The 144,179-nt window shown below is 37.6% G+C and overlaps 1 protein-coding gene and 1 pseudogene across 1 annotated transcript; one reads left to right on the top strand and one right to left on the bottom strand.

Moving 5' to 3' along the window:
- Positions 1 to 4,002: 4,002 nt before the first annotated feature.
- GALNT10 (polypeptide N-acetylgalactosaminyltransferase 10) lies at positions 4,003 to 66,459 on the bottom strand. The gene is made up of 12 exons (XM_026696653.2): positions 66,088 to 66,459; positions 44,410 to 44,512; positions 42,668 to 42,806; positions 41,908 to 42,074; positions 39,478 to 39,663; positions 37,739 to 37,922; positions 34,108 to 34,225; positions 19,976 to 20,083; positions 18,841 to 19,062; positions 17,438 to 17,554; positions 9,118 to 9,267; positions 4,003 to 8,791 (listed from the first exon to the last, which is right to left on the bottom strand). The coding sequence occupies exons 1-12, from the start codon at positions 66,313 to 66,315 to the stop codon at positions 8,624 to 8,626; spliced, it is 1,890 nt and encodes a 629-aa protein (XP_026552438.2). The 5' UTR covers positions 66,316 to 66,459; the 3' UTR covers positions 4,003 to 8,623.
- Positions 66,460 to 82,287: 15,828 nt separating this feature from the next.
- On the top strand, positions 82,288 to 103,087 carry LOC148126905 (uncharacterized; annotated as a pseudogene).
- Positions 103,088 to 144,179: the final 41,092 nt, after the last annotated feature.

Consider the following 144,179-nt stretch of genomic DNA (forward strand, 5'->3'; position numbering starts at 1 on the left):
AGACTACAGAAATGGATAGACTTACACTGAAAATCAAACAGAAGCACACAATATTTTCAGACATGGAACTTATTTTACCAGTGGTTGGAAAAAAGCGGTGAAAAGTAAGAATGGAAACTATTGTTAAGCAAATTAAATACTCAGACAACATGATATTTATTAAGCACTAAGAAATGTAATTAATAGAAAATTAATAAATTTTATTAAAAAAACTGTGTAAAATTGAATGAAAGTTTCCTTAGCCATTTCAAACTGGTGAGCATTCCCTCTCTCTTTGAGACCCAGAATACTGTCTTCTGCCATCTTTCTATCCCATTCCTTCCAGCAAAGAAAGCTGCATACAGCTATTCAAAAGCCTACAGCTCTACCTGATATTTGATGAGTTTGTAATGTTTGAATGAGTTCAAGGAATTGTGCTTTTTACCTTGTCAAATACAACAAAGCAAGAGAGCTATATCATGTAAAAACTCTACAGCTTTCTTGGCCCCATATGTGCTCCCTTCCCACATTATTGTCCTGATTTTATAAAAGTGGACCCAGCAAACAGTTTACATTATTTGGATTTGCGTTACTGAGATAGAGAGGAGTGAATTTGTCTTGCAAAACACCCATAGTAGATAACAATCATTTCCAACCAGGGCTGGGCACACTGTGCATGTGCAGGGATGTGAAGCACCAGAAAGTCTGCTCATTGGAAAGAATCTTGACATGTCAGCGTGATCTTATGTATTTTCCAGAGCAAATATGGAATAAGAAATCCCCTCATCTCCCAACATGATACTACATAAAGGAGACATTTACAGCATGTGCACCTATGCCTAATTCAAAGCATCTTTTCATCCTTGTTCTTGTATCTCAGGATAGGAATTGATGTTAGGACCCTCTATATTATATAACTGCTGGATTACTACCCAAGGATCCATTTATTGTCCTAATAAGTTTGGAAGTACTACATTACAGTTTATGATGTGAAACATAAAATTACAAGCCAACATAATTATTTTTCATGCATCCATAAGGAATTTGACTAAATTAACCACTTATAAGAATGATGTGACATTTGAAACAAAACAGCCTGAACATCTCATTTAAAGAAAGGTTGCCATCTTCATAGTATCCAGACAGGTTCATCAAAAGCAAAGCCTTCCTATTGAATGAAAAAACGATTACATTAATAATTTAGATAATTGTACCAACACCTCACTCCACCACACATGGAGAGCCAATTTAAGGATTAAGGCACCAAGCTAGAAACCAAGAGACTGTAAATTCTAGTTTTGCCATGGGCACGAAGCCAACTGGGTGACCTTGAACCAGTCACTTTTCTCTCAGAAAGTAGGAAATGGCAGACCACTTCTGAAACCTTGCCAAGAAAATCACAGGAACCTGTCCAGGCAGTCTAAGAATCAGACATGACTGAATGAAAAAAAGAAAATTGAGAAAACATTTCTTCTTGTCTATCTTTGTTTTAATATTATTTTCATTAAGGATGATATGTAAGGGCCTAATTCTGTTTAAGATAAATTATCTTTAATGATAAAAACTTCAAATGGCCCAAACGCAGCAAATTTACACTAACAAAAATGATCTTAATACAAATCTTAAACTTATACCAACACTATATATTAAATACAACTTCTCTTTATACTGTTATAAGTTTTAAAAAGCTTGGAGGGGAGGAAAAGGGATTTTTAAGTGTTATTACTTTAAAAATTAAAGTAATACTATCAGGAAAAAGAACATTAACCTTCTGGTTAATATTACGTCCCCTTTATTTTTCTCTGTATAGAGAAGGAAGTGAATATGTAAAGTATTAGAATTTGCTACAAATAGTAATGAGAAACTAGTTATCTTCTGTGAGATTGCTGGGATAACTCCCCCCCCCCCAACTGTCTCATCTTTCTTTCAGCGATCCACCTCAACATTGTAGGAAGCCAGCAATTATTGAGCAACTATCTGGCAGAATTAAAAGTAGTGGGTGCAGGGTGGCTTAGTTCTTGGGGTAATTCTGTAGAGACCTTTGTCTTCTTTGTACATGCTGAAATGACCACCTACTTGCAGACATGCTGCAGGCTTCCAGCATGTCAAGGTTGTCTTTTTTCCTTTATATTCTAAAACTTACAGGCTCCAGAACAGTGACATCAGTCAATTGAACTCTGGTCATGGATCTTTTGAGTAGATATTTACCAGTTCAAGACATCATTAGAGGCAGGAGATAATTGTATATCTTTTATCAATTATAAAATTAATATAGTGTAGAATATTAAAATGTTGTCTAGAAGCTAGGAATGACTTTACCACCACTAGCCATGTTTTAATTATACCAGTACCTACTGTAATGCATTATATTTGAAACTGCCTTTAGTTCAAACAATACCCACAAACTAGCCAATTGCATTTTAGTTAGCAAGTTGCATGAACCAAATATCTGATTCTACTTTTGTGCATACCCATAAAACTGGGTCAGTTGCATAAACCATGGCTAATTTTACCTGCAAGCATGTCATGAATACATCTGGATTTTCCTTCTCTTCTATCATTCCAGATTTTCTTCAGTGTAACTCTAGACAGCCTTTTCTCATTTTTTAGCGATTGTCATTCATGTTTAAATGTTGTCTTTAGCTATACTAGTGAGTTCATAGAAATATTCATTTGACAGATTATTTCAGGAGAGTGTTCTACATTCATTTCTAGTAATATCAAATAATATGCACAATGCTTAAAAATAGGAGTGTTTCAGATTGTAACATTGACACTTTACTTTGAAATCTTTTAACTTTTAACTCAAACATCCAAAATATCATTCCCTGCTTGGCCTTAAAAGATGGGAGGTAAATGCCATTGTTCATCTTTTAGCATTTATTGATCTTACAACCGCTCATTGCTCCTTCAGATTTGGTACTTTATATTGCATCTCAACTTTCCTCTGATATCTAAAGGAATGCATCCAAACTCAGAAACATAATAGTTTAAAATGATTTTGTTTCATGGTCACAGTGTAGTTTAGGACTTAAGAGAGTAAACTTAAATCATGCCAATTCTAACATGCTTATCACCACATTCCCTTTTTCATCCACCCTATAAAACATACCAGTTGGAGGCAAATGCTTTGAGTATTTACATTTTGTGGAAATTTAAAGTATGAAAATATATGCAAACTTTTTGTGTCCTATACTAAGAGAAGGAGCTTGAGAGGTATTAGGAACTGTCAAAAACACTTTTTAAAAATTTATAAAAACTAATATGATCATTCATCCCAACATTCCACTAAAAAGCTTTTTTAAAGAGAACTCTAAGATTTTATTTTTTCTCCAATAGTAAACATTTATCATGATTGCCTAGTACTATAGAGGTATGATTATGAACAACTTGCCTTTTATGTTCAAGATTTTCTGTAAAAAATTCACAGAAATAAGCATTTGACAAATATTTCTTACAAAAATGTAATATAAAGTTGATGGTCAATAGCTATTACAAGTTAAAGACGACAATACAATATGACCAAATGGCATTTTTGGTTTATCTATAATATTGATAAGTCCTCACATAAGACTAGTAATTGGGAGAAGAATTTCTGTTGCTAGGTGATGAGGACATAAAGCGCAATGTCATATGACCACATTAATAAGCAACAGCAACCCAGTCAGTTCCCCAGTTGCCATCATTAACTAAATCACTGCAGATTGTTAAATGAGGATCTCATGTGGTTGGTTGTTCTGACATTTTGCTGGCTTCCCCATTGACTTTGCTTGCAGGTAGTGGTAGAGAAGTTGGAAATTGCAATCATGTGACAACAATAAGAAGTTGGAGCCATTTGCCAAGTACTTGTATTGCAATCATATGGCCACTGGAGAGTTGCAAGGTTGTAACTATCACTATTGTAAATTCAAACAGTTGCTAAAGGAGTGGCAATTAAGCAAGGATTATTTGTATTATTTCATGTAATTGGTCTCTCCTCTCTTTACAAATGCTTTGGCTGTTACAAAACAATACTTATACAAGTTTTCAGAAAAAGGACACAATAAAAATTTATTTTAAATATATTATAAAAGAAAGACCATTCAATTCGTAAAAATACTAAACTTGACATCCAAATGATTTCCAGTTAGTCAGCGATACTACATTAAAGTGCTAGACATCCTTGATTTTCCCCAACTTAAGACATTGTCCCAAGATGCACAAAATAAATACACAATTTGTGGCGACATCCAATTTAAAAGAAACTGTTAAGCATGCATTACAAAGAGGGAAACTATTCAAGAATCCCTGAAGACTTTCTACATATGAGCTGCATTTTTCTTGCTTCTTTCCCCTTAAATCTTTCGCTGTTTAATAATATTGTTGGAAGAGCTAATGTTATACTTACTTTGGTTACATATCTTGTAATGTTGTGAACTTAATGCATATAATTTTCTTCAAGATAAAAATATCTACCTACCACAACATGTTTGTATGCTTTTAAATTCATTCAAATTAAAATCCTTACCTACTAGAATGTGAAGGTATCTCTAATTGATGACAAATCTATTGGAGAGCTTAGAACAGAATGTAGTTCAAAATTGTAAGTAGACCTCAAATTGAGCTGTTTTTTAAAATGGCTATAGTGATCTAAAATGATATTTAAGGATGATACGTTTATGTAAAACTTGTTTTTAAATTATCCAAACACAACTACAATAGTGTCTTTAATTTAACATTTATGTACTCTATGTTTTAATTTAAGAAAAAAGAGGCATTCTGTTTAAAAAACAAAAGAAAATCAACTGCCTGTAACATATTTCCTTGGAGGTTCCACTTCCTATGTTGGAGCCCAGCTGAGATTAAACCTAGCTGGGAGAAAAGCACCTGTAGGAAGTCACCATAGGAAGGTAAAATAAATCCCTTGGGGAAGACTTGCTTGGTTCTTTTAAGATCAATTATGAATTCAGAATACTTCAAAATCTTTAGCAATATTTGTTTAAAATCTAGTTCATTGTGATTGTTCACCAAGATACTACAACTTCTGGAAAAAACTCTATGTACTTTGAGCATGTTAAGAACATTTAGAAATAGGATGCCTAGAATTCTAAACAATTAGTGGCATAATTGAAATAATGGGAGGCATAATGTCAGGCTGCACTAAAAATAATCCAAGAAACAGAAACTTTGTGCAGCCCTTCAGCAAGAAATGTTGATTTTGTTACATATTAAAGGAGAAATTATTCTTTATGCTAGTTTAACTTACATCAAACTAGTAATTTTTATATCAATGTCAGTACGCTGTGAATAGTTCTATCAAACATTTCCCCCCAGATGTGAATATTTTTATATTGCAGATCTATAAGAAAAATTAAGATCGAAATAGAAACTTAAATCAATGAATTTACTCTTTGCATGGTAAAAAGAAATATAGTATGGTCTACTAATCTTCTACAGATAGCCTTTGATTTACAACAGTCAGGACTGGAATTTTGGTTCTTAAGCAAATCATCACATGTCTGAACCAGATTTTCCAGCCATTTTTATAACAGTTGTTAAGCAAATTACCACAGTTCTTAAGTGAATCACATGATCACTGAAGTGAATCACACAGCTGTTCAGCAAATCCAGTTTCCCCAATTGACTTTCCTTGTTGAAGCCAGCTAGGAAGGTTGCAAATCAGTCATGTGATCACAAGATCCTGCAACTGTTGTAAATGTGATTGCCAAGCATTCAAATTCAATCACGTGACTACGGAGGGTGGTGAGTCATAATTTTGAGGACAGGTTGTAAGTCACTTTTTCTGAAGCTCTCATAACTTTGAATCGTCAGTTAAATAAATGATCATAAGTCAAGTACTGCAAGTACTACAGTACTTGACTTCATCATTATTGTTATCTAGAATATGATCAAAAAATTGGCCTGACAATAACAATAAATAGCAACCACTGAACAGATTTTCTTGTACTATTCACATTTCTGGTATAGAAGCTATCAGATCCTCAAGATGACTAAAACAAATACCACTGTGAAAAAGTATTCAAGAATACATGAAGATGTAAACAGTTTTCTTTTAGCACAGCCCTATTATTAAGTTTATATGCCACCCATCTCATAGTTCGAGGCAACTAGATCTGGGGAAGGATGCTTAATATCCCATATAATTAATTATATTTTGATATGCTTGGAAATTCACTGGAGAAATTGGGGTTAACATTTTCATATTTGTGTGCCACCATCTAGTACTAATAGCCAGTCAGGATGTCCTGTGAAGATTAATACCTCCCAACACTTGTAAATGAAGTGAAATGTCAGAACCCAGAGATTCTCAGATTTTCTAAATTATCCATCATCTTTCCATCTTGCAATCTGAACTTAAAATAACATCATACTGTCAAAATATCACTAACTGCACATAGTACATAAGTCTTGTACATTTCATACCTATTTTACTCTTGTCCAGCAAGGCACTAGGAAATTGTTCAAGTGTAAGCTTTTGTTGTACATTTGCATTTTAAAAGGCACTTCTTTATTTTAATGATGCTGTTATGTTCAATTTTACTGAAACTCTAATTGGTCAAGTGTATGCAAGAGTTTTCTAAACCAAACAGTTCCCTGTAATTAAGATCTTTAGTTGGCTTCCAAAAATTCACATTGCATCACAACTGACCACGATATTTCTCTTCATAAAAGCTAAACAGTCAAAATGGTCAGTTAAAACTATACTGAATCGCTGCAACTAAGTGAGGAACCACCTATTTACAATCATTTAGAATGCCTTATGGAATAGCAGATAAAATGGCAACATTGTAACAATTTTATAACTGCAAGCTGTCTCCAGGCTCAAAAGTGTGGTTGTGTGTATGTGATGATCTATAAAGTCCTATGCAACTTGGAATAAGGCTATTTGAAGGACTGTTCTTTCTGAATATTCCTTGGCTTTTAAGATCTTTGATAAATATCTTCTTTCACTCCACCACCAAGAGATGGGAACTCAAGAAAAGGCCTTGTTGATGTCTGCTACCAGAGTTTCAAGTTGCCTGTCCCAAAAAGTCATCTTTTCAATCAGTGGGTAAAAGTACCGTTATTTAGACTGATCTTTAAGTATATTTTGACTACTAAATTAGGTATATATGCTATTGTTTTCATCATACAGCTATAATTATATTTTATATTTTAAATGTAATATTTGTATAAATTCCTGGAAAGTTTTTATGTAGGATTTAAGTCTAATAAATGAATAAATACAAGGTCACAGTACCCACTATTGTTCTGTAGACTTAGCACCAAGAGATCTGATCCTCATGTAAAATATGCTTGCTACTTGAGGTCAAGTAGTGTGACTCTGAAGTATTCCTAGTAAAATTGGGAAGCTAAATATTTATTTTTAACATAACTAGTTGATAAATTTCCAGAGGAAGTATTTACATACATGCAATCTGGAAAGTTTATAGAACATGTTTTCATGATTATAAATAAACATGAATGTGGACTAATTATTTACAAACATGGTAAAATGAACGTTCATTACTCAACTAGTCAATTGTTACTATAATAAAACTTTAAAGAGTTCTAAAAGAATCATTAGTATTAGAAATCAAGAAATACTAATCTATCAATTTATTTGGTAAAAAAATGACAGGTATTATATTGCTGCAGAGAAATCAAAATTTTTCACTATCCTCTTAAGATCTAAATGGATTGACAAAATTGCCATGTTAGATGCAAGAGCCATAATTATAACCGGATCAGGAATATACATTAGGAAATTCAGCTAAAATCTGACTTTTTTCTTAAACTTGCCACATATGGCTTATTCAGTGTCTATCTATTATCACAGATATTTGGCATTCATATCTGTGAACATTGTTTGAACATATACTGATTGTTATGTATTATTTAGTCAGGCCCATCATGAAAAAGCAAACATCAAGTTAAAATGGCAACTGGTCATGTACACCAGTGGCCCCCAATCTTTTGGGCACCAAACCATGGAGGCAGGTTTTTCTGCAGACCGGACAGAGCTGATTTTGCATGCTGCCTGCATTGCACGGATGGGGCTTTGCTTGTTTGTGCAGCCTGGTTTCTGGCATGCTACATACAGACCAATGCCGGTCTGCAGACTGGGGGTTGTGGACCCCTGATGTACAGTATTTACTGCTGCTATTACTATAAATTATGGTATGCAAGAATAACACTACTAAGTTTATTCTTGTCTTAAATTAACATTTTACTGTAATCTACATGTTTCCTGATGTTTAGTTACTTCAGTTATTTAGAAATTTTCAGTGATGTTTCATTCTTGCAGTTTTCTTAACTAAACCAAAAAAGGAAACAAAACAAAAGGAATTGGATAATTAAACTTGAATAAAAGACGTTTTCACATGAATTCATTTTTGAATTCTAGCTGTGTTCCTCTATACACTTCACAGGTTGTCACTGTTTCCAAATCTATAATTATAACAATGTAGACTTCTAGACTTCTTGTTTAATGGGGATGAATTATCCAGAGACATAGATGCAGCATCATCAAAGTAAAGACTGGCCTGATAGTCACTCTCTCCTGAGATTCTCCCTTTTTCATTTTTTAGAAAATTATTTTTTTAAAAATTGTCATATCCCCTGTAAAAATTATGACTGTAATATTTACATATAAATAATGTCTTTAAAGATCAAGATTCTTATTAAATGTTTCCAAGACTGTTGAATTTGTATGTTCAAATATCCATTGTTGTGTTGGAGATGAAGGATTGCACATGTTCATGAAGATTTTTCGATCACTTTCATTACAGTCCATGCAGCTGCCACTTACTGGGTGATAAAGTGTCTTGTCCTGAGGATGAAAGTTAAAATTAGTCTTACTACGTATACTGTTTTATTGTTTAAATAAGTTCCTAAGCAAGTTTTGCATAAATAACTTTTTTCATATCAAAAGTCAATATATAATCCAACAGACTTTATTGGGAAGCATGTTTTGCAAAAGAAGCACATTGTTAAATTTTTGAAATTATTATGGTATTTGCTCCTTCTTGAATCTCTTCTTCTGAACAACATATTATTAATAGCTCATTTTGTTTTTTATTATTTAAGCAAAAAATAAAGTATCATCCAAAATGTTACAAGATGATCACACCATTTGATGCAACTACATGTACTTACTTTTCGATATTTCCATAGCTGATTTCCTTTCATTCCATGACAGTCATAAAGGGTGATTGGGCTATTGTGGGAAATAGCATCAAAACAATATTTCTTTGCGTGTTGAGGGTCTCCTGGACGGATATCCTCTCGCCAGCTGAATGTGAATACCTGTTTAATAAACATATGCTATCAGAAATAAATGAGAAAAAAAATCATTTTTTTCAGATAGTTACTTAATTTTTAATTATTTATTTTTGGACAAGAAATTAGACATTTATCAGTATAAAAGGCTGCCATTATATGGTCAAAGATTAGCATATTAAGGTTTTTTATACTGTTATGAGTCTTTCAATCATTGTCTTTATATAACAGAGAGGAATTATGCAAGAATTGATGCCTTAGATGCCTTAAGTCATCAAAAATTAGAATCTAATCTAGTTGATATATTTATGTCTTCTGCCTCTTGACAGTCATAGACAGCTGTAGATTGGATCATGGCCACTAAGATTATTTCAGCAATGATATTACTGCCAGTACTAAGAAGAATCATGTATGTGCCAACATAAGCCCATTGGCCTATTAGCACTCAGATATTCTATTAGTGATAAATGATTTTACATTTTCTGACAGAATTAGTCATTCTAATTCAGTTTTCAAGAACAGCTGCTTTGAGATCCATGAAAGAATATTTTGCAAAGCCTTCATACTTAGTGATTTTTAAAAGATTTCTGAATTGTATTCAGTTACATTTTGCAAAGATTTGCCAATTTCTAATGGTAAATGCTACAGTGATGGAAACACAAATGTGTTTTATTGGTGTCTAGGTGGCAGTGAAGAGTGGAGTGAAAATATCAGATGTCTGAAGGCCCGTCCTGATATAGTCTCATGGTATGATAATAAAAAAAAAAAAAAAAAAAATGCACTGTAATCGAAAGCTTAGTTTTAGAAAGATTGGCAGCCTGACGGATAGGTCTGCAAGCTCCTGAAGATTGCAGCCGAGCATCTCAGCCTTCCCTGGCCGGACCCTAAACCGGCCTGTAGAGACAGTGATAGTGAAGGGCACATCCTGTGGATCCCAGGGACATCATAAAGTCCCTGGTTGATCCAGGAGAAGCCCTTTTGCCAGTGGCTGCGAGGCAGCTTTAAAGCTGCTGAAGCTGGGACAGCTCCGGAACGGAAGAGACTGAAAGAGAAAGTGAGTCGGCTTGGGTGAGAACTTTTTTTTTTTACTATTACTCTGAGACTTAAAGGACACCCTAAGAAAAAGGGAAATCTTTAAAAGTTTGACAGAACTGAGTAAGCGGCGGTTTTTAAATGGAAATGTCAAAGTGAGGCTTGGCTTTTTATTTTTTTACTTTTTTTTGCTACTGGACTTCTATTGTGATTTAGCCCTGTTAACTGGACTGGTTTTTTTTCCATATATACAGTTATTCTTTCTTCTCTCTTTTGATTTTTCAATTTTTTAGATTAGAGGCTCCCTTTAGCAATCCCTTTTTCTTTTCTTTTTTATAGATACATATATATTGTTTCCCTTTTTAAACTCCTATTACGTTCTATTTGGGAAGGGGGGAGGAATGAGAACAAAGAAACTGTGTAACACTGCCAACTAGTGGCTTGAAAATATTCTACTTGAAGTTGAGAGAACTGTGAAAGATTTCTCTTTCAAGGACATTGCAACTTGATAAGATAGAGGGAAGAACATGAGAGTGTTATTACAGGTGTTCTTCTGGGCTCCTATCAACAATTGAAGTTTGGCTTTGAAGCTTGTGGAGAAGAGACTTTTAATAAGAGCCATGGATAACTAAACAAAGTGCAGTGTGTTCTTTCTTATTTTATTTTTAGCTGTGCCACCCCCCCCCCCACCAGTCTTACTGTACTCTTTTCCTTTTTTTTCTCCTTAAAGGAAAAAAAATCTTTATTTTTGTAATATTTTTATTTTTGCCTTTTGCTTTAAAGAGAAAACCTCAGAATCTCTCCTTTTTCTTTTTCTATTGGGATTTTCTTCTCGGCCATTCATATTTTTGGTTCATCTTTATGGTTTCTCTTTGTTTTTTTATTTTTTTATTTTTCACCTTTGAGACCTCCCAATTGGATTAAGGTGTGAAGAACCTGAAGAAATTTTCTCTCTCATTCTTTTTCTTTTTAATTATTATTGGGCTTTTTTCCTTTTTTTTATCTCCATTTTTTACCTTGGATTACAACTGACAATTTTATAATTGGATTAAGGTCTTGAAGAACCTGAAGATTTTTTTGTTCTTTTGTTCTTTTTTATTATCATTGGGCTTTTTCCTTCTTTTTATTTTTATTCTTTATTGTGGATTATTTCATAATTGGATTAGGGTCCGGAAGAACCTGAATAATTTTCTTCTTCTCTTTTTCTTTCTTCCTTTTTAACCATTGGGCTTTTTACTATTGGGCTTTTCCATTTTGGATTATAATTGGCTACCTTACCAGCTGGATTAAAGCTTAAAAAGAATTTGAAGGTCTTGAATTGTTTAAAATGAGTAGGAAACTCATACCTTCTGGCATCTCTACCTCTACTTCTGCCTCCCCACCATCTGGAGGACAACGTTTAATCCAGACAATGTTAAAGCAAGATAAAGAACAAGAAAAAGTGACTTTACAGATGATTATGCAAGGAATCCAAGATCTCAAGATAAAATCAGATACTATTGAACAAAGAATAGAGAAGACCGATGAAAAAGTGGAAAATATTCAACAAATGATGGCGAAGTATGATGAGAGATTCCAAAAAATCGAAGAAGGTAAACAAAGAGAGGAAAAGATTGGAAATACTGACAGCAGATTAACAGTGGTTGAACAAAATAAAAGTGGGATGCTGAAGTGGGAGATGGAGAGGTCAGAATTCTATCTCAGATTTCAAAATATAGAGGAAGAAAAAGGACAAAATTTGGCTGCGATAATGATAGAAATTTTGGCTGATGTTTTGGAAATAACAGAGGAAAAGATGATGGATGGAGTAGATGAGGTATACCGAGTTTTCACAAGATATGCGATGAGAAATAACTTACCAAGAGAAGTCCACATCAGATTTACCAAAAAATCCATCAAAACACAAATATTACAAGCGGTAAGAGAGAAGACGTTGAAATACAAAGGCAAAGAGATCGTAGTTTTAAAACAAATACCCAGAAGAGTAAGAGAGATGAGAAGAGAATATCGATTCTTGACCAAAATGCTATTTAAAAAGGAGGTGAATTATACGCAGAATTTTTCGGAAGGAGAAAGGAAGAGGAAGAGAAAGAGGTCTCATTAATTGAATTCCAAGAGGAACAAATGGGGACTGAAAAAGAAGAAGGCGCAGTAGGTGGACAGGTGGATATCAAAGAACAACGTGAACCAAGATCTACGAGAGCTGTCAAACCTAACTACAAAATATAATCATGGAAGAGAAAAAAACTGATTACAATGAATATAAATGGACTTAATTCAGGTGTTAAAAGAAGGAAAATTTTTCATAAATTAGGGAAATTAAAGTTTGACATAATTTGTTTACAAGAAGTACACATTAAAAAACAACATGAACAATTGTTAGTACAGACAAAATTAGGGAAAATATTTACTTCTTTGACTCAATGTACGAAAAGAGGAGTGGTTTTATACATTAAAGAGGCTACCCCAGCAAAATTGATTTATACTAATGAAGATGGAAGAGTATTAATGGTGGAAATAATGGACAACAATATAAAAATACTCTTGATTGCAATTTATGCTCCGAATGATAAACAAAAAGAATTCTACAAAAAACTACACATGAAAATAACTAGACTGGACTATGCCAATATAATTATGATGGGAGACTTTAATGGAATTGTGGACAATAAACTGGACTATATAGCAACAACAACAAAGTAAAATAGAAAGATTCTCCCTAAATCCTTTTTTAAAATGACAGACGAATTAACCTTAAAAGATATATGGAGAGAAAGAAATGCTAAAACTAAACAATACACTTTCTATTCAAATAGACATTTATCATGGTCCAGATTAGATATGATTTGGATCTCAACCGAATTAATATCTAATATTCAAGAAACAAATATTGAAACAAGTACTTGGGCAGACCATAACCCAATGACAATTAAATGGAAGGGACAAAAAAAAAGATCGAGATGGATGCTAAATAATACTATCTTAAAGGGAAAAGATTTTATACAATGGATTGAGAAAGAACTGGCTTTTTTCTTTAGAGAAAATAAAAAAGAAGATACCTCAATGCAGATTGTTTGGGATACAATGAAGGCATATGCCAGAGGTTTGATAATAGATTACATAAGAAAAAAGAATATCAGGAAAAGGCAAGCCACTAAAGCCTTGGAAGATGAGTATAAAAGACTTGAAAAAGAATTACAGAAAATGCCACAGAAAAAAGATATTAAATTGAAATTGGACATAACTAAACATAAAATGGGTTTAATAGAGAAAGAAGAACTGGCACAGAAAATTAGAAATGCTAAACAGAATTATTTTGAAGATGCAAATAAACCAGGTAGATGGCTAGCATATAAATTGAGAAAGGAGAAAGAATCAAGGAAAATATTGCAGTTAATAGATGAACAAGGCCAAGTTTGCCATGGTAATAAGGAGAAAAAGGAAATTATTCGAGACTTCTATGGGCAACTATATAAGCAAGAGAATATTGATGAGGAAAAAGTCCAACAGTATTTACAGAATGCTAACCTACCTAAGATATCTAAAGAGACTGAAGAAATGCTAGAAAGCAATATAACAATGATGGAATTAACTGAAGCACTTAAGAAACAAAATAATGGGAAAGCACCAGGTCCAGATGGGCTTCCGGCAGAATTCTATAAAACACTACAAGAATCATTGAGCATTCCATTGTTAGAAGTCATGAATGAAGCTATGTCAAAGAAGATGATACCTAAAACACGGTCAGAGGCTTATATTACACTTATTCCAAAAGAAGAGGCTGATCCACTGCAAATTAAGAACTATAGACCTATTTCTTTATTAAATGCAGACTATAAAATCTTTGCTTCAATTTTAGCAGAAAGACTTAAAAAATATTTAAATAATTTCATTCATCCAGACCAAAATAGATTTCTGCCAAAGAGACAAATTAGAGACAGTATGAGAGTAATCCTGGATACTTTGGAATACTATGAGGCACATCCTGAAAAGCAAATGGCTTTGATATTCCTAGATGCTGAAAAGGCATTTGATAATGTGAACTGGAGATTTATGTTACTACTACTGGAACAGATGGGTTTTTCCAGAAAATTTATTCAAGCAATAGAAGCCATATATCATAAGCAAACGGCAAAGGTAATGATGGAGGGAGAACTTACAGACTTGATTAATATAAGAAAAGGCACAAGACAAGGATGTCCCCTATCTCCTTTGCTATTTGTATTGACCTTGGAAGTGTTGAATAGAAATATGAGAGATGATAAAAGCATAAAAGGAATGAAAATCAAAAAGGAAGAATTCAAATCGCAAGCCTTTGCGGATGACTTAGCCTTTATTTTGGAAGACCCCTTAGAAACAGCTCCAAAGCTATTGGAAAAGATAGAGACATATGGCAAGGGGGCTGGTCTGAAAATAAATAAAGAGAAAACAAAGATCTTGACAAAGAAAATGCTACTAAGACAAAGAAGAACTGGCAGACCTGTTGAAAATCCAAGTCACGAACAAGGTCAAGTATTTGGGGATATACTTGACATCAAGATGTAGTACATTAAAAGAGAATAATTATATGAAACTTAAACAACAGATAGCCTTAGATTTGAAGAAATGGGAAAACTTACAATTGTCATTAATAGGGAGAATTTCAACAATCAAGATGAATATTTTACCCAGAATCTTATATTTGTTTCAAACAATACCAATTAGGCTCGGAAAAGACTATTTTGAAGACTTAAATAAAATTGTGCTGAAGTATATATGGCAAGGTAAGAAAGCGAGAATAAAGCTAAAGCTTTTGCAAGATGCTAGAATTAGAGGAGGTTTTGGCCTGCCTAATTGGGAGTTGTATTACCAAGCTGCAAATTTGATGTGGGTCAAGGAATGGATAACATTAAGAAAGGTTAGATTGTTGACACTAGAAGGTCATGATTTGCTGTTGGGTTGGCACGCTTTCTTATGGTATAAGGGAACTAAAACACAGGGTTACTTTAGAAGACATTATATACGGGAGTCTTTGTGGTTAAACTGGGAGAAGATAAAAAGACAATGTTATTTGAAAATTCCAGTTTGGTTATCGACTATTGAAGCATTTTCCTATCCTATAATTTAGGAATAGGGGAACTATTGGATGAAAAGGGTGAACTTAAATCGATACAAAATCTAGAGGAACAACGTCTAAAGATGAATTGGTTTTCATATGCGCAAAAGCACTCAAGGTATGATGAAGATTCTAAAGCAGAGGGATTTTATGATAAAGAGACTGATCTAGATAAGATTTTGACAGGTACCGATGAAAAGGTGATTAAAAAATTATATGGTTATTTACTGGGAATTAAGCTAGAGGAAGAACAAGTTAAAGAAACTATGATTGTTTGGGGGAAGAATTTTGGATATGGGATTGATTTAGAGAAATGGCAAAAACTATGGTCGCAAAATTATAAAATGACAATGTCAACAGCTTATAAAGAAAATTTGTATAAGATGTTTTACAGGTGGCACTTTCCCCCGACAAGGATAGCAAGAATGTTCAAGAATAAATCTGAAAAATGCTGGAAATGTCATCAGATACCTGGCTCATATTACCATATGTAGTGGACTTGTGAGGATGCTAGAAAATATTGGACTAAACTCCGCATGTGGTTGGAAAAAATGACAAAGAAACACATAGATTTGAAACCGGTGGTTTTTTTATTGGGAATCTTACCAGATACATATAGTAAAGACTTGAAATATCTGATTGTAAATGTATTAACAGCGGCTAGGATTGTATTTGCTAAAAATTGGAAAAATGAGAAAGTACCATTGCAGGAAGAAATTATCAAGAAAATATTGGAATGTGCTGAGATGAGTAGATTGACATTTGAAATTAGAGAGCAAGAGGACAAACAATTCTATAAAATTTGGGACCTTTGCTATCAATGGTTGGATGATAAAATATAATAATAGAATATTTAGAATGTTAGATAACAAGGAATATCTTTGCTTTTCCTTTTTCTTTGTTACTTGACACCATATCTATAAAGTGTTTTTAGGATAGATTTGGTATGATTATATGATTTGTTATAGAATAAACTACCTAAATTATAGTTATCTCATAAAGTATGAATGAATAGAATTATAGTCAAATGATTTTCTAATAGTGATACTAGGATATATAAGTTTGGATCGATAATATGAGTTATTATGTAATGTAACTGTAATTGACTACGAAATGAATGCACAAAACTGATGAACCAACCGACACACTGTTTATATATATTTATGGAAGAGAGCTGATGTTTTTATGTTTCGTTTGTTTTGTTCGTTTTTAAAAAAATCAATAAAATTGTTTTCAAAAAAAAATATCTTAGTTTTAGAAGACAATTTAGGTGGAGCAGGAATTGAGGAAGCATTGTTCTAAATAGTAATATTGCCATAATATGATGATATATAATTTCCCCAAGTTAAAGTAATTTTTAACCCTCTTCCAATTGCTCTATGTATATTATGTGTATATTATATGTATACTATGTAAACATAATACTATATTTACCTGTTAGTATTATATTTGATTTGATTTTTTAAATTCTGCTTTTATTACTTCATAACTTAAGATGGCTTAATACTTAATACTTCTTCCTCCAATTTTCCCCACAACAACCTGCAAGGTGGATTGAGCCAAGACAGTAACTAGCCTGGTCACCCAATTGGCTTTGATGCTTAAAAGAGGTGGAACTAGTTTGATAAAGTAGGCAATAATATAAGGAAATTAAAATGATTTGTTACTACACTATTTAAAAGATCACAAAACTATTTCATTAAAGATACTGTTATATTATTTCAACATTTGCATAAAATGTTAAGTTTTGTGACAAATTCTGAAACCTCAAAAAATGAACCCCCATTTTTATAACACTCAGTAACTTAGAAGGAAGTTGAGTTGTGATTACTTCCACTTATTTATTGATTTAATTTTTATAGTTGATTTTATTTTTTACAAATCTATTTTGTAATATATGCGTTTATTTTTCAAGTTTTATATTATTAGTATTGTGTACTAGATGTTTTAATTTACTGGATGGTTTTATAAATTGCTAAGAATTATTTGAATACAGCAACTATTTAGGTAACACATTTAGTAAAATAAGTAAATACATAAATAAGATTGTTTTTTTAAAAAAGCACTTACCTGCACATTGCTCCATGCAGCTTCTCCTCTACCTTTCACACATGTTTCAACTCTTAGTGGTGAACCGAGGGCCCCATGCTTTGTATCTACACAGAGACCAGTCCCTACATTACGGATCTGAGAAACAAAATCAGAGATGAGGGCCATATAATAAGCAGCAGCTTCACTTGATGAATTTGTGATGCAATTCTTAAAAATTTAAAAATGCATCAAAAAATATGTATGCCAAGAAAACTGCAAGTTCAGGCTTTATACAACCTTAAAAGTAGCAAGAAACAGGACAGAGTAGATTTACAACTGAAGTGAATGACTGACTACATTTATTAAACTGACATGAATCAGAAATATCATAGAATCATTTATTTTTGAGCTGTGGTGGCACAATGATTAGAATGCAGTATTGGAGGTTGACTCTGCTTACTGCCAGGAGCTTGATCCTGATTGGCTCAAGATTGACTCAGCCTTCCATCTTTCTGGTAAAATGAGGACCAAGATTGTTGGGAGCAATATGCTGAATCTTAAACACTTAGAGAGAGTGCTGTAAAGAACTATGAAGCAGTATATAAGTCTAAGTGCTGTTGCTTTTGCTTTATTTCAAAACAGCTCTTGGGGATGACCTATAAGTTTTGATAACTCTCCTTTAGACTTTTTAATCTCTTTAAGATTACTCCTTCCCTCAAAACGACGCTATAGAGCACCAGAAGAAAGACACAAGTAAGCCATCACTCTGCTAAATAAATAATTCCCTCAACCCTGTTCAACTATTACAAAGTCTGCATTACTATTACTGTTAATCACTCATCACCCATCCCTTCCCACTTGTGACTCTATGACTGTAATTTTGTCACTTGTATACTTACGAATTATATTGTCTGCTTCCTAGTATGATTTGATTGCTTATTGTACCCTAAGTGTCGTACCTTATGATTCTCGACTCTTGACAAATGTATCTTTTATGTATACTGAGAGTATTTACACTAAGACAAATTCCTTGGGTGTCCAATCACACTTGGCCAATAAAGTATTCTATCTATGTATCTATTACAATTGAAGTTACTTTCTGTCAATTCACTCCTAACTAAACCTTCAAAATCTTTCTTCAGTTCCTCCTCCCTGCATAATTTAAAGAGAGAGAAAGAGAAGAGGAACCCTGTATTACTGGTCTGAGGGTATTCTAATATCCAATCATCATATAAACTAATATAGCAGCTTCCTGTTGACATGTATTGTTCAATTCCTATAAGTAAATCTGTAACACTGAAATTAAAAACACATGCATTAAAACATGTTGACCAGCCTTTGGGAATGGAATGAGAGGGACCAGAAATTCTGTGGCTATTACAGTATCTGCAACCATATGCTAAAGTGTAGCTAAATGGACTGAGTAACTTGAATAAACTAACCTCTCCCCAGGCAGCTGCTGGAGGTTCCACAGGTGGATAGAACTTTCCCAAGTCCCAAGCAACTTCATTCATAAACCACTTGAAACTTTTGCAGTTGAGTTTAATTCGAAGTTCTTTCTGAGCAGTCACATCCCCTGCAGACAGATGTCGATATTCAGGTCTCCTTTGATAAATGTATTCTGCATATTCGTCCATCCACACTTCAGCTACCCGTTTCAAGTTCTATAAGATTCCAATATTTTAAAATGAAAATAAAATAAAAAATAACTTGATAAATAGGAAGGAAAGGAAAAATTTAAAAATAGCTAAAGATAACAGACAAGATCAGAACTAGTGATAAGCAACTCTTCTCTACTTCTTTACTATTGGCAGATACAGGAGACTGACTATGGTAAAAAGTTAAAAAGGTTAAATAATGTATTTTAGGTAGACACTGATCTCACTACAGTATTTGGCTGATATATACATTATCAGCTTGACTCAAAGGCAACTTCATTTTGTATAATTCAAGAAACACTATTTCGCAATAAAATTATAAGACTGAGTAAATGCACTAAAATTGATTAAAATTTAATATGGAACTCTTCAATAGATAAAACATTTTAAAGCTAGGCTTGTAATATAGGAAGTCAAATAAGGGAATGTATAATAATTTTTTAAGTTATTAAAGGAATTTTCCCATTACTTCTTTTCCCACAAGGGGGAGCCTCTAACCACACTTTAAGATATGTTAATTTTGAACAGGAAGTAATATGTCTTTTAAAATGAATATTCACAAGTTGAAAAGGAAATCTTGAATTTATAGTGAGGTAGTGACTAAATTTCTCATTGAAACGTGTTTTCAAATATTGTAAAAACTGGTAAGTTCTTCATTTTAGCTGTATATGTGAAAACTTAATAATGTTATGAATTTTGCATACATTTTAACAGCTTTAGACCTTCAAACCTTTTACTAATGCATTTTCCTTTACTTTCCTATCTTCTGCTTACACGGACATGAATTTTTAAAATAAAAGGCATAGGAACAGGCTTCTTGTGTTAACAATAAATTTTTTTACCACAGTTCAAGTGGATGATTTTTTTTAAATGTTCCATTGTGAAGATCTAAGAACAGCACAGCAGGATAGCTTCTTACCCTAGCTAAGCTGACTCCTGTTGGAACCTTATAAGGGACATATTTTCTATAAATGTGACCAACTCGAGAACAAGGGATATCTTCCATGCGACCTCCACACATCCAGACCTGTGAAATAGGAGAAAGAACATGTACAATTTTTTTTTACTATGATGGCAATCAAAGCTTTTGAAAGCAGAAATAATTCAATTTCAGCAAAATACACTTAGACCTTATATATTGTCCTATACCCTTTAGATATGAACCATATCTAAAGTATTTAAGACAACAGTGTATTATAAAGATATCAGGCTATAACACCTACCCCTAAACTAATTGGAAAATAAGGTTTCTAATGCACAATTTGCCTTATATCTTATGTCAGTTTATCTCAAGAATACTGACCTTTTATATACAGGAAAATTCAATCATCTAATACATGTTTTGTAATTCCCAGCATATGCATGAAATGTCTAATTGAGGGTGAAGGTTCGTTCTCTGAGTTTGTGGGTAGGTTTCTGTATGTTTCATTACTAGGCTAGGTAACATCTTCAGCTGAGTTTAGGGGATCTCAGTGTTCTTCTGTTTATAAGGGCTTTGTGTGGTCAATGGATCTTGTGATAGAGAGGTCAGGTGTGCGTGTGTTGTTAAGCAGTGCAGTCACATAGTGCTTTGCTCAACAACAGAATTTCTGGTACCAACCAGGGTTATTAAGTGAGGACTACTTGTACTTTTAATTAACAGTTAATTGCTTAATGATTAGGAACTTATCTAACTTCTATTAGACAATTATTTTCCACTTTTGGCTTGACTAAGGCCCAAGATTACTAGACAATTATTACTTAAAGGCTGGATGGACTTTCTTTGGTTTTATGTTGTTTTAGAGTTATTGATTCTGTGTGTGTGTGTGTGTGTGTGTGTGTGTTTAAAAAAGACATGTAAGCCACCCAAAGCGATTGTGAATTGGCTGGCCCATAAAATGAACAAATAGCATACTGACAAATTTAATTCTGAATTTAAAATTGACCCTCAATTAGCTTGACTAATACTTGAAGTTATCATCCCAGTATTATCCACATTTGATTAAGAAATTTATTATTCCTGAATCTTTTTCAACTCTGCATGAACATTCTTTCATACTTGTATGGATGTAACTTTTGTTAAGTCTATGTCAGTGCTTCCCAAAATATTTTCCTTCATTACCAAAACTCCTTATCGGAAAGTCTTTTATATTCAATGTAGGTAAAACACTTTAAGACAATTTTCCCTATTCCCCTGTGTGATTTGATAATGGGTTTTGATGTTGTTACCCAAAGAGAAAACACTTTAACCCAAATTTGGGTAATTTAGCTTCATTTGGGAAGCACTGATCTAATTGAAGAAGAGCTTTTGTTTTGTATATTCCTTCCAATAGGCTTAAATTATATTTAAATACTTTGACTAATAATAGCACACTTTAAAACAGTTTGAGTGTGTTGTTTTATAGAATATAAACATGCATTTATTTATAGACTAAGGAGCTACAAAATTATTTTAAAGGTTGTCTGCTTAAGAATATGGCAAACTTTCCAATGAAAGTCTTGTTAGTTGGCCGATACTGAAATGTTGAAAACTTCATTTTGTGAGTTTTCATTTTGCAAAAGAAATTCAATAGTTAGCTGTCCCTGAAGCTATTTTATGAATTAAAATAATATTTTGATATTAATAGCAATAAAAATGTAATACTAGCTTTGGGAGATAACAGCACTCTTATGTTTTAAGTAATTCTTGAATGCAAATAGTATAGCCTTTAAGATAGAAAAATATCAGAAATAGATAAACTAGTACAAAAACTTTTAAACAAGCTTGAAGAATGCTGCTTGACTGCATGTTTATTCGTTCTGCTATCACCAGTTGTTGTTTCCCATTAAAAATCTTATCCTACATAATCTTATATATGTTCGTTTTATTTAATATTGAGGTGAACTTTTCTTTTTGAAAATCGAACATTTTATACTTTATCCAATATTTCATACGATCTTTGAAATGTGGACCGCTACATTTTGAAACACATTATTTGACCATTTTAAAGCCTGGGAAAAAATGCTAGAAATTATTAAAATAAACTGAGTTGATTTTCTCCTTAGGTTGTGTTTACAATTTGTATTTTTCAAGTTTGAAAATTCAGTGTAGTTAAAAAAATCCTTAAGATGATTCTTGTAGGATCAGGTTGGAATGAAAATTATTTATTTCTAGGTCTATTAATGTCCCAGCTGATGTTCTTAATTCACATTCGAAGTATGTAATTTAAACAAAGAAAAACCCCAATATTTGGGAACATAAATTTCAGAAATAAATCCTATATACTGTGTTTCCCCAAAAATATGACCAGGCCTGCAGCTGAGAAATAGGCTCTGGATTGACACGCAGCCTCTGGCTTCCGTTTCGTCTTCAGATGCCTTCTGGAAAGCCCTCTGTAGCCAATAAAAGAGCTTCGGATCGATCCAGAGGCCATTTGTCAGCTGCAGAGAGTTTTCCAGAAGGCTCTAACATTGAAACAGAGACGGGGCGGGGGGGGCAATGTGCATGTCAATCCAGACCTCATTTCTTGGCTGCAGAGCGCTTTCCGGAAGGCTCTGATGGCAAAATGGAGGCCGGGGGTGATGTGTGTAAGCTGCAGCAAGCAGTCGCAGGAGAAGTGGGCCTGCAAGATGAAGCAAGTGTGCGAGACCTGGTAAGCAGGGCAACTCCACCCTCCTTCCCCACCCTAGCTTAATTTTTACCTGTGCGCCTTGCTCCACCCCCTGCACTCCGGGGTGGACGGGATCTTTTTGGGGGAGGACTTAATTTTAGTGCATGGATTAAAAACATAGAACCTCTTTTGGGGGTGGGTCATATTTTCGGAGAAACACGGTAGATCCACAATTCATTTGTGGACAATAGTATTGGAGATACTGGGTGGTTAGGGAATCTGGTGTATAAAAATATAACTTATGCCCGTAAGCATATATCCATTCTTTAAAAATAAAAATGGCCTTTGGCTGTGGTCAAGATAATAACCTCCCACCAAAAAAATGCAGACTAGTAAATTGCATCTTGGGGTTTATGTCTTATTTACTAAGCTTATATGCGTCTCCAATTTTAACTATGATCAACTTATGGTGCTACAAATAGTAAAAGGATCAAAACAATCCACACAACACCAGTAATACCTGACAATGGGGAACAGCTCTGAAATATATATATTCTGGAGATGAATACATGCACCCACACATATATGCACACATACGTGTGTGTATGTGTATGTGTATGTGTGTGTGTATTCATCCTCCAGAAAGGACCAAATACAGCTGCTCAGACCCAAAAGCACATTGAAACAGTCAGGTCTTATTTGCTTACAGAAAGCCAGAAGAGTTGGGGCTAGTCTAGTGTTGAGGGGAATGTTCTTCATAGAAAGTATGCAAACCCAGAGATGCTGGCTCTTAGGAATCTTCCAGGTGGCATTCCCTAGAGGTCAAAATCAGACAGTGCCTCCTCTTCCAGAAGGTAATAGTATGTAGAAAAGAGCTTGGGACACAAAGGGAAGAGCCTCAGCCAGAGTAAAATTGAGATTAAATGGAAACTTAGCTTGCAGAACAAGCCTGCACTTAAACACCTGTCTGCCATTAACCTATAAATAAGGTAAATTATTTATAAGTTCATGGTAAAATATTACAAATCTCTTTTCTTCACTTTTAACTAGCTAAGCTCCAAGTTTTAAAAAATGGTTTCTATTGATGTAGTATGTACTGTATAAATATAATTTATAAAAAGCAGGCTTCCTATTCATTTTTATTGCTGTTTTGATTCATTTTATTATCAACATTTTTGTCTAATGACAAATTTCATTACAAGAAAATGAGCAGCTCCTTAAAAAAGGAACCAGTGGACATGAGTATCATGTTATATTACTGTAGAAGGAAAAAAGCAAAAGGCTGAATTAAACATTACTGAACAAGATAATGAGCAAGTATCAGACAAACAGTAATTCTTGCTATAAGTCCCCTTTGATTTTACTTTTCCATGAGGCAGCATGCTATTCATGAAGCATTCAAAATTAATATTCTATCTCACAAAATTATTTGTGCCTCATAATCTGAAAGCTATCCTCAGACAATATATTGGTCATTTTTTGACATCATTTCCTTTTTACACAAAAATAAATATTACAAGGTAGTATTGGATTCTATTGCAAAGCCGACAATACAAGAGATAAATACAATAATAGCAGCCCCTCTCTGAAAGTTTAGGAAATATAAATGAGCAGGGTGGACTATTTTTTAGCAGTTTTACTATAGCCGTTGTACTAACTGGCAAAATGGCATGTAATTCTTTAATTTTGTTTTTAGTGCAACTGACTATAGTTGAATGCACAGTTTTCTAGTTAATTATTCTCAAGTAAAATTAAAGTTTTGAGGTCTTCATACAAGGTTAAGCTGATGTATACAAGAACAAGAATCAAAGATGGTAAGTTGATATATCTTGACAAGAAATTATAAATCAGGGTAAGGTTGCAAGTCATAGTTGCACAATAACTGCTGTTCTGTGTCAATGTTTCCCAACTTTGACACTTTCCAAAGCTGCCAGATTTGGGAAACAGTGTTCTACTTTACTATGTGGTTTAGAATAAGTCATGCAACATAATGTTCTTTTTTAGCCACTATTATTATTCAAACCATCTTTTGGAAGGGTGAGACCAGGAAATTGTCTTTACCTATTTAAAAGTCTAGGGACAGATCTTTGCTGTATGGAAACCAAAGTGAATAGCAAACAGAACTAAAGAATTTATTTCTCTTGCTATATATTGCCCAGTATTCCTCGTGAAGGCAAAATAAGAAGAAAAAGAGAACATGACTCTGGTCCATTTGTTTTTCTTATATTAAAACTGACAGATTTTTTTTCCTAATAAGTGTCTGCATTAAATAATATGAATTCTAGCCCAATTTGCTCCAATTTTCCTATTTTTCAAAAAATAATGATTCTAAGATTATTGCATTTGTTCCATAGATCACAGGACATATAGAGGAAGACAATGGACACGCACTCCTTCCTTCCTTATTTTCCAGAAGTCTCTCAAGACTTTGCTTTGTCATTAGTCTGGGGCACTCAGGGGACCCGTGAATTCTTGAGGTGGTTCCACTGCTGATCAAATTTCTAGTGCATGCCTTTTTTAAAAAAATGGTCTAATGTGATTGTGTTTGACATATTTATTATTTTATACTTCTTTAGATGTACCCCACCCAAAGTGGGCTCTCATATAAATTTGATAAACAAACAAACGTATGTTAATACTGATTTCTCATTGGGTGTATGGTTAAGGAAGAAATCAAATTAACAGATAACTTTCCAATATATAATATTTGAAATGTATATAGAGCAATCTTCAATGATTTTGTACATAAATGCTGTAGCATTATGATTTAACCAGCAAGCTGAGCAGGATCACCTGGAATAGGTATCCTATGCAAATGTTGATATTTGGTGAGTATCACCAGCTTTTCACATAACTAAGATTTTTTTCCATTTACATTTGAAATTACTGAAAGGATTATTCCAGAATTACTTCTTCCCAAAAATCCTTATACTTTTTATCCAAAAATCATTTCACATATAAAAAGGGGGGGATGTAAACCTTTCATATTTTTATTTCATTTAAACATTTTTATTTCTGCAAAGTAACACGTTGCTGAGATGTTACAATGTTTGCTTCAAGTATAAATTGCCTAACATAGACATCTGAAGCAACTTTAGAGAAGAAGGCTATACTTGGTTTTATTAACAACTTTTTTTTTATGAAGTATACGAAAATCAGTTCCATGCAAAATCAATTCTAAGAGCAAAAATACACTGACTGTAACAAAAAAAAAGGATGTGTTAACACAACACACTTGCACAGTTAAGCAACTGTGTAAAATGTAAATGCAATTATGAATGCACTACATACATATTTGCTTAGTTTATGGTTCACTGTATTGCGTAAGTCTAGAAAATGTGAACATTTGTGTTTTGTGAATCCAATCTAAAAGTCATTAAGCAACAATGTGTCATCAGAGACTATATGGGCATGTTGATAACTATTAACAGTTATCATAACAGGAGAAAGTGATCCATGAAGAGATTGAGGTCTGGCTGAAGATAAACATTAAATTGTAATGTAAAAAACCCCCTAAAACTGTTTATTACAAAAATGTAATAAGAAGAAAATAAAAAGAATGATGACTTGGAGCATCCTGCCTTAGGCCTGGATATCTGTGGAACTGCCTATCACCAACATCATCTACCACAAATATATATTCTTGATTATATTTTTGACGGGAGTACATCAAAGGTAGTTTAAGAAATAATCATGATAATGATAGCCTTTTTTTGACTCAGACTTTCAAGTATCTATCTGTCTTCATGCTTGTAGTGAGTTGTACCTTATGATTCTTGACTCTTGACAAATGTATCTTTTCTTTTATGTATACTGACAGCATTTGCACCGAGACAAATTCCTTGTGTGTCTAATCACACTTGGCCAATGAAGAATTCTATTCTATTCCATTCCACTCCATTCTTCACCACAATAATGGAGGGAATACCAACAGACAATGGAAATAATATTGGAAAAACCAAGGTAATTTCTGATAATAATCATAGTGATTGTCAGCTGGAAGTTTTGTAAATTTCTAAGTGAAAAATGAGTTGATGGCAATAAGTTTTTTCCCCTTCTGAAATGGATGATATACACTTGTGAAAAAACAGCAGTGATCAAATTCTAAGAAGATTGTTTTTGTTCCTCATCACAGATTCCTTAGGAGTGGTAGGAATCTGACTTGGAAGATGGATGGTCAGTTTAAGATCTCAACATTACTTTAAAAAGATAGGCTGTTTCACTAGATGTGAGGACACATGTATGTGAACAAAATGATTAAATATTTTCCTTGCAAGCTTGGGATTGTTATTGTGTGTTAAATGAATTTTGCCACCTATCCATCAACATTTACATCCACCATGTGAATTTAAAATAATTTTTAAAAGCAACATTAACTCAATAATCCATTAGCACACTCTCTATTTAGTCTTTGCCAGTGGTATTTTATGATAGAAATTCCTTTGTTATCTCCTCCCCTGGTAGTTTCCAGAGATCTTGAACAGAATGAGCTACAGTAGGGGTTCAGACAAAGGCAATTGTGGAAATTATTTGTATGATCTCCCATTTTAAACAGAACTATGGGTGGATCATAATAATAAGAGTTTATGGAGATGACCTACCAATGAAGATAATCCTGACCTACCTACAGTAGTTGAGTCTTTGGATGAAGCAATAAGTTGAGAGAAACAATACTGGAAAGTCCATATATCAAGTAATCATTGTATATTAATGCTGTTGGGTAGCTCATTGGGTACCTGAAGTAGTTGATTACTTTGAGGTTCTTTGAGGACCTGGAAGAATTAAAGTGTAAAATGAATGTGGTTTCAGAAAGTGGAACTGGATCAAGCTACTAGTAGTCTATGTAAGATTTGTGATTTTCTTGAAGATGAAGATGAACTGTAAGAACTGCTATTCACTTGATAAAAACTGGTTCAGCAGAAAGGGTCAAAGTTAGTACTTGGTACTAGTAGAAAGAGCTGTCAGTTACAAAAGCACTGTAGATGCTGACAAATGAATTCTTAGAGAGAATTTTTAGAGAGAAATGGAAATTTGGCTCTAAATACAGATGGCATATTTTCAATTGACGTACAGTATTTGTTCTGCTCCCATTCAAGTTTAGCTTTGTAATATGCAACTAAACAAATACACATAAATATTTAAACTTCCTTCTGCTTGTTACAATCAAGTTATAGATTTTAATCTTTAAATTATTTTTCTTGGTTCTTTGTATCCTTATCCATTTGAACAATATCATGCTATTCATTTTCCTGAAGGAAAGACTTGAATTAGATTTTTATCCAATTTTTATTACTTTATAAGGAACTCAAAGTGACAAACATACTTAATATTCTTTCCTCCTATTTTCCCCACAAGAACAACCCTAAAAGGTGGGTTGAGATGAAAGAAAGTGACTGGTCCAAAAAGCTAGCTCTCATGACTAGAACCTACAGTCTCCTGGTTTCTCTTCCCCAGTATATATAAGGAAATAAGATGATTCCTAAAGGCATCCACAGCCACCATGAGGTACCTACATCCGACTAGACATTAAAGCATTGTCACAACCAGATTCTTCCTATTGGGTCTGTAGGTCCCCTGACATAATTCCTGCATGCTTCAATGAGGATTCTATTTCAGTAGGAATGAATGATATTTAAATACATAAACTCTAAATTAGGAGTCTTTTGCCATTCCAAGTGCAATACAAATATTACCTTTTGGAACTGAATGAAAAGCACACAAAAAAATAAATCTTAACACTTATTTAAAATTAAAAAAAAAACAATTTTAAACCTGTATAAATAAAAATAGAGAAATGGATTAAGTGAAGATATATATTTGAATAAGACAGAAATAAAATATTAAAAGAGAGGAAATAAGGAAGGGAAGAAAGAAAAGAAGCTGCTTGGAAAAAGTAGATAAGGATTTAATTTCTTTCCCTTCTTTATACCGACTTATAAACATTAAGATCCCCCACCTTAAAAACCATACTATGGGGTGTAAATCTACTTTTTATTTTCAGTAAAATCAAGGGCTCAGAATCACCTCTGTTCAATAGCGTAGCTATTTTATGGTGTCTTATTCAGATGTTATCACTTTGCAACTAAATTCATAAGTCATTCTCCACTCAGTATAAAGGATGCAGCTGTAGAGGTGGTCAACACTATAAACTATCTGGGGGTGCAGATAACTAACAATCCGTACTCCACGTCATCCTTAATGAAGTGTGCAAACCAGTGAATGCATTTCCTGCATCAGATGATGATGCTTGCTTCCCGTTGTTCAGGATACTGCTTATAACTGCTATGTGCTTAGAGCTCAAAACATTGTCAGAGACCCTACACACCCATTTACGGTCTGTTTCTGTTGCTCCCCTCTGGGATCGCTAAACTCGCAAGATTCGTTTTTCTTGCCATGTACATGTATACATCCGGACTAGACTGTGTTGTTTCTCTGTGTCATACAATATATGTGGGTATATGCATAATTATTTATTTATATATATTTTTGTCCTGTTTAGGTAGTGTCTATTGAAGGTGGTGACACTTTGAGCTGTATGCAACAAAATTTCATTTTAATGTATGCTGATTACTATCTGTTTAAAGTGATAATAAAGTTATTCTAAGTTTACATTCATTTCTTTCTTTCTCTTTTTCTTTCTTCCTTCCTTCCTTCCTTCCTTCCTTCCTTCCTTCCTTCCTTCCTTCCTTCCTTCCTTCCTTCTATCTTCTATCTTCTATTAATGTATGATTATTTTTAATCTTGACTAAATCAAGTTTGAAGAGGAAAATGAACATTAACTTACTAATAAACATAACTTACCCTAAGGAGAATGTTAACTAGGACAAATACCTGAATAAGTTGGCTTAACAAACATTGCAAATTTGGTCTTTAAAATACAGCAAACATTATTTTGGAAGTTGTCCAAACTTAATTTATTCTGTTCTTCAGAGGCCAATTTTTTTGTGTCATTTTATATGTCAATGAATTCTTAAGACAAGATGATGGAGTTTCATAGTTTAAAAAATAAGTGTGTTTTGGACATTCTTATGAAGAAATCTGTTATAATTTCATCAAAATAGTGACTTCTATCAACCACAGTTGAATGCATTAATTGATCTTAATTTCTGAAAGTATACCCTTTCAGTTAAATGTCATTTTCTATTGCACAAAGGAAGAGAAATAGAAAGACCTTAACTGAGATTAATTAGAGTGAACATAACCCACCATAAATTATCATTTCTGGCATCAAATAAAACTCTTTGAAATATTGTGTGTAACTAGTCAAATGATTAAAGTAGCTTTAGTTCCTGAATATCAAGCAGTGAATACCTACTCTAGCATTTCAGAAACAAAGAACTTTCCCAGGCACTGTCATCACTCGTGGAAACACCTGTTTTAGAAAAGGTCCAACTAGAAAGGATGAATGTTGTTTGTACCTCTCCCACCGAGAATTACATTGTTATACCGTTTCTTTATACACAATAGAAAAATGGATAAATGGAACCAAAGGGGAAATAAGAAACCCCCAGTATGTCTTTAATACTGTTTTTGGAGATAAACAATGGGAAGAACCTTTCATTTATTACATGTTAATTGCCAAACGAATGTAGTTTGATAGAATCCTGACAACACTAAGCAGTTTTTATTCAGAAAAGCTATTCAGACAAAACAGAAGACAAGAAATTGTAATTATCAAGGGAGCTACATGTTGTTGCTTTAGTAAGATTGAATTATTTACAGTACAATGTTTTTGCTAGTCTCCCATTGGATTCATACTGAAACTGTCTCATTCAAATGGATAAAGGACTTATTAAAGTAGACATACTAATAATTTTCTGAGGTAACCTCAAACATAGAGAAAAATAAAGTAATATTTGTAAAATATTTATATTCTTAGTTAAATAATGATGTTTGTCAAACCAATAGTTAATCTTTAGTAACTAATCAAATAGGTAAATAGTAATTTCAAAAACAAATAAATTTACAAATCACACAGACGAATTCATCTATTAAAATGTTTATCTGGTGATTAATTAGTTCCTTTCCAAAGCTTTTTATGTTTAATGTAAAGCAGTGATAAGAATTAAACCATTTGCTTGGACTTCCAGTTTGAGCTTCTTTGGCGACGGACCAAATCACAACCGTGCACGGTTTCGATCCGTGCTCACTGCCGGAGTACCCCGAGCCAGCTGGATTCGGGGCTAAGCCATCCCGTAGAGGTGGTGAAGAGGGGGAAGACCACCAGCAGGGTCAAGGAGAGCCGCATCTCTCCTCCTCAGCTGGCCATTACTCCCTTTCCTGAAGGTGGTTTCAGTGGTCAGAAATGGCCACCTCAAAGAAGAACTCAACTGGAAAAGAATGTGCAGGAGGAAGATAAGAAGAGAAAGTTTGAGTTGACCGGGTTAAACTGAAAAAGCAACAACGTAAGGTACCCTGGAATTTGAACTATAAAAAATAACATTGTTCCCAAAGAAGACTTTGAAGCAGCGAAGTAGAGAGGGAAGGGAAAGGATTTGCCTTTTTTTTTCTTCCCTTCCTTATACTGACAGCTAAGAGATTTAAGTAAGAAATTGACAAAAATCCACTTTGACATCAATAGGCATTTAAGCTGAAAATAAAATGTCAAAGGGATAATAAAGACTTTTGGATACTCAAAAACCTTTAAAAGCAGGAAAGGAGAGAAAGGGAAAGAATAAAAGGGCAGGATCTGGAAAAATGGAGGAGACTGCCTGGAACTAAAAGGAATTTACAGTGAAACCTTAACAAGATTCCTAAAAGATACATTCTAACTGAAACTTTGTAACAAAATAATAGAACCCCAGGAAGAGAAAGTGGAAAAAAGAAGCAAGAAGAAACAGCTTTGCATTACTTGCTGATTTTTGGATTTTTGGCTATTGGATTTAAATGACTAAAACCAATTTGGGTGGTTGGAGGTTTTTAATATTCTAGAGGAGTCTGGTCTTTGCAATAACTTCCAAAGAAGAAAGAGAGCAACCGATGATTTTTTGTGCTGTGTTTATAACTCTCTGGAGCATCTTTTTATCCACTGCAGAGCAACCAGCATACCACACCATTACACAGTACGCCAAAATGCTCTTGATGGTAGAACGGTAGAAAGTAACCACCAACTTCTCACCCAGGCCATTCTTTTTCAGCAACCTCAGAAAGTGCAGGGAGAGGCTCTGCTTCATATCTATTGAAGTCTATAATCAATTCTTTGGTCTTTTTGAGGTTATGACTTTTGCACCACAAGACCAGTCTGAGAACCTCTGACCTATAGGCTGTCTTGTCTCCTCCTGATATGAGTCCCACCAGCGTGGTGTCATCTGCAAATTTTATTATAGAGTTAGTGGGACAAGAGGGAGTGCAGTCGTAGGTGTACAGTGAATACGAAAGGGGGATCAGCACACAGCCCTGGGAAGAGCCAGTGCTGAGAGCAAGAGTGGAGGAAAAATAGCTGCCAATCCTAACAGTTTGGGGTCTGTTAGTAAGAAAGTCCCTTATCCAACAGCAGATGTGAGAGGAGAGGCCCATTTCCAGCAACTTCTTAATCAGTATATCCAGAATGATGGTATTAAAAGCTGAGCTGTAATCAACGAAAAGCATCCTTACATAGCTCCCACTATGCTCCAGAGGGTCCAGTGCAACGTGGAGAGCCATGGAAATAGCATCCTCTGTGGATCTGTTATTCTGATAAGCAAACTGGTATGGGTCAAGGGTCGATGGGAGGCAATCCTGTATATATTTTAAGACCAGTCTCTCAAATCACTTCATGATTATGGGTGTGAGATCTACTGGTCTATAATCATTTAAAGTATCAGGAGAGGGCGTTTGGGGAACTGGAATAATAATGGAAGTTTGGAGGCAAGATGGAACAATGGCGTGTGAGAAAAAGGTTAAAAATATTTGTAAACACACCTGCAAGCTGGTCAGCGCATGCTTTGAGTACCTTCCCAGGTACCCCATCAGGGCTAGCGGCCTTCTTCACATTCACCGCTCTAAGCACCCACTTCACATCATACTCTTGTACTGTGAACAGCTGAGTACCGGTGGTTTGTAGAGGCAGTGTGTCCGAAGACCTATTCAGTTCAAATCAGGCAAAGAAGCAGTTCAATGCTTCTGCCAGTGATGCATCCTTATTAATATGGGGTTGCTGCCCCTGTAATTAGTGATGTGTTTAATTCCCTGCCAAGCCTGCTGTGGATCACTATTTGTGAAGTAGTCCTCAATCTTCCCTTTATAGTCCTTTTTTGCCTCCGTAATGCCCTGCCTCAGTTCCACTCTTGCCTTGTTATACCAAACCCTGTCCCTAGACCTGAATGCCATATCACGTGTCCTGAGAAGTAATTGTATATCCTTGTTCATCCAGAGCTTCTGGTTTGGAAAAATCCAGATGCGCTTATTCACAGTAACAGTATCCACACAGGTAAAGATGTAAAACAGTACAGTTTTCGTATATTCCTTCAAATCCTCTTGTTCAAATAAATTCCAATTAGTATTTGAGAATAGAATAGCTTTATTGGCCAAGTGTGATTAGACACACAAGGAATTTGTCTCAAGCTCTCAGTGTACATGCAATTACATTATTACAAAGAAATAATCATAATAACAAAGGATAACAATCATAATAGTGATACTAATAGAGAAGGTAGTGGAACAGATAAGAAGGATAAAAGTAATATAGAAATACTACATGGAAATATACTAAGACATAAGACAGAAATTAAGCATTCAGCAGAGTGATGGCACAAGAAAAAGAACATTGTGTCTAGTTGTTGAGGCATGCAATGCTCTATAGCAGTGTCTCAAGGGGAGGAATTGAAATAGTTTATGTCCTGGATGTAAAGGATCAGCATATATTTTCTCAACCCTCTTTCTGACTCATGCAGTATACAGGTCCTAATGGACAGCAAGCTGGTTGAAATAGTTTTTCTGCAGACCTAACTATCTATTGAATATCTGTACCAAACCAGTCAGTTATAGAAGAACAAATCACAAACTAAGTATTTAAGATATTTACCGCTTATCCACGTTTTGTTAAGCATATTACCCAAACGAAATACACTCTCTGTATGCTGTGTCCATTAAGACATCAATAATACTTTGGCTTGGAAACAAGAATAAATTATTTAATACTTTTTTTCTGTAGTGATTGAGTACACAAAATTCTATTCTTACGTGTCAAATCAGAACTCAGTTGGCATTTAAAATAGTGACAATCCCGATATACTTAACGAATTTAGCCTGATGTTTATGTAAAATATTTAGTTTCAGGAAAATTGACCTTTCATATACTAACAATCAGATACTATAAATTAGGAGTCACTGGCAATTCAGCAGTAGCATTAGATTCTTAACAAGATTTTTAATTATTTTAACAAATATTTTTAAATTGCTTAAATTCTTCTTTTTTCAATAATTTTATAAATATAAAGACAATATTTTTTTACCAAGTCATACTTCATTAAATATATTATCCAATATCTTTTCAATAACTCACCTTAAATGATATTTCATACTGTTCTCCTCCCCATATTTCTAGGCCTGCATCATATCCTCCAAGTTCCCAGAACCATCTTCTATCAACTGCAAACAATCCTCCAGCCATAACTGGAGACCTTAAGAGAAAAATTAAACTCCATATTAAATAAAATCTGCCCAAAATACATGCAAACTCTTAACATTGCATTTTACTATTTTTTTTACTTCCCACTTTGACTACTTTGTGCTTTGACTACAGTGTCATTTTATACTATGCAGCAACTTCTGGAACATGAGAGGAACTTTGAAGGAAGTCAAAGAAACTCTAGGAGTCTGATTTGTTAACAATCTGATGCCAAAGAGATGCTAAAAAATAGGCTGGATGATTCTTGCACTAACAGTTTGTCAGCTATGAGAGTCTGTGGCATCATTTTCTTCCCATGGTAGAATGGGTAAAGACTGTGCCTATATGAGGATGGAAGTTTGTTCCTTCTAACTTTGGTACTTGTAAAATGGAGCCTTTAAAATACAGAGCTGAGGCCAGAAGACTTAGAAGGAAAGGAAGAATGACATCTCATCTGAAAACACGTGTGTTAAATACATCTAAAACAAAACTTATTAAAATGAAGGAAAGAAAAAATGTAGAACAGTTATTGGTTAGTTGCAAACAAATGCAGAAAAACCAGTCGCATGAAGTATGAAATGAAGAAAGAGGGAACGTAATCAAGAATTCTTTAAGCTGTAGAAGTCGTTGAACAAGTTCTATGGAGGTGCACACCTACAGAAACTAGTGTTCAGAATTTTTTCTATAAGAAAATAAAGTTCCCTCAGGGTAAATCTATACTGTTCTTTTTTTTATCACCACTCTTTTTGCTTTTTTCTCTAACAGTTTCATGCAGAGAAAGGATAATGTTCAGACTTAATTCAAACCAGAGCAGTATACATAACTTTGGGAGATCCCTCAGAAAACTGGTATTTACTGATGGAAGAGAAGGCCATTATGTTTCAGAAAAGTAAAAAATGCAGTATAGCAGAAACAGCAGAAAACAGAATGGCAAGACCATGTATTCATAAAGCAGAGAAGCAAGCACTGAATCTGTTGGAAGTCTGTTGCTATTCTCTGAATATAGAGAATTAGGGCCCCCTGAACTTTCAAAGAATGAAGGACATAATAAATTGAGAAAATTACTGGAAAAAAGAAAAAAATTAACAGCTAGATGCAGTTCAAATTTATTTTATATTAAGTGTATGTGCACATAATATATAAGGTCTGTTATATAAACATGTGTTATAATGTGTGTAAACTGTTGGTAGAGGGCCAGTTTAGTGTAAAGGTTAAAGCATCAGGCTAGGAATTGGGAGACTGAGTTCTTGTCTTGCTTAGGCACAAAGCTGGCTGGGTGAACCTTGGGCTAGTCCCTTCGTCTGAGCCTTAGGAAGGAGGCAATAGCAAACCACTTCTGAAAATCCTTGCTAAGGAAACTGCAGGGACTTGTCTAGACAATATCCAAGAATTGATATGATTGAATGGAACTAAAAAAAAGCTGCTGGTCCCCTCTTAGCATACAGAATTTGCTGACACAGTAGTTGGAACTGCAACAAGGAATGCAATTTTCAATATAAATATTGGAAAATGAAGTAGATGACAACATAACTGGCAATTAAACAACTGTAGAGGTAAAACTGTAAGATTAAAATATTTTATGTTTAACATTATTTTACTACATAAAATAAAACATAATTGTACTTCCAACACTGTATATACAGGCAGTCCTCAATCATGGTTTAAAAAGTTACTATGAGACCCCCCCCCAATAACGTGTCCTTCAAGTTATAACTGCTGCAGCCCCCCCGTCACATGATCACATTTTGGGTGCTTGGAAACTGGCTTGCATTTATAATCAGTTGCAACCTCCTGCAGTCATGTGATTTGTGACATTTTTACCGGTTCCTGGCAAGAAAAACCTATTTAGGAGAATGTATTACTTAACAATCACATGGTTTGCTTAACAAGCACGTGATTTGCTTAACAACCACTGTGACTAACTTTATAACCATAATAAAAATGGTTCTAAAATCAAATCAGATCACATGATGATCCACTTAATGATTGCATTGACTTACTATATGACAAAACCTCCAGGGAGCTCTGTTGTGTTTGTTATAGGAGGACTATCTCTATATGGGAATTGAAATTACTGTATTTTAATAGTTTGGATAGTAGCAAGAAATATTAGACCTTTATTTTTCAAAATTCCCCTCTTACAAGGACACAGACTGTAGCTGTAGAGGTAGAACTCAAATCAAGGGAATTAGAAGAATTGTTAGTGTAAGTATCTATACCTGAAAACCAGGCAGCATGCAACAACGGTACCCATCACAAATGTACATTCTTTTTTTTGGTAACAAATTTTATTCAATTTTTCACATTAAAAAAAAAATCTCTTTTTAGTGGACAACATATTTCCGGGTCATCACCTTTACATACAAATATGACAGCAATTATACATCCATATATGCATACTTAATTCTATTATTACCTTTTCCATTCCAAATTTCAGTAAGGATTAATTCATTATTATTTTTATATATATATTATTTACACACACACACACACACACACACACACACACACACACATATATATAATTCATTATTAATATACATTAATTCTAGCCTCTTTCATTAATCTCAATCGGAACATCTTTTTGTTTCATTTCAGTTATTTAAAATATAATCCTTTAATATTTATTTTAAAAATAAAGATAAAGATGTGTGTATATAATAATAATAATAATAATAATAATTAATAATAATAACGATGGTTACCAATGTAATTTTTTTAATAGTCTATATTAACTTATTAATTTAGTTGGTTCTTTAGTCTGTCATATTTTTTTTCTTTAGTGTTAAAATTTGTATTAATCTAGAATTTATAAAAAGAATGTGTAATGGAAAGGGAATATAATAGACAAATGTACATTCCTGATAGTATGTTCTTGACTGGAGTGCATTCTTGACTATAGTAGAAGAAGCAATAATGACAGTGACAGTATTTTTGACACAGACTTTCAAACTATTTGTCTTGATGCTTAGCACAGTATAATCTTCACCCCAATAATTGAGGGAATACCAACAGACAATGGAAATAATGTTTTTAGAGACAAAAACCACGTCTGATTGCAATAGCACTTAAATTTACATGCTGCTTCACAGTGCTTTACATCCCTCTCTAAGCGGGTCCTCATTTTACTGACCTTGGAAGGATGGAAGGATGAGTCAACCTTGAGCTGGTAAGACCCGAACTGCCAAACTGCTGGCAGCTGGTGATCAGCAGAAGTAGTCTGCAATACTGCATTCTAACCATTGCGCCACTGCGGCGCTTCAAGATACGGATACAAGACTTTTGAAACAAGTTTGAAAACAGATGATTTTGATAACTGGAAGGGGATGTTATTCCAAGGAACAGTAGTCTATGATATAATTACATGATTTAGTTTGTCCATTTGTGATTGACCATCTTTTATCTTTGTTGATTTCCTTTTCTTTTCTTTAGGGGAGAAGAAAGAACATCTAGCAATTATATCTGTCTGAAAACCTACAACCTCTTAGCTTGTTAAGCAAGTATTCACTTTGTCTCATGAACTTACTCAAAAGGGTCACTGGGATCAGGTTTCTGTAATTCAGGAGGAATTGGGATTCGCTTATAATACATCTCCCAGTCAAAGGCTCCTCGCATTGCATCTCCAGCTTGTGTTTCATAGCCAAAATGGTCATGATCAATGACATCAATCATTGGACAAACAATAGTTTTGCGATTTCGAGCAATGCGGTCTGGGGAATTAAAAAAAAAAATTTATACTTTCATTTGTAACAATATAACGCACTTACAGAAGAACATAAAAAAGAATCTTAGAAAAAAAAACTAAGGCAGTCCTTGGTTAATGATGCTGATTGGACTGGAATTTCTATCACTAAGCAATGCGGCTGTAAAGCACAACATCTCAGGCTTGCATTGCTTTGTGCAATGATCCTGTCAGTTCCCAATGCTGTCATTAAGCAAGATTTGCAGATGGTTAACTGAGAATGTGGGTGCTTGTCAACCGATTCGCACTTAGCACCAGTTGCCAAGCACTCACAATCATAAGATAACCATTTGTAACCTTCCCTTCTGGCTTCCCCAGAAAGTCAATGGGGAGGCTGGCAGAAAAGGTTGCAAATTACTGGAATAAGTGTCCCCAACCTGTGCCCTCTTCCTCACCTCCTCATGTTTCCATTGGCTACTCACCGACCCTGTGCATTCTTCAACCCTCACTGTATCTCTCTTGCAAACTCACACACCCTCCCCAACCATCCAGTGTTGTCATGCATCCTCTTGTACCCTCATACATCCTTGACCTATATGGTGCCTCTTGCACATTCCCTTGCATCCTCTTCAATCCTCCCTCTATGCTTCCTCGCTCATATTCTGGTCACCTCCCACATGGATTACTATAATGTGCTTTACACGGGCCTACTCTTAAAGAATATTTGGAAGCTTCAATTGGTACAAAATGCCATGGAATTAGCAAATTATGCGTGCACCTAGATTTACACACATTACACCTCTGCTCTACGAGCTGAATTGATTATCAGTTTGTTTCCCAGTTCAATTCAAGGTGATTTTTAAGCTTTATAGCTTACACTGTATTGTAACTTAATATTGTATTATAAATATCAATATACAGTAATGTAATGATATAACTTAGATATTAACTTTGTAACTTATAAAGCCCTACATGGTATGGGGCCAAATTACTTAAGGGACTGCCTCTCCCCAGTGACATCAGGTCCAGGAAGAAGATTGTTGTGGGTTTCATCCACTATTTCATTTGGTAGGATACTGGAGGAGGAACATTTCTGCTGCTGAAGTCAGGTTGGCCCTGATCTGGATGGCCTTCAGAAGGGTCTGTTGATTTGGCTTTGCCATCTGGTATGGGGATTAGTGAGGAGTGTGAAGCCCATAATATTGTTCCTTTCTCCTGGTGATTATGCTGTATAGATTTTAATCATTTTACTGTTTTAATGTTTGCATTTTGTATGGCTGGGTTTTTTGTGGCTATATACTATAAATCAAATGAATAATTGTGAAAATGAGATGTTACTGAAGAGCAGCCTTCAACTGAGGGCAAAAGAAATAATTGATTATCCTGGTATTCACCATCCCCTGAATGGGGAAAACATAGTAATTTGAATGCTAGAATACCAATAAGTATGTGGATATTGTAATATTAATTAACAAAATCTTATTCTACCACCAGAAGGCTTGGATAGTGTCACATCTGGTTGTTCAGAAAGGCACTACATCTGCAATTGATCATTCAGAAATGATTTCAAATAGGATTCTTACCTAGAAGGGGTGACAACCAGTTCACATTTGCTTCACAGTGGGAATCTAAGAAGGTAATAACATCTCCTATTGCTGCAGAAGCTCCGAGCATTCGAGTCCTTATTAGCCCTTCTCTCTTCTTGGTTCGAAGAATCCTAACCTTCGGAAAATGGGCCATATAATCCTCCAAGCGCTTTTTGAGATGTTCTGCGTGGAACAAAATGAAGATAAAAGATGCATTAAAAATGAAACAATGAAGTTTAAAAGGGGGTTCTACCTCAGCTTTAGAAGCTGAACAGCAACAACATAAAGCTGAGAAAATGTAGGTAGTCCTCAACCTCTGACCGTAACTGAGCCAGGCAAGTCACGACAGTTAAAAAACGGGTCATGTGTCCAAGTAAATTTGATGACTTTCTGCAGTGTTTGTTAAGCAAACACCATGGTCATTAAGCAGTTGTTCACTATAGAACACTTTTACAGGGAAATTGGAATTAAATGCCAGTTTGGGCAAAAATGCTGTATAATGTGGTCATATGACTGTGGGATGCTGCAAATGGCAATAAAAGTAGGCCATTTTCTGAGTGTCCAAAATGCAGTTATATGACTAAGGGGGACCTCCAACTATTGGAACTTTGGAACTGGATTGCAAGTACCTTTTAGGGGGTCTATTGTAAATTCAAACACTCACTAAGCAACTGGTTATAAGTTGAGGTCTACCTGTAATCAAATAATCTTTTAAGGGTAAGGCTTGTACCACTAAGCATGTGTCATTTTAAAGATTATTAGAAAGCATAAAGGCAGAAGTGATCCTATAATAATGTGTATTTGTACTTCCAAATTGTTTGATAAGATTTCTCACCAAACACTTAACAATTTCAGCAGCAATTGAATAGAGAGCAAACATTTTTTGGTCTGAAATAGGCTATAGAACAAGAAAGAGCTGATACAAATGTCAAATTGAGTATAATCTCAAAGTAGGATTGTGTTGAGATGACTATTTAATTTGTTCATAAACAGTATGGGCAAGAAGAAAATATCTGATGCCAAACTCTTTAGGACAATAAAATATAAAAGAGAGTTCAAAGAATTCCAAAAGGGTCTTTCCAATATGGATGAGGGCATAAAAAGTTAATTATTTTTTGCAAAATATATACTTATCAATTCCCTTAATAGCTCTGGGAGTCTCTGGTTATTATGAAAATAGGCATTAAAACTTACATGTATTTTTGTAATTCCCCTAGGTGTAAGTTATGCATAGTTTGGTGCAAGTAAATGCAAAGTAATGCAAAATGTCCCAGAAACCACATGCTTCACATATATTCATGGGATCTGAACTGAAAGTAATTGAGCAAGAAAGGGATTTTGGAATCATGATGGATAGTTCAGTGAAAATGTCACTTCACTGCACAGTAGCTGTAAAGATATAAATTCTAAGCTTGAAATCATTATGAAAGGAACAGGAAATAAAAAGGCGATATCGTTTTGCCCCTATATCAATCATATATTCCATAGCATGTGGAATAATATGTACAGTTCTGTCAACCATATCTCAAAAAGATTAATGTGGTATTGGGAAAGGTTTAGACAATGTAACCAAAACAGTTAGAGGACTTCAGCAGCTATCTAAGAGAAAAGACCACAGTGATTATGGCTTTTTAATTCAGAGTAAAGGTCAGTAAGGGGATACAAATGTATATTAAAATGTGCATCATTTGGACAATTGAGAGAAGGAATTTTCTCCTTCTCTTACAATGTTAAAAGTGGGGTTATTTATTAAAACTAAATGGGAGAAATAGTTAAAGGAGGTGCCTTTTATACAAACATCCACAAATAATGCACAATTAATCTATGGAACATGATATTATAAAATTAGAAAGGTAACTGAATAAATTCATGGAGAATTGGGCTACCAATGATCACTGATCTTAATGGCTGTTTGCTCATGAAGGTCTACTTAAATATGAGCTGCTGCTGAATAATAGAAGAAAAGGAATATAATTCTTCTTGTCAACATTCTATCTATCACATAGAACATGGGCTATATGTGTTCTTGTCCTGATCCAATGAGATTCTTAAACAATACTCCTCAAAATTAGAAAAACCATTTACTATGTTAAATTACAATATATAATTCAATACACAACTGCCCATGAAAACACACATATAATTATCTAATTCAGAAATTTTGATTCTTCATGGTTCATCTGTTTTACCTAATTCTACATGTCTTTTAAAAAAAATTTAAATTCAAGTAAATGTTTTTCTTAGCATTAAAAAACGAGTAAGTGTGGCACATAAGATGCATTAATATTTAAAAAACAACAGAGCAAGCACTCTAAACCCAACATTAAAATGTATTCTATGTATTACATGTGCAAAATAATTCAGTATATACCATTGCTTTGGCTGAGTCATGAATGTATGAACAAATATAATATACATTGGATGTACCTCTATCACTGAAATCATCTACCAGCACAATCTCAGCTATCAGTTCAGGAGGAGAGCGATTGAGAACACTGTGCACTGTTCGAAGAAGTGAGGACCATCCTTCATTGTGGAATGGGATTATTATACTGGTGTTGGGAAGTTGTTCCAGATATAGCTTGCTATTGCAGCTTAAAGATGAAGAGAATTACCATCTTGATCAGTATTTATAAAATACTACCACTGCTCCAGCAGCTAAAGAAATCACTTCTATTATCTCATGTAAATATTAAACATCCAGTTTACTAGCAGCATATTATTTCAATTCATAAAGAACGATTGATAACCGTGGAAACTGGTGTATTTACACAATATCTTGTGTTATTGAATTTTACCCACCACCAGCAATCTGCAAAATTTTTATCTGAAACACCCCATAATGACTGCAAATTGCTCCATCTCAAATATGGAATAGGCAATTTTGAATATTCAGACTACTTTTATCTTGAAAGAGTATTTCAAGTAAAATATGTTTGTTTCACACTTAAAATAGAATGTTTAAAATACAAATAGGTGTGTTTCAAACATGAAACTGTTTACATTAATTTTTTTGCGTAACAGTAGTTGTCATGCTACTAGATATATTTAATATATCAACTGAAACTAACTTTGACAACAAAAATGTTAATGTTAGCTGGAATGGCATTTAAGGGAAAATGCAGGAAAATAAATTATAGAAATAAGAAAACTCATACTTCCAACCAGAAGAAAATTCTATACTTACTTTGGATGTCGTATATCTGGTAGAGAACGGTTTAAAGAAATTTTATCACTCACAAAAATATTAAAACCATTTTCCCTGTATGCCTGGTCTACTTGCTCAGCATCAGTCATAGGATATGGTTTTCCTTGTTCTCCATTTCCTGCAGAGATAAGCAAAGCAAGGAGTAATCTTAAAATATTCCATATCTTAACTGCACAGATTTAACAGACCAATAATTTCATCCATGTTCAAAATCCAAGAAGCCCTTTTATCAGCTTTCTCATTCGTCAAAGCTCTAGGCAATATTTGTTATGCTATATTCTAGGACTGCAGCTGAGATTTCTTAATAATACGGCCCAAATTGTTTAACTCTCTAGTTAAGAAACAGATTATACAGTTTATGAATATTGGATAATGCTAAAGAGAGACATCTAGGTAATTTTCTCCTTTTGAAAAAGGTCACAATAGACTTATTAGATTTTTGTCCTGATGAATCAACATGCCTTATAATTTCTAATTTAAATTTATAAGGCTGCTCAACTCACAATGATTCTGGGTGGTAATAAATCAATTAAAAAAACATCTACAGCTTGACAGAAAGACACACCACAAACATACCAAACACAATTCTATTCAGATGGATGCACTATCCCTCCCTCACCTAGAATCTGGAAAAAAAGTCAGATTTTCAAGGCATATTTAAAATGCCTTGAATTTAAAATTCAAACCTCCTGGAGATACTGTTCCAGAAGAAAGGCACCATTTACCATGTTCATGAAATTCCCTCTCTCCTCTCCATTTTGACAAATGATCATGCATTTTTAATTTCTACCACAATATTGAAATGTCATTCATTTGTTTGCTTTCCTGCTATAGCACATAAGGGAGACAAATCATTTATTTAAAAAACAAACAAACATATGGGAATCATTTTACTCTATGTTATCTAATGCATCACCCAATTTTTTTTCTTTATCACTAAATACATTTATTAAAACCAACACAACTAAATTGGATGTGATTGTTTTATATATTATACTTTCAGACTAAAATAGTGCTTTTGTCATGGCTACTGTAGCCTCACTCATATTTTTTGTCCTTTTTATCACCTGTCTCTTTTCCAGTACTAGAGTCAAATCTAGAATTGTTACTACTAGAGTTTACTACTGGCACAGCTGGTGCATTTCCACACTGTTTTTATTTGTTGAAACATGGAGATACAAGAGGCACATGTTGGTTTGTTACAAATTGTTTTGAAATATCTGCTTATCACTGTTTTGCTTAACAATGTTTACCATTTCCTTTCTTCTTTTCAAATGTTATGTTATAGGCTTAGTTTTTTTTATTTTCCTGCTACCTTGTCCACTATGCCTGCATTTCCATTCAACTAGTTAGACACGGGATAGTACTAACAAAAGCAGATACAGAAATGGCTTCCTAGGGACCTATGCCATGCTTTTTGCTGTTATTTCCAAAACTTGAAAACAATGAGAACCTTGGTTTGACATTTTCCCTGTCTTCTGGAACAAACAAGGCTCTGTGGGGGTTTTGTCTGTGGTCAGTGACATAAAGCATTAGGGACGGAGGGAAGTCTTGTTCAGTTTCTATTCTGGGCTACTAACTTGCCGAAGACTTGCTGATTTTTTTTTTAAAAAAGTGTAACAATGGTAATTTCTTTTGAGTTACATGCACATATTCACTTAGCATACTGCGTTTAGTACTATTTTGCTTTCATGAATTAAGACTGAGTGAGTTATACAGACCTGTTCTCTGCAAATCATTCTTTATAGCCTCTCTGTCATGCCAATCTTTTTTTCTTTGTCGGTTACCAAGGTAAGCTTCATTCCTTTGTCTTGCATGGAAGCCCTTTAAAAATATGATTGCTGTTATACTTTTGTAAACACACACAAAATCCATACAGAATATCTGATAAGCCACATTTCTAAGTTGTATTTTATGTTTTATTAAATTTTAATATTTGTAATATTTTATTTGATATTTCATATAAGAACTCCAGAATAAAAAAGTGATTATTTTCTGGGTTTCAAGTTTCAAACCACACTCTATTAATTCACTAGATACCATTAATGAAGATATTATTTCATATACCTGCCTCTATAGCTACACTAGGATATTCTTGATTCCTGATAAAACATATTCTTTCTTAGGCAACTTTAAAAAGTGATTTAACACTAGGCACTGCATGAATCAGTAATATTACTATTTACTTGGAGTACTATCTTAGTTGATGGGAATTTGTAAAAAGTCGAAAGCTTATAGATTATATTGTAAAATTACTGTCTTAATATGACATTTTGAGCACATTATTCGACAAATGATTTTTGAAATCCTAAAATTCCACTTGCTTGTACAATCTTCAGAGCTTTTTTTTCTCCCATTCCTTTCACGTAGAGATGGATATCCTTCTAAGCTTATTCATAGGCCATTCACAGAGAACAGGGGAAAGAATTATAGTTTCTATATATATGGTTTCCTGGAGAAGGCATAATCTCTTTAAAAACTGTAACCCTTGGTATTCTGTTTCTATATAAAGGCTTTGAAGACTTTCTGAATTTCTTGCTATCTGTTTGGGAAAATGATTCTAAACCATCTCATAGAAGGGTCGATTCATCTTATAGTCACAAGCCATTTCTGCTATTGTTGCCATAAATAAGTCATAAAATGCAGCAGAAACACATTTACAGCTTGTGATATTTCTTCTTCTCAAAGGAAAGAAGGGAGTATAAGACATAAAAAAGAGGAGAGCCAAAATACAACTGCTCCATACCTAGAATGACCATCTTTGCTCCCTTCTACTCCTACAATGCTATGATTAGATAGAGGGCTGTGAGAGAGATGAATGCATATGTAGCTTGGCTCCCTTTGAAAATAACAACAAAAAAATATGTATAAAAATCCCAAATCCATTCTAAACGTTTGACTATGTGGCCAACCATCATAATTTATTAAATTTATAACTCCTAAATCTTTAAGAGAAGACAAATTATATAGGTTTATAAGATATCAAATTAGGGGAAAAAATCATAATGTTTTCATTTAACAGTTATTTAATTAAGAATATGTTCACCTTATACAAAAGTAGAATGTCTTGGCTTATATATAATCCAATTTCTTTTTTTTTAGCAAGTACAGCATACAGAAATAAAAATTACACTATAACTATTGTTTTTGAGTCAAGATCCTGCAAGTATGTAGGGTATTAAAACTCTAACAATCCTAGGAGGGAAAAGCACACTTATTTAATATTTGTTCCTCATAAAATATAAGCCAGAGATCAAAGATATACGTTTGTAAAACCATGGAATTATATTTATGAATGTAGGTGTTAAGGATGGTATAATTTTTTTTAATGGTAAACCTTGGATGTTTGCATACATTGTCTTGTTTACTATTATAAATTCTAAGGATGAATTAGAAAAAAAGAGATGGGTTGATTGGATATGTACCAATTTATATTTGAAATAAAGATTAAATTTATATTCCAGAAGATGTTTTTTAATTAATTTCCTCGCAAAGCGACATAATTTCCAAACTCTGAAGGTATTTTGCAAGTATTTTCAAGAAGCTAGTTTTAATGTTTTTTTTCCCTTCAACATGATTTTGCTACTTTGTTGTCATTATAGTCAAGACTAAATACCATACATTTGAGTTAAACCTTTATTTACAAATCTTAGTCCAGGCATGAATCAGATATATTCCAATGTGCAAACGTACAATTCCATTAAAATTTAAAATCAATGTCTTAGCTATTAACAATTATTTTACTAAAATACTCTTTACTGTTATTAATAAGGTATGTTTTATTTCAATACTTTCATTTAATATAAACAGTGATAGATTACAAAAAAAAATACTTGTTTTCTAAGTTAAGAAATACTATGATATACTAAATTTGCTGCCTCACAAAAGGAATCTGACGTGCCCAGAGATTTCCTCTGCTCCTCAATCACAGCCCAGAAATATCTATGTGCTATCTTCCCTGAATTTGCTGTTTGGCAAGTTTATCTGCACCCAAACCACCCTAGTTTCCCCACTGGTTATATAAATTCACACAGGATTTACTTTTCTTGCCTTTCTGGATCGCCCCCACAAAAAAATCTTCTACTCCTCTGTATCGGATGGATTCTTTATTTCTCCAGCTATTTCTTCCTTGTGTTCTATTTTCTCCCAAAGCGCCTCTCAATTGATTCTTGGTTACATCCTTGGGAATCAGATGCTTAATTGGCTCTCAGAGCAATTATACCAAATCATTAGTATTAAAGGCCAGTGCCCACCAGATCTCAGCTACTTGGGCATCTTGTTGAATTGGCTTAGAACTTCAGGATTCTAATGTTTGGAAAGTCTTCATAGGACTGAGTGTGAAGCCCTATAGCTGGTGCACTCTTCAACACTGTTGCTCTTCTGGTAATTATCTCTCAAAGAAAGCTGACTCCACTGTAATATCAACAGTATAATTATTTTAAATAATATGAAATCCCCACACAGAGCAAGTATGCACTTAATTATTTGAGATTCTTAAGAACCTTTATTGATTTCAAAATTAATATAGATAGGTCTTCTTTGTTTGCCAGATGTTGGTTAAATCAAGATTTCCGTTATTTGATGTACATCACACTTTTTAAGCATAGTTTTAATAGCAGATATAAAGAATTTAATGTGTTATGCAGCTTCAAAAATATCTGTGAAAAAAAAACTTATGAGGAAAGTGGGTTCTGAAGAAGAGAAACAAGTGAAAGCGGCAACATTTAGAATTTCTAAAAAAATTTAAAAAAGGAATAGGATAAGAGGTTTATCATCTCTTGCTTCAATATGAAATATCTAACTTTATGAAGGAGAACATTCACAGCAATTTTACCAGTATAGGGATAATAATTCATAGAGGTTGCAAGATTTACTTATTAATAAAACAAAATTAAAGTCCTTTGAAATTCTCTTCAGAAATATCTATTGAACAGTTATATGTTCTTAAATGAATTGCAAAAGCAAGGTAGAACGCTATGAAATTTGACTTAATTAAAAAAACTAATCATACAAAACTCAGGTAATTTATTGGGATTTGTCTATATGGCTGGTGAGGGAGGATTCAGAAAGGGAATAAACTAAGCACTACGTAATACAGAAACTGAATACACCACTAATATGCTACAATCGGAATATCAATAGAAAAGTATCAATTTTACCATTAGTATTAGAGAAAATTAGTATAAGATGTTCTGCTGATTGTCTGTTATTCTAGTACTGATTGCTAAAATAGACAATTTGTTTTCTTAAAACTACTGGAAATAAAATATTGTAGCCAGATTGGATCATTCTTTCCCATTTGGTGGCATCATTCTAAGTCACAACAATTCTGGAAAATGATTTATAATACAACAAAAACAGATTTGAAATGTGGATTTTTCTTTTTAGCTCATCATGCATTTACTAAATTATTGCAAAACCTTATATTCCTATAAAATATACTGAACTGTTTTTAAATACAGTAATGACTGTAATATCCAGTGCTTCTGATCAGTAAACAAGAACAATTCCTTCCATAGAAAAGCAATCAATTAAGTTATAGAAGTATGCAGCAATATCAAACCATGGAAGTTACAGAGGCAGCTCCCCCACCTGAGAAGCAGTTGAAACACTTCTACGGTTCCCGCTGCTGCTGCCGCTGTTATTGGAGACGGCGCTGGCGAGAGAGGGACAGCTGCAGCTTGGCCTGGGCGCTTGGAATGCAGGAACGGGCTGCGCACCGGGACTTTTGCAAACTTGCAGAGCCTGAGGCTGGAGCACCAAGGGTAGCAGCAGCAGAGATGCTCACTTGGCTCTTCTCATGCCCACCCAGCCGCTCGAGATTAAACCAAAACGCAGCATGCAGCGCTCCCGGTACCTCAAAATGTTTTTTTTTCTCCTGTTACGGGGATGGGGGAAAAGCGGGAATGACTCAGATGCTGTTGTTGGAGACGGTGCTGGTGAGAGAGGTGCCAGCACCGGTGGGAGCCGTGGAAGCTACAGAGGCCTGAGAAGCGGCTGAAACGCTGCCGGACATCCACACCAACGCCACCAGCCTGACCCAGGTAAGGGAGGGATAAGGGAACCCTCCATGCTCCACCATGGTGTTAGGAGCGGCTGATGGTGAGGCGTAGCTGCCCGCAGGGCACTCCTAATGGCAAGTTCCCCCCTGCCTTCCCCCCCAATTTTTCATGTTTCAAACTAGGCCTAAATTTGGGAGGAGGGGCTTAATTTCATTTTATGCCTAGAAAACATGCTGGGTCTTCCTATTGGGGGGGCCTATTGTTGGAGAAACATGGTACTTATTTAAAAACACTTTGGGTATAGTAGTTTAACACCAACTTATTTTGGAGTATTATCACAAAAATTTCATACTATATCCAAAGTTTGAGCTTCTCTAAATGATTATAACATTCCACAAGTGTGACAACTTGTATCTCATTAGGTTATCGTTTCAAAGATATTTCCTTGCCTAAACAGAGAAACAGAATGATTATGGGTGGGCAAAAAAGCAGCAGGAATGGGAGGGATTTCCAACTTCCTGTCGTCTTCCTCATTGATTTCCTTGTAGGAAGCTGGCAGGGAGTGTCAGAAATCATTATGACCGGAGCGGACTATGGCAATATAATAATGCAATAGCGTAGCAATATTGAAATAGCCTCAACTTTGTCAAATTTCAATTCCACTGGATTGAAGTCATAGGTTCTGAATTTTAGAAGCATTCTATAAGTTAGTGTATTTGAGACACTTTGGTTCAAAGATTGCTGCACTATGATGCACCATTTTGCCTAAATGAAGATTACAGTCAGTCAAAAAGACACAAGAGTTTTAGAAGATAGATAATACAAAATATAAAGATTGCTACTTTGTATGATGTTATCCATTTATATGTAAAAATTCTGTTTGATAAAAGCCCACTAAATTCAACTGGAAATCCTTCATAAATCTGTTTAGGACTATCACCAACTATTTCTTCTTCTGATAATTTGTACTTCAATTTTCAGGATAACAATCCTCTAGCAGTATGAGAGCATTGTAAATAATTGTGTATAATGTAATAACTATTACTTAATAATGAATGTATAGTATGACTAGTAATAATGGCCCTGTATGGAAGGAAACACCTAGAATAGGAGGCTTCTGGCCTTGGCCCACTTTCCTCCCTATCTCAACACTGCATCTTTTTATTACAGTTATTGAATTAGCCATTCAATGGTATAGCTAGATAGATATAAGTCCACATTTTTTGAGTATGCAAAGTAGAAGTACAATCTCTCTCTCTCTCAATAGCACCCATGTTACCTGTATCATATTGACTTAATTTAGTTAAGACAGAGATCTTAAAAATGCCCACTATGCTCAATTTTAAGCTGCAGCATAGAACACTGAGCCACTGTTGAAATAATCCCTATTAAACAGCTCTGACATACATATTTAAACTGGTTAAATGTGAAATTAAAATAAAAATAAAAATCAGATTTTATTTCAGTTTAATAATTATTAATTACCTAGTTGTTTCTTGATCTATGTTCATGCATTTAAATGTGATCAAGACATAAAATTTTTAATTTTTTATATAAATGAATATTTATCCCATTGTTTTCACTCTGTTTATACAAACAGACACAAATGGTCCTCTATTCAACTGTCAGCTGAAGTGCAATCACTCACTGGAATAAATCAAGGTTGACCACCCAATGTTATTGGTAGATGTTCTTAAGGAATACGTATTTTCTTTTCTTTTCTTCACAGAAAGGTTTACAGCCTCAAGGGGACTAAAAAAAAAGAAGCAAATTAAAAAAGCAAGAGAAACAGGTATCAATGCCAAAACAAGTAGATATTGGAAGAGATGCTGCTATTTGTACCCTTTGTTCAAATTACTAGGGTCCGGGAGGCAAAGTTCCATGAAGACACATAATTGATAATTAGCAGGTTTCACGGAAACATTAAGGCATGTTTGTCTCAAATTATATCAAGAACTAAAATTTGAATTTCCATTACTACACTATTTTAATACACCATTTTAAAGCTTAAAATAGTATAGTAATGGAAATTCAAATTTTAGTTCATAATTTCCTTCAAACATTTCTCCCATTTTTTATTCTTTTTCACAAAGCAACCTCTTATTAAGAAAACAGGGTTTCTTCCTAACGGATGATTCAAGCTGGATGAATTTGCCAGGGAGACTCTGAAAACAGCAGGGGATGCATTAAAGCACTCGACCCAGAAGTTTGAAGAAAGGATCAATTAGTTTCTGAAGTGTGCACATGCACTGATACAAGTGCATCGAAAAGAGGTGAAATTATCAAGATAGGATGTTGTGTAGAGTACAAAAATAGATTCATTTTTTTTTAAAGAAAGGGCACTAAACCTTTCAGGAGATGTTATGTAGGTAAAGAATACAGATATAGAAAAAGTGGTGGATGAGAAAAGTAGAGCCTGTCTGAACTGTTTCCACTTGTATTTACAAATCTTTCTTTTCGAAACTTGTAACCTTTCCAGAAACAAAATTCCATGTTTCTTCTTCCAGAAAAAATTTAGATCTTTAATTATTCCTGTCAATAATCAAGTAGCATATTGAAATGATTGTAACACAATATCTAAAAAGCAGATTTAGGAAGCAAGAAATCTCTTGCTTAATTCACTTTGCATTTATGCATGTATCAGATGACTTTAAAGCTGTGCCACCCTCAACCACCAATAAAACCATAATTCAAACCTACTTTAGGGCTTCACTTGAAAATTGCAACAGGTATTTTAGTACATATAAATGCACAATATTAATTCCAAAGGTTACTTTAAGGCAAAGTATAGCTTAACTTTTAAGTTGGCCTCAAATAGAGTTTAATTATTGACTATGTAGACACAACCATGTAACTTTCTTGCATGATGCGGAATCAATTTGCCATAAGGTTCTTTGCAGGGTTCCCCCTAACCCAACTTCCTATATGCAACCTTGAAATTACTTATTTCAACCACATAATATATTAAAGATCTTTTGGTGATTTTGTCTTTGAAAAGGAAATCTAATAGGAGTAAGAATAGTCATTGGACAGCAGAAATGCTTGGGCACATAGATACAGTATATATCAGGGGTGGCTAATCTTTTTGGGCGCCTGTGCCAAAAATTGTGTGTGTGCTTGCATTCGCATGCCAGCACCCAGAAGGCAATGCATGCCCCATGTCCCCTACACATGCGCGCAGTCCCCCACTCCCTCCTTACCTGCACTGCACCTCACAGCTGATTTTTGGCCAGTTTGGGGCCTTTTTCGGCCTCCCAAAGGCTTGAGGAAGGCTTCTGCAGGCTTCTACAAGCTTTGTACGCTGAAATCTAGCCCCGTTTCATAACTTCCTGTTTTTCCAAAAAAAATGGAAGTGACGAAATGGTGCTAGATTTCAGCGTACAAAGCTTGTAGAAGCCTGCAGAAGCCTTCCTCAAGCCTTTGGGAGGCCGAAAAAGGCCTCAAACCAGCCAAAAATCAGTTGTGAGGTGTGCACATGTGCAGTAAGGTAAGTTTGCCTGCAGCTCGCAAGCCAGCACAAATGGCTCTGTGTGCCACCTGTGGCATATGTGCCATAGGTTTGCCATCACGGGTATATATGTATGGCAAATATTCAACAAATGCTTCCCTCAACAAGCAGCCTAAAAGACATTTAAAAATTACTCAGTACTCTGACAGCTAGTGTAGGATAAAGGCAATAGAAAGGAAATAACATGAAAATGTGAATACATTAGAATTGTACTGAATTATGTTCCCAATGAGGCGAAATTCTCATGCTCATTTAGTGATCATTTGCAGCTACAATGGACTTATGAAAAAGCGACTGTTACAGCATCCCCATGGTCACATGATCAAAATTCAGATAATTGGCAACTGGTAAATATTAATGATCGTTGTAGTATCCTGGGGGTTACGTGATCACCTTTTGTGACCTTCCGGCAAGCAAAGTCAATGGGGAAGCCAGATTCACTTAACAACCATGTACTAACTTAGCAATTAGTGACTCACTTAACAACTGTGGTAAGAAAGGTCATAAAATGGAGCAAAATTCATTTAATAACTGTCTTGTTTAGCAAAAGAAGTTTTAGGCTCAGTTGTGGTTGTAAGTTGAGGACTACTTGTATTTCATTTTATTACATCATTTGTATTTATTTCTTCAGTGAAGTTTTATTTACATCTAGTAATTTTAAACTTTAGTAAGCATTTATCATGAGGAAGAAGCTCTTCCCGACCAAAGTAGAAGTTCTAAACATTCATTTATATCGAAACTGTAGACTTTGCAATTTTGAAGATATATTAAAGTGGGAAAATAATCCAAACACTATCTACATTTTTTAGTTGCTGATATGAAAAACAGGAAGACCAGAGCCAAGAAGAATCATATTGTATTCTCGAGTATCATTCTGGCTGTTACCTAGGATACTTATAGAAGTAATATAAATCACAATAGCAATTCCCTTTATGTTAACCTAATTCTATATTGTACAGCTGAATTTTTAAATATTAAAATATAATGGGTTAGTGCAGACTCAATGATGAGCTAGTATTAGTACCAATGTCTTTATTGTTTTTACCTTGACCCAGACGCCATTGGCTGTTCTGCATAATATTCTATTTCTCCATAAATTTTAATACTCTGAAATATGCTCTTCATGCTTTGGAGATTCTTGGGATTTATGAAAATTAATTGTTTCATGCTGCATGTGTGAACTTATTTTGATTTCTGTAAAACCCCAGGAGGTACAATCCATTAAAATGTAAATTCACTCTGGTATCTTTCTTAATTTTAAATTAAAACATTTAGTAAATATTCACTACATACATTCTAGACATACACTGTTTATGCTTCCTAATTAGTGAGATGCAGGGAACAAAATATTTGACATACTGATACTGGATTAAGTTCCTAGTTTACGAGCATGCCTATAGTAAAACTTGGCTTTGATAGTAATATACTGGAGAAAATGTGCAAAAAACGACTGACATCCTGTCATTACCTTTAGCAGAGAATTAGACATAATTACAGGTAGTAATTATGTTGTAGTTCGACTTAAATTTTAACGCTTAACGTCTCGTTTAGCAACAGCATTTATGGCCATTTGTAGTGTCCTGTGGCTATGTGGCCACATTTTCTGTTTTACACTTTCAGTTTTCAGCAAAAACATCCATCCCAAAGCAAACACTGGATTCACTTAACAGCAATGACATTCACTTAAAACACTGCAGATCCACTGATGATTTGCTTAATAACCACTGTAAAAAATAGGTTGTAAAATTGGGTCAGTCACATGATGATCTGCTTTACAAGCACCATGAGTTACAAGCGTAACAGGCAGGATCAATAATGGTCATAAGTTGAGGACAACCTGTAATTTACAATTGCAATAAGAGAACAATTGTAATCAGCATACTCATAAATGGACACGGAAGGAAAAAGAGTGAAAGTAGAAGGACTGTATGAAGAGAAAATGTTGCATATGAAAAAAATATTGGAAAGGTAACTTTACAACAGAATGTCTAGAAAATGGAGACAAGGAAAAGTAGATATGAAAGCTGCTTGGAACAGAGTGAAAAGCAGTTAAAGAGTATGCCACAGATGTATGTGGAGATATCCTAATGGAAAGCATGAAAAAAATGATACAGTGGTAAAAATGGATGAGGATGAGGGAAAAATGCCTATGAGAGATTCGCTGCAGCAAAAAATGAGATAAGAACGTATATTAACATGCACAGAGAGGAAAATATAGTTACAAAGAATGAGATCAAGGAGTATCTGTAGAGCTGCTTTTTGTGGGTAGCTGTACAAATTCAACTAAGTAAGTAAATAAAGTAAATAAGTAAAACATTTAAAACATATATAGAACAATCTGAGCAATTTTGATGCCATAATACTGAGATCCAGTTTAGTGTCATGGTTAAGGCATCAAGTTAGAAACTGCAAGATCATATTTTAGACCCACCTCCTGCACAAAGCAGTGGCAGAGAATTGGTATAAGATGTGTGGCAAATTAAATAATAAAAAAACAAGGAAGGAAGGAAGGAAGGAAGGAAGGAAGGAAGGAAGGAAGGAAGGAAGGAAGGCAGGCAGGCATTCATGATTTAATGGAAGAAAAAAAAAACACCACACAATGAATTTTGCTAATTTTTTTTCTTTTTTCCTAACTCCTGCCTCTAATTATTTTTTTTTACTACTTCTTACATTTTGTTTCTTACCATTCTTTAAAACGGTGTGATGCTACATATTTGTGCATGATTTTTTAAAATTCAAATCTTACAAGTAATTATTTTGGTAAATTAACTATCTGTGTAAACATAAAATGTACATGTACACATATAAACATAGAGCACTAACCAGTTCTGTGGGCATGGCCTAATTTGTGAGTGTGACTTGGTGGTCATGTGACTGGCTGGGCATGGCTTGTATGTAAATATTATAAATATTTATATAAATATTGAATTTTTTATAAAAAAGAGCAACTTTTATCCAAAATGAGGCAAAGCAAGCAGATTGAGTTGCTCACAGAATCATAGATTCATTCAGAGATCTATCTATCTGCCATTGGCTAGCTCAGTCTGTCACATAAAATTTGCTAGCAAGCAAACTCACAAAATTAACTCACAACACACCATGTTTGTAAATATTGATTTTTTTTATAAAAAAAGAGCAACTTTTATTCAAAATCAGGCAAAGTAGGCAGATTGAGTTGCTCACAGAATCATTAAGTGATCTATCTATCTGCCATCGGCTAGCTCAGTCTCTCAAATTTGCTTGCCGTGAGTCTGCACTGAATTTGCTTGCAAGCAAACCTTCAGTCCTAAGGGAGGTTTGGCTGTGCTTAGCTAGAAAGCAAGAAATCCAACCATTTCCTACTTCCTAGCTAATCTAAATCTCCTGGCACAGCAGAACAGATTGATGGTCAGAAAAAGGAAAAATAGCAACTTAGCAGAAAAGTTTGCCAGGTAAGGAGTGAATGGGCAGGGAGGGTTCCCGCGGGCCATGTGGGCTGACTAACTAATGATAAATAAAAATACAACTGCAAATTAATCAGACATGACTTTTTGCTTCAAACATAATTTTAAAAACCTGAAGTACAGTTATCTGTAAAATAAGCAAAGAACCAACAGCTGTTATGTGTTTCTCAAAGACGTAAAATCTGAAGTAACACAACTATTAAAAATTATAATTTTTGAACTTTCTTTCTGCATTGTTACTCAACTTTGGAAAAAGGGTGGAAAATTAATTGCAGATTTTTCATATGAATTAGATTACTTCTCTCACTACAAACAGAACTATATTTTGCATTTTTAATTTAAAAACTTAATCTTTAAACATATCATTTTATTTTTTAATATATCTAAGCATATATTTTCTATATATTATTTTAAGCTGCTGGCCTTGGACTGTAATAAAGAATACCTACCTGTCTGCAGTTTTCTTTCCATCTTCTTGTCAGCACTATTTTATGTTGCATTTTAATTCTTGGTATTTTTATTTTTTTAAAAAAAACCTTGTTTTCTGGGTTAATTTCAGCCTGAGAACGTAGAGATTGTTTCTAATTTACATTAAAGGTCCACTTTTGTGGAGAGGTAAGTTTGGAACCAACTGATAGCGGTCCATTAAATCCCTGGCATTGCAAGTGGGTAACTTAGAAACATTTCCCCATCAGCAAAGGTATGCAGAATATTCTTCTGACAGCACTTCTGCATACCATTAAAGGATGATAATTAACCCAACACTAACATTAGAAATCTTCTTCGTCAATTTTTATTTATTCAAAGTGATGTAAGTCACCTTTCAGGAATAACATCATCTTCTTTTGTGTTTGAACAATACACCAGAAATGTTTTGACACTGGCAACTCATTCGAGCAGGATAACTATAATTTATTACTGTGCTCTCCCCCTCTCCACACACTGCCCTTTACAATTTTTAAGTATATTTCCTTTCAGAAATGTCAGGCACTAAGTAGTAGTTTATTTTCCCTGCCAACAAAGTGGAAAAACATCTGGCCCTAAAGCATCTGTATGACTTTTTACTATACGGAAATGTTCTCTAGCACTAAATCCTTTAGAAATAAAAAATGTGAATATAAAATCCTAGAGCTTAATTCACGTAGTCTTATTGCAATATCTGCTTCAAAATATATTTATAGCCCATTCAAATGTTGCCAAACAACTAGCTTTTAAAAGTACTTGTTAAAATCCATAAACAGTTATGTATTAAACATCTGGAACTAAACATTATAATACACACTGAAGCTAGAATTGCCTACTGTATTCTTTTTCTGAAATTAAATCAAAACCAAATATTTAAACCCAGCTTCATTTGCAATTTAATAAGGGCCTCTGATATAATTAATAGAATTTTAGACATTATCAGCATTGGCCATAAAAGTCCTATTTCAGCCATATATTATTGAAAAAAATAAACAAAACTACAGTATTAAAACTTAGAAGTCTGAACATCAGGTTTTAAGCATATTATTATTTATATAATGCAAACATAAGTCATAATGGGTTTCAGATGAATAACGTAATGAGGAATGAGACACACACATTTGCAAATCTTCTAGGCTTTTACAATTTCTGGAACTGTTGATTCAAGAATTCAGGTTCCTCCCTCCCTTCTCCAGAACCTTTACTATAAGCAAAATTAAATATCATATAAAATGCTAAGTAAAAACACAGAAATAAATTCAAATTTAGCTTTCTGCCCAGTATATAATTCCTAAAAAGCATAAATTTCTTTCACATTCTATATTAGAATCTTATCTACATTTAAATGCTGTCAGATTATTTTAGCTTGTTTTATACTTTAGTAATTTATTTATATTCAGGCAACATGAATTCATTATCATACATACTGACTACTTTTCTACATTTGTTTAGGATCCAAGAATAAATGTAAGACATCAGTTGGATTTATACTTTTTTTTGGTCAGTGTATATTTATCTACAACTAGTTGAATAATCAGGAGGTGGCATTTATAATGAGAAATTTATGCCATAGGTTTATGCCATAAAGCTGTTATGGACTGAGTCCTTCTATTAATGTTTCCAGCCAGCAGTCATGTTCTTTCTTTCAAGACCACAGGTAGTCCTTGACATAAGACCAGTCATTTAAATCTAGAGTTACAATGGCTCAGCAACATGTTTTATGATCCATAAAGCAATTCTGGCCTTCATAAAACAATTACTCTCACAGTCACGTGATTGTGATCTGGTATTTGGCAACCTGCTTGGCACTTACTGGTTGCCAGGCACCCCCAGAAAGTCAATGAGGAAGCTGGGAGAAGGTTGCAAGGTGCTGCTGCTTGCCAAAGGGTTTTCCCTCCCTTCCATGCATGGGGGAGGAGGGGCGGGAATCCTTCATTAGGCTGCAGAAATAAAGCTCAGATCTTCACAAGCATTGCTTCATTTCTTCAGCCCAGTGAGGAGGGAAGAGGAACTCCTGCGACTTCGTTTTTTTGCCCCACTTGGGCATTCGCTTAATGACTGCATTGTTTAACAACCAAGATCCCAATCTCAATTGTGCTCAGAAGAACTGCAACACTATTCCTCCAATACCACCACATCAGAGCACTTTAGCAATATAAAGTGCTTCTAATCAAAATGTCCTTTTTATTGAAAATACTCAGTCCTTCTTATACTGCAATTGTGGTAGTGCAGTTGAAGCCTACCCCTTGTTCAATGTTGCACACACAAATGGTTGGAATTTGGATAGTATTGCTGTACCCATCAGCCTGTCTTTTTGATCTTCGCATAGACACTGATGTATGTTTCAGGAAAACTATACAATTCAAGCTCAGTCTTTGTTACATGGGCACAGCAATATTTTCTTTGCAAAAATATAGAACCGATTTCTCATTGCCTTTTCTAGCAGAGTTACAACAGAGATACAGGCAGTCCTTAACTTATGACCACAACTGAGCCCAAACATTCTGCTGTTAAGTGAAACATTTGTTAAGTGAGTTTTGCCCCATTTTACAATCTTTCCTGCCTCAGTTGTTAAGTGAATCATTGCAGTTGACAAGTTATTAACCTGGTTGTTAAGTGAATCTGGCTTTCCCATTGACTTTGCTTATCAGAAGGTCATAAAAGGGGATCGCATGACCTTGGAGCACTGCAACCGTCATAAAATGAAGCATGCCAAGCATCTGAATTTTGATCATATCATCATGAGAATGCTTCAAAGGTCATAACTGTTTGAAAAAAGGTTATACATTGCTGTTGTAACTTTGAATGGTCACTACATGAATTGTTGTAAGTCGAGGACAACCTCTACTTAAAAATGACATGATGGGAAATAGATTCTAGTTTTTTAGTTAACATTTCTGTGATTGTGACAACAATCAGTCGTCAATAATCTTTTTATATTTTTCATACAATCAATTTTCTAGCTTCATGAAACATTCGCCATTTTATTTTTCATTATTTTTATTTATTGAGGAGGAATTTCTTGGTGAAGGCTTTGGGTATCATAAGCATATGGCAAATAACTCAATTACCAATCCCTGAGTAGTAATTAATTTCATTTTTTTCTGAGTAATTCAATGGCATTCAAAATATTTCAGCTAATGCTAATCAAATTGGTCAGTGAGACCAATACTTGTGAAACATTACAGCAACCATAGTGGATTGTCTGTTAATCGCTAAAATGATTAGAGACTTAAATGAAAGCCTAACTGCTTCTCTATGAATTTGTCCTACATCTAGGGGTATTATTGAAAGTTTTTCTTTGATAAGCCTATTACAGGGGTCGCCAATCTTTTGGACCTCAGGGACCAACAAACTCATAATTTTAAATCCTGGGGACCACTATGGGCATGGCCTAATTTGTGGGTGTGGCTTGGTGGTCATGTGACTGGCTGGGCATGGCTTGTATGCAAATCAGGCAAAGCAGGCAGGGAGATTGAGTTGCTCACAGATTCATTCAGAGATCTATCTTTCTGCCATCAGCTAGCTCAGTCTGTCACATAAAATTTTCTTGCAAGCAAACTCACAAAATTAACTCACAAGAAACTATGTTAGTAAATATTGAATTTTTTATTTAAAAAAGAGCAATTTTTACCCAAAATCAGGCAAAGCAGACAGGCAGACTGAGTTGCTCCTAGAATCACAGATTCACTTATAATGATCTGTGTTTCTGCCATTGGCTAGCTCAGTCTGCACTGCTTCAGTCCTAAGGAAGATTTGGCTCATCTAAAGATTAGCTAGAAAGCAGAACAGCTGATGGTCAGAAAAAGGAAAAATAGCAATTTAGCAGGCAAGTTTGCCAAGTAAGGAGTGAGTGAGCAGGGACAGTTCCCGCGGGCCACGTGGGCGGCACAGCCTTGTGTTCCTGTGCAGCCTGGATTAATTGCTTTGGGGGAGTGCTCTGGGGGTGACATTTCTCTGTGGACCACTAACATTTTCTCCCGGACCACCAGTGGGGTGTGGCCCACCGGTTGGCAACCGCTGGCTTATTATACTGTCAGGAAACAAGAAGGCAAAAGGCATTTTCTATTATATCACTCTGATTTTGCAATGTTTTCCCTGGAGATGTTTCAACAAAAACTGCCCTGGTATTTTGCAGGGACCTGGTAAAATTATTTGCATAAACTTCTATCATTTTGCTGCAGCCACATGCATTCATATGAGCTCGTATGAACAAATTAAATATTCAGCTTCCAGAAAGCTTGGCTCAGATTCTAAGCCAAGACCACTAGTTATAGCTCTATTGTAAACCAGGACATCTTTGCAAGAGTGACATGATCGTCATACAATTGAACTATTTTACGTGGAGTTGCCTTTGAAGATGACTAGAAAGTTGGAGTTCCTGCAGAACAAAGCAACCTCTGTTATTAGAAAAGATTTGCTACTATGGCTATTCTGAAGTTAATGTATCAAGTACAAATAGGCTTTTGGTCCCAATTCAAAATGCTAGTGATTATCTATAAAACACTATATGGCACAGTATCTATAAGGATCGTCTTGCCAAATAGGATTCTGTCTTGTCTGGCTAACTAAACAAGTCCTACTGGAATTTGCCTCATTGTAAAAGATATCCAGTTGGTTTCAGCGATATCTCTTCTCTACAACAGCCCTCAAATTTTGGACTACATTAGTAGCTGAAGAATAGTTGATTTTGACTTTTCTTTCATTTCCAAAGGTACTGAAGATAGTTTTATTTCAATAAGTTAGAGTAAATTATTATGTTTATGGCTAATATATCATCATGTTGTTTTTGTTGTGTATTCCTTGTCATTGCCAAACTTGTGATGGGGTAGGGGGGATAGAAGCATTAAAATAAGCTAGAAGGCCTTTTAAGACAATAGGTAACTGAAACCCTATCTTGCGACACAAAAATGCATGTGGCAGACTAAACTATGTTAAATGTCATATCATTATATTATTTTAATTTTTAAAGACTGTATGTTGTAAAGGTCTACATGACTTAGTATGCCAAAAGATAACTTTATCAGATGTACTTTTTGAAGAAATTATACTAATTAAGTGATATAAACTGCAAATAATTCCATGATAAAACATTAGTTTGAAATTTTAAACAAGCTATAGCTGTGGATTTTGTTTGGTTTGATTTGGTTGTGGATTTTCATTGAAATTCTGCATAAATTTTATCCAGTAATACCAAACGCTCCTAAAATAAATCCTGACAAAATAGATGAAGCAGCAAAAAGGAGAAAAATAACTTATTCAAAAATCCAGGTGCACAATCTTTTCAAATGTGATTGCACTGACAAGTAGCAAGTACTTTTCCAGTGCTAGGACACATTATGCAGAAATGCTTTCATTAATTTGTTCAAACATAAAGTTTGATAAGAGTACATGAAGCATATCCAAAATCCTCATTCATTGTTCTCTGCTTTTAGGTTTGTGGTGAATTGTTGGACACAAATCTCTATTAAAACTTTTAAGTATCTTTTCATATATGGAGTAATTATATCTTGCAGAATTTTATTTCACTCTTTTTATTTTGATATTTTTTAAAGTGGTACAGGCTCAGATAACAATTATGGGTAGTCCTCAACTTATAAGCAGTTACTTAGTGACTGTTTGAAGTTACAATGGATCCCCCAAAAGGTACTTACGACCTGGTTTTGAAGTGCTGAAGTCTGCACACCTTGCAGTCATGTGATTCATTTTGGGCATTTGACAATTAGCCCGCATTAACTTGACATTTGCAAGGTTACATGACCTCAATTTATGACTTTTTTTGGCCTGCATTTACATCAATAAAAAATGCCCATTGGCTAAAATGGGTTCATTAATGACTGTGGCATTCACTTAGTGACTGTGGCATTTGCTTAATATCTGCCACAAAAAAGTCATAAAATCAGGCATGGTCACATGGTGATCCATTCAACGATCACCACGATTTACAGCTGTAATTCCAGCTCAGATAATCCTTCCATATAATAGAAAGACAAGTGCTAGAATATTAATGTCATAATTTAAATATTTAAGAAATATTATACGAAAAATTTGAACTACCAAACAATGTGACTTAATTGTATCTTGTTCATTAATACTATTACAGTTACCATTAGAACCACAAAAAATGCTTGATACATTATCAAGGTAATATGTTTGAATTATTTATGATACTTGCACATTCATGAAAACAATACACCCTTTAGAAAAAAGATAAAAATGATTTTTTAAAATACAAAACTCCTTATAAACGAGTACAAAACTTAGTGCAAATATGCATTTCTTTCAAAGCACTTTATGAATATAACCATATGATTAGATTCTAAACAGAATCCATTCTTCCCCAGATATATTAAGTTAAAAATTAACATTGTGTCAATAGTAATGAATATGTTATTTCTAGATATTGGGGTTAACATTCTATATACCAAAGAAATAAACTGCTCTAGTTTAAGATAGTGATTGTGTATCTTTTGGGCTCAGCATGTCAAAAAGGCCTAATTTGATTCTGCTGGCGTGACATTGCTCCACAAACCAAACAGAGAGAATTCTCCACATGTTTATTTGAAAAAATAATCATGTGTGGCACTAGGTATTATATAAGGAAACATCAAATAAGTACAAAAATAAAATAAGAGTAAAACATTTTGGAGGGTTTCAAAAATAATTGTTGAATGTTGGGAAATGCTTATATTGTGACCCAAAACATCAAGGCATGTCATCTTTGACACACATATCATAGCTTTGACATCACTGGTTCTAGAAAAATAAAAAAACAAAACTGTAGATTCTGACTTTTCTTGCTACTGCTTTATTTTGTGAGATTGGACGTTTTGGACGACTAGAGTGAAAGGACCATCATTAGGAAAAAAAAAATCTATCCAGAATGTCAATCATTGTATTTCAAAACATAAATTTTCATACCTTCATAGCTGTAAATCCTAAGAAAGCTCCTTCATGAGAATATTTTAAATATATTTATAGATAGAAAATATGTTTTTAAAACCCGAAAACAACTTTATAGGTGATTGCTCTGCAAAATGTGTTAATACAGAGGTAAGATATGTGAAGTACTAAACTTGTTTTACTTCCTCTATCAATGTGTGTTCTAATGAGAATGACACTTGTATTATTAGTCTACATTGCTTGGACTATGCAATTTATGAGCTATATATTTTAGCAATTATGGTTTGTAAGTTTGTGGCAGGTTTTCAACACTAATTCATTTTTATTTTAATGAAATAATGGAAATGAATTATTTATTTATTAATAAATGAGGCAATATGATACCTTAAAACTGAGTATCCATTAGTTTATGCAGGAAATCAATAGTTAAACAACAATAACTATTACCATTATCATACAGGAATAGTTTATGTATTTATTTAAAAAAGAGTTTCTGGTTCCATTTTTATATTTAATAAGACATGAAAAAGAAAGAGTCAAAGTTATAAACAGTTGGACTGCCCAATGATTTTATTCTTATCTATAGGACTAGAACATAATTCAAGAAAACTGGACCAGATAATGCTTACAATTCTATACAAATTGTGGAGTCCATATTATGCTGACTAATATTAATATATCACTGAATTGTCTTACATATGAAACACAGTAAACTATATGCTCTTTATTTCTCCTGGTGAGATTCAGAAGGCCCACATCTCTACGTAAAACGGTTCTTTGTGGGTGACATGTGTTATTTATTAGAAAATGTATATGCTATTAACTTCTTTAACAGTTCTGGGCAGAGCAATCAACAGCTATAACTGATACTTTTATAAAACAATTATCCATCATTTGGAGTGGAGAAAGAAAAAGCACTTGTACATGAAAGCAGTAATCCTACTAGAAAATTGTAAACCCAGTAGAAAGCCATGTTTACTTACTTCTATTGCAGCTCTAATTTAAATATATAGCTAGGAAAATGTTTGAAATAAAATTCTGCATACTCATGATCTAAATTTGGAAAAAAAGTTTTGCCCTTTCATATCTCCACAATTTTGCTATCTTCCTTAAATCCAAATGTATATAACAAATGCATTATTTCAATGGCTGTTTCCTTCAGAAAATTATTAGTTCTATTACAGTTTGTAAATACTTCGCAAGGGCTTAGTTTTCACTATGAAAGGCCCCATCTGAACATTAATAAACCATTAATTCTGGTTTTATGAGGATAACACATAAAATGGCACAAAAATATCATATGGGATACTGTATTTTTGCGATTTTTACACTCCTTGCAGTCACACAAGCGAGAAAATAAACCAAGAAGTCAGATTTAATTTATGGAAAGGTAAACTGACTTCAAACAAAGCATGAAGATACTCTGTTGTGACATTAAACAATATCAGAACAGAGAATGACAATAAACACTCACACCAGACTCTCTTTCTCAGAACATACAAATATAATCCATTAGATTCTGATTAATTTTACATGTAGCATTTAGTTTAAAATTTATTTTTTAAAATTTAAAATATTGCATGAAGACAGGAGAAATAATGAAAGCTTGAGCTTCAATATGAAGTTTAGAGTACTGTAGTGCAATGAAATCATGGTGTGTGATCAGTGACACGTCCATAGAAATTTCCAGCACACATTGAATAGCCTTGCTAAAATTCAGCATTCATTAGTCAGTAGTTTCTATATAGTTATATTTCACTGAATTTTGACTTGTTAATTTCTAGAAGGCACAAAGATGAACACCATTACCATGGTTGTATGTTACAGTATCAGAATGTTTTTAACTTCATATAGTATTTAGTTTCTAGAGGAAAAGAGAGGATTCTTGTTTACATAAAGAAACCTTGAAGAGTACAGGATTGCAATAACATACTATTTTTGTAACAGTTTCAATATTTAACTAGATAAGCCCATCAAATCAATTTCATCTATATGTACAGTTTTATACAAAAGTCAATCTAATTATTTTCAATTATTTTCTTGCAAATAAAGAGGAATAGGATGGCAAAAAAATTGATTTTTAAATCAGAAGTGTGATGTTATTCCTCAGGTTCCCTATGGGCAGAACTGAAGCCCTACAAGAGACTCTTAACTGGCTCCTGTGACTTGAACAGAAGAGGCTTTAGGTACAAATGACATACTTAGTTTTGTTCTTCTGATATTTTTGAATAGGGTTATGGTGTCTTTTACTGTAAACTTCCCAGCATCACTTTATACAGTGAGATGGCATATCAATCTGATTAATAAAAACAAATTAAAATAAAGCTGACAACCATACCTCAACTAAAAAGAAATATCAAGGGCATCAAGTACTGTAGTACGACTTTCAAATCCCAGGTCAGTTCTCTTTTTGGGGAAAAAAAAACAAACCCAAACCGCTGCCCAGAAGAGAAAGCACCAGGGAGTCACGATCAACAGAAGAGGAAGTGGAATTAAAAAGATACTATAATTTCATTCAAAGCCAATGAAGCCGAGAGCGATGCGGTGAGAAATGGCTTTTGGAGACTAATTTGGGGGATACTGGACGGCCCCGCACACGGGACAGCTGCAAGACCTCTTAATTTCATCGGCGTTTATTTGTTCCCTTAAAATAAAAGAACTTCTCCCGCCACAAATCGTCATCGCTGGCCTTTCGTCTCGGAGAGGAAACCAAGATCTCCAACTACGAAAATGCTCCTCCTTTCTCTTTCTCCTATGGGCCAAATACAAGCTTCCCTGCTTCCTTCCATCCCCTCAATTGCCTCCGCGCCCCTGTCCCCCCAATACGTTTCGTGTCCGCCTCCACCTCCCGGATCCTTCTTCGCTTCTCTTCTCTGGAGCGGCCGCTCGCCCCAAGGGAAGCCAGGCGTCCCCTTCCGTCCTTGGCCCACAGAAAGGGCGGAGGGCACAGCGAGCGGTCCACGTTTGCCCGCGCCCTCCCCCTCCCCGCCGAAGGATCTCCCCTCCCGTCCCTTGTCGGAGCGCAACAAGCCTTCCCGCAGACAAGAGCATGCCGGAGGGCAGTGCCACCTTTCTCACCTGCGCCTCCTCTCGGGCTGCGGCGGCTGCTCCCGGCGGTGCCCCCCCGCGGGCTCCCCCCGCGGCGGCGCCTCCTGCTCCTGCTCGCCCATCGCCGCCGCCGCCGCCGCCGACGGCATCCAGCTGCCGCTCCCGGTACAGCGCCCAGAGCCCCACGTTGGGGAGGAAGACGAGGGCGGCCAGCGCCAGCCCCACCGCCTGCAGCAGCCGCTTCTGCTTCCGCCGCATCCGAGACGCCGCCTGCGAAAGGGGCTAGCGCGAGCCCAACTTTCCTCCCGCGCTGAAGCCGATGACAGCGACGCTCGAGCCCCGGCGCGAGGCAAACCAGCCGCCCAGCTCAGCCCGTTCCCTCCGTTTGGCAAGGCACTTCCGCTCTGGGGGCGGGCACTCCCACTCCTACCTCGAGCGAGGAGGGTGGCCGCGCAAAGCTCCGCCCACACCTTCGAGCTGGACCCTCGCTTCGTTAAACTCGTCGCGGGAGATCGCCGCTGTCCGCTTTGCTTACCCCTATCGCCGGGCAAATGGTACCGGCCGCGCGGCTTTTTCTCTTGGGGGTAGCGAATGACCTGCCCGGCCCAAAGCAAGTAAAAGGGAGGGGGGGGATTTTTAAATTTCATTTTTAACCCTGGAAACGGTGGAGGCGGGTGAGCGAAGGCGGGTCGATTTCAGCAAAGCCCCGCTTCTCCCCGCGAAGCCACGAAGAAAGAGAGCGAAGGCAGCCAAAGAGAAGGGCGCAAAGGAGAAGGGGGCGGGAAGGGGTCGCGTCTTGTCCCTTGAGAAGAGGAATCGGGGAGGCGGTTTCTACTTTTACTGGCGGGGTGGGGGGAGGAGGAGGCTGCCTGCCCTAACGTGAATAACGTTGTTGGAGAAAGAATGAAATCCAGACGGATGCTAGAACCACAGGAAGGCGGTGAAATAAGTTGAATAAAGAAAAAAATCAGCAGAGCTGATGTGTGTGGAATAAACCCAGCTTTTCGATGTTAGCCCCTGATCAAACTGCGTCTTTTAAATATTCGCTGCAATTTCTCTCTTCCCCATCCTATTGTCTGGCTGTCAGGCTTCCTAGGTGAAGGTTTTCTTTTGCTTTAACTGCACTTGTATTCGAGGAATTATTGTAATAACAGGAATTTTATTTTATTTTTATTTTTCTCCAGGTCAGCCTTCTCTCTTGGTGTCTGTCTGGACAAATCCTGGCAGTTTGCTTGGCAAGGTTTTGGGGAAATGGTTTGCCTTTGCCTCCTTCCTAGGGATGAGGGATAGTGCTTGCATCAAGGTCACCCAGTTGGCTTTACAACTAGAAATTACAGTCTCTTGGTTTCTAAGTTGCTGCTTTAACCCTTTCCACCCTACTGATTGTCCCCTAAGATATATAACTACTTTTCATTCCCACAAAACTGTTAATAAAAGAAAAGCCACTGACTTTGAATTTTAAAAAGATTTATAAAATAAGGGGGGGGGGGGAGTAGGATAGCTTCAAGAACACACCCAATGCTGATTTAGATTCCCAAAGCTAAGCAGTGTAAAAGTATGTAAAATACATGTTTGTGTAGCTGTCATACTATTGATGTTGCACCAGTCTCTGCTGAGTATATCTGCAGCACTTGGCCATTTTGTCAAGCTAAACAAAATCAGATCTAGTTAGTACTTGGATGGAGAACACAAGGGAATTCCGGGATTGTAAATAAATACAGAAATCAAAAAGATAATCCAGAAGAAGGGTATGGCAAGCTATTTCCATATAGTTGCCAGTAAAATGCATGGATATGGCCATATAGTCACTAATAGTCATATAATCACTAAGGGTTGAATTTAAGTCATGGTCATCTTTACCTATTGAATAGTTTAAAATTTTGATTTCTGGCCTAGCTTCTGTATTAAGTCCTATGTAGAACAAACAACTGTTGTGAGTTCTAAAGTGATGTAGTTACTGGAACTCTCTGCCTACTTTTTTTTTTTTTAAAAAAATCCAAATTAAGCATTTGTTAAACATTAAAATGAATGGCTGCACTGATCCATATAGCCATTAGAACTTCTAAGTGGTAAATTGTAGAATTTGTTCTATAAACAGATAATTGAGAAGCATAACTTATAAATGAGGGTACTTTCAAATCTGAATTTTTCTCTTACTCTTAAATTCTGAGTGAATATGGTATGATATGTAAGCTATGTTACAAATGTGCAGTGTCATTTATTTACAGCAGAACACACAGCACAACAGATAAAATCGGATATTCAAATTTTCTAAAGGTTTTTGAAATAAATCTAACAGCTGATTTCAACTTTCAGTCTCAAAGCAGTGTGCAAGGCTACTTCATTACCCATTTTTTCAGTAATGAGTTACATAATGATATAAGACAGAACTGATATGAATAATTCATATTTGGGAACAGCAATGTAATTGGCTGAAAGCAAATAAACAATTTTCCCATAGGAATTGAGGAGGAAAGAATGTAGCTGTACCACAATGTATTATATATTATTGGATACATTTAATATGAACTGTGACGCACCAATAAATAGTATTCTATAGTATGACAAGGATAATAAATATATAAGACATAATCAGCTTTCAGATGAGTAAGATTGACAGTTCAATACTGTATATCTCTGAGAAGGAGTAAATCCTATTAAACACAGTTCTGCTGCCTTTAAGTAGATAGACCTGATGTTGTACTATAATTTCTGTAAATTTTCTACAATTACTTTGCCATTAATTTATTATTGGTATCTAGCCTGTGAATGACCATAATTATACTGATGTTAATTGACCAGCAAATCATTTAAATATATTTTACCATATTGTGCACAATCAAAATAGGGCAATGTGGCACAAGAATTTATAATAATTCATTTTCCTTTGTCCCTATTTGATTAGTTTCTTAATTTAAGAAGAAACCACCTACAATATATAATTGAGAAAAACCAGGCTGTGTAACAGTAATGTTAAAGCATTTTAAATAAATAGGTGTCTTGCATTTAGAATGTTGACTGTATAGTACTTTTTATAATGTTATGAAATTATATTTTTATTGGAAAATTTTTCTTTTTGCTTTCACTCTACTCATTATCAAGGGAAAAATATGCATGTACTATATGCAGCTATCATGTAATCCACTAGGTGGCAAGCTTCCAGTAAATTCTGAAATTAATCAACTCCAACTAAATTATCTAAAAACAACACTCAAATTGCAAAGACCATTTACAGCACTCAAATTGGTATACCTGCAATTCACTTTAGTTAGGCTTTTGAGCTTACTGATTTTATTTCATCCAGAAAAAAAACATGTCACTACTTCTTGGCAGGATAAAGGGAAAGATAATCACAGATTAAGTCTCAGGATACTATAATTGAAGACTGTGTTGAGTTGAATTTGATTCCTGGTGACTGTATGTGATTTTTAGTTTTCCACAACATGGATAGGTTTGCATTGCTTTTTTCTCTTTGTGTGTTTATGTGTGTGTTTTATTTCCCTCTGTACACTAGAACATTGAGAGTATTCCTGGTAGTCTGTCATCCAAGTGCTAACCAGTTCCAAGCCAGGTAGCCTTCTCAAGATAAGCCAAGGTACCAACACTGTGGTGAAATGGATTGGTTGGGTAGTGGTTATGCTTATTTTTTCGTATTGGGATAGTGATAAACCAATGGAGAATCAAGCATACCAAACTAGATTTGATTTCAGTAAAGGCACAAATTATCAGGCTCAGATTATTTATTAATCAAATATATTAATTTTATAAATGTATTAATAAATACATACTTTGAACCTGGTCATTTGTGCCCTGAGTGATATCAAACCTGGTTTGATGTGTTCAATGATTCATAGGTTTACCACGATCCGCACATTCTATTTCAAATACATTATCTGAAGATTAATCTCTGTCAGACCTAAAACCAAGAATAACATGTGATTCTTCCAATCTGAGTTCTTTATTGTTTCATGCCTGTAGACAAAATCTTGCTAGATTGAGCATTCCACTATTTGCAGCTACAATATAATCTGTGAACTATTGGCGGGGTGGTGGTGTTTTCACCTTCTTTCTCTCACACATAATATCTGGGCTAAGTTGCCTCTTACTCCGTGGAATGTACCTCCTCCCTCCTGGGAATCCACCTCCTAAACTACATTCCATCACATCTCTGGAAAAGGCTGTAATGTTGGGAAAGAGGACAACAAGATGCATAGATTCAGTTAGAGGGGCTGTACCATTAGAAAACCTGAAAGACCAGGTTAGGGACAGATTCCTGAAGATCTGTCTGTGTGGTTGCTAGGAGTTGAAAACAACTGGATGGCACGTAAAAAAAAACAGTGGCAATGCATATGTAGGCATTGCCTCAGCATGTTATAAGAATCAAGCCAACAAACAGAATATTTGGGTCTAATGTGTTATATAAACACATTAACTGATTTATTAACCCAGGTATAGTGATTAATAAAACCAATTCATTTGATTTGTTTGTTTTCTTTTGAACATTTCTATATTAACCAGGAAAATAGAAAACAGTACTTTGACCCTTGGTGCATAATTTGCGCCCTTATCAATTATACAACAATAGATTTGCATTTAATTTAAATTGTTGTAAAGGTTAATAATTAAACTGTATCAATAATTAACCACTAGAAGCTCCCTTATAAGTGTTTTACAAATGCTATTTTTTTTTCTTAATCATTTTCCTTTTTATTTCTGTGACTCCTAGTTGTCTCTGATCTTCCTTTTTTATTCAGTCTCAGATTACATTCTTTTCTCTGATACTATCATATTGTATGCTTGGTCCTCTTCCTCCTCCTCCCCTCTTCCTTTACGTATAACATCCTAAACCGCTTCCTACCGATAGTAGTACTTGATCTCCTTAAGTCTGTTTCCACAGAGCCATTTCCTGTCTATCATCTGTTTCTCTCTGTGTTTCATATAATGATTCCTATCATCTTTCTAGCACTGCACATATTTGCTTCTATCTCTCAGCCATTCCTCATTCCCTGTGCACAGTAGTATTTGCACTATCACAGAGCTTTGCATTACTATCTTGTTTCTGTCCTCCTTTCTCCTTTTCTCTGTTCCAAAGAATATTAAATTTTATTAAATTAAATGTGTGTGTGTTCCGAAAGAAAGAAGGGATCAGAGAATGGAATGGAGGAAAGGAACAGGAAAAAAACAAAATTGGGAATTGCAAACAAGATTAAAAAGCTACCAAAAAGAATAATTTCCCATTTTCTTTGGTACTGATACAGGTTTAAAATACAATATCCCTTTGAGTTACAATAAATTAAAACACACAGTGACTTTACAATCATAAACAAATCTAATCATCAAATACTAAGGTTCAAGTTTCATTTCTTTCGGTTTCAAGCAACAAATCCGAAAATGGTTTCCAAATAGAAACAAAGACAAATTCTTTTCCAATCGAAGAGGTCAATTTTGCCATCTTCACCAAATCCATTATTTTCAGCATCCATTCTTCCATTGTGAGTCTTTCGATCTCAGCACATAAAAAAAGCTATGCTATTGTCAACAAGGCTCTGTGTTGCTGTTTTTCCTAAATCTGCTTGTCTATCAAGCCTAAAATAAAAGTCTCTGGTTTCAACTGTACATTCATTTTGAAAATTCTCTACCTTAAAATGCATACCTAATTCCACTATTTCTTAGCTTTTTAATGTCCACCAGAGATGATAAAGAGTGCCTTCTGATAGCTTATATTTCCAATATACATTAGATATACCCTTATACATCGAAGACAATTTACCAGAGGTTAAATATAAATGATTCATCATTTATCCCACATAGATCTTCAAAACAAAATGAGCTGCTCTCAGTCAGCAGACCTTATGTTATTAAGTCATGTCCTGAAACACAAATGTGTAATCTTAAAAGCCCTAGGAACCTTGGATTACAAAGTTGCTACAATGAAAGCATTTCCAATTTAAAGACTGTCCTTTTGGTTTATGCTTCTAGTGCTACCATTTTTCTGTGCATGCAACTTGGCTTCAAAACAAGATAGTATATTTTTACTCTACAAAATTATGTGACAGGAACAACATTTCAAAGTTACTTAATGTAGATGTTGTAGCTATTTTTGACACTTGCCTAAGATTTAGGAACTTCTGTTCTGACTGGAATAGTTAAGCGAGTCTCCTAGAAATTCATAACATCAGGATTTACGCTGTGTGATTCTGGAATGCTTTCATATGAATAATGGAACCAGTTATACAAACCTTTGTACAGAAAATCTGCTAATTTGAGGACTGTTACCAGAAAAACACAGAATAAATTTGTCCAAAACATTGTTACATCACATAGGGTCTATTTACTTGAGGGGATTGTATAATTTAATTGTAGAATGTGCTGCATATGGCTGCATATGTTGTAAAATCAAATCTTCATTGCATTCAGCTTTAAAATGTACTAAATAATGATGTTTTAGTTTCATTCATGAATACATGTTAGTATATTCAGAACTTGACCTAAAATCATTTAGGATTGTGCTTTTATTTTGATGGAGGAAAAATATGGAATAGATTTTAACAGATTAACAGAGTTGGAAGGGACCTTGTAGATCTTCTAGTCCAACCCCGCCCCACCCAAGCAGGAGATCCTACACACCATTTCTGACAAATGACAAATTTCTGCTTGATGAAGCTACCATAACTTCTGAGGGCAAGCTGTTCCATTGGTTGATTGTTCTCACTGTCAGAAAATTTCTCATTATTAGGTTGAATTTCTCCTTGATCAGTTTCCATCTATTATTCCTTGTCTGGCATTCGGATGCTTTAGAAAATAGCTTGACCCCCTCTTCTCTGTGGTAGACCCTCAAATATTGGAACATTGTTATCATGTCTCCCTTGGTCCTTTTCTTCACTAGCCTAGCCATGCTGAGTATTTGCAACCATTCATCGTATGTTTTAGCCAGTGGTAGGATTCAAATTTTTTTACTACCAGTTCTGTGGGCATAGCTTGGTGGGCTTGGCAGAGGAAACATACTGTAAAATCTCTAGTCAGAGATGGTATTTGCCGGTTCTCCTAACTACTCAAAATTTCCGGTACTGGTTTTCCAGAACTGATCAGAAACTGCTGAATACCACCTCTGGTTTTAGCCTCCAGTGCCCTAATCATCTTGGTTGCTCTTCTCTGCACTAGAGTCTCAACATCTTTTTTATAGCGCAGGGACCAAAATACTGTAGTCATATCTTGGAGGAATATTTAACTGTGTACTGAAAATTTTGCTGTTCCCAAAACTTGAAACAGATATTTAATTATTGCATGTGCTTTATTACACATGCCATTTTCCTGAATGGAAACTAGCTGTAAATTTAGTTTCATTCCAGGGAGCTCCACTTAACCATTAGTAAAATACTACAGGTTTCTTGGATTAGGATAATTTTTGCAAATTTTTTACTTCCAACTGCATGTAACAGTTTCCCCTAAGACAGGTATTCAAAAATAACAACTGACTAAAACCTTGTTTTACTTTTAAGCAAAAGCCACTACAGAAATCGTGGACACCAGCAGCAAACCTCTGTCCTTTAAATGTAACAGGTCCCCATCATCCTTAACCACTGAGCATATTAAATGCATCTGAAGGGAATCAAAATATTATCATCTACCACACATTTTTTACCCTTGCAGTTGAGAATTATCATTTCTAAAAGGCACTTAGCAGTCTTCTGATTAAATGGGACATTTTTTAAAAACACATCAAAGTTATTGCTAATTTATGACCCTATTAAATGTTAGATTTCTCAGTAAAACTGCACAATTACGGACTGAGAGTAGGATAAATGCATTTCATTTCAGCTTTCAAAGTGATTTCTCTTCCATTCAAGTGATTTTTCCCCAACGAATCAACCCTCCTTATATATGACATTATTTTTTGTATTACTAAATCCTGGCCATATTTTCCTTGAATTGATAAATACATCAATTTGCAAAGATTATGTGAAAGTAGTCAATAGATAAGCTGGAACCTTATCTGCAAAATTATTTGCTTTAGTTGTTTTGTTAGCTTGAGTTTGCCTTACAGTCCAATTAGCACTAGAGAGAAATAAATTTCCTGTGCATTATTCCTGTAAGGTTAAGCAAGATCTGTTGCAAACTAGTGTGTTTATTGACTGTGTTTACATGACATGCTAAACCACAAAGCTTGGTTTATGAGTGTGTGTATCATAATTCTTCCCCACTCTATGTTGTATACCCTACTGCAGCCAGTCATAAGGCTTACCACATAGTTTAAATTTAGAACATCCATCATGTGAAATATAAAAAGCAGATTTTGATACACATATATTTTAAATTCCAGTTTCTATAACTGAGAATGGAAGTCATGCCAGCTCAGATAACACATCATGCTTTTGGCTTTTGATTAAAAAGTTGTATGTGATGTGAGATGATGATGATCGCAGTGCACTTATATGCTTGTTAACCAGGCCTTTTTTTGGGGGGGGGGGGTGTTAGTGTCCCCAGCCAGGGGAACTCCAGATGTCATTAACAGCAGGAGCTAAAATGATAGGTGTCCGCCTCATCTCTTTTCCCACATGTGTTTACATTTCTGCATTAAATAGGGACAGATAACTGTACTTCAGTGAAGAGCAGTTCACTAGTTTCCCTTGTTGGTTCTACTGTCTAACTGCTCTTAAAATTATGGAAAATTGTTCTGTTCAATGAGAATTTGCAGTTACATTACATTGCAAATTGCTATCAATATTAAAATAGACAAGCCTGTTTTTCATCTGTCTTACTTATCACATGTTGCAGGTTTAGTCACTGTTTATTATTTATTTATCATATTTATATGTCCCCACATCTCACAATGAGGAGTCATATAAATATGCTGATTCTGGACAGAAACTAAAGCAGACCAGAGACAAAAACAGACAAAACAATTTTAAAAACATACAAAATGTACAAGAATTATTATGGAAAGACTGAGAGAGAGTATCAGGTTATGAACAATAGAACCATCTCATCAGATAAACATTCCCTTGTGGCACCCAGGCCTGACAACGTCAGGTTTTAAGGGACTTCCAGAAAGTCATCATAGATGGGACCATCTTTCAGTTTTTCATCTTGTCCTGGGAACACCATTGCATTGGTATGAAAACTACATAGGGTTTGTACTGCATGAAATTTGTTAAATCATAAATTATAGGTTTTTAAAAAATGAAATGGTTGAATTTATACAATGGGAAAAATCAAAACCAAATGAATTATTTTATGGTTCAGAGTGTTTTATCTCATAACCCTTAGAATAGAACTGTTGAAAAAATGGACTGATTAGTTATATCTGGATTAAATTATATCATTTTAGTAGACCTCCACTTAGTATGATCCCATTTAGTTAATTTGAACATCGTTCACATGAATGGAGCAGAGTTTACATTCATGGGATAAGGTTTCCTTCCCTTTCTGTCTTCTGGATCACTGGTTTATGATGATGGGGTAGAAAAATAATGCAGGATACAGTATGAAGACATAAGAGAGTGATTTATAATCACACACACAACTGGAGGGGGACAATTTATAATGAGTTTATATTGTTCAGTGATGTCTGTTCAGAATTGCACTATGCTGAGTTTAATAACACTTTATCTCAGATAAATAAATCATGGGTGGATTGATAGATGGATGGATGGATGTTAGGATAAAAAAATAATTTACTCATCCATAAATGCTGGATTAAACTAACCTTAGCAAGTCAGATGTGAGGACAATTCACAGAACTTCTAGCCATTATGATTTTGGGATTAATATTGTTAGTTCTAGTTGTGGACACATCAGAGAATAATGTATTGAGGAAAGTTGTTCTAAAGCAGGGCTGTCAAACTCGAAGCCCATGGGCAGGACATGTCACATGTTGGCCATGTTCCTGCCCGGTTTAGCAAAGGGGGAAAAAATCCCAATATGACCTTGTGACAATATGACATGTGACGCTGCCATGACGATGTGAGTTTGACACTCCTGTTCTAAAGGCTACTTGTTAGGCCTGCTGTTATTCCCTGTTCAGTGGTAGGGTTACATTCCTTACCTCCTACATAGGCCATATGTCAACTCTTGGACCTTTAATACTCACTATAATGAAATCTGCCTGTGGGTATTTGAGAAGTGAAAGTGAATAATGTATATTGATTGCTTGAGGGAATATTTTAGAAATATATTAGAAACACAAAACTAGTTCTGACACAGGATGCATATCATTGCCAGATTGTCTTTGTAATGCTGCTTGTTTAAGAATATTTACACCCACAAACAATATTCTAAAAGTTAGAAGCTGCCCTAACAAGCTCAAGATTAGATTGGGGAAAACTAATGCTGTTTGCTAAAGCCACCTTTCCTCTTCTGAAGTCACATCTCTGAAGCTATATATTACTTGGCTTATGTAGTGAGAAAAATATGCTTTCTGTTGTAAAAGAAGATTTGTGTCAAGGTTACATGTTTTGCGATATATCAAGATGGAAACAATCTTTATGTTAGAAGAGTCTCTTTTCTGTAAATCTTGAGCCTAGTTTTGTCCTTTGCATTAGCTAATGCATATGATGACTTCTATAGTAAGTAAAAATTGCAGGTGCAAAGACTTGGAATCAGCTGTTCAAAAGAATTAATCACTGGGTGATTAATTTAGAAAATGGAGCAGATGCCACTTTGGATTATCAATCAATCAATTAGCATAAGTATTTGCATCTTCTGGCAAACTGATCTCTATTATTTGTTTTGGTTTAGATATTGATTGATATATTTTGCATTACGTGTACTAGATCTGTATACTTTCATTGCTTGTTCTATATGTATGTACAGATGGGTGTGCCAAATGGGTTACTCAGCTATGTTAGCAGTACAGATTCCTAAAAAGGAAATAAAAGAAGTTGCAGAATAAATTATATTCTATAAATAAACAATAGAATATGTGCATATGAGACCATCAGATTGGGGAAGATTTATATGAGCCAGAGGTCTTAAATTGTCATGAGGACCATAGGAGACTAGCTCCTTGGCCAAAGAGTTCAAAGACTACCCAACTCTCCAAATCAAGAATAAAGAAAAGGAATCTGAATGCACCTTTATTCAGTAAGAAACTTAGTGATACAAAGCTACTTCTGAAACACAGCCATTTTACTTTAGCCACTTAGCTGGAACAATTTTTCATTAATCAGAACACCAATATTTGAGGTTGATTTTTTCAGCATTATATCAAGAATGATATACTCTATGAAATGCCTAAATCCTGCTTTTCTGTTTCATTTCTCCTGCTGACAGTAAAGATAAGTCTTTCTTCAGCCTTGTTTGCTTTCTCTTCTTTTATACCTTGCAAAAGATGCATGATTGCTTGCTTGCTTGTTCATTGACTTTCCAGGGACAGAGAACATTTACATTCTCCAAATGGTTTGAGATTCTAGTTCCCCTCAGTCTTATCTAGCATGACCCACAAACTAGTGGTGATGGGAGATGTTGTTCAACAAGATTTCTTTTTTGTCAACTGGGTACCCTACAAATTTTATTTATCAAATTTATATGGCTGCCCAATTCTGAGTAGCATACAATAACCTTAAAAATGAAGAAATAGAAACAAATTTTAATTACAGAGGTAACAACATCCATTAATAAGTGATCAGGGACCAGCCACCCAGCTTGTAACTGCAACTCTAGAGAGTGACCACAGGAAAAAGTCAATGGAAGAAAGACAACCAGTTAATAATAAATAATAACATAATAATGTGAGAATAACTTAAAGACACCTAAAGGCAATCTAGGTTACACTAGAGAAACACAGAATCAGTTGTTCCATTTGAAGGGGTAAAGTATATTTCCAAGTGGGAAATCCAATCATCTTGGCCCCGAAACTCAAGGAATCAGCCAAGATTGTATGGTATTTCTAAAGGCCAACAAGGCCAGGAAACATCTGTTGGGAGTTTGGGAAAGGTGACAATATCATTCCAGACAGCAGGCACATAATCTTACATCTAAAGTTGAGGCTGACACACAATTTTTCAATTTGATTCCATGGCAACTAGAAATGCTTGATAGAGCAGAAAGGCAAGCAATAAAGCAAAACAAAGTACTTTTAGTTCCACTCCAACAGGTCCATGATCAGCACTTTGACACTGAATTCTAATCATAAATTCATCACCTGTATATTTCAAAATACAAACGTCTATGTCTTATGAACAGGTGAGGGTTAGAGGTATTAAGTATATATCTAAATTAGAAACTCATCTAAAGACTTGGAGAAGTTATCAGGGTTAATAAGCTTAAGTTATAGCTCTGAGTTTTAATTCACTAACCAATGGCTTCTGTAGCAAGCCATGATATGCCGCAACATCACAATATGGTATGATGCAATAAATTATGCATATGAATCAATAACATGGTGTTGTAATAAATATGCAAGTTACATAATCTGTATCATGATGTTGTATGTGTCATTATTTGCCTTCTCTTGTGCACTTGTGCATGCCCATATTCCCAGCTGCATATTAGGCACAGGTTGAATTTTCAGTGAAAACTGGATAGCAAAAGTTCTGATAGTTGATAAAACTATCAGAAAACTTTTAACAGACTTTTTATACTTATCTATATTAACTGCTTCTAGTGGAAAAATAATGGTTTCCTACTGTTTTTGAGCCAAGCAAAAATTTGAGCTAAGTTGGTAAGCAATGAATTAGAAATCAACTATTTTTTAAAGTGATGAATTTATAGCTTCAACTATAAATAACAGCGATAGAAAGTTAAGGCAGAAAAAAGGCTTTACACTTTCTGTCTTCCAATGGAAAAACAATAAATGTGTCCATTAAAAAAAAAAACTTACACTAAAATTTACACACAAATACCTGCTTCAACTCAGCAGTCACCAGCTGTGCCAATTCTCAGTTAACTGTACTGGGTTCCTTTTGTGATTGTCAATGTCTAAAATGTCTAAAAATGTTTCCTTCTTATATAGAAAGTCTGACAGAACTAAGGCTCTGCACTTAAACTGAAACGGTTGGATACCCAAAACTATTCATTCTCTTACTCTCCTTTCTTTCAGAAAGATGGTTCCTAGTGTTACGAATCTAAATATAATGTCCAACAATTATATCTTTCTCTCATTAATTATTTTTGTAGGAGGAAAAAGACAAAGTAATGGAATGAAAACATAGATTTTAACAATATCTAGGAACCCTTATAAAAGTCCAGATGTATAGAAGGTTCTTTCAAACTTACAGCACCTAAAACTTCCTTCTTTAAGTAATTAATTATCTCATCTTTTCTTTCAAAAAGAATAATGGAAAACAAGTGGTAAGAAAAGTCAGAAGTTATACATGAAAGAGGACTATGTTTGAACATTTGAACCATTTGTGGATGAGTCAGAACAATTTACACAAAAATCTTGCTTGGAAATACATTATAAATAGGAGAACGATATGTTGGATATGTTCGCCGTCTTGAGTTATTATTAAAAATGATAAAGGTAGGATATAAATAAACATAAATAAATAAAATCACAGCACAAGGTTTGTTGTAAAATAGTGTTTTTCAAACATGGCAAATTTAAGATGTTGGGACTTCAACTCCCTGAATATGTATAGTATGTTGGGATTTGAATACATTTTAAAGTTTCCAAGTTTGAGAAACACTGTTATCAAGCAACATCTGCAAGTACTTTTGTTTTTTACTTTCACCCGTTTCACTGTGTCCAAACATGGTACTCATATTACATGGATATGACACATATTACATGGAAGAGGGCTGTGAAAATATTTACAGACCCCTCACATCCTAGACATAAACTGTTTCAACTCCCCTCAAAATGACACTATAGAGCACTGCACACCAGAACAACTAGAGACAATAACAGTTTTTTCCCGAAAGCCATCACTCTGCCTAACAAATAATTCCCTCAATCTGTTCAACTATTTACAAAGTGTACACTACTATTACTGTTAATCTTCTCATCACTCCTTATCACCCATCTCCTCCCACTTGTAATTGCAGGACTGTAACTTTGTTGCTTGTATCCTTACGATTTATATTGACTGTTTCCTAGTATGATTTGATTGTTGATTGTACCCTATATCATTAAATGTTGTACATTATGATTCTTGATTCTTAACGAATGTACCTTTACTTTATGTATACTGAGAGTATATACACCAAGACAAATTCCTTGGGTGTACAATCACACTTGGCCAATAAGTATTCTACTCTACATATTGTGGTAGTTTCTTTGGTATTTACTTAGTGCGTTGTTTGAATACAACCCTAGTGGCTTCTAAACCAAATTTTATTACTTAGTATAATGTGAAAATGGAGCAAATCATCATTTATTTGATAAATCATAGTTAAACATGGCTTAGCATAGTATGTGACTATAAACACTGATTGAGTTCATATAAAGCCATGGTTGATTAAATTAGGCTTTAATCATTGATTAAATCAGGAGGGGAGCACAAAAAGAAAAAGACAGGCATTCTTTATGGTTTGAGCCAAAGTAGCAATAGCACTTAGATTTTATACACCATTTTACAGTGCTTTACAGCCTTCTCTAAGCAGTTTGCAGAGTCAGCATCTTACCCCCAACAATCTTGGATCCTCATTTTACCCATCTAGGAAGGATGGAAGGCTGAGTCAACTTGAGCCTGGTGAGATTTGAACTGCCAAATTGCAGTCAGGTGGCAGTCAGCAGAAGTAGCCTGCAGTACTGCACTCTAGCTACTGTGCCACCTAGCAACCTGGGAGAAAGGTCATGCATGCAATAGCCTAAAGTGGCCAACAAGTTTTCTGTGTGACAAGATTTGTGCCAAGAGAGGAGGGAAAATGCGACCTTAAAACCTAAACAAGTAAACGAGTTTAAACTGGGATGAAGTATAGGCAACTACCTGGGGAACATATCCTTTAAAAATGGTTAGAACTTACTCCATAGTTCATGGAACAGAAAGATGAGTACTGAGAAAATATACAGATTATGGAAATAGTTACTCTCATAATTCTCCCCAGATACAGTAGCAAAACTGGGTTGCTTTTAAAAGTTATGCTGACTTCCAGTTTAAAGTGTTCCAAGCATTTTAGCTGAAAAGAAATACTCCTTAATGAACTACGGTGGCAGAAGATCCAGCTATAAACAAATTTTATCTCCTACCCTCCATCTTATTTTTAAAGCAAGGCATGAAGTCTCTGGTGGCCTTAAACTTTGCAGTGATCAATTTAGGGCAAGCATGGAAATACTGGCGAGAAGAAATATTGATGTTTTTTTCTTGCTAGGATTGGAGGAAAAATAAAAGGTATACCTACTATCTTCTCTCATCACAGAAAATGGGCGTGCAATGTATAAATCCTTGGGCTTGAGTGCTGAATATCTTGTAAAGCAGATGGAAGTTTACAGAATATCCAAACAAAATGAAGCACTATTTTTTAAGAAACAGAACAAACTTTGATATAGCCCAAGGGCTAATCAATAAAATAAAGTGAAAGAAACAGAACAAGAAGATGAGACAGGACTGGATATATGGCTGCTATAGATGCTGGGAGCTCCTTTTAATCTTGAAGAGATTATAGATTTCCCTGTTAGAAGGTGAATTTTGTATGGAATAAGGAGAAGCATCCCTATGAACAATTTCTATGTAAAGCTGATTTGATACTATCAGTGGTGGTATTCGACCGATTCTGCCCAGTTCTGGAGAGCTGGTAGTGGCGATGAGCAGTGGAGACAGAACCAGTTCTCTCTGCTGCTCTGTGTTTGGCCCACCTGCCCACCCGGGCTCCCATACTCACTTTTATGGCCAGAATTCAAAGTGCAGCTGCTTTGCATGGCGCAAAATAGCGCCGTGTGGCAGCTGCTGCAGCAACCGGCATCGTGCAGACTTGCAGGAGGTGAGTTAGAATGTCTCTGTGCCTGTGCAAATGCCTCTGCACCTGAGCAAAGTGCGTGTTTGGCGCATGTGTGCATGCAAAGTGTGTGCACACACGCAAAGCGTGCCCACCAACCCATGCCCACCGAACCGGTGGCAACTTTATTTGAATACCACCACTGGATCCTATGTGTTGTGTTTTTAGTATAACTGAAGTTTTCACTCAGGACCGCAGTTTAGTCAGGAAAATCTCTTGAATGTGATTGGCTGGCTCATCTGACAGCCCCTATAAAAAGGGAACTGTCAGACGGGTTCAGCCATTCTATTCTCACTGTTAACTGAATAAACAAGTTGGACTGTTACCTTTGGCTGTGTGTCTTCCTTCACCCACTACAGAACACTGGTGATGAAGGTGGGATCCTAGGAAGAATAGAAACAAAAGAGCTGATCAAAAGGTGGACTAGCAGAATCAGTCATTGGGAAAGATTCATCCTGAATTCAGCAAGATGACCACGCACACCCCACCAGCACCTTTCAACCCAGCCATTGAACACTGGGACTCTTATCTGATCCGATTTGATTGTTTCCTAGAGGCCAATGAGCTACAAGCACTCTCGGACAACAGAAAGAGAGCACTATTCTTGAGTTATTGCAGCTCCGAAATCTTTGATACAGCCAAGGCACTGATCGCTCCAGCAGCAGTTCAAACTGTGTCATGGGACACAATCCAAAAAGGACTCCAAACGCATTATGCACCAACACCATCTAAGATTGTCCGAGGGCATGAATTCCACCGCCAGAGCCAAAATGAAGGCAAGTCAATAAATGATTACATCACCACGTTGCTGAGGACTGCCATGTACTGTGAATTTAGAGACCTCGAAGATCTACTACTGGACAGACTTATCTGCGGAGTCGGGATGTGAGTCTTCAATGGAGGTTACTAGCAAAGCCCAACCTCACCCTGAAGATAGCACTGGATGAAGCCAGAACCACTGAGACTTCAATCAAAGCAATGGCAACAATTCAAGAAGACAAAAGCCCAAATAACGTGCATCGTGGCAACACAGCCCAACAAGATCACAACAAACTGGAAGAGTCAACAGACAAAGAAGAAGATGTCTCCTGAATCAAAAGTAACAGGAAATTTACAAAAACTGAAGAAGTACAGTCTGCATGAGCCGGTTGTGGTGGGAATCATTCAAGAGCAAATTGCAGATTCAAGGAAGCCATATGTTAGCGTTGCAATTGAAAAGGCCATTTAGCGAGAGTATGCAGAGCCAGCCAGCTGGCACCCCACAGAAACAACCCATCCAATACACAGAGAGAGTACAAAGCCAAACAAGCATGGAAACCATGGAAAAAAGAAAACCAACATTCCAGACAACCATTGGGAAAACCAGCTCAACACGAACAAGAAAGATCAACATCACCATCAATAGCAGAGAATTTATTTGAACAACTATCAAAGGAATCATATCCCCGTCGTGGGGATGGGAACATTTCAAGTAACATTTAAACAGTTTCAAGGACCCCTGAGTCTGACGATCATCAAAGGCAAATTACCCAGCCTCCTTGGACTAGACTGGTTTGAAGCACTGGGATTGGAGGTGACTGGTGTGCATGCGATACCAGATAACAGCATTGAAGAACTGATCCAGGCATTTGGGGACGTTTTTGATGACAATTTGGGCAAGTATGTGGGGACCCCTCTTTCATTTAACCTTGACCCCCCCAGGTTGCCCCAATCTGACTCAAACTGCGTAGGGTACCATTCGTGCTTAAGCCAAAAATAGACAAACAGCTTGACAAATTAATCGCACAAGGGATGTTAGAACCAGTACACCATGCAAAATGGGAAATCCCTATTGTCACCCCTACAAAGGCAGATGAATCAGTCCGCATCTGTGCAGATTACAAGTGTACCCTAAATAAGGCCCTTCAATAAAATGCTTATCCTGTCCCCATAATGCAGCACTTATTGCAGTCACTGGGGAAAAATAAAATTTTTGCCAATTGGCGCTCCCAGTTGATGATACCATGGCTGAGGCACAAACCATTGTAACCCATAGGGGTGCCTTTAAATGTCGTCAGCTTCAATTCAGCATCAGTATAGCTCCAGGCATCTTTCAAAGCCTCATGGAGCTCCTCCCACTGGGAATTCAGGGAGTCATCCCATATTTTGATGATATTTTAATAACAGCAAAAAATAAGGATGAATTGCTAACCAGGCTAAGGGAAGTACAATCTAAATTCCAAGAATCAGGATTAAAAGTTAAATGAGAAAAATGCAAATTCGGAGTCCCCAGGGTTGATTTTTTTAGGATACCTTGTAGATGGCTCAGGGATCCACCCCAACCGCAGAAAAAATTAAGGCTATTCTAGGAACCACCTATTCCAAGAAATCAAACTGAGCTACAAGCATTTTTAGGTCTCCTCAATTTTTATAGTATTTTTCTCCCTGGAAAAGCCACTATAATGGAACCCTTACACAAACTCCTGGGGAAACAGGTTAAATGGATTTGGGGAAGATGGGAGGCTGCTGCTTTCACGGCTGTCAAAAACTGTTGTCCTCAGTCCAATACTCAGAAACTTTGCCTGTCACCCTCAATTGTGATGCCTCCCCTTTTGGGGTCGGAGCTGTCCTAAGCCACTGCATGCCTAATGGCACTGAGGCCCATATAGCGTTTTACTCAAGGACTCTCTCAGGGGCAGAAAGAAACTACAGCCAATTAGATAAGGAGGCATTGGCCACAATAGCTGTCATTAAAATATTCCATGAATATTTATATGGCAGACACTTTCATTACCGACCACAAACCACTGCTAGGACAACTCGTGGGAGACCAACCCACTCCGACTATTCTATCCCCCCAACTCACGAGATGGACAATGTTTCTAGCTGCCTATAATTATAAACTGATCTACCGCCCGGGAAAACCTCTGGTGCATGCAGACGCACTCAGCCACTGTCCATGGCTGTAAACAGCACAAGACCCGGCACTGGCAGCAACCATACTCCTCATTGAGGAATTACCCAGCCCAATCTCTGTGATAGAAATCGCTCGATTTTCAGCAAAGGACAAAGCCTTAGGGCAAATACTGAGTTGGGTTGGCAGGGGATGGCCTAACAGGCCAGTATCTGTGGAGTTGAAACTGTTTTATAACCGACAACATGAATTATCGGCAATCAAGGGATGTTTGTTATGGGGGGAGCGGGTTATTGTTCCACCAAAATTACAGAAACAAATTTTAGAATTATTGCATACGGGTCACCCAGGAATAGCTAATATGAAAATGTTAGCTAGAAGTTATGTGTGGTGGCCTAATATAGATAAAGACATCACAGAATGGGTAGGAACCTGTAAGAACTGTCAAGAATCAAGGCCCGCACCACCGGCAGTGCAACCCCAGGAATGGGGATCCCCAAAATCCCCATGAGCTAGGATTCATATAGACTTTGGGGGACTGTTCCATGGGCAAATGTTTATGGTAGTTGTGGACACGTATTCAAAATGGCTAGAAATTATATTGATGCACTCACAACAACTGAGGCCACAATTAAAATCCTGAGGAAACTATTTGCAATGCATGGCCTACCAAATGTCCTAGTCTCTGATAATGGGCCCCAATTTACCTCCACCCAATTTGAGATGTTCCTAGCAGAATGGGGCATTTGCCATGCACTAACAGCACCATTTCACTCCTCGGCGAATGGCCAAGTGGAGAGAATCATGAGAACCATGAAAGAGACGTCAGCAAGAATGGGGCCAGCAGACTGGCAAATGTGTATAGACACTTTCCTATTAATACAACATGTCACACCTAATGCAACCACACATAAAAGCCCCTCTGAGTTATTGATGGGGAAAAAACTGCAAACTAGGCTAGATAGACTGCACCCCAACTACTCCAATGAGAAACCTCCTGACTCCACCAGCAGAGTCAGTAATTCAAAATAGGGGATGGGGTGTATGCACAAAATTACATGGAAGGTCCCCTCTGGATCCTGGGACAAATAGTAGCTATCACAAGCTCTAGATCTTACAAAGTGGAATTAGAGGACAGCCACAAATGGCGGAGACATATCAACCAATTAAGGGGGAGAATAGGGAAACCCTACACAAAAAACAACCTTCCAATAGAGAATAATAAATTCCTCAAATTCCCCATTACAGCAGACTCAAACGCGGAGAATCCACAGCCACACATACCTGGGGAAGCTGGAAACTGGCAGCAGGGCAACTGTGAGTCAACTCCGGAAGAAGTAAACACACCCCAAGGGGAGTTCCAGCAGGTTCCAGAGGTAGAACAAGAAGCAACAACAGACCCATCAGGTCTGACCGCCGCCTCACTCCTGAATGATTTGCGCAGGTCAGAGCGGATGAGTACAAGCCCCGCCTACTTGCGTGACTATGTTAAGTGATGTCATTGTTCATTGGTTACAGTTCAAAATAAGAAGGGAGGGGTGTTGTGTTTTTAGTATAACTGAAGTTTTCATTCAGGTCCACGGTGTAGGTGGGAAAATCTCTTGAATGTGATTGGCTGGCTCGTCTGATAGCCCCCTATAAAAGGGGAGCTGTCAGACGGGTTAACTGAATAAACAAGTTGGACTGTTACCTTTGGCTGCATGTCTTCCTTCACCCACTTCAGGACACTATTTTATTGTCCAGAAATGGGCAGAGCAGTGAGAATTTTTCAGGACAAAGTCATAATATTAGCAGGTAACCCAGAAATGAGATACATAATCAATGCAGGATTGTGAGAAAACCTCTGACCCCAAAATAAAAATGGTGCAGGCAGATGATAAGGTTTCTGTGCATTGTGAAGATATTCTGCGATGGTGATGTTAGCAGCTCCAGACATAACGTACACATGGTGAACAATACTGGAAAAATAAGACTGTGATTTGCAGAAATGTTAATGAACAAGCAATATATTCATTTCCATTTGAATTCTGAGGCTACCTGCTGAATGTTACCACAGACATCCATTCTTCTCTTCTGGGACTCCTATTATTCCATGATGCTAGGTACAGTATTCTTACTGTACTATATAATGAAAATTCTCTAAAAAAATAAGAGATAAGTGCAGAATTAAAATTTACATCTTGAAGGAGCATAAATACTATCAGTTTTATATTTGTGGAAAAAGCGAGGCCCTTAGACCTCTGCTGGGAAGCAGAGCAATGCAAGCTATGAAACTGATTGTAGTGAACTATTGTAATATGTTACGTGCACAACCTACCAAGGCAATAAAACAGCACTGCAAAACCAATCCCATAGTTGACCACTTGATCAACTTAGTACCTCAAAAGCAATTATCCACATCAAATATTGATCAAATAATTATTTATTAGTAAACTGATAAGCTGCTCATCTTGCCAAGGCAACTCTCGATAAATAAGATTACATACCGCATCATCAATCGGGTGCCCAGTGAGTAGGAAATGACCAGTTTATAAGCTAAAGGTATAATTGCACCAGAGAGCATCAGCATCAGGCTCTTAATCCATACCATGTCAATATCCATTGGTGCAATTATATCTTTGGCTTAAAAGATTTGGCTTATAAACACTCAATATAGTCATGGGGCTACCTGGAAAATGGATATAAAGCTGTAACAATTTGGGATATTTTTTTTTTAAGGAAAAGGAAATTTGACACGGAAACATCGGAGGTAGATCCTCATTCAGATCTCTATGACAAGGGTTCTGTCAGGGTTCCAAATAACAGATCCAGTGCAATCAAAACTCTGATGCCTGGAGGTTCCTCAAAGTAAGAATTTCTTAGGAATGTCATATTGTCACAGCTGGTGAAAACCCAACTCTGAGATACCCAAGGTTTTTCCACACCCAAACTAAAACCCCAAGTCCTTGCCGCCAGGTCCCTTGTCCATCAAATGGTCCAATCAGGTCCAGTCCCAGTTCAGTTGGATTCAGTCCATGCCTTCCCAGCACCTGTGAGAACAATCTTGCTTCCCTGGTGAAAGAATTTTATTATGGGTACACAACCCCAGCTATCTCTATTTCCCCTTCCCATTTCTACAGCTTCAGCTGGCCTGGCTGAGCCAGCCCTGAAGATGCTCCATCTGGGCTGACAAGTTCTTTTGCTGTGGGTGGAACTTCTGAAGTAGGATTTGGACAGTTGATAATCCAAATATATAATTGCACTAATGGACATTGACATGGCATGGATTAGGAGCCTGGTGCTGGGGTCCATTCTTGCAATTACACCTTTAGCTTATAAACTGGCCATTTCTTACCCATTGATGATGCAGTATGTAATCTTAACTCAATATTTATTAAGAGTTGCCTTTGCAAGATGAACAGCTTATTAGTTTACTAAAACACAATTATTTGATCAATATTTGATGTGGATAATTGGCTTTCACGTACTAATTGGGCAATGAGCCAACTATTGGATCAGTTTTGCAATGCCATTTCATTGTCTTGGTACGTTATGCATGCAAGCATAAAACGAGCCTAGCACTCAAGGTGTTTCTCCATAGATTATATCAAGAACTGGGAAACAATTCAGACATAAAAATAATTGCTCATGACCTCCTTATTGCTGGGGAAAGAGATATTGAAATAGAAACAATAATGGACCATGACAAAAAGTTATCTGTTTTTGGAATGGTGCAGAAAGTGAAACATATCACTGAATCCTAATGAGCTGTGGCTAAGACTGAAAAATGCTTTATATAAGACATCTTTTGACAGCAGAGAGGCAACAAGCTGATCCTGGGAAAATTGAAACAATCTGGAGATGCTGAGATCAGTAGATGTGAAAGGAATCAAAATATTCTCAGGAATAGTTAACTTCTGGCAAAGTTTTGCAAAGGTCTTGCAGATCACTGTGAACCACTCTGACAGCTGACACCCAAGGAAATTGAGTGGCAATGATCAGAAAGTCATCAGTAAGCATTTGACAAGGTTAAAGATATAACCTCCTTATATCAGATATTACAATCCTGGAGAACAACTTGCGTTACACATCAGAGACAGGCCTGGAAGCTGCTTTATAACAATGACAGAAACCTATTACAAATGCCAGCCAAGCATTATCTGAAACTGAATAGAATTATGCAGAGATTAAAAAAAAAATACTGTCACCAGTATTATTTGGTATGGGAATGTTTCCATCAACTTACATTTGGCAATCAGCACAGATCCTTCAACTCATAAATCTATGGAAGCCATTATGATGAAACAACTGTTAAGTGCTTCCAAGAGCCTTCAAAAATGTTAATGAGATTACAACATTACTGTATGTTACGCACATTGAAGAGCATCCAGGTAAATACCTTGCAATATATTGGAAAGTAAAAAAAGCTTTGTAGAAGGAAACATAGAGTCAGTAATATGCTTAAGTGCCAACCACTTTCCCAATGGTATTTACAGACATATTAAATATTATTATTACAGTATATGAATATGAAGTTATAGAGGTAGTCAGGGATATTGTCTTTCAGATCGGCCTGAAGCAAATATGAAGTGTCAGCTGAAGCACCATATTTCTCATGGGAGAAGAGGGTGTTCAAGATGGAATCCTGTTCAAGGGTAGTAGAGCAATTGTCCTTGATGATCTATGACTTGTCATAATAAAAAGAAGATACTACTTTCACCTGGGAATTGAAAACTATTTGTGACAGAATGGGACATTACATATAGTATTATGAAATATTTGCAACCCATTGTGGAACTGATCACAAAAGGAACCCCTGCTTTCCCAAGAGGTACCAATGGCCCTGGGAAAAGATTCATTTATCTGACAAGAGAAAATATAGCTTCTGTTGACTATTACTCTAAATTGGGTGAGATAAACTCGCTGCCAGATATCAGAATTAGAATAGTGATAAGAAAGCTTAAGAGCCACTGGAATAACTGTCATAGAATTCTCTATTAATATATTGCAATTTGTATCAAAGGAATTTAAGACTAGAAATAGTGGGAGCATTGAATGTCCACATTTGCCCTTCCCACAGCAATGGGAAAATGAAATTAGCTATCAAGGTTGTCAGGATAACATTGGAAAAGGCCAAGCAAATTGGGTCTAACTCTTATCATCTTGGATCATCTGAGTACCTTTTTACAAGATTTGGGTTAGAATCTGGTTAGGCATTGTTACACACAAGAGATAAATTATTGTAAAGACCACAGTCAGTCTGCACTTCCGACAAATAACAATCTATAACAAGCTGAATATTCTGATCAGTTAGCTAATCCTTCTATGTTTGTGAGGAAGAAAGTCAATGTAGAGAAATTGATTAAGGGGTGGAAGGAATAACAGACTGATGTCAAATTTCCATGAGATTCCTTCAGGTGGTAACCCAGGGGAACAATCTCTGAGAAGAAGTGCAACCAATTAACTGCTGAAAAGTAGCTGACAGAACAAGATGCTGCATAACAACTTTTGGAGTCTACCAGAATTATTGCATGGCCAGATCTATACTCCTGAGAAGTCTCTGATTGCCATCTATAGTTAGCAAAGGTCAGCTCAGTTCTTCATAACCACTAGTAGAGATAACCGTCACCAGTCAGCACCAGGAAAGGATAAACTTCTCTGCTTTGTTACAAATCAGAATGTGGGCCAACTGATATATTCAGTGACTCCATTAACTGAAAAATATGTTGAAGTTCACTGGGGTATACAAGTAGTCCTTGTTAGCCAACTGTCTCATTTAGAGACTGTTCACAGTTGCAAAGGTAATGGAAGAGTAACTTTTTGAGCAATCTTTTCATTTATGACCTTTGCAGTTTGGTAAAGCAAGCCAATGAAACTCAAATACTTTGGCCATCTAATGAGAAGGAAGGATTCACTGGAGAAGAACTAATGCTGGGAATAATTGAGGGCAAAAGAAGAAGGGGACAACAGAGAATGAGGTGACTGGATGGAGTCACTGAAGCAGTTGGCATGAGCATAAATGGATTCCGAGGGATGGTAGAGGACAGAAAGGCCTGGAGGAACATTGTCCATCGGGTCACGATGGATCAGATATGACTCCACAGCTAACAACAACAAAGCAAGCAAAGCTGAAGTGAGATCATAAGCACTGATGCTGTTTTGCTTAGGGACTGCATCACAAAACAACCAAGTTGCTGGTCCAATTATAATTGCTAGGTTATGATTGTCAAACAAGGAGTATCTGTATAAGGAACTTTGAAATTGTACAATTTTGTTTATTAAAGCATATTAAATTATGAAAGGAAAGTCATATTAATGCAATGGAAAAATAATATAGGTACCTAGCAGACTTAGGAAGTGCACAAGACAAATAAGCAGAATGAGAATATAATGGAATAATTACTTTTTTTGATTTAGAAGGTGAAGCCCAAAATTGAATTTCTTTGCTTTGCAGCTATGTTATACTGCCAATTTATATTCAGTCTGCATTCCCGAGCCAGATATAACCTGCCTTACAGAGATTTTTTTTATTACCTAAATGAAGAACTTTGCATTAACTTTCCATTCCTTAATTTTAGAACATTCTTCTAATCTCTTATAGTAACTCTGAACATTATTTCTATCTTATAGGACAGAAATTATCCTACACAATTTTGTCATTTGCAAATTTGATAAATATTTCTACCCCTTCATCCAAATCATTTATAAAAGTATTGAAGAGGAAAAGGGCCAGGACTGGTGACAAGATCTGTCCTCCTTGGGTGGCGCTGAGCTGAACATGCAGTGTCATGGCAGGGTACCATAATGGCATTTGTTGATCAAAGAGTGGCTCTTGCATCTGAGGGAAAACATGAGAAGGAGGAAGAGAAAGTGGATCAGGATTGTATTTTCACATAGCCATTCAACATCTTTTTCTGACCAGATATGGAGCTATTAATAAGCAGACTAAGTAAAAATTTAAAGCCAGATATCTATCCACTGGACTACACTTGCTGATCACACTTGCTGATCACAGCATGGGATTTTTTAATCAAATGCTGATGTCGGTTGTCAATTCTTTTGGCCTTAGGGGTGGCAGCAGTCAAATTACTTTCAGCTATTCCTCTTTAATTTTTTTAATTCCAAAGGAAGGAGGTAGATGCCTAGTTGAGACCAATTTGCAATGCATAGAAAGTGGAAATTCAGTTCTTTCCTATTTAAGCTTCTTTCCCTCACACTCATTCTTCACTGCTGCATATGGAAAGCAAAATTCCTATGTTGAAATGGCATTATTAAAGGAGGATTTAGAGGGAGGGAAAGAAAGCATTACCTCTTCTATGGCTTTCAGATTTTGGCTATAAAAACCTGAATAACCATTAGGTAGCAGTAGCAATAGCTTTAGACTTATATACTGCTTCACAGTGCTTTACAGCCCTTTCTAAGTGGTTTACACAGTCACCATATTGCCCCCAGCAATCTGGCTCCTCATTTTACCAACCTTGCAAGCAGAGGTGGTATTCAGCAGGTTCTGACCAATTCTGGAGAACCGGTAGCTGAAATTTTGAGTAGTTCTGAGAACCAGCAAACACCACCTCTGACTGGAGATTTTACGGTATCCTTCCCCTGCCACACCCATCAAGCCATGCCCACAGAACCGCTAGTAAGAAAATTTGAATCCCACCACTGGTCAGAAGGATGGAAGGCTGAGTCAGCCTTGAGCCGGTGAAATCGAACTCCTGGAGTGAACATTGAGTTAGCCTGCAGTACTGCTCGCTAACCACCGCACCACCACAGCTCAAAGTAGAGGATTAGACTAGCATGGATTAAAGAATGCTAGTGGTTTCCTGTGAATTAATATTGATATAATATGAGAATAACTGATTGTAGATAATTTAAGCTATAGCACGAATCTAACTTCCTTCCAGCTTTATTGCTTGATTAAGAGAGTATATACTATATAAGCATCTATCTTGCCCTGCTTCAGTGACACAGGCTTTCTACTGAAATAAATAATTTTTTAATGAATCCATGCATTTTGTTTTATAAAAAAAAAACAATAAATGTCAGAATGATTCAAGAAGAAAATATCTTGGTGACATTGCAAATGAGGGAACAGTGAGTATCACTGTAACAGTGCAAATCCCTTTTTTTCAGATTTTTTTCTTGAGAAGATAGCTTCTGAAATTTCCTCATAAAAACAGCAGGCCTGCCTTTTATGCTTTCTTTCTAAGGACATGAATAGGTTTCAGATTTCTGGAAGTAGTGTTACTTGCCATGATGGTGCTATGCTGTTCTAAATTTAGGAATTATACACCACAGGCAGTTATGTGTGCTCCAAAATCTGTGCTTGTGATACCTACACGTGGCATGGGGCTTGAATTATTTGGGGGACTGCCTCTCCCTGATTACATTGATCCATCCATCAGATCTGGCAGGAGAGGCATGTTGTGGGTCCTGTTCAGTGGTGGGATTCAAAATTTTTTTTCTGCCAGTTCTGTGGGCGTGGCAGGGGAAGGATACTGTAAAATCTCCAGTTGGAGGTGGCATTTGCCGGTTCTCCGAACTACTCAAAATTTCTGCTACCGGTTCTCCTGAACTGGTCAGAACCTGATGAATACCACCTCTGGTCCTTTTGGCTAGGGTGTGTTGTCAGGTGGGACCTAGGAAGAAAGCCTTTTCTGCCATAATCCCACCCCGTGGATCATTACTCTCTGTGAGATGAGGTTATCCCAACCTTGTCCAACCCTTCCCTACTGGAAGGCCCTTAAAACATGGTTTTGTCAACTAGCTTGGGGAGAGGGAAAAAATGTTCAGCTCTAAAACATGACAGATATTTGTGATTGGCTTTGCTACTCGTTAACTGCTTTCAGCATGCACCTTACCATCACTGTTTATTTTCTTTTTTTGGGGGGTGGGGAGGAATCACTAATGATTTTCTATGAATGTCTTATGAGCCCAGACAACATATAGTTCCCAGAGGCTTTCTTGGAAATGAAGAGAATGCCATCGTGTAGGCCTCTCATTTAATCAGTTTAATTAAAGGAATCTAAAAAAACAATTAAGTGGATGAGGATTCCTAGTAGGTACCACATTGGCTTAAGATGCCTAGAAAACCCAAACAAAAGTTTAAATGTTGGATTCTGGTGTTTGTGAATAAGAGAGATGAGAAACCTTTATGATTAAATCCAGTCATTCCCATTTAGCTTAGCCTCTTTAATGTAGCCTGGGCTGCCTTTGTACATTTCAGTTGTTAAGATAACTGCAGTATCTCTGTAAATGGCACAGCATACAAACTGCAGTTGCAGGAAGAAAGACTCCCTAGGCATTTCTGTTTTTCTGCCAGTGATTCATTTTTTGGTTATCACTGAAGATGAGCATATGCAGTGAGTAAGAAGCAAGGAGAGCCTAATGGGGGAATCATACTTCCAGAATGGTGGTAAAATGTGCAGGTATTTGCAAGCTGGAGAAAGAGCAACCAATTGTCTCAAGGTATTTAGTATTGCACTTCCCAAATTCCTTTGTAATTGGTCATACTGGTTGCAGATATAGTAACAGATTTATTTCAAAATGTCTGGAGGACACCAGGGGTGAAGACAGATGTTAAAGAATTAGACATCTTTGGATCCTTCTGTTTTCCAAGAGATATGATTCTTCCCTTCTCAATTTGTGATGATCAAAACATGCTCCCCAACTGAATTAGCAAACAACAAATCAAGTTTGATTTCCAGGAGGATGTGCGCAAAGTCTCCTAAAGAGCTTAGTCAAAACAGGATGCCTATATCTCAGATTCACATTTTGTTGTGAAACAAATGCTAAACACAGCCTAACTACCTGAAAAGAAACTGGTTGATATCTATGAACATCAGGGTGGGATTCACACCGATTTGCTAGAAGCGGTTGTTAACATTCTAAGCAGTTCGGATAACGAGTTGTTAGAAGAAATTACTGGCCTAATCCTGTAAGGAAGACAGGAAGGAAACATTCTGGTGTTGCTTACAGAAACTGCCTCTCCGTTAACCCTTATTACATTCTTGGCAGGACTAGGCTTCCTGTCTCAGGAACCTGTCTGGAGTTTTCTTTCCCTCCTTTGCTGGTACTTTGCTTGTGTGGAGTGACCATTCAAAGTTACAATGGCACTGAAAAAAGTGACATGACCATTTTTTACACTTACGACTGTTGCAGCATCCCCACAGTCATGAGAGGCCAGGCGAGGAGATGCGTGCCTCGATGTGAGTGATATTGAGTTGGCCACACCCAGCCAATAACATAACCACCAAGCCATGCCCACCACCCAAGCCACGCCCACAGAACTGGTTGTTAAAATTTTTGAATCCCACCCCGATTGAGATTCTCAGTCATCCAGGTCATGGTTGTTCCAAAGGTGCTTTTTCAAGTGGCAACTGGACTTTCTGGTTTTTCTTTGAAGATGTTCTTCAGAACTGAAGAAGCTTCTTGAATGAGAAGTGAAGCATCTTCAAAAAAATCAAGAAAGTCCAGTTGCCTCTTGAAAAAGCATCTTTGGAACAAACTGGTTGACATTTAAGTATTTGTATCACTATAAAATAAAAGTTGCCATGTTTCTCCCACTATTTAATTTGGAGAACACTAACAGTTTTCAAAGGATTTCTCTTTAAGCTATTTGTATCATCTTCGGTAACTTTAATATATTTTCTTCCTATTTGTGAACAATCTCCTTTGTTCCTGTGGTAGTTGATATTAAAGAGGACCATGACTGTCAAGAATTTTGGAGTGACTTCCATAACACTCCTGACATAGTCTATGTCACTCCTGCCATCACCTACTGTTCTGACCCAAAGCTGGTTCCAAGAGAACAAACATAAGACTAAGGCAGCAGTATAATCTTTTTAAGTTTCAGCTAAGAATCCTGTTTCTTCACAGATAAAAGGCTGCTTCCAACTAATTAGCTCTGACAAGAAAGAGCCTTGCCAAGTTTCTTCAAGTCTGACAAAAACAACAACAACAGATAAGAAATAGTTTACAAGAGTCTTCAAATGCCAACTGTAATGTCCATGAGGCTGAGTTCAAAACTTCTTTGCCTTCTGCAAAGTGCATTCATTCACAGCTGGCTTTTATCTTCATGAAGGAGGGGCCTTTACCTTGCAGCCTTACTCCCGAGTGGCCTGTGCTGTTGTAACTGTTCTTTCCTCTGAGCAATCCTTCACTTGGCACAGGCTCCTTGGGAACCTCCTCATCACTGCTACCAGACCCCACAATCTCTGAAGGCAGCAGTTCACTCCCTAATGGTCCTGGCCCTTCATCTGAGTCCTCACTCTCCTCAACTGTCTGCACCTGCTGCCAGCTAACTACAACACCTACTAGCCTTGGCCATGCCTGATCTTAGTAAACCACATGTCACAGAACAAAGAACCACTTCAGCTGTTCTGCCTCTTGGGGTGACCTGGCTAAGTGTGTCTTCCACTAGGAAATTGGCAAATATTAGTAACTCAATAAAAACCACAAGAAATGTCTCAGGATGTGGAAATCCTTTACACTCATAAAGAGGATGAAACTGGCCAAAGGTGGCAGCCATTCAGGTAATGCTTCCTTTTAGGATACAGAGATTACACCAATTCATAAGTAAAAGATCCCATTCTCTAACTGCTATTTTAATGTCAATTAAACCAGTTGATATGGTAAATGAGTAGGAAATTCCCCCCAAAAATCCAGCAGCCTAACCATCGAGCCTTTTGGGCAAAGTCTAAAGGTAAACACTTGAGAACTGTCCCAAAGGTGATTTTTCAAGAGGCAAGTGGACTTTCTATTTTTTCTTTGAAAACATTTTGCTTCTCATCCCAAAAGCTTCTTCAGCTCTGACTGGATGGTTGGGAATGAAAGTAACATCTTCAAAGAAATGCCTTCAAAGAAAAACCAGAAAGTCCAATTGCATTTTGAAAAAGCACCTTTGGGACAACCATGACCTGAATGACTGAGAATCTCGCTAGACCCTTGAGAACCGTATCTTCCATTGCAAGCTGCAACCTTTGATTGCCATATGCTTTCTCGAATAAACTTCAGCTCTGCTCCAAATGACTTGCCTTATGTGTTCTATGGAGAGCCCAGTTAGATTTGAACCCAGAATTTACTTGTAGCAGGAGCTCCAAGTAGGAATGCCAACACTGCAGTGAATCCTTTTCTGGCTCCATAGCTAGCAGTGGTACTAGTTCGAAAGTTGCAGTCCAGTGGTAAGTGACCAACATGTCTTTCACATACGCAAATTGGTACCTTCTGCCCCCATCAAATTAAAAATAGGATCTCCATTGGCAGAAGCAACAGTGAAACTATTGGTATTAGAAACATTGTCTTTCAGAATGCCATTGACTTTTTTCTCAGAAAGCTAGACTTGTTATTATTGGAGGCTAAACTGTTCTCTGATATTATGAGTGTACTGAGAGCAGGAAAGTGATCTGAGCAAAGATTATTGAAGCAATTTTCATGACTATTACATAAAAGAGTTTATTTACAGGAAATGTGTCAGGGTTATAACAAAGCCTACTATTACATTGTAAAGGCAAAGAGGTTGAACTGTATGTCTACCTGAGAACAAAGACAAGTGGGACATGTCCTCAAGTTAACACTTTGTTCTTACAAACAGAAAGACAGAGTAACCCCATAATTCCCTAGCTACATGCCCACTGTCTCCCTTGTGGCTAATAAATCATGTGGTTAATGAATGAAGAGCTAGTACCATTGGATTCACACTTCCAATAATTTTTTTAATGATCCACCTTTTGTGCTTAAGGGAGTGCTGTCTTATAGGTGGATTGAATGGATATTCACACATTTTGAAAAAAGTCTGGCACTGTTTTACAAGGGCAGAAGGATGAGGGAATCAACATGAGACCTGAGCTAACTATAGAGTCTAGGAACTTGTGAGCAGTTGTTCACAGAAGCCAGGGATCATGCCCCTGCAGCAACGCAAACTAAAATGATTACAAAGGGCCGTGACTAGTGACCAGAAGTGACTGGGGTTCTACTTGAAAGCACCAATAGCAGCTAGGCAATGTCAGCCCCACCAATGGCATTATCACTATAATTATCATTACAAAGCCAGAAATTGCGAATATCTGAGCTTTGTTTCAGGAGACTATAGAAATCACCAATTTAACATTTTTCTCCGTCCCCAAAATGTAAAGAAATTATTATTATTATTATTATTTGTGGGGGGGGGGGGATCCTGCAAACCCTGGTAAAGCTCTTGGTGTAACAAAAGAATGCCAGTGGACCATGGTTTTGTAAAGAAGAGACAAGAGCTTTTGTCCTTCCAGTCCCCTTTTGAAGGAAACTCTTCCTAGTCTCAATGTGTTGCCTGGTCACTGTCCAATTAACAGAGATGAGTGTGTGCTTCTCCGCTCTTGTGCTTCTGTACTATTAAGAAAAGGAGAAAAGAATGACCCAACCAATGAAAAGGCAATGTCATCAGCCTGAAAGATAGTGAAATGATTTGGACCAGTTTGTGGTGATATCTCAACCTAATGGCCTATGTAGAAAGGATAAATGAATTGCAGTCCTAAGTGGACTAGCTGTCTCTGAATGCATCGCGCCTTGATACTTTGAAGGCAGAAAACAAATAATCTAATTAAAATGGCAGTAAATCATTCTGTCATCCTCCATCAAAGGCCTGAATTACAACTGTGGGAGAGGTTTGCATTCATGAGCCATACATAGTCAGCTTGCAAGGCTTACTGGAAACTTTTCTTTTCTTTGCCTGAACTATGGAAACCACTCTGAATAGGCCCATAATTTGTGCATCCCCAAATTTGGCTCCCTTACAGGAGTGAGCTTGTAGTTGGCTGGAAATGCCAGTTTTCTGAACAATATAAAGTCAGAGCAAGGTTTATTAACAGCAGCATGCAGAAATGCTGGAAAGGGAGGAAAGGCAGAAGACAAACAGAAAAAAAAAAGAGGAAGAAAAATTTCACTGGATAAAGCAATGGGTGTGTGATGTATCATATATGGAAAATAAGGTAACTGTATAGTAGTAAAACTGAAATGTTTTCTTCAGGGGATCTTCTATTATTCCAAATAGCTGCATTCTTTCTAGAGTCTCCTCCAATCTTTTAAAAAAATAATACTTTGGATGAGATTAGACACAGTACAATGAAATCTATATACAACATGTGAGTGTTCTGAAACACTGAAGTCTGCAAGCCAGTCAAAAGGTAGTGGCTAAATTTTGGATTTCCGGTTTGAAGTTTCTTCGGCGATAGACAGAAATCTGTGATTGTGTGTGGTTTCTGTCTGGGCTCGCTGCTGGAGCGCCCCGAGCCAGCTGGTTTCAGGGCTAAGCCACCCCGTAGAGGTGGTGAAGAGGGGGGAGACTGCCAGCAGGGTTGAGGAGAGCCGCATCTCTCCTCCTCAGCTGGCCATTACTCCCTTTCCTGAAGGCGGTTGCAGCGGTGGTCAGAAATGGCCACCACAAAGAAGAACTCGACTGGAAAAGAATGTGCAGGAGGAAGATAAGAAGTGAAAGTTTTGGCTGACCAGGTTAAATTGTAAAAGCAACAACTAAGGTACCCTGGAATTTAAATTTACAAAAAAATAAGATCGGTCCCAAAGAAGAGTCGGAAGCAGTGAAGGAAAGTGAAAAGGGAAAGGTTTGGCTTTTTTCCCCCTTCTCTCTCCTTCCCTATACTGACAACTAAGAGACTTAAATAAGAAATCGGAAAAATCCGCTTTGACATCAACAGGCAATTAAGTTGAAAATAAAACAAAATGTCAAAGGGATAATAAAGATTTCTGGACATTAAAAATTTTCTTTTTCATAAGCAGGAAGGGAGAGAAAAAGAATAAGGGCAGTATCTGGAAGAGGGAGGAGACTGCCTAGAATTAAAAAGAATTTACAGTAAAACTTCAACAAGACTTCTAAAAGATACATTTTAACTGAAACTTTGCAACTAAATAGTAACCCCAGGAAGAGAAAGTGAAAAAAAAGAGCAAAAAAGAAACAGCTTGAGTGTATTTGGATTATTTGGTGATCTTTGGATTCTTGGTTATTATATTTGAATGACTAAAATCAATTGGGTGGTTGTTTAAAAATTTATACAATGGCACCACTTCTGGATGAATTGAAAATGGAACTTAAAAAGTACAAAGAAGATGCACAAGAAGGGAAGGGTTCTTTTGGCTTCGTTTTTCAATTCTTAGAAATGGAGATTTGGAACTATGAGAAACAACAAGAAAAGACTGCAAAACAAGAAGACTAGGACAAAGAAGAAGCCATCTTTAATGAGCAAGCAATTTTATGTGGGGAAGAAAAAGGAAAGCGGGGAAAGAGAATGGAGAATTTAAGACTTAAAAAAACAACCAAAGAAAAGAAAAATAATTCAAAAAATAAGTATAATATTAGAAAGCAACAGAAAAGGGGAACACAGAAGAGAGAAATAGAGGAAGAGAGACAAGGGGGTAAAAAGGGGAGAGAGAAGAAGAGAGGGAAGAAGGAAAGGAAAAGAAATTACAAAGGACTGGAGCAAGATATAGAGAAACAGGACCTATTTAGAGATAATGGGTGAAAATCTAACTGGAAAAGGGATTCTGTAAAGGTACATAAGATTGTATTGTTATATTAGCAATAGAAATAACTTTAGAAAATTGGAAACAACGTATGATTAAAATGAGGGATAAAATAGTTCATGTAATTTAGTGAAATGTTTGTTAATAAAATAAGTGAAATAAAATAAACGAGAAAATTGAATTAGGAAGGAACGGGAACATTTTAATTAGTTAATGTTTTATAAAATATAAGTGAAGGGGGGGATTAATTATGGAAAGCTTATAATTGTTCCCATAGAAGTATGATATTTAATTGAAAAGTAATGTTAAAGATGTTAAGATTTTAATGAATATTAATATTAACGATAGAATTGAATTGGAATTGAATGTTGTTTTAATTATATACATTTATAATTTTTTCTTTTTTTAAGAATACAGTGTGTATTTTAAGAATGTACCAAGCAGAATCCGAATGGAAGTTATGTATTATATTGAATGTTACAACTTTAGGAAAAAGATATAAAGGCGTCATACTCCAATCAGTAACTACAGGAGAAATTTTGTTTAATGAGAAAAGATAATAGATAATTGAAACAGGACAGACAAAAAATATAAATGCAATGATTTGAATTGAGATGAGATAATTAAAATAAAATTGAGACAATTAAAAGAAGAGAGAAGCTATGCAGAAAATGTAAAATAGTAATAAGATATGGAATAGAATATAAAAATGAGCATGAACCTGAATTTGTGTCTGTATGAAGAAATGTAACCCGGGATTATGCTACTTTCAAAAAAGATGTTATATTTGTATTTTTGTTTTCTCTTTGTGAAAACTCAAATAAAATTTACAAAAAAAAAAAGGTAGTGGCTAATTTGCATGCATAAGAATAAAATACTTTATATGCAACAACCATGAACTAAAAAAAATATTTAAGAGATCAGTGTTAAGTAAAACAGGATTTTGCAAGCGGAAGTCAGTTTCAGCTGTTGATGACTTCACTTCAAAGGCCAGAAGTGGAAGGATCCCACTGTGAAATACTGGAATGTACTAACAAAGCCAAAAATATCAGCTTACATGAGTAAATAGTCCCATCCACTATCAGTCATGTCTGAATGATGTATAGTATCTGTGATCAAGACTGTATGGGTCCTCAAAGGTCAATTTCAATGTACTGAATTCTTTGACAGCTCCAGCACTCTGTTGCAGGGGTCACCAACCTTTTGGACCTCATGGACCACCAAATTCATAATTTTAAATCACACGGACCACTAAAATGAATTTTGACTGATGGTGGCTTGCTGATGTTGGTGGGAAAGTCAGTCCCATATTCCAGAGCTGCAGTAGTCACAGGACTGGCCCTTTGGTCATCCCAGAGCAGCTACTCTTCTACCTGGGTGCACCAGCCTGCCATGGACTGGAGGAGCTGCTCCAGGATGACCAAAGGGCCAATCTTGTGAGTACTGCAGCTCTGGGATATGGGACCAGCCCATGGTGGGGTTGGAAATCTCCGCAGTAGTGGGTGGCACATGTAATGTGCAAATTTGCGGGTGGTGCAACATACAAAAAGCAGTGTAGCCCTCACTGGCCAGAATGAGGTAATGGTGTTGTTGTGACAAGAAGGGGGCAGAGGCACAGGCAGGCTGAAGTGGCAATAGAGATGGTTGGAAGGTGGGGGAGCTTCGCTCTACTTGCATTTGTGGCATCAGCATTCTGCCTTAGCTCAAGGAACCCGGCCGAAGTTTCCCACGCCACTCGCACTTCAGTGCTTTGAAGATTTGTGCTCAGTTGAAGAGTGGGGGCTAGGGAGTGGGGGGGGGCATGTGGGTGGCAAAGCCTTGGGTTCCTGCACAGCCTGGATTAACTGCTTTGGGGGGGGGGTGTTTTGGAGGGGACATTTCTCTGTGGACCACCAAAATTTTCTCGCAGACCACCAGTAGTCCCCAGCCCACCGGTTGGCAACCACTGCTCTATTGTAAGACTTCCTTCCTTCCTTCCTCCTTCCTTCCCTCCTTCCTTCCTTCCTTCCTTCCGTCCCTCTTTCCTTTCCCTTCCTTCCTTCCTTCCTTCCTTCCTTCCTTCCTTCCTTCCTTCCTTCCTTCCTTCCTTCCTTTCTTGGCAGGCAAAAGCAACAACCAAGGATCACAGATAGGGAAGCTTTTTTAAAAAATCACTTGAATCCTACATTCAAAGCAAAAGTAATTGGAATCTCCTTGAAGCCTTCTAATTCATTAAAAGCAATGCCTGACAAAAGAAATTCAGAAATAACTGTCTAGATAGCAGGCAATGAATTTTGAGTGAATTCTCTTATATCCTGGCAGATAATATGTTTTTATCTAAAGGACTTTTCCCTTAAACAAATAAGCAAACATTGTAGGTGCTCCATCACTGAAAGTTTTCAAGAAAAAGATTGGACAGTGTTAAAAGAAAAATCCAAGGCCAGCTTTTAGAAATGCAGATTTGGTAATCCATTCAGAAAGACTGGGTCAGACAGAAACTCCAGATAAGTGGTGTCTGTATGGAAAATGAGCTATGGAGAAAAAAAAAACCCAAGGCATTTTAATCTGTGGACAGCATTCTTTGTAAAAGAAAGACCTGAGGGATAGCCTATCTGTAAATGTTTCTACCAATCTGGTATGTTATGGCAGGGTATGTGTTCTTCAGCTCCTCTTTATTAAACTTTGTCATCTTGCAGGAGCAAGAAGGAAGCCATGCTCCCTGTTTTCTGGAACAACATTCTCCTCAGAGATATGGACAGCACATTCTCTCCTGCGATTTCAGAAAACCCGTAAGGCCTGGCTTTATTCCCAAGCTTGGGGTTAATGTGTTTGTAGGGTCCCTGTTGGTGGTTTATGCTACTGTTCTGGCTGTTTTTATCACAGACTGACTGTGTTGTTTATGTTTTGAACTGTTTCGCTGAGTCCGTTGGAGAGGGCAGCCATAACAAATTTAAACCAATAAATAATAAGGGTAACTATAGGCAATGATCCCTCTAAACTAAGGACAGCTGTAAGGTCCCAAACTGCTGAGTTGTTATGTCTTGACATCTTTTAACTTCAACTTGGAGAGTTCTAACTCTGTTATCCAGAATCCAGGGTTGTTTGGTTTTGGCTTAGCCTGATTTGCTCACCAGAACAGGCTCTACCTGTTATGATGTACAAAATTAGGCCATTAAAATTTGTTCAGCTAAACAGGATGTTAAGAAATTCTGATTTAGACATTTGGGAAATGTAACTATTATGCTAAGACAGTAAGATGGAAGTATTTCTCAATAACGCACCTCTATGTACAAGTGAAGGTATTGTTGGTAACATTCAGTGAAACAGCATCCATGGTGGTTGTGTGAGTGGTAAAATTGGCAAGATAAGCAGATGGAATGTTGCCTTTTAGGTACAAGTGTTGACACATGTTCAAAAGGGATATTCTAAATGTGCTGTTCATTGTTTTGTCCATTTTGACTTTCCCTCCACGAATGCTACTAGTTTAGCAGGATGTGGGCACAAATATTTTACTCCTGTTATCTCTAAAGGTAATCAGCATGCCAAATGTCCCAGGTTAATTTTTTTTAAAAAAAAGTTAACGGTACTCTGATATTAGTGATGGATTACTAGTTATGGAATTAAATTCTAAGTACTATAACATCAAGTTAATTATAACAATAGCATTATGTCAGTAGGTCATACTAACTGTCAGAAAGATAAACTTATTTTTTTAAAGTTCTGTTTAAAAAAACCCATTTGTTTCTTTAAAACTACTATTTTGGTTGGAGGGTCAAGAAAGGAGAAAGAAGAGCAATCCAATAAGAAAATCTGTGTGCTACCAACACATCCTGTGAAATTGCTTTTTCCTGAAACAAGTCTAAACAGCTGGATAAGTATTATATATCTTAGCAGATTACTTTTGAAGGGATTCCAAAACATCTGTTCAAAATAAGTGTTGTTGTTTTCACTAGCTGTAGAAAGTATTTACATGCATACATTGTAAAAGAGTTATTAAAACAAAGCAGAAAAAAACTGAGCAATAAATCATGAATTATGCATTTCAGAAATAGTTTGGAAGAAGAGCTTGTGAGTCTCATACCATCACGTGGTCTTTCTCTTGACCTCAAAAATTGTTGCCTCAACTTTAATGTGTGGATCCTTTAAAGCAGCAAATTCCTTTACTGCAGGGGTATCAAACTTACATCGTTATGGCAGCATCACATGATGTATTGGGTCTTTTCCCCTCTTCGCTAAACCGGGTGTGGGCGTGGCCAGCATGTGACATATCCAGCCCACGAGCCAGGAGTTTGACAGCCCTGATTTAGTGAATAGGGGGAGAGAGAGAGAGAGAGAGAGAGATTCCATTTATGATGTTAAAAAAGGGCAACAAAACAATAAATATTAGCTAATGCTAATTCTAAGGAAGTAATTTTTCTGACTCCTGTATCAAAATTAGTTGGAAGACTTAACTTATATAATAGCAGCAGTTAATGTTTCTCTTCCAATGCCCCATATGTTTTGGGCCTGCCTTAAGGCCATTGCAGTCAACCAATGTCCACCAGAAGATTCAAAAGTTCCTCTATATGTATGGATCTATATAATAAATAAGTTCTTCCATTCTCAATCATGTACAAGGCAAATTTGTAAATATAAAGGGATTTGTAAAAAAAGAAGCAGCTCAGATTAGAAAACTCATGCAGGAGAGAGATAATTGTGGAGATAACCAAGGCATTTTCTTGTTTACTCATTGGTCCAAAAGTCAAATAAGACATGCTAAGGAAGTTTCCTGAGCTACAGGAAAAAGGAAGAGAAGGAAGCAAATTTCTAAAGCTCCTGTAGGCCAGATAAGGAATAACGGATGGAAACTGAACAAGGAGAGATTTAGCCTGGAAATAAGGAGAAACTTTCTGACAGTGAGAACAATCAACCAATGGAACAGCTTGCCCTCCGAAGTTGTGGGAGCGCCATCACTTGAGACCTTCAAGAAGAGATTGGACTGCCATTTGTCAGAAATGGTGTAGGGTCTCCCGCTTGGGCAGGGGGTTGGACTAGATGACCTACCAGGTCCCTTCCAACTCTGATTATCTGTTATCTGTTAAGTACTCTAGTTGTCCTGTAGGAAAATCCTGTAGGAAGCAGAGTAAACAGGAAAAACTAAGATCATTTCCTCCCTTGCTCTTTTTACCATTTTCTAGAGTCAGCCAATCATTGCTGTGGCCAAATATAATAATGAGGCCAGGCTTTATATCTGTCATTGATGGCTGGGTGATGGTAGGAACACATTGTTCAATCACTTGTAGGTAAACAGTCAGAATACCAATCTCCCAATTGAGGGAAGATAGAAGAATGCAAACAACACTGCATTATAAATTTTTAATGTAAGCCTCCCAGAGCCACCTGTGGTCACCCATATAAATTTGTTAAACAAGCAAACAAACAAACAAACAAATAACAAATAAAGCCCTTCCTTGTTTCTTATACTGCTAAGGCTCCTTAATGCAGAAGGAATGGATACTTCCACCAGATGCTAATAGCCCATGTAAAGCCTGTTAATCACAGTGGATTTGATGAGCTATTCTGTAAGGAGCAGTGTATTTTGGAGGAACAAACCAAAAGCATCCATGGCCAGAAGACATTTTGTGGTTTGTGTTTGTATCTATTATCAGTAATGGCACTATAGTAATTTCTGAATGAGTGTTTTGCATTTATTTTAGCAATGGTAAGCATCTTGAATGTCTCCAAAGACAATTTGGAGGGCCTTCATCGTAATGAATGGGGAGTTCAGTTTTATTACATATTAAACATTTATACATCGCTGTTCAGCCAATACATCCCAGAGCAGCAGACCGCAAATGCATCATAAAACAATGAAAGCCATTACAATAACAATAAATTAAAATAGGCAGCAGCAAAAATATAAAAGAGGCTGATACATTTTTCAGATTAAAATGCTGATGAAAATAGAAATATGCTTAGTCCAGTTTAAGGAGGAGCTTGATAGATGTATTCGAATATTTGCTGATATCTAAATCAAACCCTTTTGCTGCACTTGTGTTGGCATAACAATGGGGAAAGAAGTTATGGGATGAATTAGATCAATGCAAGTCACAAGTTAAGTGACAGCTTGAACTATCTTGCCTTCTTCCTCGTCATTCAGATGTGCTGTGTGTCAACCCTGAAGTGAACCTGACTGAGGCCATCTTGGAGGCTTCAGGGTTGCCACACAACAGAGAGAGGCGGGAAATAACTAGATGGGGTTTTGTAGCCCAAACAATAACGTTTTCCTGTGGGAACCAAGGACATTCTCACAAGTGGCTGGCCAGAGGAGGAGTGAAGTAACCAAGCAACCGGCCAGCACCTGTATTGGACAACATGACCAGTGACTTGGAGGGGGGGAGGGTAAACTTTCACTTTTAATTAGTTGAAAGCCACAGGAACTTTTAGAGTCAACTTTCATCAGTTGTGCCAATATGATGTATCCAATAAACCTTTTCTTTGAGGAATGTGGCTGCCTTGGAATTCTACTTTCTATGGGTGCATTACTTGAAACCCCGACACAGTGTGGTACACACCTCTGTCACACAGTAAATACACCCTCAGCAAAATGCCAGGATAGAACCTAAACCAATTCATTAAAATTAACACAAAGCTCTAGGTTTTGTGAAATTGCAAACTATTTTCCATAACAGAATACATTTTTGTACATTATGTTTATGAATAGATGCAATTTATGTGATTTTTTTCCTTAATACATGGAGGGAAACTTTGGCTTTCTTAGTTTTAATTAACAGATTCATCGCAGAATTTGGAAAACAATTAATTTCATACCACATATTGGCCTGAATATGCCAAATTAAGACTGACAAAAATGCATTTTTCCTTCCTCCTCCATCCTGCACATTATTCCTTTTCACTATACTTGATGACTTTACAATGTATAGCTTGCAGCTGACTCTATTGATTCAACTGACAGCTGCATTTGAAGTGTTACCTAAATAATAGCTGTTTTTTTATGTGGGATGGATTAGGCACAGATTTTACTTACATTTACACATTTACGCTTTTACTCAATGTTGAGAGAACAAGTATTAGGTACTGTCCTGGAAAAGAAATAACTGCACTCTCCACACATTAAAAACAGGAGCTATGTTGATCATAAGGGGGGAAAAACCAATTTAGTGCAGGGCAATACTTTATTTCTGAAACATTGGAAGCACTAAAGAGTTATTTGGAAAGCTTTTATTTATTATCTGATCTTGAGGTGGCTTAATGAAGATACTACTATCAGTTGGATTATGCACAAAGAAAGTGCTTTTTTCATGCAAATAGTTTAGTAGCAATAGAAAGTTGGACAAGGAGAATTCCTGTCCATTGTAAGAGTGTGCCAATGACCAGAGTTTGGAAAGGAGTTTCCAAACAAAAGCAATGTCCAATTGAATTTGATATGAGAGTTTTGAGTTCAACATCTCAGGAATTACAAGGAATGGAGCACAAAAAGCAATGATGTTTTATGCTGCTACTTCAGTCTAATAAGTCAAGAACCCCACTGCCATTGTAAGTAGTCCTTTTTTCTTAACATAGATGACAGTTCAGCCAGATGCATGCTGAATGACTGGAAAAACTATCATGGAAGGAATATATTAGAACAGGGGTATCAAACTCACAGCCACAGGCCAGATGCATCATGCACTAGCCATGCCCACCCCTCATTTAGCAAAGGGGAAAAAGTTGTGATGCATCACGTGACAACAATGTGATGACATGAATTTCACGCCTCTATATTAGAAAGTGATAGCTGTGAAGAAAATGTTAATTTTTTATAGTTTATGATATAGAATACAAGACAAAATAGTTGAAAAAATAGGGGAGAGTGAAGGGGGAGAGTAAAGTTTAGAAAAGAAGGAAAAAGAAAGAAAAGGCATTGACTTCTGACTCTCTTTAATGCAGTAGAATAAGATAATAACATCAAACCCCAACTTTTTATTTTTACATAATAGTGTAAACTAGCCATTTCTACAAAAACAATCCTATCTAACTGGTAAAATCCAAAATGAAAGTTTCATTTTTTTTTCCATCTCAAGCACAAAGTCCAGAAGCAGTTTCCAAGCAGAAACAAAAATAATTGTGTTTTTTTTATTTCATCAAAGCAGTCAATTTAGCCATCTCAACAACCCCATCAACTTTTGCAGTCATTTATCCATTGTGGGAATCAAAGTGTTCTTCCACTTTTGTGCATAAAGTAATCAAGAAAACTTTAATGAAGATGGAACATTTCTCAGATCTAATCACATTTAAAGATATTGTCTCTGGCAGTGTTTCTCAAACTTGGCAATTTTAACATATGTGGATTTCTAGCCCCAGAATTCTTCAGCCATCATGCATGGACTTCAAGTCCCAGATTTCCTCAGTCAGCATGTGGAATTTTGGGATTGGAAGTCCATACATCTTAAATTTGCCAAGTTTGAAAAAACACTGATCAATGGTAACCCATAATCAGGAGAGATCTGGCAGCATAAAATGCTGTATACATATTTGATAAACCGTTAAAGGCAAGACCTGTAGCAATCCATGATGAATTTGGATCATTTTCCAATGTGATAGGTGATCCTTCTTTCTACAGTTTCAAGGTTATAATCCAGTCTTCCATCAACATTCAAAAGCAGTTATCCTTGCTAGATTTGGAAGTCAGGCAAATGACTTATGATTCAGAAGCGCAATCTACCTGTCTGTATGTTAAATAATTCTGCCAAGGGAAAAGCAAGTTTTCTTTTCTTCTTTTCTTTTTGCATCCCAGTGGATTGTGGGAAGAAATTGTTACACTGCAAAAACTGACGGTGACATTCCCCTGTCAGAGCCAGAAAAATGCAACGTCATTTAGAGGACATACATATTAACCCTGGGGAAAATGGAGTAATAAGGTGTGGAAATGAAATGTGGCATATTTTTGTATTTTGATTTGGTTCTAGCTTTTTTGAAACAATTTTTTTCCTCTCCAGGGATGCCTCATAAATGCACAATTTTGGCTGTTCTCATAAATCCTCAGGCTCTACAAAATGAATCTTATTGCTAAATATTACAGCCAGTCCCAAGATAGAAAAGGCAACTTTTGCATTAGACTTGTTTCATTTGCTTTTAGGTTGGCAAAATGGTTTTAGGGGCGAGATAGGAGGTCTTAATCCAAAACAGTTAAATTCTAGGTTAGCGGTGTTGTCTACTGATCATTTCCCTTCCCAAACATAGGTAAAGAAAAAGGATCAAAGGAAACTTTAAATTTGCATTTTCCCCTGGTTTACTAATCTTTTTAGCCTTAACTCTCCAGATAAAATGGCAGATTTTGAGCCAAAATCCTTTTAAGGATACACATGCCACTGAAGTAGAACAGAAGTATATATATATATATGGAAATATATTTTTGGAAAGTGCTTCAAGCTCAATTCTGCTGTGTCATTGTAAAGTTCTATGACATTTAATTTATGATAATATATTTAAGAGAAAGACCTGCTGAATTGGACAGAAATCTGTTGCTACCTCCCACAAGGAAGCAGATCAGAAAGGCTGTGGGGTTCATCTTTAATTTTTCATGGGGCAAAAGCAAGAGAACTGTCTAAAGAATTGATAAATAAGGAAGGTATTTTCCCCCAAATTTTTAAGTAAGCAGGATAAGAAGTAAGACTTTTCTTAATAAAATTTTGCTGCTGAAATAGTTATGTACCTAGTTTACAGAAGTAAAAGAAAGACAAGAGGAATGAACAGTTCTGGTACATCTTTCCATTCTTTAACTTTTTCTTCTCTGTACTTCAAAGTAAATCAAAGGAACTGATCACCACTGGGGTATAGGCAGACCTTCATTCTCCCTCATTTTATTAAATGATAAATCTTGGTTTCATGAACAAGGCAGCAGTTCTGGCCATGTGTTTAATGGGATTTAGAACCGCTTCTTGCATTTATTCTTCATTTTAATGACTGGAAGGTATACCTCGTACTAAAAGGGTCATAAGGGGAAAAACATGGTTTGAGGTCAGTGAAATCTAAGCAAGCTTCATGCAAGAGATGAATGTCTGCATTGGAAACCTCTTCCAAAGAGTATTCAGCCTGGGATGCCTGCCTGCTACTCTTTGCTGTTTCCACAAACAGTACTACCACTTGTTGCTCTTCATGCCTAAGTTAGACATGACATGGGAATTTCAATGAAATACATACCAAAGTCTTTGTCCCATGGAGTTGTTTATTTGCTTGTAAACTCTGGGACAATTGACATAATAATTGGCACATTGGCTTGACTGAAGCATCGTTAGAATGTCTGTGTAAATTCTGCATAAACCAATGTATTTTAGAATAATATTTGGATGTGCTTATAGCTATATCTTTATAGGGATATATATTTTATCCTTGACTATTATCCCATTCACATGTTCCTTTTATGGATTTTCTTTTTCTCCTATCATTTTAGTATTATTACTAAACAATGCTTATATTTCATTGATACACATTTGACCAGATCTGCATTCATTTATCACTGGACAATGCAAATGTTATTCTATGAATGTTTGATATTTCCAGCTCTGTATAGGAACATATTTAATCCAAAGATAAATTTGGATACTTGAATTACAATCTAGAGAAAAGCTTTTGTGGTGTTAAGTCTGAATATAGATTTGTATCCTTGCTCTTGATAGAAATATGTTCTTAGTTCAGCAGAATGTTGATACATCTGATTTTTAACTGAAAAAACCACAAATGTATTGCTAACTAGTCACCAAGTGGCTTCAGCTTCCAAGCCTCCAACTGACACAGAAATTAATGGCACAAGCATCTAAAAATTGGGTGCAATAATCCAAATTTGGCCAAATAAGTCATATGTGCTCCATAATATTAGCTTGTGATTGGCTGATTCAACAAATAAGGCTAAAATATGCTGTGAATTAGAAAACTAAACCAACTTTTCTTTCACATAGTTCTTACCTTGAATATACTTTGCCATACTTTTTCATACAGCAAACCGGCCTATCATAATATAAATTCTGAGGAAAATTATTTTATTTCAACTCAGGGCCTTCTGAAATCAATAAATGGGACTAGTTACAAATCCTACTAGTCTTATGTTGCTGATGCTGATCTTAGCCAATATTTTCACCATTAGAGTAAATATCAAGAATGTGAAGACTGCCACAGATGTTATAAGTGAAACATTGGAAACAGGAAAAAGGAGGTGACTAGCTATCAGAAAAAAGCCATGCATTAATTTCTATGGCAAATAAAAATACAGATTGTTGTGGAGCGATGGTAAGGAAGAGGCAGAAGCCAGAGCGTACAACTAATAAGACTTTATTGCAGGGAATAAAGGGTTGTCGCGTCTGCTTGCTAACTGGCAGACCAGTGGGCGACAACAGGGCTGGCTCTGCTCGACAGCCGGCTTTTATAGCCAATTGTCAAACGGAGCCAGCCAATGGGAGCGGCTGGTGCTCCCGCTCAAACAGCGGACCTGGTTGGGAACTCCAACCAGTTCCACAGACATAACACTCCTTTCCCCCAGCTGGGAACATGCGTAGTCTTGTAGGTAAGTTGACTGCCTGCGCTGGCGACCAGAACGTCGCAGTTCGGGTGAACTGTTGGCTGGTGACAAGTCCAGGCCCTCGGGACACGCCTCGATGATCGTTGGGGCATGGGCTTGCCCTGGCGCAGTGTTCTGCGAAGTCGGCGATTTCCCTTGCTCGGGCTGACCTGGGCGAGTCGAGATGTCCGGTTGGCGAACTGGCTCGCTCGGCTGCGGGGTCGGTGATCCCAGCCGGAAACTCGGGTCCTCCAGCAAACCCTCCTGATCGACGGGGAAGACCGGGTTCCGCAGGGAGCTTTCATCTGGCACCGGTAGGGAGGCGTTGGCGCTGGCAGGTCGGGTTGGGTTGGTATCGGTCGTACTTCTCCGTCGCCTTCTGAGTTGGTCCACGTGTCTCCGCCACAAACGTCCATCTTCCAGGAGGACCCTGTAGGATCTTGGACCTGTGACTGACACGATTTGACCTGGTACCCACAAAGGATCCCCCGCATAGTTCCTGGCGTACACCAGGTCTTGCAAGGCAAAGTCTCTGACCAGACTGTCAGACCCTAAAGGGTGTCTGGGCAGTAGTGGGGGGTGTAACCTGTCCAGGGTGGTTCTAAGGCGTCTCCCCATTAAAAGTTCGGCCGGGATTTGTTAGTAGTGGTGCAAGGCGTCGTATGTTGGCTGAGCAGGTAACGAGACAGTTTAGAGTGCCAGTTTTCCTGGCCAAACCTGGCGAGTGCCTCCTTGGCTGACCTAACTGATCTCTCCGCCATCCCGTTGCTGGCAGGGTGAAAGGGGGCTGTAAGTACGTGTCTGATGCCCAAATTAGCAACGTACGTGCTGAACTCGCATGAAGTGAACTGCGGGCCATTGTCAGACACCAGCGTGTCTAGAAGTCCATGGGTGACAAATAAACGGGTCAGGGCCTTAACTATTGTCTGGGTGGTGGTCGTGGGAAGTAGGGCCAAGTCTATCCACTTGGAGTAGGAGTCCACGACCACCAAGAAAGTCCTGCCATGCACTGGTCCAGCCAGGTCGATGTGTAGGCGAGACCAAGGGGCACTAGCACTTTCCCACCTGGTGGGTGTGGCAGCTGGTGGGGCAGCCCTGGTTTCTTGGCAAGGTTGGCAAGAGCTTACCCAGTCGGCGATTTGGGCATCCATGCCGGGCCACCAAACGTAGCTGCGGGCCAACACCTTCATCCTTACGATGCCCGGATGGCCCTCGTGAAGCACCTTCAGGATGGGTACACGAAGGGTGGTTGGGATGACTACTCTTGTACCCCACAATAGACATCCCTGTAGCTTCGAGAGTTCCTGCTGACGGGTTTTAAAAGGAGTAAAGTCAACTGTACATTGAGTTTCCGGCCACCCCCTTCCCACCCAGTCCAGAACCTGGGCGATTATTTTGTCTTTTTTCGAGTGTGCCGCGATGTCCTCGGCTGTCACTGGCAGCTTGAGTTCGTTGACCTCAAAGATGGCGTGAATCGGTGCTGGGTCTTCAACTGGAACTGGCAGGGGGCAGCGACTAAGGGCATCGGCATGACTCAAGTTTTTGCCAGGACGATGCACCAACTTGAATGAGTAAGCGGCCAGAAACAAAGTCCATCTGGTCATTCTGGGTGAAAGTACCTGTGGGGTTTGTTTATCTCCAGATAAGAGTCCTAGGAGAGGTTTATGGTCAGTCACAAGTTCAAAGTGGTGGCCAAACAAGAATTCGTGGAACTTTTTAACTGCAGCAACCGCAGCCAGGGCTTCTTTATCGATTTGGCTGTAGTTCCTTTCTGCTGAGGAGAAGGTCCTAGAAAAGAAAGCAATTGGCGCCTCTGAGCCGTTGGGGAGTCTGTGGCTAAGGACAGCCCCGATCCCAAAAGGGGATGCGTCAGCAGCCAGGACCAGGGGAAGACGTTGATCGAACTGAATTAAGACTGCATCCGATGTGAGTAAGGATTTGACTGCTTTGAAAGCATGGTCTTCTTTGGGTCCCCAATGCCAGGGTGAGTCTTTATCTAATAGTCTATGCAAGAGCTCAGCGACAGATGCTTTGTGCGGGAGAAATGAGGCGTAAAAGTTTAATAGCCCCAGGAAAGCTTGTAGTTCAGTCTTGTTGGTTGGTGTGGGTGCCTCGTGGATGGCCTTCACCTTGGACTCAATTGGGTGGATGCCAGAGATGTCAATCCTATAACCCAGAAAGTCCACCTGCCTAGTGGCGATGGTGCATTTCTCCCTTTTAAGTTTGAGGCCATGCTGCCTAAACTTCTCTAGTACTGCTCTGACCCTTTGAATGAGTTGTGGATGGTTGGAAGCTGAGACTAAGATGTCGTCAAAATAAGGGACAACTCCTGGGAGGCCCTGGAGGATCCGTTCCATGAGTGATTGGAATATACCTGGGGCCACAGGAGGCGTTTACATTTGAATGCCCCTCTATGCGTGACTATGGTTTGTAATTCCGCTGTCTGATCATCGACAGGGAACTGTTGGTATGCCTGGGACATATCTAACTTGGCGAAAATGGTGCCGGGTTCGAAAGTGTGTAACAGGTGCTGAATAACGGGGACAGGGTATGCGCTGACCTGTAAATAATGGTTGAGTGTGGTTTTGTAGTCTGCGCAGATTCTTAAACTGCCATCCTTCTTGAGTGGGGTGACTATGGGGGTCTCCCATTTGGCAAAATCAGTAGGTTCGAGCACCCCTTGCTTAAGTAGCTTATCTAATTCTGCGTCCAATTTGGGACGGATGGCGAAGGGTACCTGCGTGGCTTGAGGCGGAGAGGAATTTCCTGGGGTCTACCGAAAACGAGATGGGGGTGCCAGAATAGCAACCTAGCTCGCTGCTAAACACATCAGAAAAATCAGAAAATAATGTATCTACGTCAGAAGTTGAGACAGCATGGATCCCCGTTACACTAAGGCCGAGGGAGGGAAACCAATCTAGCCCCAACAGGCTGGGGAGGGCACCATTAACAACCACTAAAGGCAAATGGCCTTTAAAGGCTTGGAATTGAACGAGGAACTTGCCTTTCCCGAGGACAGGAATGTTCTTGCCCTGGTAGTCCCGCAGTGTCAAGTGGCATCTTTGTAGCTGTTTCCTTGACAGTCTGGGCTGGATTTTCTTCAGGGTTTCCCAGGAGATGATTGAGAGTGCAGACCCCGTGTCTACCTCCATCCTGCAGGGTTTACCTTCTAGGAAAACAGAAATTTTGATTTTATCAGGGGTTTGGGAAGTATGGTTAGCGTGGTAGCAGGTATAGCAGTCCTCCACTTGCCTTTGGGAATTTGAAGGTGGTGGAGATCTTTGAGGCCAAGTGCGCCCTGCTTGGCAGACTCTAGCGAGGTGACCCTTCTTTTGGCAGTTCAGGCAGATGGCGTTTCTAAACCTGCAGGATGCCCTAGAGTGGGAGCCTCCGCAGGTTATGCAAATGGGAGGTTGTTTGGGGGCGAAGTTGTTTCTCTGCCCCGCTCCTACCTGTGGAGGCTTCTGATGGTTGAGGCGGTTAATATCTGATGGGTCTGTGGGGTCTTCTTCACTGAGCACTTCTTCTGAATGGACTGTGGGATTGTTGGGCTTTACTGGAGTGCCTTGAATCTCAGCTGCTGATTGGGCAGAGAGCTCAGCAGCTAGGGCTTCCTCCATGGCTAAGGATAGATTCAAGTCCTTTTTTGCCAGCAAACGTCTTTGGAGCCTCAGGTCCCTCACCCCACATACAATCTGGTCCAGCAGCATGTCTTCCAAGTAGTCTTTGAAACCGCACTGCAAGGCAGCTGTCCTCAGGGCTGCCGTGTATTCGTTGATTGACTCTCCTACTGCCTGTTTCCTAATTCTGAAGGCGTACCTTCTGGCTATCTGGGATGGTTTAGGCGAGTAGTGGTTGGAGAGTATTTCTTGTAGCTCATCCCAGGGAACACTTCTGATGGTGCGTGGAGCGACTAACGCTGTAGCAGTGTCAAAAACGGCAGCCCCGCAATAGCTGAGGAAATAGGACTTCTTCCTATGTTCAGCAGCGTCAGCCAAGCCGATGGCATCAAGGAAATGGCTGAAACGATTTTTGTAGGAGTCCCACGTCTCCTCGTTGGGCTTGAATGGCGGAAATGCTGAATTAGCATTCATCGTGAGTATGCGGGGTTCGTCTTCTTCAGGCGTCTTTTGAATTCGTGCTCTTAAAAGAGCGCAGGCTGTGACTGTCTCTCTGGGTTACGTAGCTCTTTTGAATTTCGCGCTCTTTGTGAGCGTCGGCGGCCGCGGCTACAGCGCCCGCGGCTCGCTTCAGTGAATACAGCTCAAGCAATGGCAGTTTGAATTTCGCGCTCTTAGTGAGCGTTGGCGGCTGTGGCTTCAGCGCCCGTGACTTTGCTCTTTGTGATTACAGCTCTTTGAAGCAAACGCGTCTGACTAGCCTTCGATCCATCCCACCTTTGTCGCCAGCGTTGTGGAGCGATGGTAAGGAAGAGGCAGAAGCCAGAGCGTACAACTAATAAGACTTTATTGCAGGGAATAAAGGGTTGTCGCGTCTGCTTGCTAACTGGCAGACCAGCGGGTGACAACAGGGCTGGCTCTGCTCGACAGCCGGCTTTTATAGCTGACTGTCAAATGGAGCCAGCCAATGGGAGCGGCTGGTGCTCCCGCTCAAACAGCGGACCTGGTTGGGAACTCCAACCAGTTCCACAGACATAACACAGATCATAATAGAAAATTTGGAAATATTTCAGGCCAGGAGCAAACAAAGGTTAGGATTTGAGATATTCCTTCCCTGCACAGCAAGTTAAATAATGGAAAGCTTGCCAAAGATCTAGGAACTGAAGTGAGCAGGTGTGTGTAATATCATAGAAAATTTTATTTCTTAAAATAGGAAAGGTCCATTTGCTACAAAAACAATGCAGCAGCTTCAGAAAGCAAAACAAACAGCAAGAAAAACAGTTCAAAAAATACAAGAGATAGATCTAGGATTCCTATTTTTTTTGCCATTAAAACTTGCCATTAAAACATTATATAACGTTTATACTTATCCTAAATGTATATACTTAATGTATATACTTATCCTAAAAATCCAAAGACTAGAATGAATACAAATGAACAATGAAAACAATGAAATAGAGCTTTATTTTAATAAAGACTTAAATAAAATAAAAAACTTTATTCTTCCCCAATCACTTGCTTCCCCAATCACTGGCTTGTAGCTAGTATTTTGGGGAAAAAATGGATTTATTGCAATAATGTGCAGCTAAAAGGTCCTTCATGTACCTCCTGTGAACTTTGTGCCTCAGAGTTTGCAAAGCCCTGAGCTATAGGGAACTGATTGCATAGAAAGCCAAATGATAACTCTTTATAACAAAGGGTAATCCCCAGGAAAAAAAGAGCCTTCAATAATCTATCCTGGTGTAACAAGAAGAACTGAGATTGCGAACTTTGGCTCTGCCTCTTTAGTTCATTGCTATTTCCAAGTGGCTTCCACTGAAGAGGAACATATTGTTCTCAGCATATGCTTTTTGTCCATTCAGCTGCACAATAAATGTGGCTGGGCAATCTGTGGAGGACTAAAAGCCCTCAAATAGGGCTTATAGTTTCTCCTTGGATGGCAGGGAAAAGTCTTGAGTTTTATCCAAATAAATCTTTGTCACATGTTAGCTTAAGAAGAAAAATGTGTGATCCTATTTCAATTTCTTGGTGCCTCAGAGATAGACACAAGCTTGTCTCATTGAAAGAAACAATATTTTTCCACAGAATAGGCTATTTGAAGGCTATAATCTAAAAGTTTTGCTTTGATAGAAGATCTCCTAGTTGCTGAGAGTATATAATTTAACACCTAAATATGTCCAGTCATGCTAACAATATTAGTATTACATGTTAAACAAACCTTTTCATCTAAAGCTGTCCAGATGAAAAGTATATTTCTATAATTGTTAAGTATACCCTATCCAATATCTCCACAAACGAGGATGATAATTATAAGGAGAGTTTACGTTATTTTCCAACATATTATTGTTTTGATCAATCCAAGGTGCACATTTATCTTGGAATATTCAGAACTGAGCAAGAAAGACTTCCATCTGGCTCATTTTAGTTGGGCTTCTTAAACCTGATGGGCTATAAATACTGCAATCTCTTCTAATAATGTAGGAATGTGCATACTCAAATAATAAAAGAGTGTAAGACTCAAGGTTCTTGTGCTTTGTTCAGGGTTGCCTAGATACCTCTCAACACATTATTCTGATCCAGTTATATATGCAAAGTGTCTTGAAACCATAAGGGTTGGAAACTGTGTGGAAATATTGGGGAATTGTATCAACTTCCACTTGATCCTGGAAGTACAATAGTAATTAAGCAGGAAAAATATAACAGCTATATCTTATAACTTTCACACTATAAAGTATTTTTGTAAAGAAGCTCTTAAGAGTCTTATATACATATATATATAGAGAGAGAGAGAGAGAGAGAAAGAGAGAGAGAGAGAGAGAGGAGCACCACTACAAAACCTAGCTAAACACTTAGCAAAACAGCTACAGCCTTGTTCGATCGTGGGAAAAGGAGACGCGAGACCAGGGTGACTGTTCAGCTCTTTATTTTAGTATACAGATCTGTGCTGGACCTGCGAGCCACAGCAGTCCCTTCATATAGGGATTTGCCGGCAGCTCGCAGCCAATGACGGCTCTTTGAATCTCCCGTGATTGGTGCGGCCAATCGTGTTGATTCATTGCGGGCCAATCACTGCTTTTCTCTCCACCAATCACAGAGTAGTCCGTTTGGGCCAATCAGGTGAGGGTATTCCAAGAATGCTAATATGGAACACCCCTCCCCTCTTGGTTTGGTCCAACCTACGTAACGTAGTCCCATAGGTAGGCGGGGCTTTTAACATGTCTACTTGACCTGCACAGCTCAGTTGTGGCGTGGTCTTTGGTTCGGACGGGTTCTTTGGTTCGGACGGGTTCCTTGTTGCTCCCATCCTTCTCGATGGAACCACCTGGAAGGGTGAGTCGGGCCTCTCGCTGCAACTCCCACTCGGTCTACCGGGGTCGGTCGAGTTGTTGGCTCTGCTGTTCCCACCCGGGTTTTCCGGGTTGGTTGAACTGGCTTGGCTGCACCTTCCAGGTGAGGCTTCTTGTTGGTTGTCCTCAGCTGGTTCCCTTCTGTCGCTGTCGTCTGCCAGTAAGTATTGCTGGTTTCTTTTCCCATTTATGGGTGTGGATTGTGGTTGTTTGGTTGGTTGCATTCTGGGAGGATTTTCTCCTCCTTCTTGATAGTGTTTGGGGTTTTCCCCACCTCTGATTTCTTTATTAAGGTCTATTTGTGGTGTTTGTGCATTGCTTGTGTTGTCGGCGGTTGTTCTCGACCTTAGTTGGTCGATGTGCCATTTCCAGCTCCTTCCATCGTCTGTGGTTAGCCGGTATGACCGGGGGCCTATCACCTGGGTTATTTGGGCTGGCATCCAGAGTGGGTCCCCCGAAAAGTTTTTTGCGTAGACCGTGTCTCCTGGTCTAAATGCTAGATGAATCTGGTGGTTTTTCGGAATTATATGTCGGGTACAAGCTGCCTAGGTATGATCATAGTTTTCTGCCCATCAGAAGTTCTGCTGGGCTTTTGTTGGTTTTTGAGCTGGGTGTTATGTGCTGTATTGTCAGTAGTTTATTAATTTTGTCATGTATGTTTCCAGTGTCAATCTTTTCTAGTGTGTCTTTTGTGTAGTTGACCATTCGTTCCGCCCGCCCATTCGCCGCCGGATGAGCGGGCACTGTCAATGCGTGCCGTATGCCCCGTTCGGCAAGGAATTGTTTGAATGCCAATGCCGTGAACTGCAGGCTGTTGTCAGATACCAGCACGTCTGGTAGTCCATGGGTGGCAAACAATTTGGTTAGTTTTTTTATGACTGCTTCTGTGGTAGTGGATTGCATGACGCTCACCTCTAACCAGTTTGAGTAAGCATCAACCATTATTAGAAATGTGGGTCCTTTGGTGGGTCCCGCAAAGTCTATGTGGACCCTTGACCAGGGTCCCCTGGGTGTTTCCCACTCGAGGGCTGGTGAGGCGGGGGGGGGGTTGGCCTGGATCTTTGGCATTTTTTGCATGTTGCCACCCATGCTTCTATGGTTTTGTCCATCCCCGGCCACCAGACATAGCTCCTGGCTAGGGATTTCATCTTTACGATGCCTGGGTGCCCCTCGTGCAGCATGCCCAATACCCTTGATTGCAATGTTTCTGGAACTACCACTCTGTCCCCCCCATAATATACATCCCTTTTGCATAAAAAGTTCAGTCTGCCGGTTCCGGAATGGTTTAAACTGGTCGCCGCCCTCGGTTTCTGGCCACCCTTTTTCTACCCAGCTCAAGACTCGCACCAGTTTCCTGTCTTTGATAGTCTCTCTAGCAATGTCTGACACAGTCATTGGTGGGTTGGGCAATGTCTCTATTTGCAGAGTGGAGGTGGTGGGTGCCTGGTCGTCTTCCAGATCCGGCAAGGGATTTCGGCTTAGTGCGTCTGCATGTGAGATGTTTTTTCTGGGGGGTGTATTAATTGATAATTGTAGGCAGCAAGGAACTCAGACCACCCCGTGATCCGTGGTGACAAGATGTTAGGGGTGGCCTTGTTCCCTGCCAGGATCCCCAGGAGTGGTTTGTGGTTGATGATAAGTAAAAAGTTCCTACCGTATAGGTACTCGTGGAACCGCTTCATGCCGGTGATCGCTGCTAGTGACTCCTTGTCGAGCTGGCTATAATTCTGCTCTGCCTTGGACAGTGTCTTGGAGAAATATGCAATTGGTGCTTCCCTCCCGTCCGGCAGAGTGTGGCTCAGGATGGCTCCGACGCTGAATGGTGAAGCGTCGCAGGTCACCGTCAGTGGTAGGATTTCACTATACTGGATAAGGACTGATTCCAATGTGAGGAAGTCTTTTATTTTTTGGAATGTGGTTTCTTCCTGCTTTTCCCAGGACCAGGTAGTTGTCTTGTCCAGTAGTCTATGAAGCGGTTCCACCATTGTTGCCTTCTGTGGCAGAAAAACATTGTAAAAGTTAATCAGTCCTAGGAAAGCCTGCAACTCCGCTTTATTTTGAGGTCTGGGGGTTTCCTTGATGGCCTTAATTTTTTCTCTGTTGGGTGGATTCCATTTTTGTCGACCAGGTACCCCAGGAACTCCACCTTTTCAGTGCATAATTGGCACTTCTCTTTTTTAACTTTTAGCCCTGCGTCTTTGAATTTTTGCAGGACTTCCCTTAGGCGGCTTCCCAATTGTCTTTCGTTTTTTGCTGACACCAAGACATCATCAAAATACGGCACCACCCCCTTAATTCCTTGCAATAGTTGTTCCATTAGAGTTTGGAATACCCCTGGAGCCACGCTGACTCCAAATTGGAGTCTCTTGTAGTGAAATGCTCCCTGGTGGGTCAGGATGGTTTCCGCCTCTGCAGTCTCGGCATCGACTGGCAGCTGCTGGTATGCCTGTGCCAGGTCAAGCTTTGCGAAGACTTTTCCTCCCCCCAGCGAGTGTAGGAGGTGTTGTACCACCGGGATGGGGTACACACTCTGCTGCAGTGCATGGTTGAGGGTAGCCTTTTAGTCACCGCAGATTCTCACGGACCCATCCGGCTTAATGGGGGTGACTATTGGGGTTTCTGACCTGGCATGATCGATTGGCTCCAGGACCCCTTGCGTGATGAGTTTGTCCAATTGCTCATCAATTTTAGGCTTGAGGGCGAATGGGACTCGCCTCAGTTTTAGGCAGATTGGGGCAATATTGGGGTTAAAATTAAATGATATTGGGGACTCCCAGTACTTGCCTAAGCATCCGTCAAAACCTCCTGGAACTCCCTCATGAGCTCTCCTTCCCAGTCTGCCTCCTCGATGCGGTGAATGCCAGTCACCTCAATCCCTAGCGGCGCGAACCATTCCAATCCCAGCAGGCTCGGGCGGTCTTTGTCCACAATGGTTAGGGGCAGTATTTTTTCCTGCCCCTTGAATGTGATGTGGAAATGTCCAATCCCTACAACGGGGATCCGGTGCCCCTGGTAGTCCTTAAGCGTTAGTTTCTGGTTCTCCAGCTCTTGCCGGTGGATGCTGGGCACTAAATGCTTAATTGTGTCCCACGACACCATTGAGAGGTAGGACCCGGAGTCTACCTCCATGTCACACTGCCAGCTTTCGATGCCGACCAGCATACGTACCTTTCGGGCGTCCGAGGTGTTGGAGTGGCCGATGGTGACTGCTTGATGTGTTTACTCTCTGCGCCTGTCTTCGCTGAGCCGCTTGCTTCGCCCATTGTGGCTCCAGCGGCTTTCTGTGGGCTTGTCCCGGTTTCTGGGGGGAGTGTTCTCTCGTTGCCGGGTGCTGTAGTTCCGTTTGTTGCGGCAGACCTTGGCGATGTGTCCCCGCTTCTCACAGTGCCAGCAGATGGCATCTAGAAACCGGCACTCCGAACGGGGATGGTCTCCTCTACATCCAGCACACTGATACCCCAACTTATGACTTCTCCGCTCCCGCCGGTCTCTTTCAGACTGCAACCTGTGGATTTCAGCCTCCTTGTCATCAGTCTTGGGGGAGGACTCGATGTCCTTGTGGTGTGTTGTCTTGTGGTGCCTTGGAACTTGCTTCCGGTCTTTTTCCCGAAGACAGATTGGCTCCGGTGGCTTCTTGTCGGTCCGTTGCGTTCACCTGGCACAACTTGGCTGCTGATTTCTTGGCGGCCTCAGCTGTGGCTTCGGTGGTGGCCTCAGTGATGGTGATGTCTGCTTGAGCCATCAGTCTGCTCTGGAGCATGGGGTCCCTTAATCCAAGAACCACGCGGTCCCTCAAAGCCTTGTCCATGTCGGAGAAGCCGCATGCACCCCCGATGCTTCTCAGGGCCACCATGAAATCCCCGATGTTCTCCCCTTCCTTCTGGTCTCATCGGTAAAACTCATGCCGTCGGATGAGGTTGGGTAGGGCCGGTGCGTAGTGGCTTCGGAGTAGCTGATTGAGGTCTGCCCAGTCCATCTCCTTCATGTCTCGGGGCCTTGCCAGTGCCTTGGCCATCTTGAACACTGCGTGCCCGCAGTGTGTCAAGAATGCAGCTCTTTTTCTCTGGCCATTGGCGTCCTTCAGATTATTGCTCTCGAGGAACATGAGGAATCGATTGATGTATGATTCCCAGTCCTCGGCTGCTTGGTCGTAGGGTGCGGGTGGCGCGTTGCTGCCGGCCATTGTGTTGGTCATTCAGCTCGACTGGTCTCTTGTCTGAGAATCCCATCCTCATCGCCAGTGTTCGATTGCGGGAAAAGAAGATGCGAGACCAGGGTGACTGTTCAGCTCTTTATTTTAGTATACAGATCTGTGCTGGACCTGTGAGCCACGGCAGTCCCTTCATATAGGGATTTGCCGGCAGCTCGCAGCCAATGATGGCTCTTTGAATCTCCCGCGATCGGCGCGGCCAATCGTGTTGATTCATTGCGGGCCAATCACTGCTGTTCTCTCCGCCAATCACAGAGTAGTCCGTTTGGGCCAATCAGGTGAGGGTATTCCAAGAATGCTAATATGGAACAAGCCCCATGCTGGAACAGCAGCTTCACATGTACAAAACTCATACCACTTCTTGGAAATGATCAAAGATCTACACGCGGAACAAGAAGATCTGCTTGTAAGTTTCGACATGGTTTCACTATTCACTCAAGTCCCGGTAAAAGAAACTCTTGAAATCACCAAAAATAAATACCAACCAGTTAAACACCTCATGGAACTAGCAGAACACTGCTTAACCAACACATATTTCATATACAAAGGACAAAGATACAAGCAAATTGAAGGAGACCCTATGGGATCACCACTGTCACCCGTCATTGCAAACCTGTTCATGGAAGAATTCAAATCCAGAGCCCTGGCTAATGCCACCCACAAACCCAAACTATGGTTAAGATACATCAATGACACATTTGTGATTTGGCCCCATGGAAAAGAAAACCTAAACAATTTCCTAACACACCTAAACAGCACACACTCCAAAATCAAGTTCACCATGGAAACGGAAACAAATGAACAACTACCATTCCTAGTTGTACTAATCTACAAAAAAAACAGATGGCACACTAGGACACACCATATACCAGAAGAAAACACACACCAACCGCTACTTCAACGCTCAATCCCAACACCACCCAGCACAGATAAACTCTGTGGCCAAAACACTAATCGCCAGGACCAAATGCCTGGCAGACAAGACACACATAAAGACTGAACTGTGCACCCTGACTAAAGTACTGACAGCCAACGGCTTCCACAAAAGCAAAACCACTGACTTGATCCACAAAAACACACTGAGACATAATGGAGACCTATGGAACAACTGTCCTGCCCTACATAAGAGGTACTACAGACAAAATCAGTAAGATACTACACAGGCATCACATCAAGACTGCCTTCAAAATAGACAGAAAAATAGCAGCCATCCTTAGAAACCCCAAAGATAAAATTGACCTGGAAAACCAAGGCATATATGAAGTCCCCTGTGCATCATGCCCTGCCACATACATTGGACAAACCAATAAAAGAATAAGTACCCGCCTGGATGAACACAAAAATTCAGTAAAAAAGCTGGAACACACTTCTTCACTAGTCCAACATATGAAAACCACAGGTTATAGCATCAACTTCAATGGCACCCAAACCCTAGACACTATAAGAAAACCCCAGCCACAGAATTATCAGAGAAGCCATAGAGATTGAAAAAAGACCTGAAAGCATGAAGAGAGAGATGATTCCACCAGACTGTCAATTATTTGGAAGCCTGCACTCACAAACAAAAAAATCTCCACACCACAAGCCAGGCAAACACCTGGGCACAAACAGATCCCCCCTGATACTTCCAGCTCAAACACACCCCAACTAGGCACTCAGATGAAACCTAGCTTCAAAATAAATGATAGCTGTCCATTTACTTGGAGCCAAGCTGCACTAAAAGCCTCCAATACAGGAACACAATGTTGCCAGCCAATCAAGACAAAAAAAGCCACAAAACAGACAGAAGATTTTAGAAACACCAATCAAGCAGAACACAGCAAACTCCAAGACCAATAAAGGATGAAGAAAAAAACATTCTGGCACAGTGTAGGCTAGCTCCAAATTTAAAACAGAAATGGCTGTGAAAGTCTGACTCACAGACGAACACAGGACAGAAGCCTGATGATGGAAGATGAGATTCTGCCGAAATGTTGCTACAACTTTAAAAGCACAACTATAATGACGTGGGAAAATACCCGAACAAAGCTGAATACCATACATACATACATACATACATACATACATACATACATACATACATACATTCTGTCTCACCTGTATCCACAGGTGAGAGTCCAAAGTTCCAAAGTACAAATGCTCAGACCGTCTCAGACATGGCAGAGTTAACTGCTTTTGTTTACACAGTTCTTGGCAGTCTTCCTGGAATCTGTCTGGCAAGTCCGAACTAACCATAAATCAAGACGCTGCAGCCGAGTGTATCAGACATAACACCAACCGAAATGACACCTTGCTTCGAACAGAACTTCAGAGCTAGCATACTTCCTTATATTCCCTAAGGGGCGTGTCAGTCTCTTTTCTGTGTCCATTGGATGGCCCGTTTCTGCTTACATCTTTGCCGTGCGTCTATCCAACATTGCTCGGTTTGTTCTTCAACTAATGACTCCGGCATGCTCTCCTGATTGTCTGTTAACACCTGAGGTTCAATCAGGGAGGGAGATTCAGGGGAGGAAGATGACTCTGAAACTTCCGGTAAATCAGGCTCATATCTCAGAGTCAAGTCCTCTTCTTCCTCCTGACTCCCTTCAATGTTGCTCAATAATGCAGGCTCGAATCTCAATGCCAGATCTTCCTCATCACTTGAGCCTACATCTGCTGACTGACCAGGTTCAAACCTCGGAGGCACAACATATATATGTATATATATGTTGTGACTGGAAGGTTTGAGTCTGCTGTGAGTTTTGAGTCTGATGTATCAGAAGACACAGGTTTGAGTGATGAGGAAGGTTTGGCATTGGAATTGGAGCCTGCTCTAATGAGAGATGCAGACGTGAGCCAGGAGGATGAGGGAGTGTCGGAAACACCATCCTCTCCTGAACCTTCCACATCAATCATGCCTCAGGTGTCAGCAGCTGATCCACAGAACTTACCAGAGTCCTTGAGTGATGACGAATGTTGGGTTGATGCAAGGACTAGACGCTGGTTGAGACGTCAAGCACAATTTGAAAAGAAACGTCAAGTCAGAGACTAATTAGAGATACTGACACGCCCCTTCAAGAAATATAAGGAGGTGTGTTAGTTAACGGCCCTTGTCCGGATCAACTTGTTAATTACCTCGCAGCGTGGAAGAAGTCTTCTGCCCTTTTGGCTCTGAATCATCTAGTGACTTATTATCTTGTTTCAAAGAAGAGCTTCTGGGAGAGCTGCCAATGACGGTTACAGAAAGGAATTAACTCTGTGGTGTCTAATATTCGTTTTGTTCGTGTTTGTTGCTGTGGGACATTTGGACTCTCACTTGTGGCTACAGGGAGACATAACATATATGTTATAACATATAACATAACATAAATATATACATATATACATATATACATATATACATATATACATATATATATATATACATACATATATATATATATATATATATATATATATATATATATATATATATATATATATATATATATATATTTCCTTTCAAAACTATGGCTCAGTCAGATCCTGCTGACTGGGGACTATATGTATTGGCATTCAACATATTAGTAAAGCAAAAAAATGGGAGAGGATGTTCTTGTGTCCAGGGTGAAAAAAAATCAGCTTTTTTTCTACTGGGAGGAAGACTCACAAGAAGGGCTGTCACATGTTCAAAACACATGCAAAGGAGTTGCAAATTTACAGCAACTTAGCATCCCCAACTATTGCTTATTATATTGGTTTCAATTCTACACAAGGATGTTGCAGAGGTAGCAAGGTATATATGTACAGCCTCTCCACATATTGGTGAGTCTTAATTGATCCAGGAATTTCTCTCTAATGAAGAAATCCAGTATGTAGCAAGTTTAATCAGATATACATCTGATGTGCTTTTTCCTTTCTACAAGAGGTACTTTCTATACATATGGCTGAAAAATAGCTTGCCACGGTACTGAAGGTTTATTCTCTAATCTAGCGTTTCTCAACTTTGGTAACTTTAAGATTTATGAATTCTGGAAGTTGAAGTGCATGCAGCTTAAAGTTGTCAAAGTTGAGAATCAGTTTTCTAGTATGCAAGCCACAATGCCAACAGAAATCCAAAAAAATGGAAGGTTAAAATGAAACTGTATTTTGACCAGTAAACATTATCAGGTTACCTGAAGAACCATCTCAGCCCACTCATGTCAGCAGAAGGAAGACGTTTTGGATCCCATTGGTCATGGAATTCCAACTGGCTCTAGAACATCGTACCGTTTGAAGTGAGATCTGCCCCCACTCTCTTGCCTTCTGGGAGGGCTTTAAAACCTGTTACGGCCAGTTGGCCTGGGCTCCTTTGGGGCATTCCATTCTGGAGCTGATTAGTGGAATAAAAGAAGATTCCACCTACACATGTTTTTATATTGGTTGCTTCCTTTGCTGATTTTTGGAATTTTTAATATTAGCATTTACCATATTTATCATTTTAATGTTTTATATTGTCATTTTATCTTGTTGTAAGCCATCCAGAGTTGTTTGATAGTGAGTGAGGCAGCAAATAAATGTAATAAAATGAAGAAATAAATGAAAGATCCAAGTCACTGTTATTTACAGTTTAATTAAGAAGCCTGGCTTTTTCTCTCTTTCTTCACTGGAACATATGGACAAAAGAATTGAAAAAAATAATATTATAAAGGAATATTGCAAGATTCAATGGATATAGTGTTTTAGAACATTTTTGCTTATTGTATCATTATTTCTTGAGTAATGACCCTTTTCAACCCCAGTTTTCTATAATCCAGGAGGGAGAATAAGAGATACCATGCTAATCCTGCTTTTCCCCCGGTCCAACCTCTTCAGGAACCTGGAATGAAAAATTGATGTGGATTGAAGTACTGGTCTCTGACCAGTAAAATTAAATATAGACGAGATCTAATGTGAGTTATTTCAATGCATGAGTGCTGCTCATAATTAACAAGTCAGGCAAAATAGCTCCAGTAGATTTCCCATTTTCTCTTTCATTGTTCTCTTGGCAATTAGTCTTGTAACTCAAATATGTACTGGTATGTGAGAAAGACCTTGGGAAATGAGATCAGAGATGATATTCAGCAGGTTCTGACCAGTTCTGAAGAACCAGTAGCGGAAATTTTGAGTAGTTCAGAGAACCAGCAAATACCACTTCTGACTGGCCCTGTCTCTGCCTCTTGAATCCCAGCTGATTGGCTGGGTCTTCTTTTGTTGCCCTGTACAGGAGAAAGCAAGTTAGCGGGGTGGGGAGGGAATGGGATTTTGCAGTAACCTTCCCCTGCCACACCCACCAAGCCACACCTTCCAAGCCACGCCCACCAAGCCACGCTCAGAGAACCAGTAGTAAAATTTTTTGCATTCCACCACTGGATGAGATGAAAAGAAGAAAACAATCAGATAAGAAGTAGCATAGTCCACAGCTGGATAGTGGATATGGCAAGAAGCTCAGAAGGAACTCTTCTTAGTTTCTTGGGATATAAAGGAAACACCAGAGAATTGTATTTTTGGATTTGTAAGATTCTGTTAATATAACTTTACATTAAAATAGAATTGGCTTATGCAGTCATATTTCCTGTCTGGTCCACCTGATAAAAATTATACTGTTTGATCTGAAGGCTCTTTCTGTAAATGGCACAGAAGCACCTTCTAATTAGCTAGGCTGTCTTTCTGTCATGTTGCATCACTTGGGAATTATTAAAAATAATTTCCTTTTTACAAAAGATGTTGCATAACAATTTCAGAATCTTGATTTGTATAGGTTTCTTTCTTTGTTGTGTTGGCTGTGAAAACTGAAGAATCTTAATCTCCATACATTAACATTAAGAAAATGACACATGGTGTCACCTACCTTCAGATAGAAACACCTGCTTTCATTATAGAACCTTAGGGAACCTCTGAATAATGGAATCCCAATTAGCTGGTGATATGATGACAGTTTTTACAATGCTGGTATAAAATGAGATACCTCACCAGGTTTTGTTCATGTACCCTGAAATAAATTCTCTCTCTGAAATAGAAAAGAGAATTCTTTCCAAAATAAATTTGGAGAGAACATTCATATTGAATTGTTTTACTTTTTAATATGTTGTTTTCTTTTTCTAAAAATAAATCAGATCACTTTTGAACATAATGCCCTCAAAATAAGCAGGGAAATGGAACTTAAATAGTGTTACACTTCTTTTTCACCAAACTTACAGTTCCAGATGGTTCTCACGCCTTTATTAAATTGACTTTAATATGAATATATCAACACCTAGATGTGTTATTAATAAATAAATTTCAATTCATTGCATTTTATAACAATTACAACAGTTAAACTGATTGATTACATGCCATGAAGTCATTTTTTACTCCTAGTCATCTTCTCCACAATGACCTATCCCTAACCTGTTGTTTCAGTTTTCCTAATGGTGCATTCATTGCCACCGTAACTGAATCCATTCACCTTGCTATTGCTTGTCCTCTTCTCTCTCCTTCCACCATTCCCAGCATTAGAGCCTTCTCCAGAGATCTAGATCTGCACATCAGGTATCTGAAGCAGGATAATTTGAGCCTGGTCATTTGTGCCTGGAGTGAAAATTCTGGACTGATTTGTTTTCTTGATTGTTCAAGGTACTCTTTGGAATCTTCCAAAGTTCAAAAAAATCTTCTAAAGTTCAAAAGCACAAATGTTCTTCTTATCTTGATTCTTTAAAGTCCAAGTTTCACTTCCCTGGTGTCACAGAGAATACCTAGGAGATAAAAAGAAGCTAAGTGATCAACAATTTTTAAAATCCAACGTATGGTCCCCACAATGGTCAAAGGGATATTATGGGAAATTTCCCAGCAGCCCATGGATGCAATAATACTTGCTGACTTGCATCAGTGGATATTGAGATACTGGATCCAGTGCTGGAGGTAATATTTAGACCTCATTGGCCAACAAATCCATTGTTCAATGACTTACCTAATCCTTGTTTAAAGCTTTTTGACTTCTTATGATTTTTATTTTTATATTATTGAACACTATTGGCATTATTCAAAAAGATAACATATCTCTTTCTACTTTCTCCATACCATACACAATTATCTGCAATGCATCTGTCATCTTAACCCTTCTCCCTGCTTTTCTTTATTTCTAAACAAAAAAGCACTATATACTTCAGCACTGCATTCTCACAGGGAGTCAGCCCTGGAGGCCATCTTTTTCTTTGGTTCTTCAGGGCTGCCACATTTAGTGCTGTGGGAAAATGGGAGGGAGGGTTGCATGGAGTTGGTGGAGATATATAGTCATAACAACATTCTTTTCTCTGGAAGTCAAGGATGTTCAGCCTGCACCTGGAGAGGCGTAACTGGGGAACATCTCCAGTTGGGACGGTGGATTGATTGGACCATGTGTGCGTGTAGAGGAAAGGACTTTGACTTTCCTTTGGGTGGGGAAAACCTGAAGACTTTCAGATTCAGGTTTCCCCAGATGTGCCAATATGACATCTCTAATAAAATGGAACTTTGAGGAACTGCTGGCCTTGGAGTCTTACTTGGTTTGTGGGTGTTCCTTGGAACCCTGACACAGGAAAGTTCTTCCAACCATTTTATCATTTACACTGCCCTTCTCTCCATATTTTTCTAGCTCTTCATTTTCCCTTTTGTGATGCAACAACCAGAACTATATAGAATAGTGTGTTTCAGGAATTGCCACAGTCATTGATACTGACTTTGTTTCTTTCCTAATGGTGGATAACATGGAGTTTGGCTTCACGTGGGAGCTGATGTTTTGACTTGGTGGCTTTCTTTGACTTTAATATGCCTGTCCTAGCACATCATCTCCAGCTTCAGCTTAGGCTCATCAGTAAAATTAGGATTTGGGGCCATTACATCACATTTTATTACAATGAACTGCATTCATTCAAATTCTTCTTTCTCTGGAGTCTGGAGAGATATTTTTTTGCAGTTCTTCAGCTTTTTGTTTTAAGCTCTTTAAATAATTTAGCGTCATCAGCAAATGTGACTCCTGTCTCCAGATAATTAATGAAGGCTAGTTTGAACATAAGGCATTTCTCCCCATCTTTATGAAAAGCACCAAACTTCATGGAATTCAATACATATAAAAAGAGAAGAATATTGGAAACTAAAAATGAAATTATTCTACTCTCAGCCAAAATTGTAATTGCAGCTTTTTTATACTGGGTCTTATCTTACTGACCTATATTATGGAATTACACAAAACAGGCCTAGAAGACTTTGCAGCGTCTGTGATGGTTGTAGTTTCTAATTCCTATTTTTGTTGTTTTCTCCTAGATAATTACTTTAGCCTGAACAGTTACTTAAAAAAAAAAACTACTCAAGGCTGAGTGTGCATAACCTCTGTTTCCCTCAGGAATTCCTTCAGTATATCACAAGTTCCATGTATCTGAGCATTCCTGTTAACAATGAATCATGGTTTAATTAAGATGAGACACAGAGATGTAGCAAAGAATAAAATGCCTTATTTCCCAAGGTATTCCCCCCCGGCTCAGTTTGGAAGATATAGTCTGAATGCTACCTTTTATATTTCCTTCTTTCCGTCACTCTGCCTGCTCAGTCTGTAATTACAGTTCAAGCAACTGTATCTCAGATATAAATGAATAAATCAGCTTTTAAAAACCATTTTCATGTGCATTATGCAAATAAATAAGAGGTCTTACATTTAGCAATGGTTAGCAATGTTTTAATCTGTTTTTTTTTAATTAAAAGAAAGATATATTCTATTTCAAAAGATGGACCAAAAATTGGCAGACTATTGGTATTTTTAATTGAAAGAGATGTCCATAAAATCTTGGGAGTAATTGAGATGTTAACCATAAGAAGTTAATTAAATGAGATGTCCATTTAGTCATGTGGTGATAAAGGGAGATAAAAAGATGAACTGATATATCAGGAAAGCAGCCCTCTCTAGCTTTGATCTATTATTCTACTTGGCTTTCCCCCTTCTGCTCCCATTGCTTAGAGTTCTACATTCTGTTTTATGTCCTCCCATTAGTCATAGGGAGGTAACTATCTCACACTGGTTTCTAGGAATGGGGACAATTGGCAAATATAAGGCCATGTAACTTTGAGGGGTATAATAAGGTCCAGCCTGCATTTCCAGAATGAATAAATTGTTCTCAGATAAGAATGGAAGACACTACCCCATTGATAGTTCTGAAGAAAGATTAAACAATTGTGCTTTTGGGACATGACCTGGCATGGAGTGGTTGCCTTAATCAATTGCTCTGAATTAAGACATGGCGGCTCAGGACCTTAGGGAAGATGGGCAGTCTAGAAATATAAAGACAGACAGACAGACAGACAGACAGACAGACAGACAGACAGACACACACACACACACACACACACACACACACACAAAGACCTGGTTCCATATTGCATTGTGTGCCTTTTCCTTTCCTTCATGAAAAGAATATTGTTTCTCATATTTATGGGTAGTTCTGAGGTGAAGGCAGTGATTGATATATCAGCAGCTGATGCCACAAAGACGTGTTATTCCCCTGAAGGAGAAAAAGTGATGTTGTTTCTTTATGCTAATCCTTAAGAGTCCTATGTGCCATAAGATCCAATCTGTGTCAGAAATTGCTGGCTTTCCAAAAACAGACTGTGACCTTCAGTTCCTTTTCAGTGGTTTTCCTACATATCAGTGCAGGGTGAGAGGAAATAACAGTAGATTACAACAGGTCTTGTGAAAATTCTTATGTAAAATCACTGATAGACATAAATACAATGATATGCTATCCACCCTTCCTTATTTTGAATCCTTGTTTCTGCAATCAGTAACAGTTAAATAGTTTTTTTCCCCCATGTTATTAGGGAAAAGGATATTTAGTGGTGGTACAATATGTAGAAAGTATCTTCTAAAAACTGGCAGTACGTTTGGGAGTTGATTTTGAGTCCATCTTCACCTGGTCCAACTAGCTCATCTTTAATGATACCAGCCCATACTAGTAGCCCACCTCCATCTTGCTGGCATCTGAGTTGAAGTGCAGCTCTGTGCCCATTACTGATCTAGCTACAGGCCCATCCATTTGGTCTGTTAAGACTCACTCTAATCTCATCAGTCCATAAAACCTTTGAAAAATCTGTCTTTAGATATTTCTTGGCCCAGTCTTGCCATTTCAACTTATGTGTCTTGTTCAATGGTGATTGGGTTTCAGCCTTCCTTACCTTGGCCATGTCTCTGAGCACTGAACACCTTGTAGTACTGGACACTACAGGAAGGTTGCACTTCTGGAATATGACAGCACTAGAGGATAATGGGTTCCTGGTAGCTTCATGTTTGATTCTTCTCAAATCTTTGGCAGTTAATGTGCACCTTTTTTTCCTCAACACGTTTCTCACGACCCTGTGTTCTGACCCAATCCTGTTACCAGCACGAAAATCTCAAACAAACGCAGCAACTCAAACCTTCTCAGCTTTAATCTACAAATAACTTCTTTGTAGATAAAAGATGGCTTGCAGCCAATTAGTCCAACCAGAAAAGCCTTGACAGAATTCTTCAGATAAGCCGGAATCTCCACACACAATGCTGAGTCCTTAGAACGTTCTTGCTTTCTGCAAAAGCAAAAACCTTTTGAAATCATGCTTTTATTTCCCTGGAGGGAGGGGCCATTACGTTGCATCCTTACTTCCGAGTCATCTGTGCTGCTCCAGCTGTTCTCTTCTACGAATCATCCTGCGCTCACGCAAACTTGGCACGGGCTCCTTGGGAACCTCCACATCACTGCTGCCAGCCCCCACAATCCCTGAAGGTAGCAGTCCACTCCCTGATGGTCCTGGCCCCTCATCAGGCTAACCACAACACCCTGTTGACCATTTGCTACAAAATGTTTCATGGTTCTGTGATCACACCCCCAATATCTTAGCAATTTCAAGAGTGCTGCATCCCTCTGAAAGACTTTACAATTTTTGACTTTTCAGAGTTGGTTAAATCTCTTTTTGGCCTATTTTGCCTAAAGAAAAGAAGCTGCCTAATGATTATGCACACTTTGATATAGGGTGTTGATTTCCTTAGGCCACACCCTCCTCCATTACACAAATACACATTCACCAGATATGCTTACATCCAATAAGCATTCAAGTTTCTATATGCTTGGAGGTGGGAAATAGGCATAAAAATGATGATATGGTCAAAATGCTCTTTGCCTAATAATTGTGCACACAGTGTAATTTTAAAGAACTGTTAAGGATCAGATGTTTTTTTTACTATGTCCTGATATGTAAAACTATAGAATTCAAAGAGGGTGTATTTTCTTTTTTTCACATGACTGTGTGTGTGTGTGTGTGTGTGTGTGTAAAACTTGCTAAGTAACAGGTTTAGGAGAAAACCAGGAATCTCGTCCCTTGCACACTTGCAGCATAATGATGCTGTTAAAATAAAAAGTTAAGTAGTTATGTTGAAGATTTACTTTCCTTAAAGTCGAGGGGCTATTGAGTCCAGCTCTCAGATTATACTACCCATGTGATGGGTAAACCCATGTGAATAAACCATTCACCAGAGCAGCCAAATCCCACCCAAATCCAGCTTGCATTACATACTAGTTTTTTTAGGTTTTTAATTTTGCTTGCCTGTGATTTCTCACTCCTTTTTTGTGCTTTGCACAATCCTGGTCACACCAAAAGGGAATGCCATAAAGGGTCTGTGTATGTATGGATGTTTTCTGTCTGATGCTGTATACTGCGGTACAAAATTGCTGTTCGGCAGTTGATCTGTATACCATCTGTTAGTGCAGGAACATTCACAGGACTGTGACAGTATTCCCAGCTCATAGCTCTCCTTTTCTGGAAAACAGGTACTAAATTATACCGCATACAATGTTTATATCCATCCCGCATACAATGTTTATATCCAACCCATATACTGCAGGTTTAGTACTTGGATGGCTCATTAACAAATAATAATGAGTCAGAGTGCTGAGCTCGTGGGTACTGTAAATGACGTGTAAGGAGTGTAAGGAGATGCTATGAGGATGCAGAATTTCAATGAGGCTGGTATAAAAAGCCCCAGGAAAATGTCACCATTTATTCCTCTGCTGTGAAACAAATAGTCCCTCTGGTCTGGATATTCCAGTAAGAGGGCCATCCTCAGCTGTGCTGTCTCTGGCCAATGTTCATTCACATGCATTGCATTCATTTTTACCATTAAGATAGGAGGCTCTTTACCCTGTTTCTCAGAGCAGCACCAAGGGGGAAGGCTGATTTCAACTGTTTATTTGGGTGATATTTTATTCCTTAGTTTTCAAAAAAAATATAATTAAGGAAAGGCAGGCTAAACAGAATTAAGGAGCAGTATGATGTATGAATAGTCTATATCTGAGATCTCAGGTTGAAATTCATCGCTATCTTTTTGGGTTGACCTTTCTGACTCTGGCTAATAATTATCAATGTTGAATTTTAATGCCCCAAAAATCTGGGATTTTTTGGGCTGTAATAGTGCTGTTTTGTTTGTTTTTAGTGAATCACTTTCCACCTAAACATTTACAATATTTCTAAAGCCATATGCAATCTCTGTTTTATAGTTATTGCTTCATCAAGACTAGCATTTCCTTAACAAGGGAGACAGTCCTTCTTCCCCTTTGCTTTGTCATCAAAGCAACCCAACCTATCTTTCAATATTCTTTTTCTTTGGCTGATATAAATCTCAGTATGTTCCCCATGAGGATGACAATTGTACAAGAATTAGTATGCCATTCCAGATATAATTTGTATGCTGGTTATAACAGTAACCTAATCATGCTGTGTTAGGTTTACCTAAGCATTAGAAACAACATTTGCAAGGTGCCATTGCTCCTTTTGGTGATCAGTCTAGAATCTTGCTGGATTATTTTGGTTTGGGTTCTGGACAAGAATGATTTAGTTGATTTTGCAATGCAACAAGACAAATGGAAGATGAATGGAAGTCATATCCAACCATCTGGGGCAGGAAGAGGCATAGAAATAAAACAGTTTTCCTATGTAGAAATTAATGTGACACTCACATATAGAATGTAGTCCTAACCAAAGGTTTTATTACTTTTCATGTTAAATACCTGACCCTGGATACATCCTGACCTCCAAAAAGACTAGATTAATTTACTTCAAAAAGTATTGGCTACCAAGGTCTAAATCAAGAGCCTTCAAACTTGGCAAGTTTAAGACTTGTGGACTTCAACTCCCAGAATTCCTGAGCTAACATGACTGGAGGAGGAATTCTGGGAGTTGAAGTCCACAAGGCTTAAAGCTCTCAAGTTTGAAGACCCCCTGGTCTAAATGGACAGAAGTTTCATGCAATCTTATAAATCAAGCTATCAGGAAAGATTGCTGCCGTCAAATAAAATTGGGAATGATCTAACTCAGAGGTCCCCAACCTTTCTTGCTCTGTGGACTGGCAGTGGTGGCAATGGTGGCAGCAAAAGGGGGGAGGGATAAGAGAGGATAGTTTCATGTGCATGCCCACCACTTGCATGGCCCAGTACTTGGAGACCCCTAATCTAAATAATACACACTAAAATCATATATAACTGGGCAACTAATTCCATACATTTTGGTGATCTCAGTAGGTCCTCACCATGAAATCACACTTTTTTTTCATAGTCAGAGATTTCAAATGTAGCAGAAGCTGCAATTTAACAACAAGGGAGAACTAAAGGCCCAATATACCATAAGATGATAGACTTTGTGGATACTTGATATATAACAATACTGCTAGAAGCACTCAGACAGACTGGTTTCAAAAGGGATTAATTATTTCATTTCTTGATGTAAATAATTAATTGTATGTTCTGCCCATTGGCAAGGAGATACCCAAGTGGTCTTTTGTAAAGGCTTGTTGTCAGTTAATTGATTCTCAGGGTTAGAGTTCAAAAGACACTCATTGCCTATAAAAGTTAAAAGGAAAAGTACATCACAGTAGAATATTCCCTGATGCTCTCAAAACATGCCAGAAAGACTTTCGTCCAATTAATTTCAGGCAGCAAAAGATGCTTCTTCAGAAGGCATTGTGCCAGCAGTTGCTCTATCTGTAGGCCTGAAATCTTTGGCATTCAGACATCTTTAAAAAAAATAAGATCTGCTTATATTTGGGCAATTATTCTATATCCTCTCTTGGAGGAAAGATGTGGAAAAGATAATGTGACAACGGTTTACAGAGAGTGTTGGAAGAAACAGAGCAGAGCATCCAGTCTCATGGCAGTCAGAATTCAGGCATGGGCAATGGGCATGGTGACAGAAACCACATAGGTCTCATCTCGCTCATGGGTAATTTATGGCAGGACTTGGATGAAAGAGAGCACAGCTATTCTTGCCTTGCTAGCTGTCTGCAGTTTTTGCTAGTAACATAATGGCATCAGATGAGGGCTGGGAATTGGAAGCCCAGAATTCTAATGATTCTATTCTTTCCTGAATGGGACGGTTCAATCAGTTGTCACAGTGAAGGAGACATCTGGCCCTCATGCGGGCTCAGTATTCAACCCTTAACCTGTTTATCTTCAAATGAAACAACTGGAGGAGGCCATTTACTAGTTTGGGGTGAAATATCCTCAATACATGTGGATAATAACCAGTTGTACATCTCCAGAATGTAGACAGAATGGGCTAGGTCCGTGATGGCAAATGTATGGCATGTGTGCCACAGGTGGCATGCAAAGCCATTTGTGTGGGTATGTGTGCCCCAGCCAAACTTACATGTACTGTGCATGTGAGTACCTCCCAGCTGATTTTCGGCCCATTTTTGGCCGTTTTTGGCCTCCCAGAGGCCCAAGGGAAGCCTCTGCAGCCTCAGGAGGCCAAAAAATGGGCTTTCTGGAAATACCAGAAGTGCTGAAACAGGCCTGTTTTCAGCCTCCCAAGGCTCCCAAGGCTTCCCTCAAGCCTCCGGGAGGGCGAAAATGACTTCAAACAGGCAAAAAGTCAGCTGGGACATGCGTGCATGCACAGTGCAGATAAGGGGCAGGGGTGTTGCACATGCACGGGGGGGCAGGGCGCATTTCATTGTGGGTGCTGGCACATGCACATGTTATCACATGCATGCACGCTTTTGACACACCACAACAAAAAGGTTTGCCATCACTGGGCTAGGTGATGGAAGCTTTGACCCATTCTAAAGACTGACAATCTTCAAAAGTCTAAATAGGTTAGAACAGGCTCAGATTCATCTCTAACAAGTTATTTAGAAGTCCACTGATTCTGGGATTATAGTGTATTTGGCTCTGATATAGCCAAACAAACAGGTTTATGCTTCCTTGTGGAAAGCAAGTCCACTATTCAGGCATCTTCCAGTCTTTTACTGGAACACATGAAGGCCAGAAAGACCAACGGACATTGCAGCCTTACTTAGAATAGGAGGCACTAAAATTTTTCACCCATACATCCAGGCCCTTGTCATCTCTATATAGATTAATGCAACTCAATTATAGGGGGCTGCTTTTGAAGACTACCCAATTGCTGCAATATGTCCACATATGTGCACATATGCCCACTGCGATGTCTTATACTGCCATGTAACACCATTGCTGTGGGAGCTGCATTGGCTACCAATGAGTGCAATGCGAGGTACTAGTTATCACCTATAAAACTCTATTTGATTTGGGGGCTGGTTATCTTTGAGATGTTATCTGCTGAATCTCGAGGGCATGAAATAAGCCTGCCAAAGATCTATCAGGAGGCCATTTGTGTGGGTATGTGTCTATCAGGAGGTACAACAGCAGGTTCCTGGAAGTAGGTATTCGCTGTGGGGTCTCCTCACATCTGGAACAGCTTTTCCTAAAGGCAAGGCAACTATCCTTCAGCCTTCTGGAAGCTCTTAAAAATTAGCATGTTCTCAAAGTCCTTTGACTCTTAAGAGTTTTGGAGCTCCTGAAGGCAAGATTGATATGACCATTTCTGATACTAATTGTAACCTGTAGTTGTAACAATATGCTAGAATTTTTTTTAAAAAAAAGGTAATACAAGGATTATTGTTTATTAATATTACCAAGGCTGATAACAAATCCTAACACTACACGCACTTTGAAATCTCCTTTTTGTGGCTTAGTAAACTGTGACAAAATTTGATTTTCTACAATGTTGAGGTTTGAAACTACACAAACACCATAATATTAACTTCAGATGCAAGTCACACAATTTAAAATAAACAAAGGAACCCCTGTTTTGTCCTGCTAATTAGACCTCTTTTATATTTGGGCCTTATATAATTACCACCTCTGCCTAGCCTCTCAGGGTTGCCTGTTTGCAGACTGTGTAAATTCCCTACTTTAAATGCTGAGCTAAAGTGCCCAGTTGTCAGCCCTGGCAGGCTGCTAGAGTTCACTGCACATTCCTGACCTATGCCAACTGAGCAAGGGAAGGAAGGAGAATTCATTGTCTGCATTTCTCTGAAGTAATGTACTTAGCAAATCAACATGACTCTCCAAGTCATTTTTGTACATCACTTAGACTAAATTCTTGTCACTGGGACTTAATTTGAGCATGCTGGGATACAGTACACTTTGTATATAATCTGTAATGGCAGAATGAATAAGATGTTGAGGGGAATAAACTCTGAATGATTTAGGGCAAAGTTTCAGGATCCAATCTGGGTGGGTCACCCGGACCAATGGTTTAGTTTTCTGAGCTTTCGCTTGCGCAATGTTTGTTGAATACCTGCCCTAGCAAAGTTGAGCCTCTGCCCTAACAAACGTTTGTTGAGCATCTCTGTTGATACATTGCTAGGACAATGTTTGTTAAGTATCAACAGAGAGAAAAATAGAGTACCTTGTGGACATATTAGGAGGAGACCCATGATACTCTATAATGGCCAAAAAAAAAATTCAGTCAAATCTGGTACTTTCTTTTCTTATTTTATTAAAAGGCACAAGATTTTGGGAACTGCAGCTCACTTCAATTAGTTGCATAGTGGCTAGCTATGAATCTATAGATAACTATTACTTATATATACCTATGTATCTGTCTAAAAGTGTATGCCTTTTCATACAATTTGTAGTTAGAAAAGTTGCTACTAGGCTTCATATGCTTTTCCTTCCTTCCTTCCTTCCTTCCTTCCTTCCTTTCTTCCTTCCTTCCTTCCTTCCTTCCTTCCTTCCTTCCTTCCTTTCCTTCCTTCCTTCCTTCCTTCCTTCCTTCCTTCCTTCCTTCCTTCCTTCCTTCCTTCCTTCCTTCCTTATTTTGAATACCTATGTATTTTTAAACATAACTGTATATTACCACAATTATATGATTATGTAAAACACTCATGGTAGGATACATACTATATAAGAGCTGCAAAGAATTCGACCAAATGTAAGTAGTTACTAATAGGCTTCAAAGCCCAATTGAGAATGCTCATTATCCCTAATGCCTTTCAAACACAACCAAAATATAATCTTTCCATCTAGTTATAACATCTCAAGAAGTCTTATTGAGGCTTATTCCTTCCCACAAGACATGTGGAATATGATCCAGGCAACAGGCTTCTCAATGGTTCCTTCACCTTATGAAGACCTCATATGTCCCTTCCAACTCTGTTATTCTCAAACATCTTTCCCCCAAAGTGAGTGAGCTTTTGGTGGCTTTATTTCAGGGGCTACCATAGTTGTGTATTGTTATTTTAGCTACTTTCTAAAAGGTTTATTAGATTTTCAACTAATGTTCCCTGCCCAGGAATTGTATGGATTGAAGTGGCCCATCAATAAAATAGATAAATATTTATCCTATAATCCATGGTGTTTTAAGAGCTGCTACCCAAACTACTTTCTACAACTATTCCATCTTTTCTTTCTTCAGTGATTATCTATGGCAAGTAAATTGCAGATAAAGGAGTAAAACACAGGAGGATAACAATTGGGGGGGGGGGATCCTTAAAATCCTATGGATTGTGCAGAAAAGCCCTATCTAGAAACACCTAACTTTCAAAGCAAACATACATTTAATTGTTTATGCCCATCTTTTTAGCACATTTGAGTAGGTTCTTAAAATTGCTTAATTCAAGTTAAAGTAGTAAAAGTTGCTCATAACCACAGCTTTTGTCCTCTTTGTTCACTTTGATATTTTCTGTATTAAAGTTATTTTAAAGTAAGAAGGATACAGTAGTTCCAGTTTGGCCAAAATGATTGTGCATTATAGTCATATATCTACTTAATTTCTCCAGCTAGTCTCTTGTAATAACTACAAGATACAGCATGATGAAATAAACTTGTCATGTGATGCTAATGGTAGCTGGAAAATGGGATGTGAGTAAATGGACAAATAAAGTGGTACAAATGGAGCATGAAGGATTAATGTTTAGTTAGTAGGGAGTGATTTATTAAGCCAAGCTAATTGTTTGTGAGATGATGCTCAGATTAGAGAAGCATAGACATGTGACAACTTAATGTATCCTTGAATTAAAACAATTGCTTTCTCTAAAAAGTAGCTGATTTAATACAAAAAAATAGGAATTCCTTTATTTAGTAGAATAGAATTTAAAAATCCATGCAAACTCCTATATCATGATTAAAATGAAATGGTAGTAGTAGTAGTAGTAGTAGTAGTAGTAGTAGTAGTAGCTGAAGCTATTTTGGAAATCACCTAGTTTTCCTGTTGTAAGAAAAGGTTATAAATAAGAGGAATTTCATTTCCAGAGTTTATGTACAAAGCTGATTTCAGTCTCCCACCAAACTGGTTTCTCCTGTTGAGAACAGGAAGAAAAGTCCCTTTGAGGTTTTGAGGGAGAAAGGAACAAAGCAGGGCTTATTGATGAGAGCGAACTAGTGTTTACCTTCTTTTGTAGAAAGAGTGCTAGTTATGCGGCCTGCTTGCCTTGTCTCAGCACAACCCTAACTCATGCTGAGCTTTGCAGCTGCCCAGAAGCAGCAGGAGACTTGAGAAGAATTCCAAATTAGCTGGCTCCCTTTAAAAGACCAGAGGAGTGAACAAGGAGCTATTCTTGAAGAATTGATGCATTCAGGGACTAAAACATTACAAATAGTGACCAGCTGGTCTGCCTCTAATGCCAATAGGTGGCCGTGGCCCTCAGCAGCTTTTACCAGCTAGATATCCTCCAAATGTGTTGGAACTACAATTCCTAGAATTCAGCCAGCACATAGGTGGAGAATTATGTATTCCCATTACAACTTTAGGACCAAAACTATAATAACAATGTATGTGAAACCATCAGTTTGCTCAAAATGTTCTACATAAATAATAAGTGCTAGCATTCATTTTAATCAGTAGGACAACTTGCCTCTAGAAGTTGTGAATGTTCCAATACTGGAAGTTTTAAAGAAGACATTGGACAACTATTTATCTGAAATGGTTTCCTGAGCAGGGGGTTTCCTGAGCGGGAATTGGACTAGAAGACCTCCAAGGTCCCTCCCAACTTCCTTAGTCTGTTATTCATTTCTCTAATATCCTTCAGATGAACCCACAAAAATAAGGGGATGACTCTGTAATGCTTTTCTATAGTACTGAATACATGAAACAACCATGGATCCAATAATGTTCTTTTTATTTTTCCCTTAAAGTGTACTTCCATCTACAAGAAGCATTCAAGTGACCCACCTGTTAAGTTTCTTTTACCTGCAAGCCAGGTACCCAGAGGAATGAGAATGCATACTTGGATAAACAGGACAGTGCCAAGAGAGTGAGGTTCAAATCTCAGCCAGATTTGGGGTGCTCATATGAGAATTTTCTGACATCTATGCTATTGCAGAAGGTAATAGAATGAAAAGCTGACCTTGAGAGAGATAAGACTAGGTTTACCAGACAACTGGCCAAAATAGGACATGTACTCCTTTTCCTCCTTATATCCTCTCTCCAGGAGGCATAGCAAGAAAATAGAATAGAATTAGAATTAGAATTAGAATTGGAATTGGAATTGGAATTGAAGAGAAGAGAAGAGAAGAGAAGAGAAGAGTTGTTATGAATCTTGGTGGTCTTCTAATCTAACCCCCTGCGCAGGCAAGAAATCTTACACCATTTGAGACAAATGGTTGTCCAATCTCTTCTTAAAAACTTTCAGTGTTGGTTCATTCTGGAGGGAAGTTGTTGCACTGATTAACTGGAATCCACAGCAGGATCCACAATTGGAAATGCCTGAACTGTCAGCTACATGTTTTGCTTAATGATCACTTTGCTTAGTGGTGGAAGTTCCTGCCCCAATTAGGGTTAAAAGTTGTAACCCAAAGACCATCTGTATTCTAGACTCCGCATTAGCCAAGCAAGTAAGGCATATGAGACAGTCTTGTGAAGTTATCTAGGAACTTTTTTTCCCAACATTGTGGGCTCTGAGAAAATGAACAGGGTCATAAGCAGCATGAACTTTGTCACCACTGGGCTTGACCCATGCCTTATTGGACAGCAAGAAGGGGATAGAGAAATGATAGGATTTGAGTGTTTAATTCTTCTCTGAAGGAGAGAGTTGTAGCTTTTGCTCTAAGGAAGCAGCAGTAGAATCCCACCTGAGCTTCATCTCTTGATCTTATAGTGTTAGATAATTATCATCCTTCCCTTTTTTAATCTGTGTATCTTGACTATTTTGATAGGGATCCCTGGTTGTGGAATGGAAACTGCTATGCTTTGTTGCTCTTATGGTTTATAAAGATGGGATGGGACAATGGAACTCTTCTGGTGCTTTTAGATATCTCAAATGAATTCTATACCATCAACCATGGTATTCTCCTGGATCACTTACAAGGGTTAGGAATTAGGGGTACTGTTTTGTAATGGTTTCATTCTGTCCTGAGTGGATGGTTCCAATCATTAATGATGGAGGAAGATTGCATCCCAACCAACACACTACTAATATCACCATCAGCCTTCCTTAACCAACTCAGGGAACATCACACATTTTTGCTTTATTTGAGCAGGGGACCATTTGCTAAGCACTGCATTTATTCCCACTCAAGTTTTACTACCCTCGTATGCTGCTTTTATTACATTTAGCAACCAGTTTCCCATTCCATATTTGGACAAAATGATATAAAGGTCTGTTTTTTCCCATCAGATGCTCAGTAGAAAACTTTTTGTCAGAAATATGCTTTTCAGGTGAAAGAGAAAAGTAAAATAAAAAGAAATGATGTTTATTACAATTTGTCTGAAGAATAAAATTTGAGGCATGCTTGGATAGACCTTTGAAGGGAAAAAATGTAATATTTGGAACAGAAAAATGATGTGTATGCTTGTCTCTTCCATCCACCTTCTTACTCCCACCACTTCAGCAAAAAGTACAGTGATATTTGGAAGAATGCTTTTGCTA

Source organism: Pseudonaja textilis, chromosome 2, assembly GCF_049901715.1.
Source record: "Pseudonaja textilis isolate UNSWEBS1 chromosome 2, rPseTex1.2, whole genome shotgun sequence".
Lineage (NCBI taxonomy): Eukaryota > Metazoa > Chordata > Lepidosauria > Squamata > Elapidae > Pseudonaja > Pseudonaja textilis.

Excerpts from the sequence above, each read along its gene's own strand:
- GALNT10 (XM_026696653.2), bottom strand. The coding sequence starts at position 66,315 with ATGCGGCGGAAGCAGAAGCGGCTGCTGCAGGCGGTGGGGCTGGCGCTG. Across the intron at positions 20,084-34,107 it reads AGTATGAAATATCATTTAAG|GTCTGGATGTGTGGAGGTCG; the intron begins GTGAGTTATTGA and ends CCTATTTCACAG. Across the intron at positions 19,063-19,975 it reads CAGGAGTCAGCTTAGCTAGG|AACTTGAAACGGGTAGCTGA; the intron begins GTAAGAAGCTAT and ends GGAATCTTATAG.